At 36.3% G+C, this 127,899-nt stretch overlaps 1 protein-coding gene and 1 long non-coding RNA gene across 2 annotated transcripts; both read right to left on the bottom strand.

Annotated features, from left to right (window-relative positions):
• Positions 1-17,133: 17,133 nt before the first annotated feature.
• On the bottom strand, positions 17,134-58,334 carry LOC131035065 (uncharacterized). Its single transcript, XM_057966686.2, has 3 exons — positions 58,167-58,334; positions 31,860-32,029; positions 17,134-17,551 (listed from the first exon to the last, which is right to left on the bottom strand). Exons 1-3 carry the CDS (start codon positions 58,225-58,227, stop codon positions 17,534-17,536), a joined length of 249 nt encoding a protein of 82 aa, XP_057822669.1. The 5' UTR covers positions 58,228-58,334; the 3' UTR covers positions 17,134-17,533.
• A 40,211-nt stretch (positions 58,335-98,545) lies between these two features.
• On the bottom strand, positions 98,546-113,496 carry LOC131035063 (uncharacterized). The gene is made up of 3 exons (XR_009103897.2): positions 113,016-113,496; positions 99,662-99,713; positions 98,546-99,288 (listed from the first exon to the last, which is right to left on the bottom strand). It is a non-coding gene; the product is annotated as an uncharacterized LOC131035063 (long non-coding RNA).
• Positions 113,497-127,899: the final 14,403 nt, after the last annotated feature.

The raw sequence follows: 127,899 nt of genomic DNA, 5'->3' as shown, positions 1-127,899 counted from the left end.
CTCATGTGCAAGAAGTCTATACCATTGTTGGCTCTAAGGCTAATGTTAGGGTTTCCCAGGCTGGCTTGCACCCTCTTTGGTTGCTTTGGGTGGAGGCAAGGTTATCGCTACTAGCTTTGTTCCTCCTCCCAAATCTGTTGTGACGCAAAGATTTTCTCAAGCCACCATGGTTAGTTCTATGTGCCCCCCAAAAGTGTTTTTCCCTCTTCCCTATACCAATACTTCATCAATGGTTGGTTGTGGTGTAGAGGTAGCTAAAAATGAGAAATTTTTCCAAAGACGTGTATTGTTGTGTCTCTTCTTCTCTTACAAATCTATATAGCTAGGTTCTCTCTTCATGTAAACCTCTTGTATCAAGTAAGATTGAGCTTTTTCCTCATGCCAAAGGTTTCTTCATTGCATCTTTTTCTTCTTCTAAGTATCGAGACTTGGTGTTGGGTCAACCTTGGACTTAGGGAGCGAACTCTCTTTCCATTAAACCCTAGCCCTCTTCTTTCAATCCCCTCATTGAACTACTTCATTTGTGTCGAGTTTGGATCAAACTACCAAATATGAAGAGTCTTGCTATGAGGCCATTGCTAACTTAGTTGAGTGTTTCTTGAAAACTGGTAGTTCAACTTCTCACATGGATCATTCCACCTTCGCTCACTTGTTAGTTGATATTGACACCTCTAAACCCCTCCTCGGGGATGTGATTCTGATGGTGAAATATAGGCCTTGGATGCAACCATTGCGTTACGAGGGGCTCCCCTTCTCTTTTTGTCACTACTTTGCTACTAGTCACTTAGCTTTTGATTACTCTCTTTTGCATTGGATAGGTACTGCTACTTGGTGGAAGAATGGTAAAGAAGATCACTTGACCGTTGAGGTTCCTTCTTTTGATGACGATTTCTCTTCCCAAAATCTTGATGAGAGCTTTGATTTGGTTGTTTTGTGTCTGAAAGTTCCCAATATGACTCCTGTTGTATCATGCTAGGAATTTCCTACAATGGCTCCTATTTTGTGTCCACTTCTGTCAGTTTTGTGTGATTCCACGAGCAGCTTCTACCTCCCCCTATAGTTGATGACCATCTCCCATTTGATTTTACCCCCTCCCCCTCGATTGTTGCTAATCCATTAGTGGGGGGTCACCTCTTTTGTCCTATTGTAATGAGATCATATTTGATAGAATTGCTTGGACTATAGTTCATAGAAGGCAGAAAGACCCTTTCCCTTCTCCTCTTACTCTTTCAGGTGTGGTGAAAGAGAATTCGGTGTTTGGGTCAAGATCATATTTCACGCTAGTTCCCAGCTCTAGTCAAAAGCTCTCTTTCTCTTCTTCTTTCCCAATCTCACCTCTTGTGAGATTCATTCCCTTTGCCTTGATGATTGTCTTGTAATAGGTCGAGTCCCTTCCTGTACTTATCTAATCAAAACTATTAATTAAGAGAAGGTTGTGTACACCTTAGATTAGTATGTTAAAAATTATATCTACCTATAAGTCTTTAAACAAAACAAAACACTAATTCTAGTTTGTTTTACTTGTACACGCTATAATTTTATTCTAACATGAAACTTAGTTAACCTTTTTAAGAAAATAAATAAACCTTTAACTAAATTTGTGCCCTTGAGTTTTACCTTTAGCCAACTAGACCTTTAAATTGTGCTTGTTCATTAACAATTTAATCCATGAGACAAATACATCTCAAAAGAAGTGAGCCCACTATCACATGCTAAACATGTTTTATCTAGATATTTAGAGAAGTCCTTTAAAAGTTTAAAAGGAGAGGTGTGGGGTTCCTATAGTTCAATTTTAGTAAAACCCAAAGCCATATAGGGAATTGAAATAAGTCTCATAGCAATAAAAGTTAATTCTCAAACGTCTTTATAAATTAACATTAAAATTTGCAATACCTTGACATTAATGAGAACATGTTAAAATTCTTGTTTGGGCGATATGGATATTAACCTCTTTATTGGTTAAATAAATATATAAATAGATTATCACATGTGTGCACATACAAAATTTAATAATATTATCTTGTGTTGGGATTGAGATTGTTATATAAAATATTATTGTGTTATTAATCAATACAATTATTTTTCATAAATAATATAGAAAAAATATCTTTCAATTGATGTATTTAAAAATAACTAGGAAGGGTGTTATAGCATTGACATTATGTTCATCAAGAAAATAATATAGGTGTTATTTAAGTGAAATTTTCTTAATTTTCTGAAAAGTTTTGAGAGAGATTTGATATTTTGAATATATAAATAAAATTTAATTAAGAAAAGAAAAAAAATTACTCAAATGTTAGATTAAGTAGCAAATAATTCTTTATATTGCTACAGTGTTTATAGTTAACTTTTGAAAGTTTTAGTAAGATCAACAGAGTTAAAATAAACATGAAACAAATGAGACACAAAAAAAAGAAAAATGTAAAACAATATTATATATGAAATCTTACCAAAGAAAAGAAAAGCAAAGCAATTGAATTTCCAAAATTAAAAAGTTAAGTTTTAATAAAGACTAACAAAAATGTCATTATAAGCATCAAAAAAGACAAGACCATAGATTCAAAAGAGCATGACTAGATTTGGCACATATGCGCAATAGTACCATCAAGTTTAAGAAACATGGCAAGGGGCGTAAAATGGCTCATGATAGGAGAACAAAACTATGATTGATTGTGCACTTAAATAAAAGAATTAGAGAATGACAAGGCAGTGTGGTAGGGAAGTTGGAACCCTCAATTGATAGAATGCATATGGTGGAAGGAATAAATTGTTGAACATGGGCATATAATTGTATGAATTGGGTACAGAGGTAAGGAAAAGACAAAGCGCCTGAAATTAAAAATTAAATTACAAATTTAAACTTAACGAAATAGAGAAGTGAAGAAGGCGCTGGGAAAATTTTGAGTGGTTGCCTTAGTAGAGGAAGAGATGACAAGCATAAATAGACAGCCAATGAATGCATACAAATTTAGAGTGCATGGAAATGAACAAAAATAGTGCAGAAAAAACACACTTACGAGAAGAGGAATTTCAATGAAAGAAGAAAAATAATTTGGTGAGAGATTGTATGTCAAAGGAAAATAGAACCGCACATGTAGAGAAGAGAGAAATCTCTTGTGAACTTGTAGAAAGACAAGAACTGAACACACAGAGCATGAAGAAATGTAATTAGGAGTTGCAAATTTAGGGGAAGATAACAAGGGCGCATGGAGTAGAAAGAAATGATGCGTGGCAGAAAAATAGAATAAAAACAACTCACTAAATGAATACAAATTGTGAGCAAACAATGCCAAATAAAGAATGTGACAGAGAAAGAAGATGAAAAGGGTGTGGAAAAGCTATTCTTTGATGAAACTATTACTCTAAGACTTTAATCTGACATGGAATGCTTTCAATAATCGAAGACTGAGATGTGGAACCAGAGATTTCAATAGGAATGGAACTGGGAAGGCCTTCCTTAATGCTCGATATGGAGGGGTTCCTCCCTCAGTCGAAGCTTTTCACGTCCATGGCAGACACATGAACAAAGTCTTTGGACAAACAGAGATGTGAAAGGCCTAAGCAAAATGAGTGTGAAATGGCAGAAGCATGATATGCCTCGACACTCAAGGCCTCAGCCTAACCAGAACACTGTTACAACCAAGTTCACTAACTTGGACTCTTGGGCAAGCAAAGTGGCAACTAGTCCATATAGCATTCCTCTTCAAACAAGAAAGCCCATATTTGTTTCGACCAAAGAGGTTTCTTCCTCTCAAAAGAAAGCACATTCTCAGCGCCTCCACTCTCATTTCAGTACTTTGAGAGAGCCAGCTACTCACAGAGATCATGGGGCTTTGGGTTTCAAAAAGTCCTTTCCTCCTTGGCAAGTCCCTCCTTTCGATCACAAGCTTCAAAAATGGAAAAGGAAAGGTATGGGGAGTAAGTTGTTTGTACTTCCCTTGGATTCTTTAAACCCAACAATAGCTCGCTTTCAGGAGAATGCCCTATTTTCTCAATGGTGTGGTTGTCGAGGGGATAGCAATGAAATCATGTTCTAGTGGACTTCCTCGTTCCTAGGATTGATCTTAATAAGATCTCTGCCGAATGATTTTTCTTTTTAGAATGTGTGGAGTCCACCCTAAAATAAGCCATTATCAATGGTATCCCTCTCTTCTTTCAAGGCTCAACTTTCCATTTCTTAGACTAGAAACCAGGCTTCGACCCTGCAAATCACAGATTTCAAAAATCTCATATGGCTTTCTTTAGTTGGTCTACCTTTTGAGTTTTGGTGTTCGGAGGCCCTTTTGAAGATAGGAGACGTGTTAGGATCTTTAGTGGGCATTGAGGAAGACTTTTTGAATGGGCTTAAGGGCGATGTGGCTAATATCTATGTGGAAATTGATTTAAATCAAGGTTTTTATAGCGAGTTAAAGATAATCTCAGAGGTTGGTAGATGGAAGCAGAAAGTTCAGAGGCTGGGGAAGGAAACTCCTAGCAAATGCATCCTTTAAAACCATATAGTGCTCAACTATTCTATGGGTGTTGCTAGAGGCCCTCCCTCTCCCCTTCATAGGGTTGCAGTTCCAGAAAATGACGATAAGAACCTTGAGATGGGGAACATAGGATTGGCGTCTCCAACAGAATCGCTTGCAATAGCTGCCTCATACCATGTTCAAACCCCAAGACCTTCTCGACTTTCTGATACTTTTATTGAGAATCTTAAATCTCGGTCTCTTCTAGGTTATGCTTCACCCGCTTCTTCTCAGCCTCCCCCTTCCATGCCCCCGCTCATTCTGTCTCCGATTGTTAAGATTCAAAGCAACAAGACTGCGAGGAGTCTGTTTGGCCAAAAGAAAACCCTTTCTCTAACTCGGGGCTTTCAATATTTTTGCTCAAAATCCTAGAAAGGCCTCCAAAAGAAGAAACAAAATTATGCAAAAGCGTGAAGGGGGCACTCTCGCTTTAATAGAGACAAGCAAAGGGAAACTTATGTCCCTAACTAATATTTTACAGGAGGAGGAAATCATTGCTAATGACATTGTAGAAGACATGAAGGATACAGATGATCTCTCACCTACAGATGGTAAGGTTTCTTCAGCTAGAGCTCAAACCACTTTGCCTCTAAGTCCCCTGCCTCCCTCTAACAGGAGCCCCTCAAAAGTGCTTCATCTTTGCTCGGCTTCCCCACCCATCGATCCCCTGTCTTCTAAACAAGGATTTAATCTTTCCTCTAAAATTTCAAACCCTCTTCTGATTTCACCTTCTTTGATGCCATCTGATTTGGAAATGCACCTGGACCTAAAAACACAGATACTGTTCCAGGATTATTTGATTGATGATGATGATATGGATCTTGCTCTGGAAACTCCCTTGGTTGTAATGTATTCAAAGATCAAGGAGAAAAGGAAACTGGGATTAAATCAGTTGATAGATGGAAAGGTGAAACCTGATTATGGTATTTCTCCTCCCAAGAAGGACCACAAATCTTTGATTAAAGCAAGAACTCAAGAAGGGGTAGTGGAGAGTCAATCTAAAATCACAGACCTTTGGAAAGTAGGGAAGGGTAACACCCTTCCTGAACAACAATGAAAATCCTTTCTTGGAATGTTAGGGGCCTCAATGCCCCTAACAAATAGAGGGTGATTAAGAGAAGGATTCTCTTGGTCAGTGTAGATGTCACCCTCCTTCAAGAAACCAAGCTAGATTGTCAGCAAGCAGTATCTTTTGGTTCAAAAATCAACTCTCTTTTTCAAGCTTCTCTCCAATCCTCAGTTGCATCAGAAGGGGCCTTGGGGGGTCTAATGATAATTTGGAAGCCTTCTCAAGTTCAAGTGGAAGGTGTTGCTTCTTATAGAAACTGGCTACTAGTAAAGATCACTCACTTGCAAACAAATACATCCTTGTTTATCATCAACACTTACGGACCAACATCTCCTCTCAATAGGTGGCTCCTCTGGTTAACCCTTGATGGAGTCATATCTGAACTTTTAGATCAGCAGGTCATCATAGGAGGAGATTTTAATGCTATCAGAAATTCATCAAATAAAAGGGGAGGCATTATTAGGCTAGGCATATCTCTGCAAGATTTCAATGATTGGATAGATAGGAATGGGCTTTTTAGATTGACTCAGGAGACAACTCTTTTACTTGGACAAATAGGAGAAAAGGTTTTAGCAACATTTTAGAGAAAATTGATATATTTTTTTGTTGGGGGATCTCAGCTCCTTCCCTTTCTCTTTGGAGTGCTCAGTCCTAGCTTGCTTAGGGTTTGATCATTTTCCCATTTTGGTAACTCTTCAAGGGGTCTCAGACAATTCAAAATCTCCCTTCAAATTTGAGAATATGTGGATGAAAAATTCAAAATTCCTAACTTTGATAGAAGACTGGTGGAAAGAAGAAACATTTGAAGGTTCCAAACTTTATTGCTTCATTTCAAAGCAAAAGTATGTTAAGAAGAAGTTGTTGCAATGGAACTCCCAACACTTCAAAAACATCTTCTCTTCCAAAAAAATTATAGAAGAGAGAATGGCTGATTTAAATGCAAAAATCATCTCTGAAGGCATGGATCAAGATTCCTTTGATCAAGAAAAGAGGCTACTCATGGAGTATGAGGATATTATGTCTAAAGAAGGAGTTTTTTGGAAGCAGAAGTCTAGAGAAAATTGGCTTCGGCTGGGTGACAAAAATACCAAGTTTTTCCATAATGTGACAAAGATTCGCAGGAGCATGAATAGGATCTCAAAGCTGGATTTGAATTAGAACAAATCCATAGTGGACCCTGAAGGGATTAAGAGAGAAATAGTCTCATATTATTCAAATTTAGTAAACAATGAAGATGGTTCTCATCTTATAAAGCAGACAAACTTCTTGGCCTTGATTCTAAGGATCATTTCAGATGAACAAAATAAGAAGCTCAATGAGAGATTTTCATTGGAAGAAGTAACTTAAGCTCTTAATCAACTCCCTTCGAGTAAGGCTCCTAGCCCAAATGGTTTCCCTACAGATTTCTTCAATAAATGCTGGCATATTTTTGGACAAGATTTAGTTGAGCCTCTAGAATTGGCAAGAAGATTAGGCAATCTACTTAAATAAATCAACAATACGTTCATAGCCCTTATTCCAAAAAAAGAGAAAGCCTCTAAACTAGGGGACTTTGGGCCTATTTCACTCTGCAATACAGTTTACAAAATTCTCTCTAAGGTTATGACAAATAGAATGAAACCCCTTATGGCTTGCATTATATCAGAAGAATAGACTGGTTTTGTCCCTGGCCGCTCAATTTTAGATGGTGTCATTGTTGCCCAAGAAGCTATCCACACTCTCCAAAATATGAAGAGACCAGGTATGATTGTCAAATTAGATATTTCAAAGGCTTATGATAATGTGGATTGGTGGTTCTTATGCAAAATTATGCAGGCTTTTGCGTTTGGTAAAAAATGGATCGACTGGTTATTTGAATGCATTTCTACGCCCAGATTTTCAATCTTGGTAAATGGGAAGCCAGTTTATTTCTTCTCCTCATCAAGGGGCATCAGGTAGGGAGATCCTATTTCTTCATTTTTTTACATTATCATGGTGGAAGCTCTAGGGAGGGTTATCAAATCAAAACAATCTAGCAACCTCTTGGAAGGAGTTAAAATAACTACAAATTTTGTAGTCACACATCAACAATTTGCAGATGATAACCTCTTGTTGGGCGCAGCAAAGATCAAGGAAGCAACTCAATTGAAAATGCTTCTGGAATCCTTTGGAAAGGCCTCAGGCCAAATCATCAACAAAGAAAAATAAAAAAATTCTTCTTCTCCACCCCTGCCCCTTTAGAGGTTAAGATCCAGAGAATTTTTAACTGTAAAACAAACATCCTTCCCTGTATTCACCTAGGCATTCCAATTGACAGAGGATTGAGGAACTCAAAACTTTGGGATTCTCTAAAGCTAAAGATGGATCGGAATATTAATTCCTGGAAAGGGAAATGGCTCTCATGGGCTGGTAGGTTGGTAATGCTCCAAGCAGTTATTTCTGCTCTACCTATCTACCTTTTATCCCTCATTGTTGGTGCAAATTCCTTCATCATTAAAAAGATGAGAAACTTCTTCTGGCAAAACACTGAAGAAAAACATAAAATTGCTCTAATTGCATGGGATAAAATCATCCGACCCAAGTCCATGGGGGGGTCTAGGAATAAAAAATCTTCACTTGCAGAACAAAGCCTTGGGAGCTAAACTAGTTTGGAAGTTCATTAAAGACCCTAAAGCAATATGGGTAAGGATGATGGCAACAAAATACCTTACAGATGGGGATCCTCAAAAAATTATTGCAAACTCTTTGGCTTGGGATATACACGATGGATCCTCTAGCCTTTTCTAGGAAGACACATGGGGAAGATATCCAAGCATTGACAACTCTCTCAATATTCCAACAGCAAAGCATTGGCTTCAACAGCATTGGGGATCCTGAGTTAGTGATTATTTGGTTTTGGACAGGGCTTCTAGCATGCAAGGATGGTGTTGGAAGCTTTTGGAGGGATTGCCTATTCCTTCTGCTGAAATCAACCAGCTATCAGACCTCAATAGAAAAAGAGATATTAATCCTAGAAGAGGGAAAGATTCTCTTATATGGGCTTGTTCTAAAACAGGACAATATAATGCTAAAGATGGCTATAGGGTTTTAGCAAACTTTGGGAATCAAAAGGAACAAGATATTCCACTAAAACTCTTTTGGAGCAGCAATATTATCCCAAAAGAAGGAATATTTGCATGGTTGGCCTTCAAAAAGAGGATCCTCACAGCAGAAAGATTCACTCAAATGGGCTATGAAGGGCCCTCAAGATGCATTTTGTACAAAGCTCAAGCAGAAACAGTAGACCTTCTCCTTTTAAACTGCCCATTTGCCTCAAAATGTTGGCGATGGCTTTGTGCAAAACTGGGGTGGATAACAGCCCTTCCTAATGATATAGTCTCTCTTTTTTAATGTTGGCCACTTCCTTCTAAGGAAATCACTTTAAGTCAAATTCTGCAAATCTCCCCTTCTTGCCTTGTTTGGGAAATCTAGAAAGAAAGGAATCGAAGACTTTTTGATGATAAAGCAAGAAGATTGGAATCAGTTTTATCCTCAATTGAAACATCAATTGTTGAGGCAGTAAATTGCAAACTAGCCTTCTCAACAAGATTCTATCAAAAAAAAAATTCTTCTTGTGATGATAGAATAAAAAATAATTGGCAAGGGATCAAGATTCCTCCTTCCTTTGGGAGAAAACCTAGTGCAAGAAAGGATGTTATATGGTCTCCCCCTAAGCAAGGTTGGTTCAAGCTAAACTTTGATGGAACCTCAAAAGGAAACCCAGGTGCTTCAGGTATAGGATATGTGGTTAGAGATCATACAGGAACAGTAATTGGAAAGATGGCCATGCCATTGCTACCGGATACCAACAATGTAGCAAAATTCAAAGATTTGCTCCTAGGCTTACTTGATTGCCATAATCATGGGATAAGAAACATCATAGTAGAGGGAGACTCAGAGACAGTAATCAATGCAATTAAATTGAGAACAACCCCAAACTGGCAGCTACAGGCAATTTTGGACAGCATAATTGAAATTTTGTTCAAATTAGAGCAATATGAGGCTAAACACGTCTACAAAGAGGCTAACACAGAGGCAGACTCTCTCTCAAAAACTGCAACAGAAGGCCTTTCTTTACAATGGTGGGAGAAGGACAGCAGTAATCATGGTTAAAGCTGTAGAGAGTTTATCAATATTGCTTAGTAATGGATTCTTGTTTTCACACGTCAAACATAAAACTTTTTCGCCAGCTTGGTCAAAATGGCTAACTTTTCAAATTCAAACTTTTCCACCAGCTTACAATAGTGAAATTGTCACGTCATCTATGGCGTCATTTGTTTTTGGCCTTTCTAATACCGAATTCGCCCACTCTAATCCCGAAAAGACAGCCCATGATCCGTCGTCATTCCAAGTACGAGGCATGCGTTGTTCGTTGGATAGAGCTCAATTTTTTAGCCCCGAGATTTGGCATGATTTTAGACAGATATCCCTTGCCACCTTTGCAGTCGAATTCATTGCAAGGCATTTTGCATTAAATGCATTTTGAAGACAACACTCATTAGCTTTTATTTGGCTTCCTTCACAAAACTATCAACCGGATTCTCTCTACAACCGTCTCCACAAAAGCTTAAGCTACTTTAGTTTTCTAAGCAATGTTTGGGGAGGAGCAGTTTGGGTTTATAATGAGTGTCTACCCCAAACCAATCTCTTGCTTTGGAGCGGATACTCCCATCTCTCTCTCTCTGCCTCAAGCCGCCAAGTCTCTTTCAGACAAATCACGGACCTGAGATTGAAGAGGCTCCTATTTCCTGAGTCAACGGTCATCTTGGTCATTAAGCTCATCCTTGGTAGTGGGCATGTCAGTAGAGAAGAATACCCTTGAGACAACATGAGCATTTCGTCCCGGTGTGTCACCTCCTTGATGGACCTCAAGCTAGATAAACAAGAAGTCTGGAACCTCACCAGATGACTCTTCCCAGGAGACATCTTGCTTGATTTGTATGAAATCCTAAACAAAGTGCGACATGACTCGGGCGCTCCACGTCCAAGTGAGAGAATCCTCTTCAATGTCTCGAGAGAACTGATTAAATTATATCCTTTTCTGCTCGACCTAACGAGAAAGGACTTACAGAAGCACAGATCCTTTGCTGGCATGGCCCTCAGGTTTCTAAAATGGAGGTTTCTGGGGGACAATCCAGAGGATATAGGCAGGGAAGAAGAATTCCTAGACTTTGCCAGACTCAATGGTGTTTTGCCTCCCAAAACAGACGCAGAGGGTCCTCAAGCAAAGCACAGTAGGCGAGGTGGTGGCCAAGGTACCGGTCGTGCTTCTGGTCGAGGAAGGGGTCGTCCTCCATGAAGGGGTCTCAGAAGAGGACGTGCCCCAATGCCTCCGCCCATGACTCAAGTAGAGAATTAAACAGATATGTTTTTAGTTGATCTGTTCTTTTTCGAGGCCACTACAAAGCACATAGTTGGCTCTTTTTTATTTCTCTGCTAATTTTAAACAAAATAGAAACGTTATCATAGCTTTAGACTTATAAATTTTGAAAAACTTTAAGAGATTTTATTAAAAGGATAAATGAATTGTAATCAGTGCTCAAATCCCACTTCGAATCCAGAGAATCTCAAGGCTTTGGTTGTGGTTTTCTTTTTTTGTGCATACTCATAGATATAGCTTTATTTTCATAGTTTTTAGGCCCTACTAGGCCATTTTAGAAATCTGTGGTTTCATGGTGTAAATTCTCTTTAAAATCAATATATGATTCTGGCTCTGCCTTTTATCGACCAAAACAAAAACAAAAAAGGTGTGGAAAAGTCTCAAATAAGAAAACAAAAACAAATTGAATTACAGTTTGTGAGAGAGATTTAGAAAAAAGTGCTGCTTGAAAGAGAGGGAGACACCTGTAGAGAAGCAGAGGAGGGAATAAAACGTAAAGAACCGCATAAAGGAGCACCTCAGTTGTGCTTGCATTGCAAAATGGAGAGTAAGAGAGGAAGAATGTGTGTTTCCTGTGAAAGCGAGAGGGAATAAGTTTGAGGAGTAGCTCAAGTTTGGTAAAATTCTGCAGACAAGTAAGAAGCTTTTGAGGATTTTAGTTTTCAGATGTGGTTGGAAAGAGGCGTAATACATTTTGAGATTTTGGTTCTGTTTTGTTCAGAGAATTGAACAGAGTAGAGTGGAAGGTTTTAAATTTATAATGATTTCCTGACAATTGCAATAAAATTAGACATCTTGGTGTTTCTGGAAAATATTTTGTTTTGTGTTGAATTTCAATTGATTAAGATAAAACCATTTTCATGTTGGCTACGATCTCCCTAGCCTGGTAAGGTTCTAGGTTTTTTATCTGCATTAACTGTATCAGAGTAGGAGTTCCGGATCGTGCAGACAGAATGTCAAATGTGAGGTAGTCTGCCTCCAGGATTTGTAGGTGTAGTGAGTTTGTTGTTATCCTCTAGCAGAGATAAAGCTGGGTAGAAAGTTTATATAGACTTCTTCCATTGAGAGAAAGCAGGTAGAAGAAATCCTGGAGAGGTGCATCTTCCAAAATCCTATTGGGTAGAGTATAGTAGTGAGATTTTTTTTTGTTGCAGAGTGAATCTGTAATTGTAGAGCGCATCGGCTCTAAAATTGTTTGTGGTTGCGGATTGAAAGTGTACCACAATTGTTTGGTAAAATTTTCTGGAGACAAGGAGAGTGTTTGCTAATGAAGAAGGAATTTGTGAAGCCATGGAAAGAGAAACAAGATCCCACCAGAAGGAGTCATTTATTATGAACTGTTTGCAAAGTCTGGTGGAAAGTGTTGCACGACAACTGTAATATAGATAATTTGGTTGTATTGGAAATGGTTAAGAAAATGAACTTGAAGAGGATGAAGCACTCTAAGCCATACTGCATTTCTTGTTTGCAAAAATGTCATCAAATTAGGGTAAGTGAACAAAGCATTGTAAATTTTTACATTGGAAGATATAAGGATGCAATTGTATTTGACATAGTACCCATGGATGTTTGTCACAATTTACTGGGTCAACCTTAGCTTTTGGATAGGGAAGTTGTACATAATGGCAACTATAACACATATAACATAATCAAGGAAGGGAAAGAATATGTGTTGAATCCATTATGGGATAAACAAGAGGAAATGGTAAAAGAAATTGCATTAGTATGCCCTAATGAGTGTATGAAACAAGAAAGCAACATCAATGTTGCAATAGGTGAGAAAGAAGTGGCCGAGAATCCTTTGAAGGATGAAGAGAAGAAAGAAGAAGAATTTGCTGCAGATGGAGAAGCTGGGATAACAAAGAAGACCCTAGATATGACAAGCCAATGGGCGAAGAGGAGAACGGTCTTCTATGGAAAGAGGAAATGAAGAATATCAACATGTGGTTAGAAGGAGATTTGATAGATGAACTTGAAGAGTTGAATGGTGCAGAAAAAACAGAAAAATAAATTGGAGCAACTAAAGAAGACGAGATAAAATTTGGAAATTTTTGAGTCTAATTTGTCGGAGATGATGAATGCAATAAAGGATAGAGAGCAAGAAGAAAGTAGATACATGGAGAACTTCAATTTCCATAAAGATTTGTGGATGGATGTTGCATATTTAATTGTTTTTGAAGAGCATGACTTGCTTGAAGAAGATATTGAGAGGACCGAGAAGTTGTCCAGGAATGAACACTTGAGGGAGAATGAAGGTGCAGCAACAAAAATGGTGCAAGAGACTGTTGCAACAGTCGAGTATGAAAAAGTTGTAATTTTTCTGAAATCTTTGATAAAAGAATGGATGTGGATTTGTTTGTTGCTCACTTAAATAAAGAATCCATACAAATAGAAAGAAAAGGAGATTAGGTGGCTACAAATTGGTTTTTGGATAGTTCACATTTGCATATAGAAGTTGTAGAAGATGCTCCAAGTGAGATTTGGTGAAGGTGGTTTGTTTGCAGTAAGTCAAAACCCACGAAAGAGGAGAGTGAAGAGATTGTTTGGTGGAGGTGGATGGATTCCACAAAGGAGAAGAGGAGAGGAGAGAGACTTTGGCAGAGGACAGTAAATGGTAGATGCAAATCAACGAGGAGAGAAGAGTGGTAAGCAGAGTTGTGAGCAAAGGATAACAGTTGTTCCGATGAGATACTAGAGAAGGACGAAAAAGAAATAGTTGCAGGTACTGATTTCAGTATGGGTGTATGTTGCAAGTTTTTTGAAACTTGGAAGAGTAGTTCCACCGCTCAACTCCGTTTTGTGAGCCAACAGTACAATCAAGTTTAAGAAGCACGGCAAGGGGCGTAAAATGGCTCATGACAGGAGAACAAAACTATGATTGATTTTGCATTTAAAATAAAAGAATCAGAAAATGACCAGGCATTGTGGTAGGGAAGTTGGAACACCACAATTGATGGAAGAATGCATATGGTGGAAGGTATAAATTGTTGAATGTGGGCATATAATTGTATGAATTAGGCAGAGAGGTAAGGAGAAGACAAAGTGGCTGAAATTAAAAACTAAATTGCAGATTTAAAATTAATCAAATAGAGAAGTGAAGGAGGAGTTGAGAAGAATTTAAGGGGCTGCCTAAGTAGAGGAAGAGACCACGCAAGCATAATAGACAACCAATGAATGCATACAAACATAGAGTGCGTGGAGATGAGCAAAGATAATGAATGCAGAATAACCACGCTGATGAGAAGAGGAATTTCAATAAAAGAAGAAAAACAATTTGGTGAGAGATTGCATGTCAAAGGAAAATAGAACCGCACAGGTAAAGGAGGAGAGAAATCTCTTATGAACTTGTAGAAAGACAAACAAAGAAAAAAGAGATGTAATGAGTTACAAATTTAAGGGAAGAGAACAGAAGACATCACCAATAACTACAGGGAAAGATAACAAGGGGGTAGAGTAGAAAGAAACGATGCGTGGCAGAAAATAGAATAAAAACAACGCACAAAATGAATACAATTTGTGAGCAGACAATGCCAAATAAAGAATGTGACAGAGGAAGAAGATGAAAAGGGTGTGGAAAAGTCTCAAATAAGAAAACAAAAACAAATGAATTACGGTGTGTAAGAGATTAAGGAAAAATGTGTGGCTTGGAAGGGAGAGAGACGCCTGCAGAGAAGCAGAGGAAATAAAAAGTAAAGAACTGCATAAAGGAGCACCTCAATTGTGCTTGCATTGCAAAACAGAAGAGGAAGAATGTGTGTTGCCAGCAAATGCGTGAGAGAATAAGTTTGAAGAGCATCTTAAGTTTGGAAAAATTCCTCAGGAAGCTTTTGAGGATTTTTGTTTTCAGATGTGGTTGTAAAGAGGCATAATAGATTTTGAAATTTTGGTTTGTTTTGTTCAAAGAGTTGAACAAAGTAGAGTGGAAGGTTTTAAATTTGTAATGATATCCTGACAATTGCAATAAAATTAGACATCTTGGTGTTCCTAGCAAAGTATTTTGTTTTGTGTTGAACTCAATTGATTAAATCAAAACTATTTTCTTGTTGGCTACAATTTTCCCAGCTTGGTAAGGTTTTAGGTTTTTTACCTGCGTCAGCTAGGGAATGGATCCTACAAGTGGTGCTCATGTCTAGTGTCTCTGAGTAGGTTAGAGATGACAAATGGTAAAGTTTTGACTTCGGTTAACTGTTTGGAATTCAATGTTTTTTATTTGTTAATTTGTCATTGTAACTGTCACATTACACTGCTGCTTTCTCTTCTATCATGGAGGCTCCTATAATTCTCAAAAGCTCAAATGAAAGTATTTATTCTAAATCCAATATAGATAATGTGCTAAGGGTGTCCAAAGACAGAAGGGATTTTTTTAATCTCAGAACATAATTATTGTGATATTTATTATGTTGAGAGACCTCCATTTATAAAATAAACCACCATTAATTTATCATCAATAGTAGAAGGTACGATGGCAGCGTCTATTTTAGTTTCCAACATGGACAATGTACTAAGTATGGCATACAAGGTAAAAGGATCTTCATTTAAAAATTTAATTATAATAATTTTGATATTTATCATGCAAATAGACATTCCCCCTTATGAACACAATAGCTAATAAGTTATAGATTTAATCACCAATCTTTTTAAAAGAATCTAAACCATCCATTTGTTCAAATATGTTCTTTAATTTTAAAAATGATTATCCACCTATTTGTTAGATGGCAATTCTTATATACGATAATATAATTGTTTTTAATGCGTAATGTTTTTGGATTCAACTACATATGATTTGCTTGCATCAACGTTTCGAATCACTCTTTGATCAATCATCAGGATGAGAGAAAGTTGTAGGAGAAAAATGGATGAATTGTAGACCACTGCAAATTTAAAAAAGGGGTGGAAGGTAAACAGGTTGCACAAAGTTCAAAGTTCAAAGACAGTAAATATAAACAAAGACAAAATGAAAACAATAAAAATCATATAGAATATACAATAAAAACAAATGCAAATAGTTGAACATAATTTATAATTGAAAAATCTAACTATAAAGTGATTCAATTATATAAACAATATAAGCAATATTATTAAATAGGAAAAAGTCTAGTTATAAATAAAGTATCTATAGACTACATATAATTAATATAAAAAAATCATAATAATATCAATAGACCATATACAAGGGAAAACACAAATGCGGGGGAATGAACGGCCTCGGAAAGGGTCCATACAGCAGTTGTTGACCTTGGAATACTTTGTATAGGTAACACTTTCACCTAAGAGAATAGATATCGATAACTACGCTTAGTTCGGCATCTAGTGTTCACAATATAAAGGGAAAGGAAAAGTCCTCTGTCCAGAGTAGTTTACTAAATTCTGCTAGCATTCAGTCCCCGAAAGCAGAGTATATAACGTTCCACTTAAGTAGCACAATCCATTTAAAGAACCATACAGGGATTAAAATTATGTTCCAATTTAAGTTTTACTATTAAAGACTTGTGTTAATCATGTATATTATCCATGACTAATGCAGCTTATAGGAATAACACAGCTTTGATGTATATTTTCGTGAGAGCCATTCTTTGTTCAATTGCAATACTAGTGCAGCAAAATCATCAACCTAGCATCTACTCTTCCCATGCAGGCTGGTCATGTGCAAAACAATTGTTGAAGATTTAACTACATCTTGCCACTAAATTCTGCAATAAAATAGACCTAAAACACATGAAGCATGGATGAAGAACCGTGACATCTAACAAAAGCATCAAATTCGAAGTTTGCTGATGAAAGTAATTGATGGAGTTACCAACAGCATAAAAGGTTTGCGTAATTAAATGTCAGTTGTAATGTGTTCCTTTCACAAAACCCAAACCTAAACACAAAATCATGTTCATCCCAATATTCATAACTTCACATTACATTTAGATTTAAATGTGAATTACACTAGATTTACAGAGACGAATTCAGCTCACATTGTTGACCACAGAAAGAAATTCACCTAAATTTTCTTTACAATGCAAATTAGTATAAGATTTGTCTTTAATATATAGTAAACATACAGATCAACTTTTAAGATGGTGTTAAACTCCCATTGGAATCATGATGCATGCCGATAGAAGACATCACAGATAAGTGTAAATAAGTGAAAAAATAGAAAACAGTGATGGGAGGAAATGCCCAGGTTCCATATTAAGTAAAATATCAGCTACCGAAACCATCTCAAACTGGCTGTCATCTACTGACAATGATGGACAATTTGGTTAAGTTACAATGCTCAACTAACAAAAATGTTGTAACCCATTATCCAATTACAAGTAATGAATCAGTTAAAAACATTTTTTTGCAAACAAAATGAAATATCATTGTCATTTACTTCGTCGTTATAAAAATGTTTTCTGATAGGTGAAAGCTTATTTTTTATTCAAAGTGTATACTGGTATTCAAATGAAATGTCACACCGGGCAATCCATAAAATTCCCAATGCCAAAGAAGATAAGTTTCCAAAATGGAAAGAATATGGCAAGATGCCATGTCCATTATGCTTCTTGATGCTCCATTCTATCATCAAATGCATCCACCCAACTGCATAAACATGACCCCAAACAGATATCATAAGGACTGTAAACCATGGAGTGTAAAGTTTAATCCATTCCATATTCACATCAAGAATGGAGACCGCAAAAACAAAATCTTTGCTTGTCCAAGCAAAGAGTAAGATACAAGAAACATATCATACGATTCATCAAATTGTCATTATGGGTAGAGAAAAAATCGAATTTTTACGGGACAATTTAAATAGCCTTCAGTCATGTATAAATAGCAGAATTCTCACTAAAATATAGAATAGCAATTTCGCCCAAATTTATTGAGCATTATCTATGTCATAAACATCAAAGTTTCAAACCACCAGTAAGACTACTTTGCAACCCGAAAAATATTTGTGAGATTTTTGTGTGAGACAAAGTAAACAAAGTGAACAATACTAGTTAGCAAAGAAAGTGTTTTCCAGGCCAGCTTTACATAACATGTACTATTTTGAATCAGATTGTTATCTAAATTTAGTGTCACAATAATTAGTAATTGTATAGCAAAATCCAGATGCACGTGCTGATAAATAAGACTACAATATCACAATTTAATTGGCCCACTTCAGTTTCTATACAATTGCTTACAACTTCAGGAAAATCTACCTACTCAAATAGATAGTTAAGAGGCATAAAAGGTAAAAAGGCAAGGTGCAATATAAAACTTGTCATTGAGGAACTCGTTATTCAATGGAAAGCACAGCAATATTACCTTATATAGTAGTCATTGGTCTCGAATTCGTAAGCTTATTGCTTGAATTTGTAATACGATCAAGATTTTCTCTTGATAAACATACAAGGGCAGGCTCCCACAGACTAGCATCAATTACCTTAATGTAGCCTCATATGTCGAACAAAGATACTCAATGAGGCCAATACACCTCTAGCATGTGTAAAGGATTACAAAGATCAGAACTTTAACTATCATTAAAAGTGAATATACAAAGGAGTCGATAATGTCTGATACGCAAGATATGGATTTCTCAAGCATGCATGAGAACTCAAGTCCAATTCCCAGTATTTTATAATTAGATAGCTGCAGTTTTGTTTGGTGATGTTTTTTCCCTTGTTTTCCTTGCTGTTTTGAATCTTCACTCTGCTTCTGCTTTGATTAAAATTTTCCCTTTCTTACATTCTGAACTTATTTAAAAGTGAATATACAAAAGAGTCAATAATGTCTGATTCGCAAGATATGGATTTCTCAAGCAGTCTGTCCCTCCTAATGATCTTTCATGCATGAGAACTCAAGTCCAATTCCCAGTATTTTATAATTACATAGCTGCAGTTATGTTTGGTGATGTTTTTTCCATTATTCTCCTTGCTGTTTCGAATCTTCACTCTGCTTCTGCTTTGATTAAAATTTTCCCAATCTTACAATCTGAACCTATCACTCCAATCTTATGTTCATATTTCCTTCAGCAACCTGAAGTTTCTCCCAAATTCTTCAGATATTGTCTAGAATTAAGTTTATACATTTTTTCACCAAATGCTAGTTTAGAGAGGCCATGCCCTCGATTCATTCTTTTTAAACAGCTGTAATACCAGATGGTCCTCAACCATCCAGAGACAAATTACTACAACAAATTCATCATTCTCAGAAAACAGTGCTCAACCAATAGTTCAACAAGAATGGCTAATGGTTGTTTATTGAAAATAGAAAATCCTCAAGGAGCCCATTCCTGAGTGCATGAAATAGAACAGAGATTGAAACATTAAAAAAAATCCTTGATTTTCTGGCTTATAGGAGCATACCCAGGCCCAAAATCTTGATAAGCTGGATGCATTTGAAATGGAAATCCAGGAGACATATTAATATTTTAACTATGTCAATACTGTGCAAGATTTCAAGGCAATCAACTCCTCAAAGGATGCAAAAACACTGTCCAATGTGTTCTATTGTTCTATAGCAAATCTGGTCTGTTCTTGAAATCACTGACTTTAGTCCAACAAATGAGTTCCCAAGTACCATTCTAGTTTAGGTAAAACTGCTTTTACTCCCTAAAATATATTTAAGTTTTTTCTAAGCAAAATAAGAAAGGTAATTAGAGAGTTCATAATTGATTCCAAGTTAACTATGCAGCCTAATGTTTGACATTAGACCCATATCTACATCAACATCGATCTAGAGAAGCCTCTCTTCGCCCAGAACTCTTCTAGAACTTGGAGGAAAGAACCTATTGATCATAAAAATAACCCATTCAAAAGCATAATGTCACAAGAATGGGCATCTTACTTGACCTTGTCCTATGGTTCACAACCAAAGCCAGTGCAAATTGAAGGGGTTAAGCCAAATTCCAAATGAGCCTGTGCTTCTAAAGAAGATCAAACAGCAAAGCCATAGCAATTTAAACATATCCAATTAAAATTACTTCAAAGGAGAAGAATAAACAAGTCAGCAATACTCGAAGGGAGAAATGGTGGTAGTTGTGACTTGTAAGGCAAGAGCATAGTAGTAAGGTTCACTCAAATATAGTGAGAGCACGAAAAGAGAGACAAAATATTTTGTAGCTCTTTAATTACTTTTGATATTCTAGGCTTCAAAACAAACAATGGAGGCTTCAATTAAAAACAAACCAAATGAACCTTAAGGAAATGATGCCTCTAATAACCAAGACAAGCTTTTGGCTATGTTACCAGATCCACCAGCAAACTGGCCAGATCTGGATCCAATTTGAACTGGATCCATGATCCAGTCGGATCCACTTGTGGATTTGGGCAAGATTCAAGATTGTGGTGTTGGGTTCATATCTCAAGTGAACTCAAGAAGGATCTGGGGAAACTATGTGAACACATGGTGAATCCATCAGTCCCCTGCACCTTTTGTAATTTTTTTTTCTCTTTTTAAAAATTTTTCATGATTTGATTTTGTCTTGGGCAGCCTAAAACAGATTTAAAACCCAAAAAGTCACTTCTAAAACATTTCAAACACCAAAACAGGTTCATTTTTGCTCATTTATATTGTGAAAAACAAATATCATTTCTGCCCATTGAATCAACAAAGGGAGCCGAAGATTGATCTTTCAAGGTTTTACAATGATTGTATTGCCATTCCTACATATTTGCAAGTGTCCATTGGCTGCCAAAAAGATCATAGAAGAATAATTTTGCGCAGAGTTAAGTTTTCTTCATTTTTTTTCTCCATTTTTGTTTAACAAACATGAAACATACTCTTTGCTTTATTTTTTATTTTCTTTCATTCTTCCATGAATGTATCAAAATTTAAAATTTTATTTGTTTTGAATGTGATGTTTATAAAATTTCTTGTCATGGGAATTACAATGGTAGCCAGTTCTAACTTCATAACTGAACCTAAATTTAAAACATATCCAAGTTCTAATCTATGGAAGTATGTTTATATGATACAACCAATTCCAAGTAGTGGGAGATATATTTGGATTTGCCGAGGATATGAAGTTAAATATTCAAGGTGAAAGTTCATTTGTGTGGAATACCTGGACAAGGCTTCAACAATTGCCCTAGAAAGAATGGTATTCATGTGCCATCAGAACAAGTGAGATATCATATATTAAAGAACAAGAGCAAGCAAATGAATTAGCAAACCGTGGAGCAAATCATCCCTTAGCAAAAAAGAAGACCAAAGAGAATGCTCCTTGTGCCCCAATCTAATCCAAATGATGCTACCCATTTTTGGCCACTCCTAAAAGTGAAGAACCCACTACAAACAAAAGACCAAAGGGACCTTTAGAAACTGCATTTAAAAAAAGATTCTCGAGACATTGTCGATCAACACACAGCAATATGTATTTAAGAAAATGGATTGCCTTTCAATGTTGTTCGCTCACCATCCTGACAAGAAATGATGAGAAAAAGTAATGATGCTCCCAAAGGGTACAAGGACATAAGTTATGAGGTGTGTGGCTCCTTATTGAAAAAAGAGGTCAAGCTCATAGAAAATTCATTGAAGCCCATACAAGATTCACGGGTCATGGCAAGGGTGTCCATTGTTTTCAATGGGTGGAAAGATGCTAAAAATCAACTGTTGATTAATGTCGAAGTAGTGTACCCTAAAGGAGCAATGTTGTTGAGAGTTGTAAATTGTGAGGAGCAAGTGAAAGCCAATTTATAACTATTTTTCTCATCAGAACCATCGAGGATGTGGGATCCCATAACATTGTTCAAGTCATAACAAACAACACAAAGAATGCAAAGTTGTCAAGTTGTTGGTTGAGGAATGCTATTCACACGTCTTTTGGACTTGTTGGTTGAGGAATGCTATTCACACATCTTTTGGACACCTTGTGTGGTCCACTCTTTGAATCTTATTATACAAAAGATTGGATCAAAGAGTTGTATGTAGAGGTTGAGGAGATCCAAATGTTCATCACCAACCACCACATGTCACAAGACATTTATAGATTATAGCAGTCCTCACAGTCAAGCCTACTATTCCATGCTTCTAAGCAATGTCCTTTCGTCCAAAAAGTCGGTTTCAACTTTTTGATGCCATTGTATGCTAAGTGCAAACCTTGCACTATTAAATACAAAAAAATACATTTTAATGCAGCATTTTTTATACAAAAACAGCATTTAATTTTTTTTAAAAGAGCATTGCGAACCCTAAATAACAACCTTAATTCAAATGGCATTACATAAATAGAATTAAAAATTGAAGCAGTCAGCATTTTTTAATACTGTAAATTTATAAAACCTACACTAATAATATATACTGCATTTTCATTTAAGAAACAAAATTAAAAGAGTCAAATAAAATGAAAACTGTTTTGAATTATTTGCAAACATGAGTAAACACAAATAAAACATTTGTTCTGGAAATGCATGGGAAAAATAAAAAACAAGCTAGGACCCAAAAAATTGCAGCATTTCACTCCTTGAATCGCCTCCAAACTCATTTGATCACTCAAATAAAGTTGCAAATACATTGTGAGAAAAGTTGGAGGGTCAGACACAATTTTAAATAGGAAAATTGCACATTTTTATGGCATTTTGAGTGTGTTTTTCCTGTCGACACATGTTACCATGTCTGGCAAGTCCACGTAACAAGTCTCCAAAATGGACTTGCTAGAACATACACATGAGCAAATCATTTCAAAAGACAACTCACATGTTCTGTGATAACTTGGTGACTTTTTCATCCATGTTTTATTCCCACCTTCCTTCTCTACAATTGCTTCAATAGCATACCAATTGGCCAGTGAGGGTTTTAAACTGTTATATATGTATTTCCAACCAATTAAAATTGATGAAATGGCTTCAAATATACACTAAGAATGTATTCAACTATAAAAACTAATCAACGTTCTAAACTATATCAACTAACCCCAGAACATAAGCATAAAAGGTTTTCTAAACGGTTTGATCCTACGGATAATTTGACATTGTGACATTTGCCGTGACAACTTTTGGTAACATAGGATTGTTAAGTACAATGACATATAAATATTTAGCAAGATAAATAAATAATCCAAACATCCAAGTTGTGACATATCAATAAATTGTAAGTGTTTCAAGAATCAATGAGGACCATTATTTTATTCTTGCATCATTGAATCATCAAATGTTTAAGGATAGACTACTACAGGCCAAATGATTTTTCATTAAAAAAGTCAGTTTTGCCAAAATCAATGCAAACTATTACTTTATTAATTTTTATATAACCTTAATTTTTCAAAGACCTGAAGTTAGATGATTCCTGTTACAGAGAGTAATGGTACTTTTGGGTTAACTTTTTCCTGAGCCAGTTAATTGCTAGTAGAATCATAACCATTTGTATTCATATTATCACCACTGTTCACATCATTGTTACTTCCATTACAGCACGCAGCTTTAGAAACATTAAATTTAAAAGAAATCAAGGCTCAGCAACCCATATTAATCATTAAGAGAGACTCCAGAGAAAACCCATGTAGAAGATGATTTCAGTAGACATTTCAGGAAATTAATTATCCTGATAATGGGTTGCAAAGAGTGGCCTGAAAAAGTTGATCAAAATCATCTTCTATGCAAGTTTTATTTGGAATCTCTTTTCCTAACATGAAATTTTGAACTTGCTGTCGTTTGAATTTCCTTTTTATCTTTCCTGTCCTTATTTTAGTACAAAATTAGTTGAGCAAGGTCGCAGTGGTTTAAGTTTTTGCTAGTCAATTTTATACATTATTAGGCTGGAAAGGATGAATTTTAGTTGCCATGTTGATCTCTGTTCAGCAATTAAAGCTTTGTGCACTGCATCTTGAATAGTCTGAATCTCATGCATGTGCAGTTTGTCCCTGATATTGGATCAAAAACCTATGATATAAGTCATTAGTTGTAAATACTAGGGAACATTCTTCAAATTTTGCAAATGTCTCCCAATCTAATGAAAGTTCATCAACTCATTTGGTTAGGAAAAGTTCTACCAATCAATCAGTCTCTGAAAGTTCAAACTGTTTCAGAAAATCCCCAACAAACACACTCCAAATGATTGTTAAACCCTCATTTCCTTACACAAACTATGATACTACTTGCATGTGCATATGCCATCAGATCTGGCAGGGTTTAAAAAGAATTAGCGGTCCTTCTGTCCAGAATTTTGTTTGTATTAAAAGTTGAAATATACCATTGCCAAAGATGAGAAGGGATTGAGAGTATCCTCCATAATATTCTTCATGGCATATATTGGTTGTGGCTTCCCACTGATTGTTTTTTTGTTAAAAATTGTTAATTGGCATGTTGAAATTTAACTGAATTGCATATCCTTCATTAAAAAGTTTCTTTATAAAATGCAGTTTCTCCTTTCCAAATCAATAACTATGTATTATTTGAAGCAAAATATCAGCTATATGCAGGTTCACCACAGATCTTAATGCCACATAAGGATGATAACAAGAACAGATAGGAACTCTTCAGATGTATTTCCCCTAGAAATCTAGCCAAGATTCTATTTAAAAGTTTCATTGTTTCTGAGTTCGTATCGTAGGAACTGGGTTATGCTTCAATACAAGCCTTCCTCTAACAACAAGAAGGAAGGAGACAACTAGAATCAAGGTCATTATGTATCTAACGTGTGACAAAAATCTTCTAAATAAATTCTATAAATGGAGCTATTGATATGTGAAAATGATAAATATGGTTGAGAGTGGCACACTCAATATTCTATACAGCTCTATTTCATTCTAAACAAAGCATCAGAATACCAAATGCCAAAATTCATTACATGTGAGAGAGAGAGAGGGGTCTTCAACTATGCATTGTATCTAGAATATAATAATTTGTTTCACCTTCAGGTTTTATCAACAAATCAGAACTGTTGAAAATGTTAGCTAAGTTCAGATACCTGATTATCGAATTTTAATGTTGTCAAATGACAATTAAAATTCAAATGTATTATCTCAATTAATACTCAATTAATTTGATATTGGGTTGGACCCAAATGTAACATGAGAAACAATTAACTATGTTATTGGGCTGGGCTCAATTGTAATGTGGAAAGGCAATTCAATGACTATTGGGCTGGACCCAATACCTAACGTGGGAAAATGTATAATATTAATTGATCATCTTGCAAGCCGACTTGAGGATGTTTAGCACCAAAAGGATGATATATAATCCACTTCAAGATGAAGTCATTTACACATCATTATTAGAAATGCAATCTGCTCTCCTACATTTTAGCGAACTCTTCACTTGTGCGAATTCAGTCAAGGATATTGTTGGGCGAAGTTGTCAAGATCTTCTACAATTCTTCTCCAGCCTATTGTAGTCATCTGCTGTTGATCCTCTCTTTTGGTCATCTACTGTTGATTAGGGCTACATCCTTCATTACCTTGTCAACTTTCTATTTGGACAGCAATCTGAGATAAGTGTGCTATATTGTAATTGCCTACAATTGAGATAATACATATCATATTTAAGGCTGGGTTTTTCACCTCCAAGAGGGAGGTTTTCCCAGGGTATTGGTGTCTTGTGTCTTGTGTTTTATTACTATTATTGTTTATTCACAGTCTGATTATATTTAATTGGTTAGATTAACATTTGATTGCTTAAAATTAACATGGTATCAAAGCTTTAGGTTCATTTAAATAATCAGATTATTAGTTGCCCTTCACTTTCAGTTTGCTGTTTTAGTTTTTGCAAGATGGTTACAGGTCTGAAAGTAGAGGAGAGACTTGAAGGTGCCCTCAATTTCACATCATGGAAGGTTCATGTCCTCCTTGCTCTTAAAGAATTAGAGTTGTTACAGTTTGTGGAAGATATGGATCTGACTGAACCTTCGGATCTGGAAGAGCTAAAGCAATTCAAGAAGAATGCTCTCAAAGCAAAGAAGTTTCTTATTGATTCCGTGAAGGATCATCTTGTTCCAGTCATCTCCAAATTGAAGACAACCCGAGAGATGTTCAAACATCTAGAAGGGATATATGAGATCAACAACATCAGCCAGACACTCACACTGAGGCAGCAACTTCTTCAAGTCAAAATGTGCAAAGGAGATTCAGTCATGTCCTTCTTCATGAAGATTTCAGAATTGAAGGACCAACTCAGTGCCATTGGAAGCGAGGTTGTGGACAAGGATATTGTCATGATTGCATTGAATGGTCTTCCTGACTCTTGGGATCCCTTCATTCAAAGCATAAGTGGAAGAGCTGAATTCCCTTCCTTCGATCGCCTCCGGTCAGATTGCATTCAAGAGGAGTCACATCTAGCTGCCAGAGAAATGCATAAAGGCTCTCATGGAGGAGATCAACATGTGCTTGCATCTCAACATGTTAGAAGGAAGGGAGGCCGTTGGAAGAAGAACAACTTCAAAAGAGATAGAGACTTCAAACCTCCAGCTTTCGATTCAAGGAAGAAGCCAAGGGATCTTTCACATGTCCGTTGCTTCAGATGCGACAAGTCTGGACATTATGCCAAAGAATGTCAGAATTTACCCATGCAAGGGGAGGCCAACCTGAATGAAGTTGCAAACTTAGAGGATAATGAAGACTATCTCTTCATTTCTGCCTTGTCCAGCAATGTGCCAACCGATGGCAACACTTGGTTGATCGATAGTGGTGCATCTAGACACATCACGGGATATCGAGAGCATCTCTCAGACTTGATAGAGAAAGAGTCCAATCTTCATGTGGTAATTGGTGATGATGCACAGTATTCGATAAGAGGCTTTGGTAGTACTTCTTTAAATTTAGAATCTGGTATGTCCTTGCATCTTAGAGATATTTTATTTGTCCCTGGAATTAAGAGGAATTTAATTTCTATTTCTGCCCTAGAAGATAAAGGTTATCAAATAGCATTTTCTAAGGGTAAATACTTGCATGGCCTAAGAAATCTAGTATTAAATCTACTCGTGTTACTGGAAATAGATATGATAGTTTGTATAAGCTTTCAACTAACCCTATTCGAGCACTCATTCATGAAGCTCCTGAATCTAGCAAGCTATGGCATAGAAGGCTCGGTCATCTTCACTATCAGGCACTTCCTTCACTTGAAAGGATGGTTAAAAGTATGCCTAAACTTAATCAATCTCATGATGATGCTTGCAAAGGTTGTGCATTAGGTAAGAACACTAAAAGTCCATTTCATAAAAGTGAAAGTAGAGCTAAAGAAAAACTAGCACTTGTTCATTCTGATCTATGTGGACCTATGTATGTTCCTTCACCTAGCGGATTTCTATACTATGTTACATTTATAGATGATTTTTCTAGAAAGACTTGGATTTACTTTCTAAAATCTAAAGAATCTGATGAAGTGTTATGTAGGTTTAAAGAATTTAAAGCTCTAGCTGAAAATATGTTTGGTAAAAGGATTAAAGTGTTAAGATCTGACAATGGAGGTGAATACACCTCAAGTGTGCAGAAACAAGAATTAAGAGGGAGTTCTGCGTTCCCTACAATCCTCGACAAAATGGTGTAGCTGAACAAAAGAATAGAACCATTGTTGAAGCTGCCAAAGCTATGATTCACGATCAAGACCTAAAGATCATCCTATGGGCTGAAGCATCCAAGACTGTTGTGTACATTTAGAATAGATGTCATCACCGTGTCCTAAAGAACATAACTCCCGAGGAAGCTTTCGCAGGAGTTAAACCAGATATCAACCACCTAAGGATCTTTGGAAGTCCTGTCTATGTTCATGTGCCAAAGGAAAAGAGGACTAAGTTATAGCCTTCCGGGAAGAAAGGTATCCTTGTTGGATATAGTGAATCTTCCAAGGCATTTTGCATATGCATTCCTGGTCAAAGGTACATTTAGGTAAGTAGGGATGTCACCTTTGAAGAAAATATTGCTTTCAAGAAATCTAAAGGTTCTCTTATTGATAATGATAAAGAAGTTAATGATAATCAAGATATGGATATTGATACTAACCCTGAGATTCAGAGGGAGCCTATTGAACCTCCTGAACCTATTGTGCATGATGATCGTCTTGAGCCCCTAGTTCCAACTGATGGACCTAGAGATATTGCAGTTAGCAAGAAAAGACCCCTTTGGGTTAGAAGCACAATTCAAGATGCAGAAAAGTTTGCAGCTCCTAGTGGCACTTTCAAAGAAAGTAAGAGACCTCGGAAGCTCCCTAACTATGTTGCAATGATGTGCAACACCATTGAGGCTGAACCATCCAGCATAGAAGAAGCTATGAACCAGCAAGCATGGAAGTTAGCTATGGACGAAGAGTATCAATCCATCATCAAGAATGATGTCTGGGATGTTGTGCCTACACCTAAAGGTAAGTCTGTTGTTTCTTCCAAATGGTTGTTTAAAATTAAACATGTTGTTGATGGTAGTATAGAGAAATATAAAGCTAGATTTGTAGCTCGTGGTTTTTCTCAGAAGGAAGGCATAGATTATGAAGAAATATTTGCTCTTGTTGCTAGATATACTTCTATTAGAACTATTATAGCTATTACTGCAGCCAAAGGTTGGAAATTACATCAAATGGATGTAAAAACTGCCTTCCTTAATGGTGTTATTGAGGAAGAAGTCTATATTGAACAACCTGAAGGTTATGAGATTCATAATAGAGAGACTCATGTGTGCAGATTGAAGAAAGCTCTCTACGGCCTCAAGCAAGCTCCTAGAGCTTGGTATGAAAGAAGTGATAAGTACTTAGTTAGTTTAGGATTTTATAAGAATGATGCTGACCCTAACATTTACTTTAAATTATTTAATGGTGAAATGTTAATTCTGGTTTTATATGTTGATGATTTATTTCTAACTGGTGAAGATAGTCTCATCATTAGGTGTAAGAAAGAATTAGCTACTAAATTCGAAATGAAGGATCTAGGTCTAATGCATTACTTTCTAGGGTTAGAAGTGTGGCAAAGACCTAATGAAATTATTCTAAGTCAAGGTAAATATAATATTGATATATTGAAAAGATTTGGCATGATGGATTGTAAACCTATGTCTACTCCTATGAAAACTAACTTGAAGAAGTTGAGTATTTCTGCAGCTAACTCTGATTTTGCAGATCCTTCAGAGTACAGGCAGTTGATTGAATCCTTGATGTATCTAGTCAACACTAGACCAGATATCTACTATGCAATGAGTGCACTTAGCCAATTCATGAACCAGCCAAAGCATGTTCACTTGGTGGCAGCCAAGCACATCCTGATATACTTGTGTGGAACAATTGGCTATGGGTTGAAGTATCCGATCAACACAGTAATCAATTTGGAAGGCTACTCTGACTCTGATTGGGCTGGAAGTGTTACTGACAGGAAAAGCACTTCAGGAATCTGTTTCAGCTTGGGTTCCGCTATGATCTCTTGGGCCAGTAGGAAATAGTCCTCTGTTGCATTAAGTACTATAGAAGCTAAATACATTGCCTCAAGTGTGACAACTAGAGAAGCAGTTTGGCTTCACAAGCTTCTTGCTGGGTTGTTTGGACAACCTTGTGAATCCCTGTTATTTATTGTGATAATCAAAGTTGTATTAAAATGTCTAACAATCCCATGTTTCATGACAGGTCAAAACATGTGGAAACTCATTATCACTATATTTTTGATATGGCACAAAGAGGTGCCATCCAGATGAAATATATCAGCACTGATGAACAGGTTTCTGATGTTCTCACCAAGCCTCTAGCTCGAGTGAAGTTTGAGTACTTCAAAGAGAAGCTTGGAATGGTGGAGAACACAACATTGATTGAGAGGGAGTTTCAATCTTAGTGATGCAATTCAGTTTTGCATCTTCCGCCCTCTGCGGGCAATGCAAGGTGGAGTCACCCTCTGCGGGCAATGCAAGATGACAATGTGTCCTTCTCTGGGAGAAGGCGTAAGACCTCTTCCACCCTCTGCGGGCAATGCAAGGTGGGTCCATCCTCTGCGGGCAATGCAAAATGGACATCATGAAATGAGTTCATGATATTTATGTGTTTTACTGCAGGTATACTCTATGATGCTTATACATTCAGTCTTGCGGGCAATGCAAGATGAAAGTCATGAATGGATCATGACATGTGGCAGTTATCCTCCCTAGCCAAGAGGGAGTGTTAAAAATGTTAGCTAAGTTCGGATACCTGATTATCGAATTTTAATGTTGTCAAATGACAATTAAAATTCATATGTATTATCTCAATTAATACTCAATTAATTTGATATTGGGCTGGACCCAAATGTAACGTGGGAAACAATTAAATATGTTATTGGGCTGGGCTCAATTGTAACGTGGAAAGGCAATTCAATGACTATTGGGCTGGACCTAACACCTAACGTAGGAAAATGTATAATATTAATTAATTATCTTGCAAGCCGACTTGAAAATGTTTAGCGCCAAAAGGATGATATATAATCCACTTCAAGATGAAGTCATTTACACATCATTATTAGAAATGCAATCTGCTCTCCTACATTTTAGCGAACTCTTCACTTGTGCGAATTCAGTCAAGGATATTGTTGGGTGAAGTTGTCAAGATCTTCTGCAATTCTACTCCAGCCTATTGTAGTCATCTGCTGCTGATCCTCTCTTTTGGTCATCTACTGTTGATTAGGGCTGCATCCTTCATTACCTTGTCAACTTGCTGTTTGGACAGCAATCTGAGATAAGTGTGCTATATTGTAATTGCCTACAATTGAGATAATACATATCATATTTAAGGCTGGGCTTTTTACCTCCAAGAGGGAGGTTTTCCCAGGGTATTGGTATCTTGTGTCTTGTGTTTTATTACTATTACTGTTTATTCACAGTCTGATTATATTTAATTGGTCACATTAACATATGATTGCTTAAAATTAACAAGAACCACTACATGAGGAATCTCAAGCCATGTGAACAGTTTTTATCTAATTTAGATGCTAGTAAGGATGATAAGACCATGAACAAGGTGATGAAAATTGGAAAGCAACACACGTCTCATCTCAAAAAATTATTTATCAATCTCCTTCCTAATAAATAAGAATTTGGACGAACAATCAATTAAACTCTAAAGAATACATGATATTCCACAAAGACTTCTGGATTGAAAGAGATGTCCCATAGAGACTCGTGCAAACTAATTTTATATGGTAGAATACTATCACCCTTAATCAATACCCTTGTATGCACAATAGTAAGAAATAACAAATGCAATATGAAAATTCTGCCATAGATAATTGCACTGAACTTTGTGATTCACGTGTAAATATCTCTGTGAGTGTGTGACATAAAAAGGCTTCTCATCTTCCATGCTTAAAGTTAAAGGTTTCTTTGAATGTTACGATATAGATTAAGTGACAGACAATGAGAATTATTCTTGGACACATTCAGGCATCAAGAATAGCCACAACAAAGCTACAAAATAATGGTTTCATTAGAAAAGACTTTAGTGGCTTCCAGTCAGTGAAGAATTATGCCTATTTTGAGAAATTTATGTGAGCAGTATAGTATGCATGCTACATCATGAGGCATATTAAGCACTAAGTCAATGATACAGTTTGTAGAACCAATCCCTTAAAGTATTTGTTTTTGACTTAGCATTGAAATGATGAAAAAAATAAGAAATCTAAAAGCCAAGATATAATAATTCTACAGTGATGCTCAATATCTTATAATTATGGCATGAAGAATCCCTGCAGTATTCCTATTTCAAGAATGCCTTAAATTGCTTTCAATGGTTGCCGAAGCGGAAAAGTCACCTAACATATAGACCTTGCATCCTTGTTCAGCTTTATTGGCAATGCCTGAATTAGTCTTATGCACTTCTACTATTTTTAGAAAGCAAAAAATATTATGGTGTTTAGCAGTGATAGATACACAAGAAGTGCTATATTGATACTTCCACATTACCAATACAACCTATCAGATTGTTTATTGAAATAATAACCAAACAAAGAAATTATTCATTTCAAACTCAGAAGTGAATAGGAGAGCATAAATTACCAATATTGCTTCTATTTCCTTCTCAGAAACTGGAGTCCGTTTTGGTTGTTCTGAAGCCTTTCCTCCAACACCAAGGTTCCTTGGAGGGGCTACAAATAAAGATGATGTTTCCGTTGTTTTACTCTCAGTTTTAGGTGTTTGGGGAGACACCTGATGTGATAGATGTTCACCTGCAAATGTCAAGAAAAAAAATTAGGTTTTCTCTGGCTCTACTTTTAGACACTATAATTCTCTTGTGATTGTGACTTTTATTCAAGTGAATAATCAGCAAGATGACCTTACCGAAGGAATTTTACTCAGAATGAAAGTATTAACAGTTTCAGAATGGAAGTATTAACAGTTTTACAGTCATATTTAGCTACTCAAAAGAGACTCTCTCAAGAGAAATAATAGACTCATCGTACAGCAAGACTGCAGTAGAAAGTCCAAAGCATAAACAATTATGGAAGTGTGATTTTCTATTTAAAGTGTGCTGCTATCTATTGAAAAGGTACTTTATGGATCAAGATAGCATGTCCATCATTTCTAATGAGAAAAATGCCAAAAATCAGCCCATGACCAATGTGATTGTAGTGTCTTCTAAAGGGGCAATGTTTTTGAAAGTCGTGGATTGTGAGTGACAAATGAAGGATGCACAATTATTACTAACATCCTCATAGAAGCCACTAGGGCTACTCATTGTGTCCACATTATAATGGTTAATGCAAAAAAATATAGAGTGGCTATAACATTAGTTGAAGCACGTCATTCACACATCTTTTGGACACCTTTTGCTATCAACTCACTCAAGCTTATGCTACAAAAAATGGGCAACAAAATTGATTGGACCAAATAGATGTATGCTAAGACCAAAGAGATCCAAATATTCACCACCTACTACCACATGTTGTAGGGCATATCCAAACCATTCTTGAAATTGGGGCTAGTGAAGGTAAATGAAACAATACAATTTTTTGTTTCACTTTGTTAATTTATTTATTTTTTGACTTAATTATGTTTTATTCTTTACTTTATTTTTTATTTTTTATTTTTTTATAGGTTTTGTTGAGACCCAATTTTTCTCAAACAAAATCATCTTGAGATGACTTGTGAAGGTTTGGGAGGCACTTTCCAGCACGAACATCAACCACCTTTGGTAACTATGGAGGCAATTCAACAATGACAAGGCAAAAAATGTTAAGCAAATGATCCTAGATTACACTTGGTGGGATCGTGTGAAATATATTCTTAGTTCCACTGAGTTCACTCTAAGTATGATACATTATATTGACATGAATAAGCCATGTTTGGGACAAGTATTATAGCATCGATTGAATGATTGAGAAGATGAAAACCATCATAAATAAAAAGAGTGAGATCCTAAAGAAATTTTCTTCAAACAAGTGCAAACAATTTATGTCTAGCAATGCAATAAAATGACCATTCCACTACATCTTCTTGGCTTTGCATTGACTCCAAAATACTATTGTCTTGAATTCCTTTTTTTACCCGCAAGGATAGCACCATGCAAAGATTTATGTCACTAAAGGGTGCAAACTAGCTTTTGCTAGGTTCTTCCCTTATCCTGATTTGGAAGGTGTAATCACAAATGAGTTTGCTGATTTCATACACTCCAAAGTCAAAGAATAACAGAATTTTTTTTTTGAAGAAATAGAGTGAAAATCTTTGAATCCTACTATGGATTGGTAGATGAGAATGTCCATCTTCCATATTATTTAGACTTAGTCAAAGTCAAGGTTCAAAGTTCTAAAGTTGGTTACTGAACTTTGCATCAAAACCTCAAAAATCAAGGTGGCTCTACTTTTCTTAATTGCAACTAAAGGATTCTTTAATCATAGATGAAAGTAGAGTAGCCTACTATCATCTTGAAAGACAAAAGTTTAATACTATCACCTCTACTTACACCTTAGAAAAACTATATCCTACCCAACTAAGCATTGGAATAGTTCAAAACTATCACCTCTTGTTGCCTCCCAAAAAAGTCTATCCTACCCATAGTTAGCATACTTAGTAAGTTAATTGGAAAAATTCTAATTTCAAGAAGAATCAACAACTTGAAAAATACTTAAGTTTCTTTAAAAATATAAACTTATGCAAATTACAATTACAAAATGTATCAAATGAGTCTAGCCGAGGGTTGAAGGTAGTGCCTCTTGCGAGGGTCTAGGGGCAGCGTCCGCACCAGGGTCAAGAGGCAATGCCCCTCATGGGGGTCTAGAAGTAGCACCCCCAATGGGATCAAGGGACAAAACCCCTCACAATGCATAGGTCCAGTGCCCCCACAAGAGGTGTTGCCCCTAATATGTTCCCTATCACAATCGGGGGCAAGGTCAAGGGGCAGAGCCCTTGTCACCAAGCCCGAATGAAGGCTATTGCGAGCACACCAACCTTCACCAAGTTTGAATGAAGGCTTTTGCAAGCACACCAACCTTCATAAGTATGTGAAAATCAATTTTTTCTTGAATCCCAGCATGTTTCTACATCATCAATGGGCCCTTCAGATACTAGTGAAATTGAATGGTTCTAAATAAGCCCACCAAGGATCAAGTCATGTTGAGTAGAAAACTCATCATAAGCTAAGTTGCCAAATTCTTCTGGAAAATTGCAAGGTCCCGGTTCGGTTCTATCTGAATTCTGGTTCGGACCAGATTCGCTGCAAATTCGTCAAGGGTCCTGATTTTGCCTTGTGGGTTTGCTAAGAAGGACCCGAGGCAAATTTTGGCAAATTTCAAGCGAATTTTGGTGATTTGACACTTTAATTTTTTTTCATTTTTGTTTTTTGCCTATTTTGGTCAACTCTACCCTCCAACCCTAAAATAGACCACTTAAAAGGCCAAAAGGCAAAACATATCTCATTTGTGCATTTGTGAATGAAAAAGAAAACTTCTTGGCTGCATTGCTAAACTTTCTTGTTCACTTGCCATTGCTCAAGGAGTGTTTAAGGGTGATTGTTGCATGCTCTAAAATGGTTTGTGAGCTATTCCTACATGGTTGCAAGTGTTGAGAACTCCTCAAAGACATTGAAGAGGAAGATTTCAACGAAAGAGGTAGATTTTTGTTGATTTTCTTTGTTTTTTAATTTTTCTTTGCATTTGTTTACAAAATGAAATGAATTCTCTAGTTTTATTTTTATTCTTCATTTTGGTTTGTGGCTTTCTATGTTGTTTATAGATTCATAGAATGGCAAGTGCTTCTAGCACTAGGAACTCTCAGTTCAAAACAAACCCAGGCTCTCCACTATGGAAATATGTGGAAATGGTTCAGCAACTACCAAGTGGGGGAGGTTTCCTTTGGATTTGCGGCCATTGCAAAGAGGAATATAAAAGATCTTATAGTAGAGTGAAAGCACATTTGTGCTTTATCCCTCAGAAAGGCATCAAGTTTTGTCCAGGCAAGCCAAGAGTTCCAAGGCAACCTCCAACTAAAACCCTTCTTGCAAACTCTATTGTACTAAAATATATTGAAGAGCAAAGACAAGCAGATGAAGCAGTTGGGAATGCAGTTGTTCATCCTTTGGAAAGGTCTAGAAGTAAAAAAGCAGCAAAGGCCTCTATGGCTTCAGCTTCCAATGAACAACCTATAGAGGGTCATCCATTCTTGCATCTTTCTCAAGAACCGGTGACAAATAAGAGAGCAAAGGGTGCCTTGGAAATGTCATTTACCAATGAGGCTAGAGACATTGCCCAGCAAGACATAGCTAGATGCATCTATGCAAATGGATTGGCATTTAATGTTGTTTGCTCACTATGTTGGCGAAAAATGGTGAGATCAATTAATGAGGCTCCAAGGGAGTTCAAGGGCCCGAGTTATGAGAAGTTGTGCACCATTTTATTGGAAAAAGAGGTGAAACATGTAGAGGATTCCTTGAAGCCCATCAGAGATTCATGGATTGAAACAGCTGTGTCCTAGTATCAGATGGATGGAAAGATGCAAGAAATAGCCCTTTGGTCAATGTTATTGTAGTGTCCATGACAGGTGCAATGTTTTTGACAGCAGTGGATTGTGAAGGGCAAGTGAAGGATGGTCCATTCATTGCAAACATTCTTTTCCAAGCCATTGAGCAAGTTGGCCCTCAAAATGTTGTTCAAGTGATAACAAACAATGCAAAAATAGTAGGGCTGCCAGGTTATTGGGTGAGGAGCGCTATAAACACATTTTTTTGGACGCCTTGTGCTGTCCACTCACTCAACCTAATGCTCAAAAAAATGGCAATAAAGTTGAGTGGATCAAACAAATGTATGGTGATGCCCAGGAGATCCAAATGTTCATCATGAACCACCATATGTCACAAACCATATTTAGACAATTCTCGAGATTGGAGCTCTTGAAGGTAAGTTAAATTATTTACAGTTTAAATATGTTTTAGACTTTAGTTTAGTAAACTTTCTAAGTTTTTAATTTTAATTTATTATTGTTTTGATTTTGAAATAGGTTGCTAAGACCTGTTTTGCCTCCAACACTATTGTTTTGAGACATCTTGTGAAGGTTAAAGAGGCATTGTCTAGAATGGTAACCAGTGCTAATTGGAGCATATGGAGGCAATCTAGTAGTACAAGGGCAGCTGCTATGAAGGCAATGATACTAGATGACTCTTGGTTAGATCGTGTTGAGTACCTCCTGAAATTTACTAAGCCAATATTGAGCATGATCTGATATAATGACATGGATAGGCCTTGCTTGGGTGAGGTATGTGATGGCATTGACTCCATGATTGAGGATATGAAAAAAATCATAAATGAGAAAGAGCAAGATCCTCAAGAAACATTCTTCAAGGAACTACAAAAAATCATGGAGAGATGGAACAAAATGACTACCACTTTGCATCTCCTTGCCTTTGCATTGAGCCCCAAGTACTATAGTCGGGCGGTCCTTAATAAGAGTAGCACTAGAGTTGCCCCATATAGATATCATGAAGTTGCTATTGGGTACAACGCAGCCCTTCGTAGACTCTTTCTAGATTCTATGCAGTCTGTGGTGAGATTTGAATTCATCAGTTTCGCAAGCACCGATGATTGTGGTATTGAGGCTCTTGAAGACAAGGAAAGTGCTGATGCTCATAAATTGTGGTACTTCCATGGAGAAATATAGCAGCACCTACAACCCCTTGCCATCAAAGTTTTGTCACAAGTTCTTAACTCTTAAGATTCTAATTTCTAAATTCTTCATTCTAGTTGATGAATATTGAATTTATATTTAAAATTTGTATTCATAGCTCTTTAACTCTCTAATTTCATAATTGAAAATCTTGATACGTTGCTAGTTCATCATCATCTGAGAGGAATTAGCACATACTCCTTCATCTACTCAATAAAACGCAATAGACTACATTCCAAGAAGGCGGAAGACTTGGTCTACGTGCATTCAAACTTGAGGCTCCTAACACACAAAGACAATACCTACAAACAAGGGGAGACAAAGCATTGGGATGTTGAACCAGAGCGTGCAGAGTTGGATGATTCAATTGCCCGCCTTGATGCACTTGGAGTTGATGATGATGATCATGAGCTACCTAGTGATCATGAGGCCGACACTGAGGCTGAGATTGCTAGCACCATTGCCAGTGGCATTGTTTGTGCTTCTAATTTGCCACAAGAGGATGATGATATGTTTGATGACTTTTGATGATATTTGATCAATGATGGCTGATTGTTAATGTTGACATTATTATTTTTGAACTAAAACATTGATATGGTGGTGTATTTTGGCATTTTTCTATTTTATTTGGACTAAAACATTAATATATATGGAGGTGTATTATGAACTTATTTGCTGCCGCATATATGTATATATTTTTTATTTTTTATTTTTATATGTATTTGTATGAACGAACCCATAGCGAACCTGAACCCACCCCAAAAAAAATTTGAACCAATTTGCGAACCAGAATCCAAATTTGAACCGGGACCGGCAACTTAGATCATAAGAGATGATATTGGGATCATGCCTTGGGTAATTTTGGTAGAATGGATAACCCTTAGTCCTTGGTTCTCAGTCAAACAAGTTTCAACCTAAGCCTCATACTGCTATATTGAGTAGCCAAATGACTTATTGGGCTTGATATAAAACCCTCAAACAAAAAAAGCATGGTTTTAAATCTACTACGCATGACTAAGGATCAAATCTAATACAGTTATTTTTTAATATTGAATAAACAATTTAATATTTAATTGGAAAAATTATACAAGTCTTTGTTGATATTAAATCAGATTTTTTTTACAATTAAATTTAGCACAATTATTTTATATATTGAATTGAACACAATTACTTTATATATTAAATTGAACACAAATATTTTTAAATAGGAAACCCATCAAATTGTTGAGTTTAAATTGAAATATCTTCACAATATTCAAAATATAAATTAAAACATTCAAAAATAGATTAAAATAAATTAAAAAATTTATACAATTATATTGCATGACTAATATTTAGTACATGTCTCATAGGTATATTTGTATTTATCCAATCAATTTGACCCAACAAAAGACTCGCGACTTTAAGCAAATAAAAGGTGAGGAAGAAATACCAAACAAGATTTATACCAAAAAATTATGATGGTCAAATTTCTATTTAGTCGCAAAAACTTCTAGATCAAGATTCAACTTATTATCATCATATTCCTTATATGCATACTCAAGACTCGAGTGACAACAACCCTATCCACATTGTCAAAATGTGCCTTCCAAATGCTTTTAAAACATATGAAATTTCCTTAAAACAAATTTAAGTCACCTAAAAAACCCTAACAAGAAAAAATGTGGCTAGGTGAAATCATACAATTTTTCTCAATCATTAAATGGTCAAAATCATTGATCACAATTTCAAGAAAAAACAGTAAATTTTAAGAGGGGAAATTGTGATTGATAGTGATTCGCACCTTCTTTCACACAAACGAAATGACTACTAGGAAGGGGCAATGAAGCTAAGGAATGTAGAGCTGAAGCATACTAAATTGGATGCTTCTACTTATCAACAATCTTTATTTTTGGAGAAGTTAGATAGCCAAGTGCATACTTTTAGGGCAAGTGCCAATGGCACTACTTGCGGTTCTTTTAATCTACCTACATCATCTAATGTTGATGATAATCTTTACAAGATCTATATAATGTTGATTATTGATTTTATTATTTTCATATTAAGTAATGAATATCTATCATGATATTTGAATTTGACAAATTGTCATTTAAGTAGTATTATAACTTTTATGGTGACTTTGTTTATAATATGCATACCATGCAATATTCTAAACAAATTCCTATTTTAGGCTAAAAATATGTATATATTTATGACTTTTGTAATTTTTTTGTATAGATGAACCAAATATGAACCCAACTCTCAAGAAAAAATTGTTGCACTGGCAAACCCAAACCAATAACCTAGGTTCTAACTTGTAAGGATGCCACATTTTCATCAAGACAATCTTCAACTAAAATGAAAGCGTCCTTGCTATAAAATTCCAAAGTAGGGGATAAATTTATATCAAAGTTCAAATGAGCAATAGGACAAGCTAAGGCCCAATCTCCAATAGCGCATATAAAGAGCAGCAAGCAATGTTAAAGAACTATTGACCATTTTCAAAAATGCATTGTCCATATTGATAATGCACACAATTATACTAAGAGGGGGGAGGGTGATTACTATAATATGATATTTTACTTTTTCAACTTAACAATCGCGATAACGCCAATAGTGGCATGTTGTGATGGTTAAGTTGTTGTGTTGTTGTTCTTGCCATCAAGGTTCAAGTCCCACTGGTTCATAGCTCTGGATTATAAAGCGTTTACCCCTTATTTAAAAAAAAACAATCGCGATAACATCAATTGCACAATATCATTCACATAAGATCTAAGAATTATACAACACAAGTGGAACACGTGATTACATGAAAACCCTTACAAGAGAAAACCATGGCAAAATATTGCTTATATAATAATTAAACTCTTTTACAAACTTCGTAGGCACCAACCCTAATTGCTAAGCAACAACCTAGCAAGAGACACCAATCTCTGCAATTTGTAGGCACCAACATATTAGAGACACCAATCCCCACAACTTGAGCACCGGCTCAATAAGAGACGCCAATCTTTTCAATATTAGGCACCAACCTCCAAAATAATTTTCCTTCTTGAAATTGCTCCTTCAAAGAATAATCTCCATATGTCCTCCTTCCCAATCTGCTCACATATACTTTATAAATCTGCTTATATATGCTTTATAAATCTATTCACATTTCCTTGTAAATCTGCTTACATATGCTTTATAATTCTGCTTATATATGCTTTATAAATCTATTTGCATGTGCCTTACAAATCTGCTTATATACGCTTTATAATTCTACTCACATAAATCTCATACCCATTCTTCCACACATCTTCCTTATACGATCTCTTTATGTATTCTTCATTTCTTTGAGTGCTCTCTATATATGTTCTATTCACTTCATTGTTCCATTCAAATGATGCATATTCTTATCTTTCAATGTTAATTTAGTGACCTAGTTCAGTAATCAGATTTGTAACATTTAATTATTTGCTAACATTAAGTAAACCATAATCAAGTAAATGCAAGAATGAAAACAAGAGAGCAAGAGACCAACACAAATACCCTGGGAAAACCTCCAAGGAGGAAAAACCCAGCACTAAAGACCCACAGGTCAGATTATGTATTCAATCTTAATTGCATCAATACAATACTTAGCTTGACTTTTCAGATCTGCTCCCTTTTAACATATCAGATCTGCCCTTCTAATTACATCAAGTCTACATCAAGGAATACCAAATGCCTTCTATCTTCTTGAACAAATTCGCCCAATCCTCTTCTATATTTCGCACCTTTAGTTGCAGAGCAATTTCGCTAATTGCATGAGAAAATGAATGAGTGATTTGAGTTTGCATTTGAACTTTATTTATATGAGCTTTTGAACCATATAACTCCAAGTCGGCCTTAATGCATTTTGGCGCCAATTTGATTTATTGTGGCATGGTAGATATTTAGTGTGGCGTGGAGATATGGGGCTGGTCCTATTTTAGGGGCACGTTCCCCTTTTAGGATAGGTCCCAATCTTATATGGGTTCGGATGTTACCTTAAGGCAATCCGAACCCTCTTTCCTAGCTATAAACAACACTCCCTCTTAACTAGGGAAGAAGAGAATACATAATCTGAACCTTTAGAGTTCCATCTAGCACACAAGCATAGAATGGATCTAGTACACATCTTCCACCTAGCACACGAGCATAGGATGGTTCTAGCACACAAGCATAGAAAGTGTAATACACAAGTGGGTCTTTACATAATTACAATTTTCTATCTAGCACACAAGCATAGATTGGATACTTTTCATTCTTGCACACAAGCAAAGAATGATCAAAACGCTGCAGATAGAGTCACTGAGATTGAAACTCCCTCTCAACCAGGGTTTCATTTTCCACAATACCAAGTCTGTCTCTGAAGTATTTGAACTTCACTCTGGATAAGGGTTTGGTAAGAATATCTGCAACATGTTCATCTGTGCTAATATACTTTAGCTGAATGGTGCCTCTTTGCACCATATCCCGAATGAAGTGATAGTGCATTTCCACATGTTTGGACCGGTCATGGAACACAGGATTTACTGACATCTTTATACAGCTTTGATTATCACAATGAATGGTGGTAGGACCACTAGATTGACCAAATAATCCAACCAAAAGTTTGTGAAGCCACACTGCTTCTCTATGTTGGTTTTGTAACTAGGTTAGAAAATAAATAGGATTCAGATTGCCTTAAGGCATCATCCGAATCCTTATAGGGCAGGGCCCTATCTATTGTATTTATGTGTAAAATAGGGCTGGCCCCCTTATATCCTCCACGCCAAACATAAAAGAAACTCATGCTTCATTATAGGGCTGACCCTTTATTGAAATATACTAAGTTATTGTTATATGCAAAATGATTTTAGCACCCAAGGATAAATGGGCCGACCTAGAGATAAGTAAGAAGATGAACCTCATATATATTTCAGCTACTTGCAAGGTTTAAGAAAGATACACATTTCAGCGAATATTATCTCTGTTATCAAGCAGCGAACTACCTTCAATGATCAGCGAATTTCATCTAGAAGACAGCAAGCAGCGAACACATCCAGTAAGCAGCGAACATCATTGATACACAGCAAACCCTATTGGTATTGCAATGGTAGCATAGCGAACTTGCTCAGGAGCACAGCGATCACCTTTGGAGGTCTGCAAATTCCATTTAAGGGACATTGAACTTCATTCTTGTGACTGTAACATCGGCAGATAAGCTCTCTATTACAGTGTGCCCTAGGTTAGAATTATTACTGTGATTAGTTTAGCTTCAAGTGTGAAGCTCATTGTAAACTCAATTGGTTATTGCCTAATCAGATCTGAGGATCTGTTGTTGCTGGGTTTTTCCTCCTAGAGGGAGGTTTTCCCAGGGTACTTGTGTCTTTGTGTTCATTTTGCTTATCTCTATTTATCTGCAACAATCTAATTAGGAGCTAATTCTGATTTCTGGGTTCTTATATTAATCTAAAAAGCTGATTTCAACATGGTATCAGAGCTCTAGGTTCGTATAGAGGTTGTGATCAGATTTGTGCTCCTATCTAACCTGCTGTTCAAAAAGTTTAGTCCTCCTGGCTTCTTATATTAGGGCTGAAGATAGGTTGGAAGGTCACACAAACTACTCTTCTTGGAAGGTCAGGATAATGATGGCATTGAATGATCTTGCTGAACATGTTAGCAAGAATGCTAAGGACCCTGAGAATGAAAGTGAGAAAGAAGCTTGGAAGAAGAAGGACTTCCAAGCTCAAAGGATAATAATAGACTCCATCAAAAATCACTTGGTGCCATCCATCTCCTTGAAGAAGACCGCTAAGGAGATGTTCACCACATTGGAAAAGATGTACGAAGTCAACAATACTAGCTACATACTTGCTTTAAGGAATCAGCTCTCTTACATCAAATTAGAGAAAGAAGAACCTGTTGCTGCTTACTTCATGAGAATCTCTGAGCTAAGAGATCAGCTTGCTTCAGTTGGGAAGAGCATTGAAGACACTGACTTATCTATGACTGCCTGTTGACGTGTATTTTGTACACCATCATACACAGAATAAAATACCTAAAGGCATCTTATCCTCTCTTGAATAAAGTCTCTAACTGCTGAAGATTCGCATGAAGGATCAGTTAGGATGACTCCAATGTTCTGGTTAGTAGGGTCTCTATGTGTGGATAAGCTCCAGCGGTATGATGTGATTTGTTGTGTCCTCAAGGGGCCTTACACTCCGAAAGTCTTACTAAACTAAAGAAGCTTTTCAAAAAATAACAAAAGGATAGGGTTTGCAAGAGGTCTAATCTAATCTAACCCTAAGAATGACTTCATGTGGACAAGACTTGGCAAGATTCTACCAACTTCAATTTCGCCATAAAATAACAACTCAATTGAAATTGATGCGATCTTCTAAGGTAACAAATGATTTTCAACGCATCAAAGATCAAAGACACTACCACGAAGGTACATATCCAAGATACAATAATGATTGAAGGTTAAGTGATTCAAATATCTCCAGTCGACCACGCAAGGCGTTCCTACAATCAGCAAGAAGCTAGTGGTTTGGATTACGAATCCTACCAAAGATCAAGTCTCACACTATGTCCTTCAAATTAACACACTACTTTGATTGAGCATGATTCAAATGAATTGAACAACCATGAAGATAACCAAGAAAGTTGCAACAAAACACCATAACTTCAATATTTCATTGATTTCAAAGTCATCATGTACAACAATTGCTTGAATTCCTTTCCTCAAACTCAATCTTGCTACAAAAATAAAATTGCTTCTAACTCTAATTTCTCTAATACATCAAACTCTCTCTCTAATCTCTTAACTATTATCTCTATTACAAATGAAATGAAAATGAGGGTATAAATAGCATCCTCAATTACAATGAATGGTCCAGATTGAAAGCAGATCAACGGTCAAGATCATGACACCTAAACCCTAATTAGGGTTTGTTACAAATGGCCTCCTTTTTACTGAACAATATTAAATGCATAGCCAAATATTAAATTTGGCACAAAAACCTAGGAGACATAAACCAATGACAATTAAGGTGCCATGTCATCTATAACAACCTCTCATCTAGAATCTTATTCCCTTTCCAATTCTCTTTTTTAGCATATGCAATGAATCTTGATACGATTCCTTCGATCTCTGCAATTGGAATCTCGGGAAGATTCTTCATACTTTCTTCCAAGTGGATGACCTGATCGAATGTATCTAGAAGAGCTGCGTCCCATGAAGATTCAAGTTCCTTTGTTCTTTCAATCAGGAGCATGGTAGCAAACATCTGATCATATTGCTCGTCTATGACATTAGCGTCCTTACAAAAGATGACCTTGATTCTATCCTCTAATTCCTGCATATCCACATCTGTCTCGACCTCGATCCTTCTGCCAAGAATGGTACGAAGTACCTCAAATACTCTGTCCTGGATCGGATTGATCACCTCTTCAACTTGGCTACATCTAGTACTGATGTCCTCAAAGAAAACACTCTTCATATGGAGTAAGGTTGACCACTGAAGCAAACTGTGAGATCCTCCATCCATGATCTTTTCTTGCGCTAAGACCTTCCTTGATGTGTGTCTAATTACTTTCAAGACAGGAATGATAACATCTTTGGTATGAGCAAATGCGGCTACTGTTATCATCAAATTGTGGATTATCTCAAGAACCTGGATAGCTTGATGAATAGTCTTCATCATCCTTGTTACAAATTCTACGGCAACTGTATGAGATTTATCCATCCAAGTACTCGTATGCTGAACCATATTCCTGAATCTTTCTGCCTCATTAATTGATTGAAGGGGAAGTGCCTGCACTGGTGATCTAGCTGGATCCTGACGTCCCAAAGGTTCATTGAGATGACTGAAATATGTCCTCCATGCACCGACCTCTCTCTCAAGCTTTCTATTGTTCTCCATTTCTTCTCTAAGCTTGTCTTTCAATGCCTCAAATGAATCGGTGGCATCATCTAGCGTCTGCTCAGCTGTGGATGGTCCTAGCTCAAAAGTCTATATATCATAATCCTCTGCTAGGATCTCACCTTCATATTTGTCTACTGCCGGTGTAGCTATCTGCAGTTTTCTGGATCCAGTCTCATCTCTAATCATTTTGGACATCTTGGTAGCCTTCCTCTTCTCTGTTACTTCGTGTGAACGTCCAACAAGGCTCTCTAAATCGATTACATTATCCTCGTCCTCTATTACGATCACCTTAGTTAATCTTTCCTTCAACCAATCTGGGATGGCCGATCTTGTCTCTTGAACCTGAATTTCCCTATGCACTACTTCTTCTTCTCTGGGAGGAGATGTTATTTCGTTGCCTTCTCTATCTTCATCTAACTCATAATCTTGGAGAGATCCATCTGGTGACCCTTGCGGTGCCTGTCCTTCTTCCTGCCTATCGTTCTGTACCATCGACTCCATGGATTCTTCCACTTGAAGTGTTCTCTTCTCTGGTCTAGAAGAAGTACCGGATGAACGATCTCGATTAGCCCCTTGCTTCTTCTTGGAAGATTCCCTCTTTTCTGGTCTTTCTTTCCTCTTCGAACCTCTTGGATGGAGATTGCCTTCACTTGTACTTTGAAGGTTACCTTCACCTGAATTTCTAGGATTAGGATTGCCTTCACTCACACTAGCTCTACCTTCGGCTGGTTTCTCTTCCAAAGTGAAAGTCATAGCTATGCCTTGCTCTCTCAACTTCTGATGCTGTACGTCAACCCATCTGCGAGTACAAGACAAGACTGGAGCCATCAAAGCATCTAAATCCACAACCTCGGGCTCATTCCAATCTAACCTTACTGATTTACTCTCTCGATCATAGGATGACTGGATATGTCTGCCACTGTCCTGAGCTTGGTCGGCCACTCTGTAAATCCTGCATTTCCTGATGAAATCCAAAGGCAATCTAGAATGCATTTTTCGTTTCACTTCAAGATCATCTAAGAGATTCATCATAAAATCTTCAATTTGGTACTCATGCTTAAACTTCCTACCGACTGTCTCCTCTAAATGTCCATGTGGATCAAAGCTTTCTCTCAAAGCAAAGGATGAAAAAGAATACAAGGCTAACTCCTTCTCTGCGTCATCCATAGCTAAAGCATTAGGACATACCTCGACTGAATTGCCCAAAATGATAGGTACTGGAACTCCATTCCCATGTCTGTGTCTGAATGCCTTCGCATACGCTGCCAACTGTCTTGTTACTTCAAGTAACACAATTCTGTCTGTCGGATATCTCGACAACATGTATGGAGGTAAAGGACATCCATGAACTCTGATATAAGTGAACTTCGGAAACTGAATAAACCAAGCACCATACCTCTTTATCAATTCCTGTGCATCTTGAGATAATCTGTTGTGAATCCCACCTTGCAACGTCTTTGTGATGTTCATCGTGAAGGTATCATTAACTAGCTTGTAGTTGCTTCCTGGCAAATGATGCAAGTGGACATAGGAATCACAAACTCTGACCTCGCCGGGTCCTCTTCCAATCACTCCTCTGTGAGGTAGTCCTGCGTACTCAAAACTCCTAATCAAGGCATAGATGACGTATGAACTCATGTGGAAGGACTTGGTAGCCTTGAGTCTCCTCAACTGTACGTCCAAGCAATGGCTAATCATTCTAGCCCAATGAATTGTTCCTTTCCCTTGAACGATCACCTGGATGAAGTAGAACATCCACTTCTCAAAATAGAAGGCGTGAGGGGCTCCTGTAACTCGGTTGAGCATTGTGATCAAATCTCAGTACTCCTCCTGGAAATCAATCCTGTGCGGTGTGTTCGGGATCTTGCTCAGGCAAGGACGGCTCTTGAGTAACCAGCTCTTGTTAATTATGCTTAGACAGGCATCTGGATCATCTTCGTACATTGACCTGGCTCCTTCTATGCTCTTGTATATCATGTCTCTGTGCTCTGGAAGATGGAAAGCTTCACTTATAGCTTCCTCTGAAAGATAGGCCAAAGTGTTTCCTTCATTGGACACGATCGTTCTGGACTGAGGATCATAATGACGGGGACATTCGATCATCAACTCATGACACTGAACAGCTGGAGGGAAGCCGGCCGCCTTAATGATGCCACTCTCGATTATTCTCCGAGCGACAGGTGATGGCTTGCCAATGTAAGGGACCTCTCGAAACTTCTTCGTGCTGAAGTTACCCAAGTTGGTATCTCCAATGTTGCTCCACTTCGACACGATCTTCGTCTCCACTTCTTCGGTCTTCTGATCTTCTTTCATGAGAGCTAGACGACTGGTGGATGCTCCCGCCTTTGGGGTTGCCATACCTACACAACATTTCATAATAAGAAACTAGATCTTTCAATTCATAACATAAATTAGAGAGTAAATTTTAGGAAACATCATGATAAGTCTTTGAGTTATCATTTCCTAAAAAAAACGATTGAGCTAGTGGAATTCAAAAATTCAAAATTCAAAATCTAGGCTATGACGATTAACGCTCAAAATTAAAACAATAAAACCATATCGCCATACCTCACTAGAGAGCTAACTCTAGAATGCAAAATAGAGGAATTCGCCTAGGAAAAATTAACGTTAGAAGCCTTCAACGTGATCTTCAAACAAACGTCCTTCTTATCAACTTCGCCACCCTTGGAGTCTTTGACGTATTCTTCAATGTCTTTCGCCTTAATTCAAACTTCACGTTCGCACTCCTTAGATGATGTTTACGCCTTCCTTTGATGAAATTCGCACCTTGAACACCACTCGCACCTCCTCTTGAATGATAATTTCGCACCACCTTTGGATACTCCAAATCGCACTTGAATGTGGATGATAAAATGATAATGTGAAAATGAAAATCTTCACCACCCTTTATAAGCGCTCACACCACAATTACCTTGAGGCCGACTTGGTAAAAATAAGGTAATTAAAACGATTTTTAAATAAATAATAAGGCCGACCTTTCAATCCAAGCGCTCCATTTGATTTTTAATTAATTAATAATTAATTATTAAATGCCTTTGTTTTTTAATTTAACAAATTCGATTTTTTACAAGGCAAAAATAATTAATTAATATCTTGCGCAAATTTTAAATGCTATTTTAATTGAATTTTTTAATTTATCGAATTTAGCATTTAAAATAAATTAAAAAATGTTTGTTAGCGCCAAAATTCGAAGATGAAAAGTACAAACCTCATCGCCCTGGTCCCTGACTGAGGGACAGGAGCGAAATATCAACTTGGTCTTGGTTCTCGTGCTTTGGACGTTTAAAATCTCCATCCTTACGTTTAAAAAGTTCGCTATGAATTTCGAACTTGGGTGACTTGACTTTGCAAATGAGTGCCTCTTGAGGTGATATCGCTCTGGTCCCTTGGAGAGGGACAGGAGCGATCCCTATGTTCTTACTTGAAATTCTTCGTTCTTGATTTTAACTCCTCGTTCATTGCCTTCCAAACGACGTTTTAAACCCTTTGTAACTTTGCTTTGACATGATCTTCAAAGGATAACAAGTATTTTAGCAAATATCGCCCTGGTCCCTTGGTGAGGGACAGGAGCGATCCTGGTGTTTCTCTCCTTGATCTCGCTTCTTTAATCACCAATCCTCTTTATATGGCAAGCAATGACATAGTTTCTCCATTCCACGCTTGTTTCACTTGACTTCCACAAGGCATATAGATGTTTGGAGGATTATCGCCCTGGTCCCTTGATGAGGGACACGAGCGATCTCCATGTTCTAGTCAAAACTCGCCATCTTTCAACCTTTGTTCTTCGTTCATTGCTTCCTAAATGATGTCCTTGATCTTGCCTATCCTTGCCTTGTCTTGATTTTGAAGGAAAATGAAGGATCCTGTGAAAATCGCCCTGGTCCCTGACTGAGGGACAGGAGCGATATAGCTTCCTTGGCTCAATTGATAGTCATTTGACGTTTGAAACCTTTGTATATCATCTTCTTAAGACACCTTAGACCTTTTATCATCTCACATAACCTTGACTTAACGTGATCTTTTGAAGGATTTGGTCAATATGGTAAATATCGCTCTGGTCCCTGACTGAGGGACAGGAGCGAACTTCAATGTCCTGGGCTCATGCTTGCTTTTAACAACTTGCCATTACTTTCATCGTGTAAAATGAAGTCCTTTGATCCTTCTTGGTCGCTTAATACTTGTTAAACTTTCAAAATCTAGGCCTTTATGAAAATTTCGCTCTGGTCCCTGCCTGAGGGACAGGAGCGAACTGGGTGTCTTGGTGTAATTCCTTCAACATTGGCGACTTTGGATACTTCGTTCTTCATTGAGATGCCTTAAAACGTCCTCACCACCTTGTACTTCGTCTTGGAGTGTCTTGAACTTGGAGGAAAGGCAATATAACCATCATATCGCCCTGGTCCCTGACTGAGGGACAGGAGCGATCTTGCTCTTGTAGGCTTCATCTCACTTTGCTAACTTCAAAAATTATCTTCAATGGTCTTGTAGTGCTCCGTTTCACTCATCCATGCCTTGGAGTTTGCTCTTACTTGGCAAGAAATTTGTCTAAGGTAAAAATCGCTCTGGTCCCTGACTGAGGGACAGGAGCGAACTTAGGCATTTGGGTCCCTTGTAGATGTTTTGTAATCTTCAATTTGTCTTCAACGGGTTCAATTCACCTCCTTTCTTGCCATCAAACTTAAAACTTGCTTGATCTTTGTTTTAAAACATGCCTTATGAAGAATTTCGCTTTGGTCCCTGGGAGAGGGACAGGAGCTACAATGGATTTCGCCCTGGTCCCTGACTGAGGGACAGGAGCGATTTTGCATATTTGGTCCACTTTTCTTCATGTTTGTGCCTTCAAATTATATTCAATTGATAAAATGCATCTCCTTTGATCTCTTCAAATCGTCAAGTTGTTAAAATCCTGCAAGGACACAGCAATGTCTGATTTTAAGCTTCGGTCCTTCACTGAGGGACAGGAGCGATTTTGCTTCCTGAGGCATTTCCGTGTTCGTGAAATTCTTCAATTTATATTCAACGGAAAGATCACGCCTTTCTTTATTACTTCCAATTCGAAATTCATCTTGACCCTGCAGGGACAGTAAGATTTTTGAAAACGAGCTCCGGTCCTTCACTGAGGGACAGGAGCGATTTTGCTCCTACAGGCCAAAATATCATGATTTCACAAGTTTAATCACTTCACAAGGCAAAAACAAATCATTCCCCATGCCCAGGATCAAATATCAAAAAACTCAAAATTTAGGTCAAAATTACTCAATTGAATAAAATTCACATTTTCATCATCAACACTTAGACAAATTAAGACTCTGCACTCAAAATTCCAATTGAAAATAGACCATTCTGGCGAATTCACTCCATTCAAAATTGCATCCTACAAAAGGAAGCTTAAAAAGCTCTCAAGACTGACTGGACTCTGGCCTGAAAAGATCAAAACGGAAACCCTAAGGCTTGACCCTAATCCAGACAACTGACAAACTACCAAAACCCTAAAAAGCAAAGCGAAAGGCGAGCAAAAACGAGCAAAAAGAGGGGGTCCCCATTTTAAATGGGGCGATGTGTGAAATGGTCACAACACTGCCCTAAATGGTCTTCCTCCCTCTTGAGAACCATTTGTTCAAGGAATTGGTGCCAGAGTTGAGCTTCCTAAGTTTGATCAATTAATGGGAGATTGCATTCAAGAAGAGTCTCGGCTGGCTGCAAAAGGAAAGATTAAGAACCCCTACGATGAGCAACATGTCCTCTTGGCTAAGAAGGAAGGCAACCATTGGAAGAAGAATGATCTCAAGAGAAATAGAGATTTCAGATCTGCTACCCCTCATTCAAGGAAGAGACCAAGAGACTTATCTCACATCTGATGCTTCCGATGCAACAAGGTTGGCCACTTTGCAAGGGACTGTCAAACTCAGATTGAGCAAGAAGATGCAAACATAAATGAAGTATCAAATCGTGAAGATTTCCTCCTTTGATCTATTGGTTCGTTAATCTATCCGTAAGTTAAAATTCTGATCTTGTTGTTTTATTTCAGTAATAATGTATTAGGAAACTAATCCTTACAGTTGATCTATTCAAAATTATTGGTTTACAAGCATGATCCATGAAGGCCCACTTCAGCCATTGCCTTCGGATCTAGATTTGAAAGTCTACTCTAACTTTCTCATTATTAAGGATACAAATTTGATGAACTCTATTTAGATTTAGGATTGAAATTTGTTGTGGACAGGCTTTTGGAGGGAGCCTCATGTTTTCTTGATTTTGCTGAGTTCTAATCATTGTGTTTCAGATAATGAAATTGATATGTCTAAATGAATTACTTGATTATTGCAAAATGTTTATTTTATGATGATACTAACCATGATACACTGGGTGTATCATCCACCATTTGCGGAGTGCAAGGTGGCAGTTCTCTCTCACCCTCTGCAGAGTGCAAGGTGGCGGTTATTTCCCACCCTCTGCGGAGTGCAAGGTGGCAGTTATTCCCACCCTCTGCGGAGTGCAAGGTGAGTTCACCCTTTGCGGTGTGCAAGGTGACAAATTGTACTTCTCTAGGAGAAGTTTATGTATCCTTTGCGGTTGTGCATGATTTATGTTATATGGTTATGTATATCTTTGAGTATTGATTATTGCAGGTGTGCATATGGAAAGGTCTCTTTCATCCTCTGTGGATGTGCATGATGAAAGATAATGGTGTTATATGAAAGATAATGGTGTTATATGCAGGTTCCAAGAAAGTGTGAAGTTATGAAGCGTTGGCTTCCTCCTCTGCAAGCATTGCTAGAGAAGATCATGTAAAGGTTCATTGTAATGTAATTGCGTGATCAAATCACGAATTGTATATTGATTGAACTATTAGGGCTGGGCCCTAATCCTAAAACTTGTAATGTTCATGCCATGGATTTGTCCATGTGAATTTGGTTATGTATTTATTTTCTTCCCTAGTTAAGAGGGAGTGTTGGTTTTGTAACTAGGTTAGAAAATAAATAGGATTTGGATTGCCTTAAGGCATCATCCGAATCCTTATAGGGCAGGGCCCTATCTATTGTATTTATGTGTAAAGTAGGGCTGGCCCCCTTATATCCTCCACGCCAAACATAAAAGAAACTCATGCTTCATTATAGGGCCGACCCTATATTGAAATATACTAAGTTATTGTTATATGCAAAATGATTTTAGCGCCCAAGGATAAATGGGCCGACCTAGAGATAAGTAAGAAGATGAACCTCATATATATTTCAGCTACTTGCAAGGTTTAAGAAAGATACACATTTCAGCGAATATTATCTCTGTTATCAAGCAACGAACTACCTTCAATGATCAACGAATTTCATCTAGAAGACAGCAAGCAGCGAACACATCCAGTAAGCAGCAAACATCATCGATACACAGCAAACCCTATTGGTATTGCAGTGGTAGCATAGCGAACTTGCTCAGGAGCACAGCGATCACCTTTGGAGGTCTGCAAATTCCATTTAAGGGACATCGAACTTCATTGATAAGCTCTCTATTACAATGTGCCCTAGGTTAGAATTATTACTGTGATTAGTTTATCTTCAAGTGTGAAGCTCATTGTAAATTCAATTGGTTATTGCCTAATCAGATCTGAGGATCTGTTGTTGCTGGGTTTTTCCTCCTAGAGGGAGGTTTTCCCAGGGTAATTGTGTCTTTGTGTTCATTTTGCTTATCTCTATTTATCTACAACAATCTAATTAGGAGCTAATTCTGATTTCTGGGTTCTTATATTAATCTGAAAAGCTAATTTCAACACTCTAGATGCAACAGATGCTGCAATGTACTCAGCTTCTGCAGTGCTTAATGCTATCGAAGATTGCTTCCTACATGCCCAAGAGATTACTACAGAGCCCAAATTGAAACAGATACCCGAAGTACTTTTCCGGTCCTTGACACTTCCTGCCCAATCTGAATCTGAATAGCCTTCCAAGAAGAGTGAGGTATTAAGTGAATACTTTAGCCCATAACCAATAGTGCCACGCAGGTATCTTAGAATGTGTTTGGCAGCAACCAGGTGAACAAGTTTAGGCAAGCACATGAACTAACTGAGGGCATTCACAGCATAACAGATATCTGGTCTAGTATTGACTAGATACATCAAGGATCCAATCAACTGCCTGTACTCAGATGGATCTGCAAAATCAGAGTTAGCTGCAGAAACACTTAACTTCTTTAAGTTAGATTCCATAGGAGTAGACATGGGTTTGCAGTCCATCATTCTAAATCTTTTCAGAATATCAATAGTGTACTTTCCTTGACTTAGAAAAATTTTATTTGGCTTTTGCCATACTTCTAACCCTAGGAAGTAATGCATTAGACCTAAATCCTTCATTTCAAATTCTGAGGCTAATTTTTTCTTACATCTTATAATTAATTTGTTTTCACCAATGAGAAATAAATCATCCACATACAAAACCAAAATGAACATATCATCATCATATATCTTCAAGTAAATGTTAGCATCAGCATCATTCTTATGAAATCCTAAGCTTAGTAAGTACTTATCAATTCTTTCATACCAAGCACGAGGGGCCTGTTTGAGCCCATATAAGGCTTTCTTCAACCTGCAAACATGATAATCTCTTTTATAGATTACATAACCTTCTGGTTGCTCAATATAGACTTCTTCCTCAATGACACCATTGAGGAAGGTTGTCTTAACGTCCATTTGATGCAACTCCCAACCTTTGGCTGCAGCAATAGCTATTATAGATCTAATAGAAGTATATCTAGCAATAGGAGCAAAAGTTTCCTCATAATCTATTCCTTCCTTTTGAGAAAAACCGTGGGCTACAAATCTAGCTTTATATTTTTCAATACTACCATCAGCATTATGTTTAATTTTAAACAACCATTTAGAAGAAACAACAGACTTACCTTTGGGTCTGGGTACAATGTCCTAGACATCATTCTTGATGATAGACCCATACTCTTCATTCATGGCTGATTTCCAAGCATGATGGGACATAGCTTCTTCAACATTGTGAGGTTCAGACTCAATGATATTAAAAATTACAGAAATGTAGTTGACGTGATTTTGGAGTCTCTTGCTATCTCTAAAGGTTCCTCTGGGAGCAGCAAATCCTTCAGCATCTTGAATAGTGTTTCTAACCCAATCCTCTTCTATATTTCGCACCTTTAGTTGCAAAACAATTTCGCTGATTGCATGAGAAAATGAATGAGTGATTTGAGTTTGCATTTGAACTTTATTTATATGAGTTTTTAACCCATATAACTCCAAGTCGGCCTTAATGCATTTTGGCGCCAATTTGATTTATTGTGGCATGGTAGATATTTAGTGTGGCGTGGAGATATGGGGCTGGTCCTGTTTTAGGGGCACGTTACCCTTTTAGGATAGGTCCCAGTCCTATATGGGTTCGGATGTTGCCTTAAGGCAATCCGAACCCTCTTTCCTAGTTATAAACAACATTCAAATCTGCATCTTGAATGATATCTTCTTCATGCATAAATCTGTTTATTCCTCTTTCAGAACTGCATATATCTCTTTTGGTGTATTTAAAATTTATCTTCAAATCTCCACACTTCTTCTCACAATTTACAATCACCATTTATACTTTGTCTTACGACAAGAGACATTCTTTAGAAGAGTGGTGTCCTTTCAAAACAATCATGACTGTCTCTGCTTCTGTCTTAATGATGACTAGCTGCTCATTACGAAGACTTTAATCGCTGCTCTTTTAAACTCACTCATTGCTGCCTTGAAACACTTAACTTGGGCGATGATCAGCTATACAATTTTCATCTGCTGCTTTATATTAATCGGCTGCTTATCTTGGGCAAAGTATGGTCGACTACCAATATGGCTAACAATAATAATAAGCTAATATAATTTGTATACAAAGGGAGTCGGCCTTCAACATTTAATTCTCTTTTATTGTTTAATATTCTTTTAATCAGCCTTAGAAGGAGTCAGCCATCTTTAATATTTCAATCTCAACATTAAAAATGTTCATTCCCTACAATCCTTCATATCGTAAGCATAACAATTACAATCTTCATTTGCTGCTGTGAAGTCCACAGGTTCTCTTGGTTATCTTGTTTGCATTATTATCTTGTGCAAAGGTGATGCCATGCATATTAGAATAATATCTTTCTCTTTGTGTTATTAATGGTCATTTAAGTTGTTTCTAATTTCGCCTCTAGTTAACGATTGTTTCTTTTAGAAACATCGTCTTTGTAACTCTATTTAAAGGAGCTTTGTCTCCTTGATTAATTGAACAACATCGATTCTTTGAAACCCATATGCTTTTGCATCTGTATTATGGTATCAGAGCCTTGGTTATTTTCGAAATAATTTTTCAATTAAAAATTCGTCATGAATTTTTAACAGTTTTTTTTGAAAAATTTATTTGTTTATTCAAAATTGCTACTTTGGCAGTTTGTTTTGGCTGCAACTACTAGGGTTTTCTAGCTATTTTCTACCCTCTCCCGCAACCCGTCTCTCCTGCATTTCGCGCAACCACGCGACTAGTTTTTTCCCCCCTGTAGATTTTTTTTTCTGCCTTTTTTGGACGGAAATCTGCATTTTCGGCTAGGGTTTTGACCCTCCAGATTCAGTCGAAAAAAAAAATTCTGAGTACAAATTCGTGGTGGGTTTTTCGAGACCTCAACTGGGTTGTCGTCAGAATTTTCTGGGTGCCTCGATTTTCGTGCCAACGGATCCAGATTCTGACAGCAGATTCATTCTGGGTTTTTCGCAAAGATTTCTGGGTTGTCTTTGGATTTTTCTAGGTCAGCCGGAATTTTTTTCTTCAAATTCGTGCCCGTCGTACTTCATTTTTTTTAAGTCTGTACCTGCATCTGCCTCTGTTTCTGCATTGGGATTCGAATTTTTTTAATTCTGTGGCAGCGCCTCTTCTCAATTTTTTTGTTTTCCGTGCATTGGGAAACGTGCAAGATGGCATCATTGACCAACTTGATGTTGGAAGGCAGTCAAGTTTTGTGCGCTTAGCATCTTCTCAGTACCTCGTTTTTCGTGCCTCGAAAAACATGAAGATGGCTTATGGGCATCGATGTTTGTTTCAGTTTTTAATACTTTTTTACCTAAAAAAAAATTCTAATGGGTTTCAATATTTTTTCCCTTAAAAAGATCTGTGGGTTTTAATAATTTTGTCCTAAAAATTATCTGTGGGTTTTTAAATATTTTGTCCCTGTAAAAAAAAAATCATGAGGGTTTATGATTTTTTCCTCAAAAATTGTACTTTGTTGCAGTCTGTTTTTAGTCGCACCTGGAGTAGTTGTGCGAACATCTGCACTAGTCCCTTGTTTGCAATCTATTTTTTGGGCATCTTGCTCATCTGCAATAGTTTGGAGGGTTTGTCGATTTTTTCCTCAAAATCGTGACAACTGTTCTTGGTGTGTCTCTAGTTACAGGGAGGAACGGTTCTCCAACATCAAGTTGGATGGTTGGTGTTGTTTTGGGTATCTCCAGAAGTTCTACAGTTTCTGGGAGGGTTGGTGGCAGACTCATCTCAAGTGGCAGAGTTAGTGGCAGGCTCTTGTCTTCTATTGCAGCATGTTCTGAGAAGAAGGGGGCAACCTTCTCTGTTATTTCTCTTGGTAATTAGAACGATGACCATTAAGGGAGGGTATTAGAATAATATCTTTCTCTTTGTGTTATTAATGGTCATTTAAGTTGTTTCTAATTTCACCTCTAGTTAACGATTGTTTCTTTTAGAAACATCGTCTTTGTAACTCTATTTAAAGGAGCTTTGTCTCCTTGATTAATTGAACAACATCGATTCTTTGAAACCCATATGCTTTTGCATCTGTATTAATGCAAAGGTTATAAAAATAATGCTGCGGTTACTAAAATATCTTTTATCATGCAGGATTAAACCGCACAGATATTACATATCATGCTTCACTGATATATGAGCCTGTAGCTTGCTCATCTCCTGAAAGTTGCATCATTAATTGTCTTGGTAAAAACACCACTCTCTGTTGATATATTGATAAGCTCTCTTTGACATCAATGACAAGATCTAACAATCTCCCTTGACAATATGCTTGCCAACAATTGCTTTGACATCAATGACAATAATTCTAACATCTATGGTGCTTGAAATTATTATGGTAGAAAAAGTTACCACAAAGCCATTAGGTCCAACAAGAAGGTCACAGCTTGTGCCTTATAGTTTTAGTGGATCACCTCAAGATTCAGACTGGTAAAAAAAATACATATCAGAGCATGATTCCATTTATGATAAAACCATTGAGAATTAAGTCCAGAACTAGAATTTTTAGTGCTAGGTTAATAGCTACTGTGGACAGACATCCAAGATGCTTGGCCACCAAAATTGTCTGATTATTGCTGTGAGTAAGAATTTCTACAGCAATATCTCGGGAATCTACAACTGTTTTTCTCATCACCAAGATTTAGAAAGACAATGGGATAGATATAGGATTGGCTCTCTAGCCTGAAGCTGCCATTTCCATTTTTCTACTTAGATCCATTGTCCAAGTTTCTGCACTTCTGCATCTTCCCCCCTCAGTTTTGTGTTACCACCTACAACCTACAATGGTCCTCAATCTTAAATGGCAACTGCAATAGCCTCCACCATTGCTCACCACAGACTGGAATATTTATTATATGTCCAATTGGGTGTTGCTTTTCCTCTATCCTAGATGGATCTGTTCTCAGTTTATTTTTAAAAAAATCAATTTTATCCTACATATTAGCTTGGAACTCCGCTAAAATCGGTGCACATACTTTCAATTTCCCCTGACATATTTATTATATTTAGCACAGTATTCCACCGAACGCTGAACCGATGTCACCTAATGCTTCCTCCAAGATGCCAACCAGAAAGACCTACAGCCCTAAACAAAATATAGACTCTGAGACACGCCTGACCTAAATGTTCTACATGCTACTCCCAATCAAAAAAAAATCCAATAGAATAAAAAGAGATTCAATTTCGGGATAAGTTTCGGTCTAATTGCCTATTTAGTACCCAAAATTGATGAGAGAATGTCCACAAAACATTCAAATTATGATTGCATACGAGAAACAAATTTGAATTGATCGCTGCTATTTAAAAGCAATTCCGAAATCGGTGATCTCTATGACACTCTATTTTACATGAAGATCTCCTACTGCTAAGGCAAGAAACATTGTATGACAGAAAAAACTACGTTTCTTCCTTCATACGATATATTACATGAAGCTTCCTAGTGCCCTAAAACATTTCTGCTATTTTCGCGTGCATATATAAAAGAAACGCCTAGGGTTAAAGTTTGGCATATATTAATGTTGGCTGAATACCTGCCCGTCTGTTAGGGAATTTGATTCTGGGGATCCGCTTCAGTACCTGGTTTGCGCCCATCTTGCCTGCTCAATGCGAGTCAACAATGATGTACAATGTATTATATTTATTAATCGATACAGAAGGAGAAATTTAGAATTTCACAGCCAAGCTTGAGTATTCTTTTTTAATTTTGAACCCAAAAAAAAAGCTTTTATAACAATTATGTCCATAAGACATCTCTTTGCTGATTAAGAAAGTTCCTTATGAGATTACAATTGTACTTTGGTGTGCAATGGGTATGTCGAAAAGGTTTGAAAGGTAGGTTAAGAAACAATTGGCAAATGATGTTGTTTGGTCTCAATGGAGAAGTGATAACTTCAAATCAACTATACATCCACTTAAAGGAATTCAAAAGCAACTAAAATAAAACCTATGAAGATAGAGGGAGAGAGAGGGAGGGACAGATGGGAGAAGAGGATGGATAGATAGAAGGATACATATGTAGATATGGAAAGGACAGAGGAAGATAGAGGTAGAGATGAAGATAGAGGGAGAGAGGAAGAGGGAGAGAAATAGATAGATATAGGTAGAGGGAGAGATAAAGATAGAGAGATAGAAAGATAGAGATAGAGATAGAGGAGTGAGAAGCAAGGAGCGAGTGTTGGGAAGGATAGATAAGGAGATAGAGATGGAGGGGAAAGAGAGAGAGAGAAAGGTGACAAAGACAAGTAATAGAAATATATATAGAGGGGGAGAGATAGATAGAGAGGGTGAAAGATAGGAGTGAGTGCGTGTATATGAGTGAGAAATAGAAAGTTGGAGATAAATATATAAATAGATAGAGAGGGAGGGAGAGGGAAAGGGAGAGGGAGAGAAATAATGAGAGGAAAAATTAGTAGAGATTTAGAAAGAGGGAGTGATAATGTGTGTGTGTGTGAGAGAGAGAGATAGAGAGAGGGGGGGGCAGGGGGGTATACCTTGAGAAAGATAAAGTGGTGAGAGAAGGAAAGATATAAATATATAGAGATGAAGATATGGAAGGAGAGAGGAAGAGAGAGAAAGAGATGGAGAAATAAAGATAAAAAGAGGGAGACAATGAGGGAGGGTTAGGTGGAAATATAGAAAGATAAAGATATAAGAAATGCTATAGAGAGAGAGGGATAGAGAGGGATATATAGATAGATAGAGAGAGAGAGAGAGAGAGAGAGAGAGAGAGAGAGAGAGAGATAAATAAAATGTGTGAGTGAGAGAAAGATACATATAGAGATTGAGATAAGGAAGGAGAAATAGTGTGTGCTAGTGAAATAGATATGGAGATAGAGATAGAAAGGGAGGATGTAGGGAGAGAAAGAAAGAGATGATAGAGAAGTAGAGAGCTATAAAAAGAGGGAGTGAGAGGGAGAAAGGGAGACGTAGGGATAGAAAGAGGGAGAGATTAAGAGAGATGGGGATGAGAGAGAAAGATATATTAGGGAGAAGTAAGGAGATAAAGATAGGAGAGAAATAAACAACAATTGAAACTATTTTTCTTCTCCCATAAGTTTTTTAGCATTTTATTCTCTAGATTAAATCATTGGTTTCTCCTTGTGGTTTCTATCATGACTTAGTTACTTGTTAGAGACAAGATAAATCTCAAACATGCTACACAAAGAACAAAGGTGAAAATTTAATGATATTATTTAGTTAAGTATTTTATATGTTAAAAATATACTATAATTATATTAATTGTTATATGACTAATCACTTGTGTAAATATTCTTTTAAATTTGTATAGATTAATTTAAAATAATATCATAAAAGATATTAGTTTTCCACAATCCATGATAGTTCTTGTTGTTGTTTTTGGATTAGATCATGTTCATTTATTTGCATCAACGTTTTGGATCACACTTTGTGATCCATCATCAGAATGATAGAAAAGCTCAATACCATAAAATAGGATAGTTGCAGATCTATGAGATATAAAAAGAGGGAGGAAAGACAATAAGAGAAGAAGAAAAATAATAAAAAATAAATAAAAGGAGCAACATGAAGACAAAGAAAATAAGGGGGATTAATAGAAAGAAAAATGACACCCAAGTGAAAAGCTACAACACCAAAATACTAATTAAAAATAAATAAAGTGAAAAAGGAAAAGACCAAAAAGGAAAGAAATAGAACACAAAGATAAGGAAGGAAGAAAACCAAAGACAAAAAAATGATAATAAATTAATTAATTAAATAATTAAAAAATAAAACAAAAAGCAAAAAATAGAAATAAGTAAAATAAAATAGTAGTTACAGCGGCAGGTAGCAGAGATGGCAGCAGTGTGCAGAAGGATAGAGGTGCAGAAGGCGACGAAGATGGTAGGAATGACTCTACATAGACTATTGGCTCTCCTCCCTTTGTTGGCTTTGTCACGTGTACTAGAAAGGAGTGCCCTACAGAGGAGACTCATTACTCAACGTTTCAGGTGGACCCAAGTAAGAGTTTGACTTTTAATAATGGTATCCCTTCCTTTCAGGGGGAATCAGGTGTTGCTAGGTCTCCTGGAAACAATGCTCAAAAGGGTCCTTCTTTAGGGACCAGTGGTGTTGTTTTGGACGAAGGAAGGAATTTACAGAGTTCAAATTTGAATTTGGACGGGAATAATGGGGGAGGCAAATCGCCTTGGGTTTCTCTCTTTGGAGTTAAACCAAATGGTAAATCATCTTTTCTCCCTGTTATTGTTTCCTCAGACCCTAGCAATGGTGGTGTTTCAATATCTATCCCAAACCCAATTGTTGATCATAATATCTCTTTGATGGCTTTATCCCTGGTGGGAAATTTTATGGCTCCAAGACCTAACATCGAGACTGTGATAGATTTTGTGATGAAAAAATGACGATTGAAACCTGGCAAGTGGAGGTCGCGACATTGCCTAAAGAGCTTCTTTTCATTCAACTTCTCCTATGAGGAGGATATTGTTGTTGTTCGTTGTGGTGGACCTTGGGTCATTGGAAAGTCATCATTTGCTCTTAAGAAATGGACCCCAAATGGTGTTGAATTAGGAAGTTTGTTTGAAGAAATCCCAGTTTGGGTCAGGCTCCCCGGACTCCCCATGGAATATTGAAATGAAGAAGTTTTTAGAGGAATAGCTAGCTCGTTTGGGGAATTATTATCAATAGATCAAATGACCGCTACTAGGAAGAGGCTGGTTTTTTGTCAGGATTTGTGTAAGTGTTGTCCAATCCTCTGATCTTCCTTCATTGATTGATATTCTTTCAAAATTAGGGAAATGGGTTCAAACAATAGAGTTTGAGACCCTCCCCTTTGTCTACTTTAATTGCAAGAAGTCGGGTCATTGGGCTAAAAACTATCTGAGCTTGGTTGTGAAACAAAAAAACAATGCAAAGAAAGTTTGGAAGGCGAAAAGGGATCCCCCAGTAGGAAATAATCTGAAGGAAAATCTATACATCAAGGGATCGGGGGTAGGTAAGCCTTCTACCCATGAGGGTGAAAATCATTTCAAGGAGTTAGACGAAAACACCCAGTAAGGAGAAATGGAATTGAAAAAGACTCAAGGAGAAAAAGGAGATGACGGTACTAGACTGACGGCGCAAAATGAAGAAGTCAGTCCTTGCCTTGATGGAAAGAAAACAAATAAGGAAGAGAGTCCTTTTGTGGAGACATGTGATTCTCCTATCCCATCCTCAAAGGAAGCTATTAATAGTCAAACAAAGAACTCTTCACTTCACTCATACGAGTCTATTAGCTCTGTTAAATCCACTTTCCCCGATGTTGGATTGGACATTTTGGGAAATGCTTCTCAACCCATCTTAGAGGACAAAAACCAAATCCTAGTGGTGGATATGGGAATAGACGATAAGCCCTCAGAGAAGATTTATGACTCCAGCAAGGAGAACTTGAGTGCAGAAGAAACAGACTTCGAAGAGGACGGTGGGTACACTACAATTACTAAGAAGAAAAGAGCTAAGAATAAGTCGTCTCCTGGTATGATCACCAAAAACAGAACTAGAGCTGATATGGGACCAAGAGAAAGTGTTGGAAGGAAATCTTCAAGATGGCACATAGAGCATGATAGCAGCCAAGACATAGCTGATGGGATTCAATGCACCATCCCTGAGATATGTAAGAATCTTACCCCTAGTAAGTAATGAAGATTATGTCATGGAACATGCGAGGGTTAAATAGCTCCCATAAAAAAGAAATTTTGCGTAATTTTGTTAGAGATCATAAACTTGATATAGTTTTAGTCCAAGAATCTAAAATGCCTAAGGAAAGAGTTGAGAAACTTAAGTTCTTCACCTCCAATGGTGTGCATGGAAATAGTTCCGAAGGAGCTTCTGGAGGAGTTGCCTCATTTTGGAATATTAATATCATTTGTGGCTCTTGGGTTTGGGAAGATTCTAATCACGTAGTTACCAAATTTTATCATGTTAAGAATAATTTTAGCTGGAATCTCTCAAATATCTATGCCCCTAATACTAAATTAGCAAGAAGAAAATTTTGGAAGTCCTTGACTAACTTTAGATCTAAATTTCCAAACGAAGCATGGATTGTTATGGGGGATTTCAATACCTCGATCAATGACTCTGAGAAATTTGGTGGATCCCAAGTGTAGTTGGATAGTAAGTTGGATCTGTTAGATTTTATTAATAATCATGGTTTGATTGATTTGGAGCTCAAAGGTGCCTCGTTCACCTAGACTAATTGTAGAGTTGGGAATGAACTTATTCAGGTCATACTTGATTGTGCTTTGGTTTCTAATGAATGGTTGTGCTACTATTTGTGCTCTCTTTTGGCACTTTAAAGAACTGGTTTTGATCACTATTCTATTAGCTTTGTTGTTGACTCTTTGTCAAAGAAAAGGAATTTTCCATTAAGATTTGAAAATGTGGCTCTCTCATCCGTCTCTTCATGAAATATCAAACTGTGGTGGAACATTAGTGCCAATGGCTCTGTTATGTTTAGGGTGGCGAAAAAGCTAGGGGAGATCAAAAGGAAAAATAGAATCTTGAACAAGGAGTCCTTTGGACATATCTTTGTTAATAAGTCAACTATCCAGATGGAGTTGAAGGAAAATCAAGATAAAATTTAGAAGGAAGGTTACAAGGATGGCTACTTAGCAAAAGAAAATGAAGTTTTGTCAAATTACCATGACATTATATCAAAGGAAGAGGAGTTTTGGAAGCATAGGTTGAGAGTTACCTGGCTTGCTTCTAGTGATGCGAATACCAAATTCTTTCACCTCTTGACTATGAAACACATGGCTTCTAACAGATAGACCATATTTTTAGGAATGGAATCAAGTTTGAGTCTGAGAAGGATATTTGTAATGAGGCGGCTCAGCATTTTAGTGAGCTTCTAGCTGCAAATTCATGTCCGAAATCTGAGGCTCAATAATGTCTCATTAACACTACCTTGAAAAATTCTTAATGAAGAACATAATAAAATGCTTGTTGTCATCTCGTCTTGCCTTGAGATTAGAAAGGTTGTTTTCTCTTTTGAAGGTAACAAGGCCCCTGGCCCTGATGGTTTTCCCATGTTCTTCTTTTAGAAATTTTGGGACATTGTGGCTAAAGATGTGTGTAATGCGGTGAAAGAGTTCTTTGGAGCTAGGAGAATCCTCAAAGAGATTAACTCGACTTTCATTTTCCTTATTTCGAAAGTGCTTGGAGCTTATTCTTTGGATGCTTTCCGCCCCACTAGCCTTTGTAATCCTTTTTATAAAATCATTTCTAAGGTACTCACTTCTAGATTGCTGATTGTTCTCCCTTTTATTATCTCATCTCAGTAGACTAGGCTTCTCCTAGGAAGACAAATTCTTGACTTGATCATTACAATGCATAAAAATATCCATTCTCTTGTTGAATCTAAGAATCAAGGATTCTTGTTAAAATTGGACTTGTCAAAGGCATATGATAGAACGGATTGGAGTTTTCTTCTAAAGGTCTTTGGTGCAGAGGGTAGTAGGATCTTACCTAAACACCTAAGGAATCTTACCCACACCCACACAACTCATTCCTCAAGACCTATCATTGGTTAAACACATCACCTTTGATCCCCTACTCTCCACATGCTAGAATAACACCCCCAACACACTGTCTCATTGTTTTAGGACAGCCAAAAGCATAAATGACAATATTTGTTGACCAAAAAACTCATAAAACTCTCTCCCTTTGGTTTCAAACATTCCCAATGTACTCAAGACACTCACACATCCCCTTAGGCTCTATCCATTTCCATGCATACTCCACTGAACCATTAAACATAACTTTGAAACTAAATAAACAAAATATACCTTCTTGTTGTCCTTCTTGATAGACTCATACTCAGAGATCTATAACTTTTAAACAAAACATTCTTTACTCAATCGCTTCGCTGAGATTCTTCCTAACGGAACCCTCAACAACATATCCAAAATTTACATGGACCCTCTAAATATTCAAAAATGGACTAAACATAACATATTACATCCATTTTACCCTTCCTTGGGTATTTTACATATTTTTGACCTTCTTGACCCAACTAGGACCCATTAGGACAACTTGAGCAACTTTTACAAATTGTTACAATTATGGCTCAGAGCCCTTTACATTTTGACTCAATGGACTCAAATACATTAAAATGACCATATGAACTCAAATATGAGTGAAATGACTCATGGCATGATCGTTAACCTCCTGGTGTACCTTTGTGCTAGGTGCTCCTACACCATACTATCGACCTTGAAAGCTTTCCAAGTCCCTTGGAAACATAGGGATAATAACCTGCAAGAAAAATTTTGAGTGAAAATTTTCACCTTTGTCTTCATCTTTATCTCATTATGCCTCTTTATGTTGCTGCTTCCTTCTTAAACAATCTCTTTGTGACTCCTACCAATGGAGTTTGTAGTGGCTGCCATCCAAGTGCTTATACCAACCATAAGTCCACCTCTCCATGTTGCATCACATCACCAACAACCTCTATGCCTCACCTAGGAGTTCTCCTCTTTGCCTCTCTCCCTAGTCTTTTGGCAATCAATGGACCATTCCATGGCCCTGGACCATCCCTTTGGCCCTTGACAAACCTTCCTTGTCCGCCTTCTTGATAGACCCGTACTCAGAGATCTATAACTTTTGAACAAAACATTATTTACTCAATCGCTTCGGTGAGATTCTTCCTAACAGAACCCTCAAAAACATATCCACAATTTACATGGACCCTCTAAATATTCAAAAATGGACTAAACCTAACATATTACATCCATTTTACCCTTCCTTGGGTATTTTACATATTTTTGACCTTCTTGACCCAACTAGGACCCATTAGGACAACTTGAGCAACTTTTACAAATTGTTACAATTATGGCTCATAGCCCTTTACATTTTGACTCAATGGACTCAAATACATTAAAATGACCATATAAACTCAAATATGAGTGAAATGACTCATGGCATGATCATTAACCTCCTGGTGTACCTTTGTGCTAGGTGCTCCTGCACCAGTCTTGGCGGCTTTTGGGTTTGGTAACAAGGTTTTGGATCTCATTTGGCAACTTATCTCGACTACTAACACCTCTATTTTGGTTAATGGTTTGCTTTCTCACTTTTTTAAATCTTCTAGGGGTTTAAGACAAGGAGACCCTATCTCCCCATTCTTTTCACCATAATGGCAGAAATCCTTGAAAGGTATTTGCAAAAATTGGTTAGAGAAGCTAGCTTGAAGGGGCTCCACCCCTCTTCGTATTCTTCTATTTGTTTACATCAATAGTTTGTTGATGACACTATTCTGATGGGAACCTTGGCTATTGGAGAGGCTTGAGCTTTCAAAAAATCTCTAGTCACCTATGAAGAAGCTTCACGACAATTCATTAATAGAGGTAAATTCTCCCTTTTCTTTATAAATACTCATGTTGAGAGGCAGCAGAGAATTGCCAATATTTTGGGGTAGTTATTGGAGACTTCCCATCTACTTATTTGGGACTTCCTCTTGGAACTGTCTCGCCAGAATCTTTCTAGATTTCTTTGGTGGATAGATTTAACAAGATGCTTGCTGGCTGGAAAGGTGTCATCCTTAGTCAGCCTAGAAAAATTCAATTGTTGAAGGCTACTTTGCAGAATCTACCTGTTTACGCCTTGAGTCTCTTTAAAATCCCAGCTAAATTTGCAGACATTATTAATAGTATTCAAAATAGATTCCTTTGGTCAAAAGTTGAGGATAAGAAAATAATTCCGCTAATTGCATGGAGTGAGGTCTGTAAGCCCAATAAATTAGGTGGGCTTGGATTGAGGGATATCATATCTTTTAATGAAATGCTTTTGGCAAAACATGTGTCGAGGATTTACTGAAAGAGAATGGAATGGAACTCAATATTACATAGCTAGTACTTCATATGAGTTACCTCATTTAAAGACTTTATTATCTCTGATTGCTTACCTCGTGGATGATATCTCTGGAATAGTATTATTAAGGCTAGAGACTTAGCTTCAAAAGGTGTTGGATGGAAGTTAGGCAATGGTTCAAGTATTCGGTTTTGGGAAGACTCTTGGCTTGGCTTTGAGCCTCTTTGTCTTAATTTTTCCTTCAATCCCTTCAAGGATGACTACATCAGAAGATTTGGTCATTTGGTAGAAGATTACTGGAAGAATGGTTGTTGGGTTGATTTGATTCAGATCGGTCTGGAATTACACCCTCTGCAATCTCTCCTGAATCCAGTCTGTGTGACTCAGTCGGCAGATTTGATGGTTTGAAAATACGATCCCTCTAGTATGTATTCAATGTCTTTTTATTTTGTCCTAACGTCTCAGAATCAATATACCTCTAGCCCTATTTGGGCGTGTTGGCATTGCATGAAGATTGCATTGATGAAGTATAGTGTTTTAATTGATGTCAATAGTAGCCGATAATGAAGATGTATTACAACCGGTAATGATGCAGTAAAGTAATCGGTAGTAAAGAAAGTGAAGGCATCTAGTATAATTATTGAAGCAGAGAGATCAACCGGTAACCCTAACCAGTTGATAAGCAGAACCCTAACCAATGGAGCTTGGAGAATCGGTTGTGATGATCTATGACCGAATGATGATCGAAGATGAAGATGACACGTATGCATGTTGCATGTGATGAGTTTTGAAGTGGATTTGACACGTAGAGATAACTGTTTGTCTTGGGAACGATCAATTACATAGCATGAAGTGAAAAACCCTGATGAGTTATAGGATCCAATGTGCGGTTATCGAGGAGTGGTTGAAGTTGTCTAGAACAATGTGTAGTTGATTGCTATGTAATCTAACAGTCAAGATTGATACGATATGTTTGTAATCTCTATGAGATTTGTAGGTTTTGTGTTGTGTTACTGACCTATTGTATTTGCTTATAAGGTCAATGGTTTTTTTCAATGATGTGTTGGCAAATTTGGTTAAGTGTGATTGTTGTCTAACCATAAGGTGTGTCTGCAGAATGTTGTGAAGGCGGATAGGAGCAGAAAAGGATCTAATTAAGCAAGGAAGTGTTATTACCAGATCAACAAAGAGCCTATTGTTCTCTAACCATTACAATAGTTAAATCCCTTAACCGAGCAAGCTTTAACATGCTTGTTGTTTAAATCCTCTAACCAGGTGATCCATTAGTTTGGGTTTGAAATCCTCCACCGAGGTTACCTCTAACAAGGTATTACCCTTAATAGGGTATTGTCGTCAATCCCTTAACCGGGTGGTCCTTAATCAGATCTGTTCTTAACAGGACATTATTGTATAAGCTTCTAACAAGGCTTGGCTCCTAACAGGGCGAACTTCGTAAGAGTTCAGAATACTTGTGGGTATTCATCCCCACCGTGGTTTTTTCCATTTGGGTTTCCATGTGAAAAATCATTGTGTCAAGTGGTGAATGATTTTGTGGATGTGTTTTTTATATAGTTGATATGGATGACTGGTAAATCCACTTAGATATGTTTAGATGAACGGAAATGATCTGAAACATGTTTTTACTGATATTAGTGAAGTGGTTTAATATTTTGGTTAAATGGTATTTGAGTTTTAGATCTGTTGCATTGTATCATTGATGTTTTGGTCAACCGGTAAGTTTGGTAGCGCAGTTGCAGTTTTTGTTACAGTGACTAAACCAGTTAGTTTAGTGATTGGATTCTGAGTTGAACGTTTTTTTGGTGAAAGTTAAGTTTATTTTCTATCTATTGATTCACCCCCCCTCTCAGTAGTTGAGCAGATTCTTATAGTTTCATCATATTATCAATTGGTATCAGAGCATTTCAAGTCCTCTTGTGTTTAAGCCTAATAGCTTGAGGAAAAGATATAGGAGAACATGATGAAGAAAGAAGGTCTGAAGCTCAATAGGGAAAACTACAAAATTTGGAGTGATAGGATGAAGATCTATATCAAGAGCTTAGGAAGTCAATATCTGGAACATGTTGTTACTAAATATAACTTGCCTAGTGGGATTCTGACAGATGATCAAAAGGAGCAACAAGAGAACAATCAAGCATTGGAGGCCATCATCAGCTCCTTGTCCAATTCATAATATGTTGATGTTCATGAATTGGAGACTGCATATGAAGTTTGGAAGAAACTGGAAGATATCTATAGCGGTGATGAGCATGTTAAGACTACCAAATAAGAGAGTCTTAGAGGAAAATTTGATGATATGCGGATGGCTGAAGGAGAAAACATTCAACAGTATGGTTAGAGGATCAAGGAGATAGTCAGAGAAATCAAAAGTGTTGGAGGTACAGTGGAGGATACCACTGTGGTTAGCAAGGTGTTGAGAATCCTTGTACCGGTCTACGCTATCCGAGTTGCAGCCATTCAGGAACTCAAATATATTGATAAGACAAAGGTAACTCTTGACTCTATCATTGGTAAATTGACTACATTTGAATTAAATGGTTTTGATGGAAGTGTTCAGAGATCAAAATCTACATTTAAAGCCTTAGTCTCAACCCCACCGGTAAGGAAAAGCAGAGAAGTAAGTTATCGTCATGAGTCTAGATCCAGTAGAGAAGTAGATGATGAAGATAGTCTGATTGAGCTTGAAGCATTGTTGGCCAAGCAGTTACCCAGAGGTACCGGTAAGTACAGAGGCAAATTACTGCTGAAGTGTTTTGCATGTAATCGGATTGGACATATTGATGCTAACTGTCCAAATGGAGACAATGAGGAAAAACATGAGAAGTATAGGAAGTATAAAGGCAAAGGTAAAATAAATTGTCTCATTGCAGTGGATGGAGGAATTATAGATGAAGAATTTGAGGAAGATGCAAATGAGGACATTTTCTTTGTTGCCATCAAAGAAGAGATATTAGATCAGAGGGCATTGCTCTCTCACATAGATAATTTAGATGACTAGATTATAGATAGTGGTTGTTCACATCACATGACCAGTGACCGAAGTAAGTTTATTACCTTAAGATAATTTGATGGAGGTGTTGTCAGATTTGGGAATGACTCACCCTGCATGGTGAAAGGGAAAGGATCCATCTCTCTGAATGGTAAAAGCAATGCAAATTATGTCTAATGGGTTGAAGGACTGAAACACAATCTTTTGAGTGTTGCTCAACTCAATGATAAAGGTTACCCACTAGAATTCAAGAATGGAGTGTGCAAGATTTATGGAAGCAAAGGTGAACCGATTGCAACCGGCAAACAGACCAGAGGTAACTTGTTTCATTTAAAATCTAAAGTCAACAGCTGTTTAATTGCAAAAGTATAAGATAGTCAGCTTTGGCATCAGAGATTTTGTCATTTAAATTTTGATAATTGTAAGAGTCAGTAAGTACAAATCAGTAAGAGGTTTGCCACAGTTGGACAAACTGGTGAATGCTTTGTGCAAGGAATGCTAGTTAGGGAAAATTTCATCCTCAACCTTCAAGAGAAAATCCTTCTCAATTGAACATTTTCTAGATTTGGTTCATACCGACCTTTGTGGACCAATGAGGACTAGGAGTATTCAAGGTGATCGGTACTTCATGATATTTACCGATGAATGCTCAAGGATGATGTGGGTCACATTCTTGAAAGACAAGACATAAGCATTTAGAAAGTTTAAGACATTCAAAGTCTTATTTGAAAATGAAAGTGGAAGAAAGCTTAAGTGCTTAAGAACTGATCAAGGTGGTGAATTTACTTCAAAGGAATTCACTAGATACTGTGAAGACACTAGAATTAAGAGACAACTTTCTACACCTAGAACAACACAGCAAAATGGTATTGCATAAAGGAACAACTGGTCAGTAGTTGAAGCTGCTAGGACTATGTTAATTCAAGGAGGTGTAGCTAATACATTCTGGAGAGAAGCTTTCAGCACAATTGTTTATACAATGAACCAGATACTGGTTAAAAGAGGTAAGGACAAAACACCCTATGAGTACTGGTATGGTAGATCACCTAACGTCAGTTATTTCAAAAAGATTGGTAGCAGATGTTTTATAAAAAGAGGTGATTATATTGGTAAGTTTGATGCCAAGAATGATGAAGGCATATTTTTTGGTTACTACACCAAGAGCAAAGCTTACAAGTGTTACAACAACCGGACTAAGAAGATCATTGAAAGTGTCAATGTCTGAGTTGATGAGTTTCCTAAAAGTTCAGGTGAAACCGGCAAGGAGAGGGAAGAAGAAGAACCTTACACATTGTTTTTGGAACCGGAACTGGTAAATCCAAAAGTTGGAGAACAGAACAGAGAAGCCCCAGTTCAACCGGAATAGGAAGGTCCGACAGAAGATGAAGATAGTGAAGAAGAAGAAGAAGAACCTGAAAACCAAGATCATGTTATTCCAAGGTATGTTAGACTCAATCATAGCCTCGATCAAATTATTGGAGATAAGGATGCAGGTGTTTTAACTAGAAGAGGGATAAGAGAGAACTCTTGTATGATCTCCACCATTGAGCCTAGAATAGCAAAAGAAGCCTTTGGAGATGAACACTGGATCAAGGCAATGGAAGAAGAACTTGACCAGATAGAGAAGAATAATACTTGGTCATTGGTACCCAGACCAGAGAACAAGAATGTAATAAGTACAAAATGGGTATTTAGAAATAAACTGAATGAAGATGGAGTAGTGGTCAGGAATAAAGCAGATTAGTATGCAAAGGATATGCACAAGAAGAGGGTGAAGACTATGGTGAGACATTTGCACCAGTTGCAAGATTGGAAGGAGTAAGGACTCTACTTGCATTTGTAGCATACAAAGGATTCAAAGTATATCAGATGGATGTGAAATCAGCATTCCTAAATGGAATATTGGAAGAGGAATTCTACATTAAAAAGCCATATGGTTATGCTTTAACTGCAGAAAAGGATATGGTGTGCAAATTGCATAAGGCATTATATGGATTGAAGCAAGCATCAAGAGCATGGTATGAAAGATTGCACTCTCACTTGGTGATGATAGGTTTTCAAAGAACTAGTAAAGACAATAATATATATCTCAAGAAAGAAGGAGATAAGATACTGGTAAGTGAGGTATTTGTGGGTGATATCATTTTTCGAGGAAATGATGATATTTGTCATGATTTTGCTAATGAAATGAAGAGTGAATTTGAGATGTCACTGGTAGGTGAGATAAAAAAATTCATAGGTTTGCAAATCCAACAGATGAAGGAAGGTATTTTTATCACACAGTCCAGGTATGTGAAATAAGTGTTGAGAACTTTTGGAATGGGAGACTGTAAACTAGTTGAAACACCAATGGTTACAGGTTGTAAATTTTCTAAGGAAGATGATTCTGCATCAGTTGATGAAAAGGAGTACAGGTCCATGATAGGTAAACTACATTATGTTGTCCACAACATATTGGACATTGCTCATGCAGTAGGATTGGTTGCCAGATTTTAGAAAAGCCCAAAGGAGACACACATGGTTGCAACCAAAAGAATTTTCAGATATCTGAAAGGCACAATTGATTATGGATTATGGTATCTATATGCAGGAGACTTTGATTTAAAATTCTATACAAATGCAGATTGGGCAAGCAATGTTGATGATAGGAAGAGAACAATCGGAGGAGCATTTTTTCTTGGAGGCAGACTAGTGTCTTGGAGCAACAAGAAACAAAGTTGTATCTCTCAATCAACAACAAAAGCTGAATATGTTGCAGCATACATGAATTGTACCCAAAAAATTTGGATGAAACACATTTTGGAAGGTTTCAAGTTGAAGATATCAGAACCGGTAAGAATTTTCTGTGATAACACAAGTGCTATAAACATTTCTAAGAACCCGGTGTTGCATGCTAGGACAAAGCATATTGAGCTGAAGTATCATTTCCTGAGAGAGAAAGTGCAAAGTAAAGATGTGTCACTGGAGCATGTATCTATTATAGAACAACTAGTAGATATATTTACTAAACCTCTACCTAAGGCTACATTTGAGTATCTTATAGGTAAGTTAGGGGTTGTACCCCTACATGAAGTCAATTAAACAGATGTGGAAGACATCAATCCCAGAGCCCATTGAAAATCTTGAAGAAGGATTGGTGTAGAGTGAAGCTACTCCACAGGGGAGCAGCTAATTGTAGATCAGTGAACCATGGATGAGAACCAGAATGATTTACCTTCACTTTGGCATTGTTTTCAAAGGGGGAGAAGAACTGTATATGATTGATAGCTAGTTACCAACTGAAGACATGAAGATACAATTGAAGGAGAGTATATGGAAAATTGTAAACCATGATTCCTATACCTATGTATATGATTTACTCTCGATTATCACAATCAATGGATATTCATATTTGTATTGCCATCAATGCCAAAGGGGGATAATGTTGGCATTGCATAAAGATTGCATTGATGAAGTATATTGTTGTCATTGATGTCAATAGTAACCGACAATGAAGATGCATTGCAACCGGTAGTGATGCAGTAAAGCAACTGGTAGTAAAGAAGTGAAGGCAACCAGTATTATTATTGAAGCATGGAGATCAACCGGTAACCCTAACTAGTTGATAAGAAGAACCCTAACCAATGGAGCTAGGAGAATCAGTTGTGATGATCTATGACCGAATGATGATTGAAGATGAAGATTCCACGTATGCATGTTGCACGTGATGAGTTTTGAAGCAGATTTGGCACGTAGAGATTACCGTTTATCTTGGGAATGATAAATTGCATAGCATGAAGTGAAAAATGTGTGATGAGTTATAGGATCCAATGTGCAGTGATCCAGGAGTGGTTGAAGTTGTCTAGAACAATGTGTAGTTGATTTCTATGTAATCTAAAGGTCGAGATTAAACTGATCTATTTGTAATCTCTGAGATTTGTAGGTTTTGTGTTGTGTTACCGACCTATTGTATTTTCTTCTAAGGTCGATGATTATTTTCAAGGATGTGTTGGCAAATTTCGTTAAGTGTGATTGTTGTCGAACCAGAAGGTATGTCTGCAGAATTTTGTGAAGGCAGATAGGAGAAGAAAAGGATCTAATTAAGCAAGGAAGTGCTATTACTAGATCAGCAAAGAGCATGTTGTTCTCTAACCATTACAACAATTAAATCCCTTAATCAGGTAAGATTTAACAAGCTTGTTGTTTAAATCCTCTAACCAAGTGATCCATTAGCTTGGATTTGAAATCCTCCACTGAGGTTACCTCTAATAGGGTATTACCTTTAATAGGGTATTGTAGTCAATCCCTTAATCGGATCTATTCTTAACAAGACATTATTGTATAAGATTCTAACAAGGCTTGGCTCCTAACAGGGAAAACTTCAGAAGAGTTTAGAATACTTGTGGGTATTCACCCCCACCGTGGTTTTTCCCATTTGGGTTTCCACGTGAAAAATCATTATGTCAAGTGGTGAATGATTTTGTGGATGTGTTTTTGATATGGTTGATATGAATGACTCGTAAATCCACTTAGATATGTTTAGATGACCAAAAATGATCTGAAACATGTTTTATTGATATTAGTGAAGTGGTTTAATGTTTTGGTTAAATGGTATTTGAGTTTAAGATCTGTTGCATTGTATGATTGATGTTTTGGTCAACCGGTAAAGTTTGGCAGTGCAGTTGAAATTTTTGTTACAATGACTAAACCAACTAGTTTAGTTATTGGATTTTGAGTTGAAAGTTTCTTTGGTGAAAGTTTAGTTTATTTTATATCTACTGATTCACCCCCCCCCTCAGTAGTTGACCAGATTCTTATAGTTTCATCATATTATTAGGGTGAAGGCTTGGATCGAAAAACGTCATTCCTAAGGTCAACATCTTCTCCTGGATTCTTCTCCAAAACAAGATCCTAACCACTGATAATTTATGTAAAAGAGAATTTCTCCTTGCCAATGTGTGTATCCTTTGTATGGTTGATGTTGAGTTTGTTGCCCATCTTTTTATTGGATGTCCCTTTGCTCGAGAAATCTGTGGGGAGAATGCTTCAATCTTGGGATCTTAGTTGGTTCTTTCATTCTTCTATGTTGGATCTGTTCACTCAATGGAGAGATCCTAGTAGAAATCAAGTCATTAGAAGACTTTGGTCCTATACCCTTCCGCATCTTGTCTGGGGTATATGGAAAGAGGAATAATAGGATTTTTAGAGACTCAACTTCTTTTGTTGAGATTGTTTTCCACAAAATTCAAAGAAATGTTAAAGAAAACTTCAATTGTCTTAATGGTGATCAACTAAGAATTGAAACTCATAGATGCACTGAGTATGATCATAAGATGGCCAATGCTTGGCAAATCCAATTGGATCTTGCCAAAGTTTTCAAGTCGTTAAGAAAACCCTGTGAGAATTCCTATTGGTTGGATCCTCATTTGGGATGGGTTAAATTAAAATTTGATGGTGCAGCTAAGGGTAATCTTGGCCCTTCTAGGGGTGGAGGAGTGATTAGAGAGAGTAATGGTATATTTATTTTTATAGTGGCTCTTCCCTTGGGCAATCAAACTAATCACATTGCCGAAGCTGTTGGAGCTTTTTAGATTCTTTTGATTGCCAAACAATTTTTTTTTGCTAAGGTTTGCATTGAAGGGGACTTAAATAATATTATTCAATGTCTTAAAAAATAAATCAAACCTTCATGGAATATAGCGAATTGGATCAAATTATATCATTTCATTATTAATTCCTTTGAAGAAATTAAAAAATTTCTCATACCTATAAGGAAAATAATAGGGTGGTGGATCATTTTGCCAACGTAGGAGTTGAAGCCCTTGAGAAAATCATATGGCATGAAGGGGACTATCTTGATGATAAAGTTAAGGGACTTATTAAGTTGGATAGCCTTGCCAGTCGAGAACTTAAGTTTTAATGATTATCATGATACTTTCTATTTCGACTCAAAGATCCCATGTAATGAATTCTAGTTGTGCACGGCGTGTGAAGGACACCCCTTGGGAGATTGGCATTAATTAATTTTCTAGAGCCTTCCTTTCACATGTTTTTTGGGTGTGAGTGGGATTGAATGGTGTGCACAAACAATCTGGGTCCATTTTCTATGTGAAGAGCTACAGAGTCTGGGAAATTTGCAGATAGGTTTTTGGGCACAATGGTTTTGATAGAATGGGGGGGACTTGAAGCGAGTGGATCCCATGGATTGTACAGGGCTAAAGAATAAAACTACTATTTGGAGAATCTTGGAAAAAGGTGGTTTTACCACCTATATTAAGAAATTACACGAAGATAAAGCCAAGGTTATGAGAACCTTTGTTAGAAATTACAACAAAGGCTTTGTTTCTCTTTTCGACAGAGAGCTCGTTATTAATGAGGACCTCATTGCTGAAATTACTAGTCTATTTACCAATGGTGCTAAGTTCTACGAAGATAGGAATTTCTTTGGGAATATTGTGAAGCTCTTCCCAAAAGAGGAGAAGGAGTAGCGTAACTTATTTAGAGATGGGTCGACAAGATATATTACGGTGAAGATCAAGACTATATGAGGCAATATTCTAAAGGTATTAATGGAGTATGCCACTCTTGATGACAGATATACAAGGGCCTTCACCTATCATTTTGTTCTCCTAAACCATTTCAAGCACAAGTTAAAACAGAGGGCTAATAGCAACAATTTATAGATGGTCAAAGATAAAGTCAAGTAGATGGAGAAGTTGTAGTTGACTGATGAGATTAGCCTTGGGTCATTGAAAGATAGGGCCTCGGTCATAGACTATATTAAATCCACAATGGAGGCTTTTGATGACTTCAAAAAGGGTTATGAAACCAGGATGACCACTCAAGAAGACCAGATGGATAAAATCAAGGATGTAATCAAGACGGTTGTTCAAACAAGTCATGGGGTGTTGAGTGCTACTGTGGATAGTTTTAAAAACATGATCATCAATCTCAAGGAGCAATTCCAACTGAAGGACGTTGTGGAGGCGGATACAAATATTAAGCAGGATACCATTTCTGGACCAAGTAAAAGGACTAGAGGAACGCTAAAGAGAAAGTTCACAACTCCTTCTCCTGATTTTTTAGAAGCTCAAGAAAATCACTACCACTATGATGGAAATTGAAAAAGATATGGAGCAGTTCATGAGATTGTTGGATTAGTGTTGGTTCGGTTTTGTTTCTTTGCTGGTTCTTGTTGGGATTAAGGTGTCTCAACCTTAAAGTCCTAACATGCCAAAATAATTAATTATTTCCTAATTGATTTATTCTAAGATATAAACTTCCTAAGTTGCCATTCACTTTGTGGGAACTCTTGGTGAGGTGGCATCCTACATGGCACCTGATGAAATGACATATTCCTTAATTTCTAGGAAGTTGGTACCCACTTGGAAGATGTTATGTTGGAGTGGAAATTGATTTGGTAATTTCCTATGTTGACTAAAGGATCTTGGTTTTCAGCTTCTATTATGTATTGGAGTTGTATTTTAGCTTTTGGTATTTATGGTGGAGTTTACTTGTACAAGTGGTGTGAGGTAAGGAAGGTGCCTATTCCTAGTCATAGTAAATTCTATGTTGTTTTTACATTGTATTTGGCAAGATGACCATTATGGATGCGATAGGTGTTGTTGCCTTGGAAGTTGCTATGAGCAACATTTCATGGGATTAGCAAGATATTGTTTATGACACAACTTACCTCTTAGGCTTTGAAGTTGGTTTTGGAAACCATGTAAGCCTTCCTCTTTGTGTTGACCTCTATTTATATGTTGATGCCTTGGCTGATTTGAGAGGAGAGGAGTTCATTATTACAGGGTTATGTTGTCAAATTTTCTCTAGGATGGAGCAGGATGTAAATCTCCATGTAAAGGCTTAGAGCTTGTAAATGTATATTTGTAACTTGTTGTTGAATAATACAATGGCTCGATGTTTTGGAGAGTGGGGTTTTTTACCTGAAAGGGTTTTCCCTACGTATATCTGTGTTCTCTCTTATGTCTCATTCTTCTTATTTCATGATTCTAAAGTATTAAATATGTATGTCGTAATGTTGCTGAAATTTTCTTAGATCTGAAAATTGCAATCACTTTCCTCTAAGGTTTTAATCATGGGAAATCAACTATGATTGTTTTTGCTTTTACGAAATAGGAGTATGTGCTTGTATCAACATATTGTAATTTGTATTGAAGAAGGGAAACAGGGCATCCCAGAAAGCCATCTAAGATCAATATGCACCTCTAGTATTTTGTATCTTCTTCAATATAAATTACAACATGTTGATACAAACACATACTACTATGCCATAAAAGCGCAAATAGACATAGTTGATTTCCCACGATTAAAACCTTAGAGGAAAGTGATTGCAATTTACAAATCTAAAGCCATATTTTCTATGAGATTACTATTACTAGATGTTGATTCAATGCTCCATATTACTAAAGCTAAAATACAACCACTTGTACAAGTAAACTCCACCATAAATGCCAAAAGCTAAAATACAACTCCAATACATAATAGAAGCTGAAAACCAAGACCCTTTAGTCAACATAAGAAAATGTAGACACCTAAAAATGGTCAACGATTGCGAAGTCATACTTTAACAATTGCGCATTGCCTCATTTTAGGTTTTTGCGTCGCATTAACATTTCTTCTATGTCACGCACTTGGTCTTTATCATTTGCGAACATCAAGTCATTCTTCTATATTCTTCATTCATCTCGCATTCGAATTTGGTCTTGTCGACAACATTATCCAGTCATGATTTTGATCGATTTTATCTTGTTGCATCAATGAGCGTGCTTATTTGTCATCATTTTGGACATCGTCAATCCTAATTAGGGTTTTGTCCTCTCATCAATCTTATCATTTTGGACATCGTCAATCCTAATTAGGGTTTTGTCCTCTTTTCAATCTTGTTATCATGCGATCGATTTGTCATCGATCGTTGTCATTGTTCGATCTTGTCATTTTGCGATCAATTTGTCATTGATCGTGGTCATTTTCAATCTTGTCGTCTTGCAATCCATTTTGTCATCGATTCTTGTCCTCTTGTCGATCTTGTCATTTTGCGATCATTTTGCTATCAATCATTGTCAATTTGGATTATTTGTCATTGTTCCTCGTCAATTGGCGCATTTTCTCAATCAATTCATTTATCATATTGGTCATTTATCAATCCAAAATCAAATCAAATCGAGTCAATTATCTTTCAAGACCTAATTCACCTTCTAGGGTTTCATGATTTAGTCATTTAACCTAATTTGTCATTTCTTCTTCTAGGATTAATAAATTACTTATTTATCCTAAGTCTTCTCATTACAATTAAATCTTTATTTAGTTGGCTAATTATTCTTCCTCTTGTAAATTAATTAATAAATGACAAATTGTTAATTAATTTACCTAATTTTATCTAGTTCCTAATTTCCCATTTTTCCATCAATTTCTAATTCCTAATTGTCATCAATTTCAATTTTCTAATTTTCTTAATTTCTAATTCCTTTTCCCTCCTATTTCATCTCCTAATTCTATGGGAATGACATTTCAATTTGTCATGAAATTGTCATAATTGATAATCAATCAATTTTGACATGGAATGTGTCATAATTTGTCATCAATTATCAATCAATCAAATTGTGCATGGAAAGTGCATAATTTGTCATAATTTGTCATATTGATTTGCAATTTCCATTTGAATTGCATCATGCTAATCTTGTCATCTATCCAATTCTTCTATAAATTGGATGATTTTCTTCAATCAATTCCCTTCGAATCCGAATTCCTATTAGACTATCGAACTTATGCTTCTAGTACTCTTGAGCTTTTCATCAATCTTGCTTTCAATTGTGTGTGCACTTGTAGGTGAGATCCACAAATCCATTTGAAGAGGAAAGAAGAACAATGGAGCCGCATGGAAGAAGCATCCAATTCGTCATCTGGTTTGCATAATATTTCATTTTGAATGCTTTGTTTTGATGCCTCTATTGAGTGTGCTTAGGATTAGGTTCATTGCAATGAGTGCTCTTATGATTGAGTTATCATGTCTAGTGTTTTGATCTACTTACTTGCTTTGATGATTCCTAATTTCGATGCTACAGAAATTACCAAATATTGAAGAAGGGAAATGGCTTAGTCTTGGTTCAGGTAAATTGCAATCACTTTCCTTTGAGATCAATCTACTAATATGAAGTAGTCCATGAGATTGCTGGATTAGTGTTGGTTCGGTTTTGTTTCTTTGCTGGTTCTCTATTGGCTTTCTATTTTCTAGCTCTTTCCATTTAGTTTTGTTTCTTGTATCTACTCTTTTTGTTATGCCCCTATGATGTAATGTTTCTTATGGTTTGTGTGGGGCCTTTTTGTTCCAGTTGGTGTTTTTGGGCTTAATACCTCGCTAAGTCAAATCTGCTCTCTTTTGTTAAAGGGTTTTGGGTCCCTTCAAAACTTGTTTTTTCTCTAATAAAAAACAATAAATTAAAAAATATAAAATATAAAACAAACGAACCAATTACACTGAAGACAAAAACCTAAAAAATAAAAGGAAAGGAAAGCACAAAAAATGGGGAAAATGGACAAGACAAGCCAGCGAGGGTGACACAAGCAAAGAAGAGCCAAGGAAGATGAGACGAAAAGCCAAAGGGAAAGGGGGACCTAGACGCCTAAGAAGGAAGGCGGGAAAAACCCAAGAGAGGGAGCAAGCTGATAGGACATGCAGGGATGGGCTCAAGGATGCAGAGGTTGATTTCTAAGAAAGGATAACATGGGTTGCCAAGAGGGACTCAAACTCCACCCTTCATCACAATTGAGGCTGGACGAGTGGTTTTTTTTTTTATCTCAATAGCCTCCTTGATTTTACGCTTGAAAAAGTTGTCTTCCTTAGACAAGATTTGAGTCCTTTCCAAGCATATGTGGTGTTTGGTAGAGAAAGAGTGGTCAACTAGGGTGGATTTAAGGACCCAATTGTGCTTAATGTCTATATTGTGCTCTCTCAATCTAGTACTAAAAGATCTACCAGTCTCACCTATGTAGGGAGTGCCACAAGAGTAGACAATCTTGTAGACACCAGAACCGAGAAAGATGTTTGTTGGGTCTTTGAGGGAAGGTGTTTGATGCCTCAAGGTGGATAATGCCCTGAAAGCACAATGGAGGCCTTTCTTGCGAAGGATTTTGGAGATTTTATGGGAGACACCATCAATATAAGGCAAAGTAATGGTAGGAGGGGGGGAACGAGCTTTTGACGAATTGGCTAAGGAAAAGAATTAAAGATTGGTTTGGTTAAGGGCCCTAGATATTTGCTTGCTTGAATACCCATTCAGAGCGAAAACTTTACAAAGATGGTCAAGCTCCTGACCTAAGTTTTCATTGTCACAAATGTGATAGGCTCTCATAACAAGCGTTTTAAGGACCTCAATTTTTTGACAAGGATGGTGATGAGAAGAGGAGTGGAGGTAAAGGTCAGTATGGGTAGATTTACGAAACACACAATGCCCAAGGGAGCCATCTGCTTTCTTGATGAGCAAATTGTCAAGAAAAGGAAGCTAGTTGTTGGATTCAAGCTCCTTGGTAAAGGATATACAAGGAACAATTCTATTAAAAATTTCAGATGCAAATCAAGTGAGGAGATTGCCTCTTTGGTAGAGTTGTGCCTTAGATCAACCTTTTTCTCTTTTTAGGGTGTTATCTATGAGCAAGTGGATGGAGTGGCTATGGGTTCCCCTCTTTCTCCTGTCATTACTAATCTATACATGGAAAAAATTTAAGAGGTGACACTGCACTCCTTCCCGCTCAAGCCAAGGTGGTGGAAACGATACGTGGATGATACCAATGTTTGTTGTGTGCATGGTCTTGACAAGTTGGAAGAATTTCATTCTCACCTCAATAGCATTGCTCCTTGTATATCATTTACCAAGGAGCTTGAATCCGACAACCAAATTCCTTTTCTTGACATTTTGCTCATCAAGAAAGGAGATAGCTCCCTTGGGCATTGTATGTTTTGTAAATATATATTATGTCACGCATATTAGATAAAATTAAAATATATCTATTATGTCATATAAAATAATAATACAATTATAATAATTATTATATATAAATACAATTATAATTAACATAATAACTCTTTATTTTTATTTAACAAATAAATTTTGCAAATTCAAAATTCATAACATAATAACTATTCATTAAAAACAAATAATAGTAATAAAAAATTCAAGAAAAAATTTAAATACCCCCACCCCACACAAGGACAAAAAGAAACATTAATATGTTGCCGTGCCTTTTATCATATATGTGTGAGCCCCCAAATACAACCAAAGTGGATATGACGGCTTTAGAGGTTGTTCATTTGAAATAAAATCAATCAAAAAAATAAAAGAACTTAAACAAGATACAAGTACTTTAATCTAAAAAAGCAAATCATATTGTTCAACCAAAGTACAAAATTCTTATATATTATAAAATCAAAAAATATAAAATATAAAATTTGTTTTGAAACAAAAATCACATAAATCCAAACCAAACAAATGTGAAATTCTTTTTTTATTTTTTCTTGCAAACAAAGAATTTTGATCACAAATATGATATTGAAGAAAGATGAAATTAAGGTTTCTAGCTAAAAAATGAAATTGAGTATAGTTGTTCAATGCTTTTGCCCAACTTCTCCCGAAATTAATGATATCACTAATCACATATCATAACATTGAACAAATGTAGCATTGGAGTTTCTTTCTTTATTACATAGGCTAAAAATTTATGAAATCTTCAAAGCACAAAATACATGTTGTGAAGCCCATAAAAATGAAACCACGATTTGTTTCTTATAAAATGACAATTATTTACTACCAAATGAAATAAATAAATATGAATTTAGGGTTCCTTCAACCACAATATCCATATGTGAAAACGGACAATCAAATTTTTGGAATCCACATTTAAAAATGTCGGAAAAAATATGTTGTTCTTCTGCAGAAAAATGCGAGCGGGAAAAATCGTCAACTACATTAAAACATAAGCAATAACCGAGTGCAATGGAAAAACACGTCAACGACAAACATTTGTTTTGAAAAAAACATGAGCAGGAAAGTGAAAAAATCGGTGAATAAAAAGTAAGGACATGTACTCTATTGTACATACATGGAAGACAGGATTCCCGATCACCACGTTGTCAGTTCTTAGTTCTTAATAACCCAATTCACCAAAGCTTTTGCAATAAACGGTTCAAAATCTTTCAATCGTCTTGCACTGATATAATACAATATCAACCGTTGATGGCAAACCCTTGCAAGTCTCTTTCAAATAAAGGATACACCTTCGGTGCAAATAAAATAATTAATCTTTAAATTCTCATTAGCTCTAAATGAAATGATTGTTGATATGAATTATAGTATTGTTAATTTAATTTTATATATTATATCTAAATGATATATAATTATGAGTATGATGTTCATTAGTTATATAGAAGTTACAAAATATATTCTAGTTGTAATTCTCGGTAGCCTTCTAATTAGGTCTAATCAGTTTATAGGCAAAAGAACAATCAAATTAAAGCTTAATAAATTTGAAGCACAATGCCCAAAGACTATTAGAACTTAGTAAACTTCATCTAAATGTTTGACGCTTAAAAGAAGTTGCATGGAAGTATTAACCACAATATGCACATTTTCTTTTGTATCCTTAAATCATCACCCTTGAAAAAATATTAGTTTTGAAAATTTGAAGGGTGAGAGGATGTAGAAGATGAAATCATGCTTAAAGGCATTTGATGCAAGTAGCTTGACCTCAAGGTTCTTTAGGTGATTGCATTCATAAAAGAAGTAAAATCGCTCAAGTGTAGTCATTTTTAGGAGTCTCAAGAAAAATGATTTGTAGCTCATCATCATAGAATTGATAAAACATAATGATTGAAAGTCAATAACATAATTGTTGATAAGTGCATTGATCTTTTGAGCATATTTATTCAAACTGTTCACAATTATTCTTATGTCCAAAATAATAGGAAAACGTTTCAAGAGTGTACTAGTTAACTCATCAAAATAATGTATGAAACCACCTAGAAGTTAAAGAATAAAACCTTTGAATGGCATAATCCCTTAAGATTATTGAAACTAACTTGACAAAGATTTGATCCTAACAAACAAAATCCAATTATGCAAGATTGAAAGCTTGTAAATGCACATTAGGGTCATTGGGGAAGGGTGTGTGTCCCTGCCCTGTTGCATCATGCAAGAGGATGTTGACTCAAGAGAACCTTGCAGCTGGACGACGGGTCCTACCCCACAAACAATCACGAGAGTGCACTCGTCTACGATAGGGAACCCTCCAAGTGACATGTTGTCCCCTTGGGAAACGTAATAGGGGTTGCGACAATCCTGACTTGATGTCATAGAAGCGATGGATCACTTTTATATCTTAAAACTAAATGCAACTTTTATATCTTAAAACTAAATGCAACAAAACTAAGAGGTAATGGATTGTTGCGTAGTTTTTATGTTACTTTGAATGTAAAAGTATATTAAAATTTGCATTATGTTAAATGATAAAAATAAAATATTGATCATGTTTACCATAAAGAAATGAACAACATAAAGGTAATTGAACCACAATGAATGAACATAATATAATTTTTAGCAATCCAACTCAATTAAGATAACCTAATGTTAATGCTAGTATTTTTGTATTTTTTAATGTTACATAAAAAGAGAATATAATTACACAAAAGAGATAAAAGTTAATAAATTGATTGTCTGCAAAACATCAAATGATTGTGATAGATTCAAATGATGTACATAAATATAAATAACAGTTTTAGATGGAGAATACTAAATCTAGATGAAATTAAAAAAACATGAAGATGTGATTGTAATAGAATTTGTATTATCACATAAACATCTAACACAAATAGGAAATAGATAGTTTAATGTACTAATGTTGAACACTTGCAAATAAGAGATGAAACACATAGCAAGAGTTACAAGAAAATAGTAAAATAAAAACATAATGCTACAACATAAATATAAATTGAGTTAGATTACTTAAATGAGAAAGAAAGGTGAGAAAATGTACAAAATCATTGAATGAGATGTTGAATATAGAAAAGAAGCTCAAAAACTCACATGTACATTGAGTCAATATATGTGTTTTTTATATTAGGTGTGCTTAGAATTAAAAACAACAATGTAAATGCATGTGATAATAATAACTTTAGCCTACAACAATATTGTTAGTCTATTATGTATGAATGACAAACTAGGAAATGTATTATCTAGTAGCATCAAGAAGGACATACGACAATAGAAAATGGGCAAAGGATTTATATTGGCTCCGAGAAGAGGCAAGAACATAGTAAACTTCAAGTATTCATAAGCAACAGTAAACATGGCAATTTTTTTATAGAATAAGAGTTATATGACAAACAATATGCAAATGTAGAAATGTAAATAGAAAAGTCAAAACAAAATAAAGTCAATATTGCCTTATTTAAATAGCTCATGAAGATAAATCTTTGAAAAAACAATGGAAAGAATAACACTTTGTTCAAAGAAATGTCTCTCTAAGAAAACTAGTGAGCAATAATGAAGAATACCACAAAAGGAGCTTAAGCAACTAACAACAAGATGATAGTTCTATAACAAGAGGACTATAGGAAGGTTGTATCTAGTGTTGTAGAAAATGTTTGAGAGTGTATAGTTGCTAATGCAATCATGGATAAAGGATCCAATGAATGATTATTCAACCATGTAGCCAATAAGCAATAACCTAATTTAGAACACTAATGAAATAACATAATAACAATATGATATTTATTCATTCATAATCATAATTGAATTACAATATAATACAATGGGAATCGAAGATGCTCTAGGTAAAAGTCATTTGATTACATATGGACGCAATTATGCATTAATTATAGAATTTGAATGATATTACAATGAAGTGTCGATGCTTAGCTTCCAACAAAATTGATTATGATTAATGACATTTCAATGATCATGCTAAATGATTATTTAGTGTCTTCTAGCCTTATGAGTAATCTTATTTGGTTATAAGCAAGTGCAAAGTTCAATGCCAAGTGTAATATGTAATCGACCAAATGTGTGAAATAATCTTTTGGCATGAATGCAATGAATCATGGTGTAGTTCATACCATAAGTTCTCATGGCCTAATGAATCTAGAAAGGTGTTCATTTATTGCCACATGCTTTGAAAAAATGTCATAAATATTGAATAGTGAAATTGGGTGTTATTCTATCATATTCAAGGTTGTGAGTTAGAAAATGAATTAAGCCATTGTCAAAAGAAAGGAAACTACTACAAAACATAATAATGACCTCTAAAACTTGATTCATTTCACTGAATTTGTTTTAGATAGCTCAATCTAGATGCCAAAAAAGGAAAGAATAGAAGAAAAGATTCATCAAATGGAAGGTAGTAATTGGCAATTGACAACTTTCAATGATATGTACGTGAATATTGTCTATTTAGACAAGGTGTAATTTAACATTTGAAATAAGGCAATACATTTGTCACAATTAAGACAAAGTATTTGTGATACTAATATTTATCTAAAGTAAGAAGTAATATTATAGTTTCATACAAACATTTGTTATTTGCACACAAACAAGATGACAAATTACAAGTTATAATCCACACATAAATTAATAAAAAATTAAAAACAATAATGTTCAAATGTTTCTTTTTGTGGTATTGGGATTGCATATAAGCTTAGGTCATGCATTAAACACACCAAATAAGAGAAATATTTTATAGGTTTGATGTTCATGAATATTTTATGAAATCTAGATCAAACAAGAGTCTATTATTGCCTCAACTTCATCCCCCTCTTTTTCAATAACTATTGCTTCCACTCTTCTTCCAACACATTTGAAATTGCATCCTTTTCAATCGTTTGCCCCTCATGATAATGATACAAATCTAAAACATTAAAGTTGGAGATATATCCACTTCTTATGAAAGTTCAACCTTATATGCATTAAATGAACTTTAACTCAAAACTCTTCAAAGTTTGATCTTTCTCCATTTTAATTTATTAAAGGTCCCTTAAGGAAATATTTCTTTCCACAAATATGCTAAGACCAGTCTCCAATATTAAATCTTATTCTCTCCTCTTGCTCCCTCTTTTTTATTTTGTTTACTTTGTTTAAAGTCATCAATTATAGTGTTTTCTAGTCTACTAAATGTTATTGTTCATTTCTAGTACATCCTAGTGTGTTACTCTTGTTTTTGTGTGACCTTTTGTGCAAGTATTTTCTAAAAATTGTATAAGAATTTAAGCTTTGTGAATTTTATAGATGTCAATATGTAAGGGGGATGACAACACTTAACTAGGATAAAAGTGCACACATAGACATTCACATGATGCAATAGCATCTAGAATAGTGAACTACAAGTTCTCTTTGGTATGATTTTTTTTTTTCATTTTTTTAATCAAATTATTGTAATAAGCATTTTTAAAATTTAAATTATATTAATGGAACTAATATTTAAAATAGTTTAATTTTTTATTTTTATTTTATAAAAGCAAATAGATTTGCCAATACCAACACAACTCTTTAATCTAGAATTTTGCATGTTTGGCATTGCCATGTTGAACCTCACCAAGTTCATAATTGATCTAGCTTTATTCCCTACAAGAAGCCCTTCTCCAGCTATTATTTGACTATTAGTCTAAATTCAAGCAGTTTTCTTTAAATGAGATTTATTTTTGGTTAATTCTTGGTCATTCCTATATAATATGCTTTTTATATAAATCATGTTTTCCTTAAGAAAACAATGTCATATAAACAACTTTTAAGAATCCCACCAAACTAAATTTAAAATAAAAAAATGATTTTGGATTGACCAATAATCCTCGAAATCTAATTTGATGGGAAAGGGAACTTTATACATTGTCTTAGATCTCTTGTGAATCCTTATAAAGATTGGATTCTAAAAAACTAACATGTAGCAACTAAACTTTTTGCTAAGGTGCTCATAGAAAATGACCTTGAGCAGTAGAGTCAACTAAAGCATGCCTTCATCCTAAAATCAAAGGAATTGATAGTCTCTCAACCAAAAACACAAAATGTATTTTCCCCTTAAATATGTCATGGGAGTATCAATGTCAAATAATTAGATAGCTAACTCATAATTTCATTAGATGAGGGAAACATTGGACCCTCAAGCTAAACACGACATGGATGAAACCACTATTTGACCATTTTCTATCATTATTTGAAACCACAATTACAACACAAGGTCCAAAGATACAATACTAAAACACATGATGAACTCATTGATCAAGCTCATAATTTGCTTACAAGAAATCAATTTTTTTACCCAAACATTAGATGATTAGGCAACTACAAAGTTAGTATACATATTGTTAATTATGAAGAAGCTCCAATTACCTCTAAAAAGTCCACACCAGAATCATCAATACATCCTAATAACTTCATGGCATAACTAAATATTTATTAACCCCTTCTATCTGATTAAATTAATTACTGGCACCATTTGGGTATAGGATCCTTGACCCATCTCGCATGTCCCACTATGGTATGATAATAACAACTCATGTTTTTGAGATGTAAATTGGTGGTATGCTGTTGAGAAATGTAAGGGCTATGAAATTCACAATGACCTTTACTACCAAAAATAACATTAATCATAGAGTAACAAAAAGAGAAAATAATAATGTTCATTATTTAAACCCAAGAAAGGCATGTAATCTTATAGGAAGCTACAAACTAGAAACAATTTTATTGAAACCTAGCCAGCTAACAAATAGATTTAAATAACTTTGCTAGAAATGAAAATAATTAAATTCGGGGAGGCCAAATGGAAAAATTCATTTTGATTGAGAAATTTTTTATTTAGAGTAGAATCCTTTCATTGTATCAAATTCAATGACATAAATAACAAGTTGTTGCATAAACAATATTCAAAGACTTGTATAGAAAATTCCTTTACCAAATCATACAAAATTCTCATTTTGATTGTATGTGATAAAAAATAAGGGGTATAACAAAAACACAAATACAATGAATTGATCTTGTACCTTGTTTCCCATCATAAGTCCATTTGAGTGAGAAGAGGATGAATGTACACACAAAACCTTAAGAAGACTTCAATAGTCTCTCGAGAATCCTATTGGTGCGATCCTAGTGTGTAGTGTTGATGATTTGGTGTGTAGACTACTTATCAAACTTGCTTCATAACTTTTGTTATGGAATGTGTTATGGTTTTGGCTAGGAGGGGGTTTGATTTATTAGTTTTTAAGATGGAGGATGAATAGTTGAAGTTTGATCTCAAAATAAGAGGTGGAGGATTCATGAGATATTAGGATGGAGGAGAGATTGGCCACTAGCACTATTTGATTGATGCACTTGGCGAGGAGGGAAGGATCAAGGCAAGATGAAGGGTTAGGATTAATTTGACCAAATTCCAAGGGTTGAGAATGAGTCTACATGGAGAAAAGGGACTAAGGACACATGTCCTCTCAAATGGGTGAGAACACGTGTGAAAAGTATCCTCTTACACTTGTGAGGACACATAGGGAACAAATACCCATAACATTTGTCCTCTCACTTGTGTGAAGCACATAGGCAAGAGAGAATGGAGACATGTGAATCCTCTCATATGTGTGAGAGATCACATTAGTATAAGGAATGATAACAAGTGACTCCTCACACGTGTGAGAGATAACAATTGTCATCTCATGCATGTATAAGAGATCACATGTCAAAAAGAAGAGTTAAAATTGAGAGATGGAATCAAGAGCTAGGATGTTGTAGCTTTTTAGGGATAAGTGGGATTAGGTGTAATCAATTAAATTAATCATGTATAGGCATGTGCAAGAATTAATTAATTGATTTGTTTTAACCAACTAATTGGATCAAGAAAGAATAGGGAGCAATTAAATAAAAAGTTGCATTTGTTCGATTCTTGTAAAATAAGACTATAAGATTAAACTTAATTAAAGAATGCTCATTTATTTAATTCAAGGCTAAAAACATAGATACCAAATGAATTAATTTAATAAGTTATAGATATTTATTTAATTGATACTTAGAATAAATAAAGTTTGGTGTAGTTAGGTGTGTACAACTTTAGATATCTACACCAACTATAACGAAACTTATTAATAAATAAATAAATAAATTATAATAACAATCACAAGATGCCCATAAAACTCGGTAACATTTTTTTGTCGAGGGGATGGTGTCGCGCGTGCGAGAGGTTGCAGAGGGTCGAGATAGGGCACCGTTGCCCTGGCTCGTGAGCGTTTTGTGCGTGTAGGGCGTCGAGGGTGGGTAGTGGAGGACTGCGCAGGGCAGGGAGAGGCCGAGGGTGTGGGAAGTAGAGCGGTGGGCTGTGGGAGGGGTGTAGGTTGCACGACTGGGGTTCGGTTCTTCTTTTTTTCTGCAGGTCGTGGGTTCCAGTGGGGCTGGGGGCTTCAGTTGGATCTTCATCCCAGTGGTGCTTGCGCAGGGTGGGGTCTTGGGTGTCGTGCATTCTAGCGGGCCCTTTGGGGTGCAGTTTCCTTATCTTTTTTGAGATCTAATGTCGAGTTTTGGAGGTGAGGCCTCGAAGGTACCTCCCGCCATGGATTTTTCGTGCTGCGGTGGGCTCAAAATCCCCATCCCAGAGCATGAAGACTTTTAACAATAATCTCTTTTCCTTAGATTCGGGGTCGGGTAGTGCTGGTAGCTCTAGCATTATGAAGATTAATGGTTGTCTGGAGAGATGCAACAAGAGGTCGAGGCTGGTTATTCCTCCAGAGATGATAGCTGAAGACGTTGAGTACTTTTCAAAACACTCACTATATTGCAAGTTTCTGGGAATGAGGGTTTTTTTGCAGTTCTTGGAAAACTGGGCGTAGAGGACTTGGGTACCAGAAGGGGAAATGGAGATTATGCTGCTGGCAAACAATTACTTCATGGTTACTTTCAATTGCATGGAGGATCGCAATAGGGTTTTTGAAGGAGGCCCGTATTTTTACAACTAGGTGGGGTTGTTCATCAAACCTTGGAATGCGAGGTTTAACCCTTCAGAGGAGCTCCCGAATAGGGTTCCAGTGTGGGTTCGTTTACCACGCTTTCCAGTGGAATGTTGCCGGGAGGATGTGCTTTGGATGCTTGCTGCACTGCTTGGGAAGCCAGTGGGATCTTCAACACAAACCCTGGGGAGAAAGGTAATGACCTTTGCACGTATGTGTGTTAAATTGATCTTAGTAAACCTTTACCAGATGCTATAGATATGTGTGCGGGCTCTTATTCTTGGGTTTAGCAGTTAGATTATGAGACTTTACCATTTCGGTGTCGTCTGTGTCATGAGTATGGTCATTTACAACATAAGTGCCCTAGATATAAACTTATGTCAGTTGAGGTTGTAGGTGCTATGCCGATCGAGGTTGCGGATGCTGGTGGTTTTGTCTCAGTTAAGACAAAGAACAAGAATCGAGGACAAAAGAGGTCCTTACAGGAGAGACAAGAGGAGGATACCTTTAACAGATTCGAGGCCCTGGATGACCTTAGCCAGTAGGAGGTGAACCCGGGGTTAACCCCTTTGGACCAAGGTGCATCAGGGGGGGCTCCAAAAAGAGTGATTAAGGACTTTTTCTGGGCTCAACAAGTGGTGGGAAGCCAGCAAATGGAGATGGATCAACTAGTAGGGGTCCAGTTGGGACTCACTTCTAGTTTGGAGGTGAATGTGGTCGGGGGGGAGGGTTCTCCGTCAGCTTTGAAATTGGAACCGGCTGGGGGTAAAAGTAATAAGTCCTCCGTTCACCTGGGTCTACATTAGAAAGATATTAAGAAAAGTGCTTTGGAGAAGAACTCAAAAGTTGGCAGAAAGAAGGATTTGGATAAGATCAAATTGATGGGGAAAATTTGGTTGAGTCAGGGTCAGTAAAGACTCTGGATTCTCACTCCTCCAATCTTCCAAAATGATTGTGCTTTCATGGAATGTGAGGGGCTTGAATAGTGGCCCTAGACAAAAAGTTGTTAGGGAATTGATTAGGAATCATTCACCTGATGTCCTATTCTTGCAAGAAACTAAACTTTCGGTGGAGAGTATGATGGGTCTGGTGCCGAAGTTGTGGGGGCGAGGTGAGTGTCAATGTATTGGGGCAGTTGGTTCCTCTACAGGGGTGGCCTGTCTTTGGAACCCTTTAAGGTTTCGCCCTATGTGGTGGGTTGCCTCCAGATCTTTGTTATCCGAGATTGTCTCTAGTCTTGAGACTGGGGAATTCATCTTGTTTTCTAACATCTATGCCCCTACTGATCTTCAGGGTAAGCAGAACTTATGGTCTCATATTTCTTGTATGCGAAGGCTGGTCTCTTTTCATCCTTGGATTATGGCGGGAGATTTCAATGACATCCTTGAGTTGAGTGAAAAGAAGGGGGGTGTTATGCAGTTGGAACCTTCTTCTTTCCTTTTTTTAGGATAATATATCATTGTTGCAACTTGTTGACATTAACCCTGGTAATGGTTTGTTCACTTGGAACAATAGGAGGGTGGGGGAGTATTGGATTGTGGAGAGGTTGGATCGTTTTCCGGTTTCTAGTTTTTGGATTGGTGGGGGGTGGTCCACAAGTTCTGAAAGTCTTGACTAGAGAGGGTCAGATCATTGGCCCATTAAGCCGGTTTCTTCTTCGGCTCGGGTCGCTCACTCTCCTTCATTCAAATTCCAACTTATGTGGCTTTGAGATCCTACTTTGCAGGTTCTTGTAGCGGAGTGGTGGAGGAAAGGGAGGCCGACCTTTGGCACTGCTATGTACACTTTTGCCAAGCAGCTGCTATTTGTTAAGTTTCAACTTGAATAGTGGAACTGTCAGGGTTTTGGGAACATTTTTCATGCTAAGAAAGTTGCTCAATTTGTGCTGAATGGCATCACCAGTGAAATCAGAGAGCATGGTTTGTCTGAGGCCTTGCTTAGGGAGGAAGACAGGGTTGTCAAGGTGGTAGAGGAATGGGAGCTTAGGGAAGACATATACTAGAAACAAAGAGCTCGTATTGATTGGCTTTAGGTGGGGGACAAGAACACTTCTTTCTTCTTCAACTCAATGAAAGCAAGAAGACATGGAAATTCCATCCATGTTTTGGTCAATGATAGAGGTGAGCAGTGTTTATCCTTGCAAGAGATCTCTAGGGGGTCGTTACAGTATTTCCGGTCCCTCTTCAGTGAGGAATCTCAGGGGGAAACGGTGGAGGAGAATCAGGTTCTTGCTTGCATTCCTTCTCTTGTCACGGGGGAGATGAATGAGCAACTTTTGGGTCCTATCTTGTTGGAAGAACTTGAGAGGATTGTTTTTCACATGAGGAAAGGAAAAACTCCTAGACCAGATGGGTTCCCGGTAGAATTCTTTCAAGAGTTCTGGGATATTATCAAACTGGACTTATTGGAAGTAGTCCAAGAGTCCAAGAGGAATAAGCAGATGCTTCAAGCTTTGAATGCGACTTTCATTGCTCTAATCCCCAAGTGTGATGGGGCCGACCAGTTAGGCCAGTTCCACCCTATCTCTCTCTGCAATGTGATTTATAAGATCATCTCTAAGCTGATAGCGGATAGGTTGAAGAAGTGTCTGGGGGATGTTATCTCTGAGGAGCAGAATGGGTTTGTGGAAGGGCACCAAATTTTGGATGGTGTGGTCATTGCTACAGAGACCATTCATTCTATAGCAACCTCCAAGGAAAAAGCTATGTTTATCAAGCTAGATATGGCTAAGGCTTACGATAGAGTTCGGTGGTCCTTCCTCCAGAAGATCCTCAGGGATTTTGGCTTTGCTGATGAATGGATCCAATGGGTTATGAGTTGTGTTACGTCTACTTCTTTCTCTGTGCTAATCGATGGAGATCGTACTGAGTTGTTTGGTGCTTCTAGGGGTCTTCGCCAGGGGGACCCCCTCTCCCTTATTTATTCATTCTTCTAGCTGAGGGTTTGGGGAGGCTAATTAAGCATAATGTGGGTCTGGGTATTATTCAAGGTTGGAGTTGAGGTAATGACTTGTAGCCGCAGTCTCATTTGTAGTTTGTTGATGAAATGACCCTTATGGGACTTGCTCGGATAAGAGAAGCTACTAATTTGCGTAAGGTTTTGGATGTTTATCTTGCGGCCTCGGGCCAATTGATCAATGAGGATAAATCTTCTACCCTCTTTTTCAACACTCCTGAAACTATTCAAAGGAGGATTGCTCTTATCTTGAGATTCCAAGTTGGCTCTCTGCCCTTCACTTATTTGGGTATTCCTATTTCTCCTAGTAACCCTCCTAGGGAGTCATGACAGGGTATCTTGGATAAATTTCGCACAAAAGTTGAACATTGGACTCACAGATGGCTATCTTTTGTTGGGAGGGTTTAACTGATTCAGTCTGTGGTTCAGGCTCTTCCGATCTATCGATGTATGCTTCAAGTGGCTCCTAAGTGGTTCTTGAAGGGTTTGGATTCTCTGGCTAGGCAATTCTTATGGGTAGGCAATGTTTCCTCTTCCAAATGGAGTCTTGTCAATTGAGATTTGGTGTGTAGCCCGAAGCAGTCGAGGGGGCTTGGTTTAAGGCAGCTATTTTATTTGGGGAAGCTCTGGCAGCTAAATTGTACTGGAGGTGGTGTGTTGAGCAAGATCGAGGTTGGGCTAGGATTTTGGCCAACAAATATATGCAAAAGATCCCGATGGAGGAAATCCCTAGATATCTGCTTGAGGGAAAGAGCTCAACGATCTGGTATACTCTCAAGAGGGGGGCTTCTCTCATTAAGACAAGACTCTTTTGGATTTGCAGGAGGGGGGAAGAGGTCCTTTTCTGGAACGACTCTTGGGATGGATACCCCCCCCCTCCTTGATCAGTTTCCTAACCTTGGGAATCCGTGCCAGAGGTTTTTAGAGGCGGGGTGGTCAAGGGTGAGTGACTTCAAGGCTGTTTATAAGTGTGGGCGACTGGATTTGGAGTGGTGGAAGGCTCCTAATGAGTGGTCGGTTGCTAGGATGGAGGTAGAGTGCTGAGTTGCATGGCATTCTGGCGAGTAGACACTGTAGTTCCCTCAAGGGTAGGGATGGGCTTGCTTGGTCTCCCAATCCTAAGGGTATCTTTACTATGGCTAGTGGATATCAAGAACTGTTGAACCAAAGACTAGAGGGAAGAGAGGTGCACTGGTGGAAACAGGTGTGGAATAATTCTTCTTGGCCAAAGTGTAACTGCTTTGCTTGGACTTTGGCTTTGAATAGATGCCTAACTTGGGACAATATCCGCAAGTGAAGATTCTTGGGGCCTTCTATTTGTGTTTTGTGTGGTAATGGGGAGGAAGATTCCTCACACCTGTTCTTCATATGCCCCTTCTCTTTGCTTATTTGGCATTACTAGTGGGAGGTGTGGAAGCATCCTTGTGTTCACGCGGATTCTCTGGTGGAGTTTTGGAGCAGTTTGGGCAGACCTCCTATCTTGTCCTCCTTCCTCCAGACTGTTTGGTATATTGGGCCCATCTTCATTCCATGGCAGATCTGGCTCGAGAGGAACAAGAGGATCTTTCGTGAGATCAAATTGTTTGTTCAACAAGTATGGAATAGGATCATTGTTATGATCCAGGAGACGGTGGAAGCTAATTGTGAGGTGAATTTTCCTCTGGGTAGAGACGAGGCAGATATTGTGAGTAGGTTTGGTTTTCAGGGGTTGTCTCTTACCTCAGCTTGTGTCAAGAGAGGTAGACGTGCTATGAAGAAGGTGCAAAGGGTGGGAAGGTGGAAGTTCCTATAATGATTTTCAATCCATCTAAATAATTACCAAAATAAGAAGATTTTACCACTTTAATCATTGTCCAAATTGTCCCTATAAAAGAAACCTTAAATTTAACTAAAAACTTAGAAAACAAAATTCATGACATTCAAAAACACCAAGAACTAACTATAAACTGTAATATGTTTTTTAGACATGACTAGTGGGATCTTTTTGTCCATATTTTTTAATCACCAAGCAAGCTCTCATTCCTCAAACTTGTGCAAACATCAAAATATGCTTTGAAGAAAATTGAAGAGGTGAAACTTCCTTTCCCAACTAAGAAAGGTAAAGCAAGCTCCTATACTAGAATATAATTGAAAGCAAAGAGTAATAAACAAATGCAATTTTTATAAACTACAACACTCTTTCAATCAAATTTCCTCCTAAGCATATGACTTGTTATTAATGTTTAATTGACCATTGATATCCTTATTGGCAACATTCATGTCAAGTGCATACCAATTGATAAAAAAATTGATATTTATGTTACACAACCCGCCCTCCCCCTATAATTTCGATGGAATCAACTTGCTAGAGTAATAACTAAAATAGTTCTATTATTAAAAAACTTGAATACAAACTAGCACTAATGCAATCAAATCAATATTATATATTAGATAACAACATCCCAAAGGTTGCATTTAACTTTCCATTACGAGTGCTCAAATCATAACTATTATGATCATTATATTCCATTTCCCACTATCTTACAATCTATTACTCCATCCCATTGATTCAACAAATAAAAGGTACCATACCCACTTTCAAATTCTCATGTATATTCCTTAACCCATCGATCCATCAAATGAAAAGCATAATATCAATTTTTAAATTCTTATGTATCAATTTTTCTAATTTGGTTAGTGTTTAGATCATCAAAAGAAAATTAATCTTTGTATCTTGAACATTACAAATAAAAAGTTGCAGACAAGTTACTTGAACATGAGCCATTATCTTTCAACTCATTTCAAATATATCAACCAAAGAACAATTGTATTAAAGGCAACTAAGCATCCATCTTGCCCATTTTGAGTAATCACTCTTATAAGCACTACTAGTTTATATCCAAGTTAGCATATGCCTAGAGGCATCTAAGCATATTCATATCTTAGAACACCTAGCCTAACTAGGTTTAGTAATCTTTCATACCATAATACGAATCATTTAAGTATAATGGAGAAAATTACATTTCTAATATATTGCTTTCCACACCCAAATTGAGGACGACTCAATACCACAATAAGCTACAAAAGATGTATCATAGAATTCAAGAATGAAGCTCATATTTTATCATGTTGAAGACAAAAAGTAGACTTGAGCAAAATGTCTCATGTTTCATGGCCCACAATTTTACTGGGTTTTAAGAAGCATAAGAAGTATGTCTCGTAATTAGTGCATTTACTTATTTACATTTCAACTATTATAGGTCTCAATTCTTAATATCAAGTTTGCCTACCCTACCTTAGTTAGCATGGGTATCCTAAGTCTAGATTGTCCAAATCTCTAGGTGTAAGGAATTAATTAGGGTGACTCACTTTAATCAATACTACCTTGTTAGCATCTCATCCTACCTCACTTTTAAGAACCCATAGATTTTAATTGGCTACACTCAAACAAGCCATTTAATTTAACATTGTATGGCAATAGAAATATGTAAGATTACAACATGACGAATACGACCTAGCTTTCCCCTAGTGAAGAGGTCATACTAATATACTTCCAACGTTGATACATTCTCTTAGTGACAATTTTCAATAGGATGCATTTTCCACTTTGGTGGCCACTTTGACCATACCATGGTCAGGTGGTCATTAATAGCCGAAAACTATGATATCCACCATTAACCATCTTCCATATAGTCCAAAGACATTTTTTCACGTCAGAATGGACAATTTTATCACGTTGCCATATTTCATTCTACCTCACTCGTGTTTGCCAAATTGTATGTTGCCACACATTCCAAAACACACTTATTTCTCTTTAATACAATACCATTTAGCTTTAAGTTTCATCCCACAACTTTCCGTTAATCTGGAAAGCAAAATTCAGAATTACAGTCGCCCAATCAAACTTGACAACCCTGAGAAATATCTTGCACTCTCACATTTCACACCTACATCACTAGAACGTTGATTGAGACATTACCTTATTACCCAAGAACTGAGGTTATCCAACAAGAAAACATCTGAAGTGGTTAAGCTGAATAATTTCTTAGATTTAAATATCAAATGAGAGAGCCAATCATCTTCGTTTTGCTTGCAAATGAATCAAAGGCAAAAGAAAAGACCCAACTACCCTACCGAGGAAAGCATATAAAAGAAAGTTACACATTCACAAGCGACTTGTAATCATTGACATAACTAGAAAAATAGAAAAATTCAATGCGATCCATCAATGCCTTTAGACTACAACTAATGAAAGATTCTGGCATTATGAAATTCTATTCGGATATAACAAAAGAATACAATTGAGATGACTAATATTTCCTCAGATGAGCTTGGTCTATTTTATTTAGCTAAAAAAATCAGAAAGATGTGTCGTAAAGAGGAATCATGTTTTTGTTCAAGTAAATTTAATCCTCGACTTGGATGTTCTTCATTCCTAAAAGGATCTACATGCATATAAATGTGTTGTCTAAAGGAAAATAAATGATATTTCTTAGTAATTTTGTTAAAAATGCTAACCATATTTATTCGCTATAGACATGGTACTTCTTAAGGCAGACCTGGGATTAAGAACCTAAAACAGCCTCAAATACCTAGCTTTAATCCAATCCAGGGTTCTAAATGGATTAAGGCTTAAGCAAATACTAAAATAAACAAGTACACAAACCTATTTAAGGGAGAATCCATAGGAATGACAATCAAGACCAGATTTTTACATTCAACTAGAAACTCAGCATAGAGGCAAGTTACATTTAAAAATCATGAATTTACAAACATATTTACACTGTTATCCCGCCTTCTTAAGGGCTGAAAACACAAGTTATTTAATCTTATTTAAATGTTGAACTCTTGGTGCATATGTCTATTTTCTAGAGATTGTGTTGATACCACATGGGGAACCAGCATTAGGTAAAACAACTTTGTTGTCAACCAAAGTGAAGGTACATTCCCACTAAATGTTGTGTTGTCAACTCTTGATGTATATGCCTTGTCTTTAGAGTACAAGGATTAAGTAGCATAAGGAGAAAACAAACAACAAGCAACAGGCATGTATTTTACACTTTAGTGACATTACTCGAAAACAAACAAGCATCAAGCATGTCTTTTACAATTTGGTAACATTATGAAAAAAAATTAAAAGCAGCAAGCATGTCTTGAATTCAGTAACATTGGTAGAAAACATACATCAATGAAAGAACAATTCAATAAAGTTTATATTGCCAAATAACTGCTGCAAAAGAACTACATAAATAGCTGCTCTCCTTAGCCCAATGCCCCTTTTCTCCTCTCAAACTCTCACATTGAGACTTAAATATTCAACGTCTGTCTTGTATATCGACACCATAGAATTGTACTTTGCATTTAGAGCTTTGAAATCTCACCACAGAGTCGCTTATAGAGTTCGAGCGCAGCTTTACAATATCCAAGATTACATATTTCTTTTCCACTTCCATCTTTTATATTCTTAATGACAATACAGTATGTTGTTTTTCAAGTCTAGGGTTCATTTGTCAATTGTCTCATCCTGATTGAGCTTGGTTTTCATTGCTTTCATGTGTTCCTTGACCAATCAAGTTCTCTTTGTAGACTCGTTTTGAATCAAATTTAAGATCAGCCTCACTTTGGTTTTGTCAATCATTGTGGTTTACCCTTCTTTGCTCAATCTTGTTGACAGCTCATTCAAAGTGGCGAGCTACTCCTACCTGATTTCATCCTCCACTAGCCGCATATGCAGCAACACACAACATTTGCATTGGACAAATACCTCTCATCCCAGCAAGATCATCTGTGGAGTTGATTACTGTCGTACCTTCCGGACCAGCAGTTGCGCCCTCATTGACAAAGCCAGTTCTTTGTTCATCACTTGAGACCACATTCTTCTGATTTTTTTATTTTCACTCCTTGGAAATTCTGTTCAGCCAACCTTGATTCCCTGGTAGATAAATCTAGGAAAACATTAGTCCCAACAGAAATCTACAGTTGCATACACATAGATGAGCTTAGACAAGCATGCGACTAATTACGTCATGTAATGAATAATGTGATAGGTATATGAACTGTTGACAATAAGGAAATTAGTCAAACATTGAGAAGTGGCAGCATTCCATAAATTAACTCTTAAATCAGCCAATTAAAATTTGACCAGTTTTGATTGGTAACGTGAAAACATTCATTTTTCTCTGTAAAAAATAGAGGATAAAAATGCAAATTAACTCTTAAATCAAATAATTAAAATTTGATCAGTTTTGATTGGTAACGTGAAAAAATTCACTTCTCTGTAAAACATAGAGGATAAAAACGCATACCACAAGCTTCCAAAATTATCAAGGAAGTGCATGCCTTAAAGTTGCATATTTCCTGTACAGATTAATATAAAGTGATACAAAATTAGGTTCAGAATACAACCGCTTACTGTAGAAGACAAAAAAATATCTGCATAACATGCTTGGAATGCCATTTTCACGAAAAAATGTCAACAGCCTAGCATCATGCAAAATGCAGAGGCATAAAGCCATCAATATATTCACTGGTTTAAACCTCACAGGACAAGTCTTCCCCTTGTGAAGCTTCTGACAGTGAAACGATTCCCCAAGCTTAAGAAAATATTTACAACCATGGTAGCCATGCTCATGAAAAATATGAGATTAGGGCAGTTCAAAAAACCATGAAATACATTTGAGCTAAAAAAAATGAATTTTTTTGAGGAATTAAGTTCAGATTTCTTAACATATATGCCAAAACTTGCAGTTTACAAATGTAATCCTTCTATTTATTTTGTTAATACGTGAAATCTGAGCATCTTTCTATTCAAATTCTAACCTGCAAAATGCCAAAATCAGAATTTTCTAATGCAAGAGCATTGATAAGAATTAATAAATTCAGGGCATGGTTCCAGAGCATAAACATGAAGCATTTTAATGCAACAGACCTGTAATAATGTAAAAACACAAATTGTTTTCCCCTCATATCTGCTACTAAGAACTTTCACCAATCATACAGAGGAGGAAATGAAAAGCTTGGTGATAAAATAAAACTACATCTCATGTAGATGAAGTTAACTGTAGCCCTGAACAAAAAGAGCAGAATCTGCAGAATTATACAAACAATGTTCTTCATGGGCATGAACAGAATAATTGGTTTACAAGCAGAAAGCAAGATCGCAACAAGCATTAAATCTGACAAATATAGTGTAAAAATGATTCTCATCGTCACTAAATTGAACTAAACTTTGGAATACAACAGTTCAGAGGATGGACTTTTCATTTCCCAACCTTCGTTACTCTTTTCAATTCTCTAATTAATGTGCACAAATGGAATGACTTATATTGCTTTTTGTTCAATCCCTTTTAAAATTTATAATAAAAAAATATGAACATAATAAATGTGAACATTAACTTTTGTACTGCTACCCTTAATGAAAATACTGTTGGTTTTGAGGTTCCTTTTCACACTCCTGGACAACTCCCTTTATTTTAAGATGCAATTTGACACATTCAGATGAAGTGCAGGCCTAACATGGGTCTAATGAAAAACTCCAGTCAAAAAAATAAAGAATGAAAAACTTTCAGATCATGGAATTTAGTACTTCCAAGCAACCTCATTTTTTAACATAGACCTCTAATCCTTTCAAATAACCTTTAGTCTCCATTAAAAGTATACAAGAAGTTGTACATCCAGGAAAATTAAGGGTTATATAAAGCAAACAGGCCAAGGAAAAGATTGAAATGCCACTTTGATTTATAAAACCTATCAGGATCCAACACCACACAAATTACACAATCAAATTTAACATATCAAAATTAATGGCAAAGCTATCATACAAGCAATTCATCTGTGACATCCTAATCAGCCATACCCAGAAGCTTCTACACAGATCCCCGATAGCTGTTCCTCGTCTTTGAGACACATTTGTGGACATCTCCCAATGCCAAGTGACTTTAATTGTTGTCTCTGTATAGTTAACTGTAAGCACACAAAATTACACTTCACAATGCAGAACTATGTCCAAATTACACTTCACAATGCAGAATAATGTCCAAATTACACTTCACAATGCAGAATTATGTCCACTGATGATTTTGAACCTTTTTAAATTTTATATTAAAACCACATTTAGTCACTAATGGTCCTCTTCAGTCCTAGCCTTTACCTATGCTTGATTTGTTGACACTAACACATTATTGATGTTTTAACCCTTTTCATGTATTTTCTAGCCTTTTAATTTATTCAATTACCAGTTTCCCCCAGGATCCTGGATCAATTTTGTCTTTTTCACTTCCATTCATTTTGAATAAAAAAGGTGAACACCACCACCGGCAGTTTTGACTGAAAATTAGAGTATGATAGTTTAAAAACTCAGACTCAGCAATTACTCAGCTAACCCAAAAACTTTAAAAACTCAGGGCTCGGTAAAAACTTGGGTAAAAGCTCAGCAAATTCATCAAACATTAAGAAAGTTTTAAAATACATATATTTATAAAAATATCCTTTGAAGACATGCATATTACTGAATTTATAGACCATATTACTTATTTATCATTTACTTCATATATTAATAAAAATTAATGCACTTAATAAACCCAAAAGCGAGTTCAAAGTTTCAATACATATAAACTCAAAGTTTCTGAAAACGGGTTCCTTCAGTCATCCACATTTATGCTACCAGAAACGAGAAACAGAAACTGCAATGGTAGCAACGACGTGACCAGAAATAGGATATACAGAGGTTGCATATAAGAAATGGTTCTTATATGCATATACCTTTCAAAAATTGGAATATCTATATAATATCTATTACATTAAATTTATTTAAAATACTTTTAAATTTTAAATATATAAAATATACATTTAAACAAATCTAGTTATAAAAATTAAAAAGAATACTTATATTTCAAACATCTTTTTCTAAATAATTTTAACAATTAAAAATGATAAAAACTATTATATATTTTAAATTTTAACACTTATACAGATTTGGCATATTTTTTATAAACCAACAATACTCCCTCCCACGGCTTTTTTACACCCTACTTATTTGCCTGTCTGACCACACTTTGCGCTGCTATCTGAATGCCAGCTATCTATTCTTCACATTCCTTACTGAGCAAGCAACTATCAACTAGTTTGGGGTAGGTGAGAATGTGGAAAAAATTCTTTGGATGGCTATCTATAGCTACGGACTGTATGTAAGCCTTCGTTGTCCCTCTGTTCCCAAGGGCAATCCCACTAGATCAATGCTGATTTCAGGTTGGAAATCCCCCCCCATGGTTTGCATCATCGGCACCCCTACAAATAGAGAAAAACAAAATCACATTTTTTTATGAAGTGGCATTATACAAGTTCAGCATGATTATTGGCGATTTAGGGCGAGTTTCAAAGATTTTTTCTGCATTAATCATTTCAAGTCTTTACAAAAACTTGGAGCAGAGTTTGAGCGGTGATTACTCACTGGCAGTCTTTCTAAATGAGCACTTGTGAGTTAGGTGAGTACATGAGAAGTATTTTAACTATGGACAGTATCATACTACAAAGTAACGGTTCCAATGGGAATGGAAGTGAAAGATCATGGATGGATCTAGAGAGTCTTTCCACATGTCTATCCCTTCGTGAATGCTACAGCTGGTTGTGTCGTCCTATAGAATCATATCATGGGCATGCGTTAGAGATCTTTTAGGGATCAAACAATTGCTTTCAGTAACACTTTGTTTGGCAACAACTCTCATATTCACCCATTACTGCCGTTTTTACAGACATGAACTAACATCATCCTTTCAAGTGGTATCCACAGCAACAGATTATGTGGCATTAACCTTGCAAAGGTTACTTTCTAAGGACACACATCAGTCCAGCACCTTTATGTTACTCTACTTCATCAGCTACTCATACAAGTGGCAACAATCTAACAGTCAGATACACTTTCTTGTTTTTTCTTGTCTTATAGCTTGATTGTTTTCGCTTGCTTTTGCTTGTTAAATACATCTTAACTTATTTACATAGTTTCAAATTGCATATGATTGAGTTTAAGAGGTTTAGGCACCTCCGTAGAACTAGTAATTGACTTGTACTCTCATAATATCACACATTACATCAAATTTCATCAAACTGTCAGTTTTTCTTAATGTAGTGTGCATAGCTTGTCTTCAATTCTTGCCCACAAAGAATTTGACAAAATGCTTGTGTAACAATTACATAGGAATAAAGTCATTGCTAGTATTTCAAGGTTTTACATAGACATTTCCCTTACATTTCTAAGGTCAAGTTTTCAGTCTTGATCACTGAGAAAGTAGTTTATAGCTAAGTGATCATATATTGCTTGTATTCTATCCATGTTGCACTTACATCATTGCAACCTGTCATTTGCAGAGTCAGAACAAAATCTGCTGTTTGTGATTGTTTGAAAGCCTGGTTTTCAATTTATGCGCCATTCTTGAGCACCAATCAATCATATATTGCATGTGTTTCATCTACGTTGTGTATTCATCATTGACCGGAGATATAATATTTCTGTTTTTAGTTATCTACAGTTCTACTTTCACTCCAAAAGAATTCATTTGCTAATGTTAAGTTCATCAAGTTTGCATCTTGTATCCTTCCAACATATCTTTTGGGGAAAAAATCAGCAACTAAAAGTACAAGATTTTTTAAAGAAATCGGATTTTGAAAAAAAAGTAAAAAATAGAAAAATGTAGAAAAAAAGGCCAAAAAAAACAATTATTGCTTTTGAAATTTAAAGGCATTTCCATAGGATAGAGATAGAGACAGAGAGCAAATAAAATTAAGAATTTAGCCCATGAATTGTAGAATATAGATTTTTGTTGCTTATATTGATTACATTGCATTGCACAACACATACTTCATAGTGCATAAATAATAACATATGGAATTGAAAACTTAAATACACAAGTTGTAATACTAATAATACCCAGTTAACTGAATATCTTGCATGAAAGATTTACACTACACCTGTGTTATGTTCTTCAACAAGGCAGTAGCAGATATTGTACCAAATGTATCTATCGTGAGCCACTGATATGTTGAAAAATGAAAAGTTCCTCCCACGAACTATTAATGGTTGTCTAGTATAAGTATAAACTTTTTTGGAAATTGTCCATAGAAATTGTATCTTTCACATCCAAAGTGATATCTTAATATGTTATGTCATCTACAATTAAAAGTGATTGCTTACAGGCACAACAGTGTTCTGGGAATCACCCTTATGCAATTCATTTATCTGGATTATCTATTTTCAATTGTCATTTGTACAGTGCTAGTCATTTCTTGAAAATTTAAACAGCAGTAAAATCAAGTTTAAGGGTAGGAAAGGAAAATCCGATAGAGAGATTTCAAAGTGGAACATTTTGCACTAATGTATGAATTTGAATTACATGTTCATAAGAGATTAGCATAGAAATTTGAAACATAGATGTGCAATACAATGGCATAAAATGTTGGTATTTTGGTATGGTTTTGTCATTGATGTCAACACCTACTAAAACACTAGCACTTTGGAGATCCAGAAGCATTCACCGGCAAGCAAGTAACTATTGCACAGTTACTGGCATATGGTTCACCAGCAGGATATAATGATCACCGGCACTCGGAATTATGTGGAAGACACTTGGTAATGTCGAAGACATCTTGTCCTGGAGTTTTGTTCATTGGTACATTCATATTTGCATATTTGCTTTTACCGGCAAATAGGTCCAGGGTTACACCGGTAGGTTTATCTTTTCCAGATCAGCATGGCACGCTAAGGAAATGATTAATTATTGTTGTAAATGCATTAAGCCGACATGTTCAATCGGTTATTGCATCGGACATTATATTGTTTGTAAAATGTTTTTATTGTAATATTTTGTAGAGCCGACCTACTAAAATTGGTCTTAGGTTATGGTATAAATGTAAGATCTTAATTGTAAGATCGAATGTGAAATGCGAAAAAGAATTGTGTGAAGGTATATGCAAGATTAAGCAGAGCTATACACGAGGACATCATTTGAAGGTGAAGTTAGGTTTTTGTGAAAGCATATCAGCATTACACCGGTACTAAATCTAGCATATAAAGATGCTATTTTGTGCAGTACATTCTTATTGGATTTAACCATCCAACTGTAGTCAGTGTGACTCCCATTTTGTGATTGAGCAGTGAGCTCTAGGCTGTTGGCCTTTCTGCATGTGCAGACCCCATTTATGTACACTTACTATCTGCAGTAGTATCATCTGATTGTGGGTAAGGTTTCCCACCGTGGTTTTTCCCCTTACAAGGTTTCCACGTACAAATATCAGTGCCATATGTTGTGGATGACTTTGTGTTTATGTTTCATGCATTAATCTTTACCGGTATAGCTATTAACTGTTAAAACTGTTTCCCGGCATACTTAACTAGTTTACCGGTATTAAGTATTAAGTTGTTTTTGGTTTGAAATTAGACAACTGATTCACCCCCCCCCCCTCTCTCAGTTGTCTCCGGGACCTAACAATTGGTATCAGAGTTAAATCCTCTTTTGCAGAAGTTTAACAATTTGAGGAGATCCAATGTCTACTAATTATTTCAGGAAGGACGGTCCTAAACTTGATGGAACCAACTATGGCATATGGAAGATCAGAATGGAGACACATCTAAGTTGCATTGGCAAAGATGTCTGGGAAGTTACAAAGAAAGGTTACACTGCTGCAGTAGCTGGTTAGCCCAGTCCAACTACCTTGGCTAAAGATGAGGAGAATGATTGCAAAGTAAGAGAAGCACTTTTGAGCGCATTATCAGATCAACAAATCATGGGACTATCAGATAGGTCTACTGCTAAAGCTATTTGGGATCATTTGGAAACACTAAATGAAGGAGATTCCATAGTCAAAATTGCAAAACTTGAAAGCTTCCGGGTCAGGTATGAACATCTGAAAATGGAAGAAGATGAAAGGATTTCTGCTTTTATGGAAAGAGTAAATGAAATTGTTTTGGGTATTAAATGTTGTGGAGGAACCTTAAGTGAGAATGAAATTGTTTCAAAAATCTTTAGAGGATTGCCACCGGCATATAAAATGAAGGTTACTACTATAAATGAGTTAAGAACAATGCATAATACATCAATAACTAGGGATACATTGATTGGGAAACTTTCAGCTTTTGAAATTGAAAAATTTGGTCCTATTGCTACTATAAAGACAAATTTAGCCTTTAAAGCATCAACATCATCTGCTCCATCATTTGACAAATCTGATTGGAAAGCCTTTTATGCAAGAGAACTTGAAGAAAACAGGAAAAAAAATGAAGAACTTGAAGAACTTGAAGCACTATTTGCAAGAAAAATGCCTAAAGGTCCAATTGGAAGTAAGTATGAAGGTAAAGCACCCTTTAAATGTTTTAACTGCAATAAGATTGGTCATATGGCTTCGAGATGCCCTGATAGACATGCTAGACTAAGAGAAGAAGCTAGAAGGACATACAAGCATAATCTTGAATATCAGAGATACAGATTCAAGAAGAACAAAGACAAATCTTGTTACATTGCTGATGAAGGTGTGACTGATGATTCTGATGAGGATCCGACAGATAATGGATGGGTTTTTGTTGCTATAACAGAAGATCAACCGACACCTACTGTTCAACCGGTAGAACAAGCCCTAGCAACTAAAGTTGAAATAAAGGATGAATGGATCATTTACTCAGGATGCTCACATCATATGACAGGAGACAAAGGTAAATTCTTGAACTTTCAAGAATACAATGGAGGTTTAGTAAGGTTTGGAGATGACAAAGCCTGTTCAATCAAAGGTAAGGGTACAATATCTCTTGATGGTAAGCATAACACTAACAATGTCTACTATGTTGAAGGATTAAAACATAATCTTTTAAGTGTTGGTCAATTAGTTGAGAAAGGATTTCAGTTACAATTTAAAAATGGAAAATGCAAAATCATGAATAGAACTAGTTTGGAAATTGCAACCGGTAATCAGACTAGAGGTAATATCTTTCATTTGAATAACAGTGAAAAGACATGCTTGATTGCACATATAGATGAAAGTTGGTTATGGCATAAGAGAATCTGTCATGTAAACTTTGATTGCATGGTAAAGATCAGTACCTCTAAGGCCTTAGAGATCTACCTAAAATTGTCAAACCTCAGAACACAATATGTAAGGAATGTCAATTTGGAAAACAAGTTAGAGCTAGTTTCAAAAGTATTCCAGAAAAATCCAATAATGCTCTTGATTTGATTCACACTGATTTATGTGGTCCAGCTAGAACTAAAAGCTTACAAGGTGATAGATATTTCATGCTAATCATTGATGACTATTCTAGAATGTGTTGGGTTACTTTTCTAAGAGAAAAATTAGAAGCACTTGGAAAGTTCAAACTATTCAAAGCAATGGTTGAAAATGAAACTGGTAAGAAAATCAAATGTTTAAGATCAGATCAAGGAGGAGAATTTGCATCTAAGGACTTTAATACATTCTGTGAAGTGAATGGAATCAGAAGACAGCTATCAGCACCTCGGACACCACAACAGAATGGAGTTGTTGAAAGGAAAAACAGAACTATCTTGGATGCAGCAAAAAGTATGTTATCAGAAGCAAATTTACCACATGTGTATTGGAGAGAAGCAGTCAGCACAGTGGTCTATACATTCAATAAAGTTCACATCAAAGGTGAAACCGGTAAGACCCCTCATGAACTATGGTTTGGTAATACTCCTACTCTTAAGTATTTCAAAATTTTTGGAAGTGAATGTTATATTAGAAGAGATGAGTATATTGGCAAATTTGATCCTAGAAGTGATGAAGGAATATTTCTTGGTTATTCATCTAAGAGCAAGGCATATAGATGTTTTAACAAGAGATTGCAGAAAATTGTTGAGAGCACAAATGTAAAGATTGATGAACAATTCAGAGGAACTTCAAGGTATATAGACTCTAAACCGGCAATAGAAATTGTGACAAATGAACCTACACCAAATCCACCAGTACAGAATGAAGATACAATTACCCCAGTACCATCTAAAGATTTCACAATAACTGAAGAACAACAGCAAACAAAGACACCCTGGTATGTAAGATTGAATCATTCTGAAGATCAAATAATTATAAATAAATTTAAAAGAGTTATGACAAGAGGAAGATTGGCAAATGAAGAGGTATGTCTTATTTCTCAAATTGAACCATCATCTGTTAATGAGGCATGTGAAGATAAATTTTGGATTAAAGCTATGGAAGAAAAATTAAAACAAATTGAGAAAAATAACACTTGGACATTAGTTCCCCGGCCTAAAGATAAAAATGTAATTGGAACCAAATGGGTATTCAGAAACAAACTTAATGAAGATGGTAAGGTTGTCAGAAATAAAGCAAGACTAGTGTGTAAGGGATATTCTCAGAAAGAAGGAATTGATTACAATGAAACATTTGCACCGGTAGCTAGAATTGAGGCAATCCGATTATTCTTGGCTTTTGCAGCACACAAGAACTACAAAGTTTATCAAATGGATATTAAATGTGCATTTTTAATGGAGATCTTGAAGAAGAAGTATACATTGAACAACCTGATGGATTTTCTTTGATAGATGACAATGATATGGTTTGCAGATTAAGGAAAGCTCTGTATGGACTGAAACAAGCCCCAAAAACTTGGTATGCAAGATTGGATAAGTATCTTTTAAAGATTGGTTTTGCTAAAGGAAATGCAGACAACAATTTATATTACAAAATAACTAATGATGACATCTTGATTATAGAAGTATTTGTTGATGATATAATCTTTGGAGGAGAAGATGGTTTATGTAAGGATTTTTCTACTAAAATGCAACAAGAATTTGAAATGTCTATGATTGGAGAAATAAAATTCTTTTTAGGATTGCAGATTTCACAAACTGACAAAGGTATATTCTTGAGTCAATCCAAATACCTAAAAGAGTTACTAAAAAAATTTAGGATGGAGAATTCTAAACCGGTAAGCACACCTATGACTACAAATGACAAATTATCTCAAAGGGATGAATCTACACCTATTAATCCAACTAGATACCAATCTATGATAGGAGGTTTACTGTATTTGACACAAACCAAACCTGATATTATGAATGCAGTATGTATTGTTTCAAGATTTCAAATTAATCCTAGAGAAAATCATGAATCAGCAGTAAAAAGGATTTTTCGGTACTTACAAGGCACTATAAATCTTGGATTATGGTATCCTAGAGATGAAAACTTTGAATTATGTCCATACACAGATGCAAATTGGGCAGGAGATGTGGATGATAGAAAAAGCACCACCGGCGAAGCATTCTTTCTTGGAAAGAGATTAGTTTTTTGGTTAAGTAAGAAACAGAGTTGTACATCTTTATCAACAGCAGAATCAGAATATGTTGCAGCAGCAACTAACTATACACAGGTACTATGGCTTAAGCAAATGTTGAAAGACATAAAGGTAAAATGCAAGGAACCTATTCCCATATATTGTGATAACACTGCAGCAATTGATATATCTAAGAATCTTGTACTACATTCTAAAACAAAACATGTTTCTATCAAACTGAATTTTATAAGGGAAAAAGTTGAAGAAAAGGAGATAAAACTGGTTTATGTGAACACTAAAGAACAGCTTGCAGATATTTTCACAAAACCTTTGCCTAAAGAGACTTTTGAATATCTCAGAGATCAGCTTGGAGTCATACCACCACCGGTAGAGACTTAGACAGTTGATGATTGTCATCAACCGACATAATTAACAGACAAATCTTTTACTCCAGTCTTTGATGAGGAAGCTACTTCTCAGGGGGAGTAGTTGGTATTTTGTATATGAACTTGGTATTATTGTAACTTTGGCATTTGATGTCAAAGGGGGAGAGATATCTATGGAAAAACACATTATCTTTTGGAGAAATTGGTATGGAAACTTTGGAAAACACATGTTGCTCCCACGGGGAGAAATTGTTGTTTGGGAGAGACTATTACTCTCTGTATTCTGGTTATGATCCTTTTAGAGATTGTTGGTATTTGGCATTTCTGTTTTGACACTTTGATGGTTTTTCCATCTTGTGTTGCCATCAATGCCAAAGGGGCAGATTGTTGGTATTTTGGTATGGTTTTGTCATTGATGTCAACACCTACTAAAACACTAGCACTTTGGAAATCCAGAAGCATTCACCAGCAAGCAAATAACTATTGCACAGTTTCTGGCATATGGTTCACCAGCAGGATATAATGATCACCGGCACTCGGAATTATGTGGAAGACACTTGGTAATGTCGAAGACATCTTGTCCTGGAGTTTTGTTCATTGGTACATTCATATTTGCATATTTGCTTTTACCGGCAAATAGGTCCAGGGTTACACCAGCAGGTTTATCTTTTCCAAATCAGCATGGCACGCTAAGGAAATGATTAAATATTGTTGTAAATGCATTAAGCCGACATGTGCAATCGGTTAATGCATCAGACATTATATTGTTTGTAAAATGTTTTTATTGTAATATCTTGTAGAGTCGACCTACTAAAATTGGTCTTAGGTTATGGTATAAATGTAAGATCTTAATTGTAAGATCGAATGTGAAATGCGAAAAAGAATTGTGTGAAGGTATATGCGAGATTAAGTAGAGCTATACACGAGGACATCATTTGAAGGTGAAGTTAGGTTTTTGTGAAAGCATATCAGCATTACACCGGTACTGAATCCGGCATATAAAGATGTTATTTTGTGCAGTACATTCTTATTGGATTTAACCATCCAACTGTAGTCAATGTGACTCCCATTTTGTGATTGAGCAGTGAGCTCTAGGCTGTTGGCCTTTCTGCATGTGCAGACCCCATTTATGTACACTTACTATCTGCAGTATATCATCTGATTGTGGGTAAGGTTTCCCACCGTGGTTTTTCCCCTTACAAGGTTTCCACATACAAATATTGGTGTCATATGTTGTGGATGACTTTGTGTTTATGTTTCATGCATTAATCTTTACCGGTATAGCTATTAACTGTTAAAACTGTTTACCGGCATACTTAACTGGTTTACCCATATTAAGCATTAAGTTGGTTAAGCTGTTTTTTGGTTTGAAAAGACTCGCGCGAGTCCTTGCAAAAGACTCGCGAATCTTTCAGATGGACTCGCCAGGACTCGCCTCGCGAGTCAATTCGTGGCTCCCATGGACTTGCGAGTCCGTGGCGAGTCCACGAGTTTTAAAACTATGTTGTGAACCGCTACTCATGAAACACAGGTCAATGAGTTTGACTCAAAAACTACATAGTTGAACCCTGATAGCAATATCATAGTTTGACTTGCTATGGAAAATACCTCCTACTTATTATTATGGTCATCAATCAATTACATATTGGCACAATCTAATAAGGATATCAATATTGACAGACTATTTTTCCCGGAAGACGGAAGGTTAGACAATACATTTAAGCAAAGCAACAATTATTGACAATTTTATCATGCAAAATTGGCAAAACAACTCGTGGACGTGGATTCTTTTGGAAAAGGCTGATGTGCCAATTGAATATTAGCGAATTCAGAGTAGCCTGATACTCTTCTATCCTTCTCTGGGCGCGTGTATCCCTGTATCCAGAACAGATATGTATCTGATACAGCTCGGATACACGTCGGATACTGCACCCACACATGCCCAAAAATCCTTGATTTTCCAACTGTACCAAATACTATGTGATTTGATTTTTTTAAAATTTAACTTCATCCATGCAATCTTTTTAAAATATATTGATATAAACAAAACCTACACCAAATGAGAAAGACAAATGAAATGTTTTTCTATTTCAGTGACCCATTTTTTGGGGTTATGTTCCAATGCAGCTCTACTATTTTTTTATATTGTAAATTGTTAAATCAACTTATAATTATTTATGTAGCAATTACGAGTCTATATTGCTTTTGAAGTAATGAAAAACTCCTCTAAATACTCAGAAAATTGTGTTAAATATATGTGTATGTGGATTTTATGAATGTCATATCCAGCCATATCCATATTGGAGGTCTTAAAAATGGCCGTATCTGTATCCAATACCGTATCCGTATCTATATCGAATACCATATACGTATCTATATCCAATACCATATCCATGCAACTTTGAGCCAATTGGATTGTGTTTTCTATGCTCTCACACCTATAAACCGTTATTTTTCCTTAAATTTTGTGCCCTTAAAATTTTCACTGGATTTTCTATATTGCAACCATTCTATTCAATAAACAGAAGAATTTAAATTATTGAAATGAGATTTTTTTGCAATCAAATATTTTTTCTGGGTTGGGTGCTAATAATTTGAGAGGAGAGGAAAAATGCAACTTTGTACATGGTAGGAAGACTATCTACATTTATTATTGCCTAGCAGGTTGCTGGCTGAACTTTCTCAGCCCTGTTGTATAGATGGGTTTTGCTAAACCAACTACATGGCTTGATATTCTATGTCTTTGTATTTCCAACTCTAAATTCATTGTAGAAACAGATAGAGAATTTTATAACAACCTATCTGCATTGTGGCATGTTTAGTGGTTAATTTTTTTTCAGCATTGAGCTGCAGTTATCCCAGGTACCGCATTTGCTGGAGATTCATATGCTTACACACTTGGCTAATAACAATCAACTCTTAACACAAAATAACAAATTAATTCGAAGTGGATGTCAAAAACACACCCAAAGATTTTAACATCACCTTTTTACGCCTCCGGAATCCCTACACATGATGCGTTTTCTGTAAATTTCCCGGCTCAGCGTTCCTTCCTCGTGTTTCAAATCGTACAACGCGCAAATGCCCTCTAAATGGCCAGTTGCGGGTTTCCAATAGGGAATATCGCAGCAAGAGGGCACATTGGCGAGAGTTTTCTTCGCTACTTACGGACGACTTAAATTTGATTTAAACCCTAAAATATCATTGACAAGAGCAATCAACGATTTGTGAACGAAACGAATTTTTTTAAAGGTAAAAATCGCGACGACGCCCTTCATGATTAATCACGATTTTTTCGCGATCTTTAACACATCATTTGTGATTGCATCTCATTTGTTTCATATTGTATTCAACTGTAACATATTGGTTACATTTATTTTGAGCACTTGTGGGCCTCATTCCAGTTTTATTTCAATCTTAGAATCCATTTAGGAGCATTAAGTTGATCATTCATTGTTAAAATATGATTGACTTTCCAGTCCATGTTATTGTAAAATATTTATTTTCAAAAGAAATTGCTGTTTGTGAGTGTTCGCAAGTTATTCCACCCCTACCGTCATTGTACACTCTTAATACTAACCCTAAACCCTAGCTTACTTTTAAATTTTATTATGCTCTAACCCTAACCTTGAACAGGGCATATTAAACTACTTGATAAAATCCATTTAGAGGCTTCAAGTATTGCGGTAGGGTTTTTGATGTTCTAATGTTAACCCAATCCCATCTTTTTTAAGCTTTAGTTTGCCTTAACAAAGGAACTGATTCAAGATTTGGGGTTGGGGTAGGGTTTTCCAGGAAGTTCTAGCATTTATCATCTTCTTTTTTTTAAAACTTTTATATTTATGAAACTTAACTTGAATGGGGCATATTAAATCATGAAAATAAAATTCTTTTAAAGGTTTAAGATTTTGGGTAGGGTTTTTCAATGTTCTAGTATAACTCTAATTTCATTTAGAGAATTTTTTAATATTTAGTATGTATGTAATTATTTTGTTGATGTAAATATTAAATGCATTTACAAAACAGTACATCTTATATTATGTATTTTTTTTTTTGTTCATGAGCCCTTCTAATGGTGCACTAAGCACACATTTAGTAGGATGACTTTCTCATATCTTAAGAAGTCATGACCTAGAATTATATTCAAGGGCTATAAAGTTTGAAGTGATAAGAAGACTAGATCTCTCTCTCTCTCTCTCTCTCTCTCTCTCATACACACACACGTTTTTTTGGTGTTGCACTATCCTTAAAGTATAAAAGAATTTGATAGGAGAAGATAGATTTACCTTCAAGAAACGTTTGTTGATCTCACTCTTATTGATAAAAGAATGTTCCCTTTTTATGTTTGTCCTAAAGAACTAAATTCTTTTCTCATAAAGGGTCTAGTGAAGTGAGGTGTGTTACAAGCCCAATACCTAGGCCTTAAATAAACACAAGTCATTTTTTGTAAAATATGTTTTGGTGTCATCCCACCCTTTCATTTCATTGTAGTGTCTTCTACCAATCTCCTCCACATGCTCTTGGGTCAAAAGGTTTGATCTATTGAGAGACTTGATTTTTCATACCATCACTTCTCCACATACCTTTTAAACGTATATAGAGAGAAGTGGTATATTGGGTAATTTTTCTTATGAAAGATATAGATGTATAGAGAGACAAGAGTGATGAGAGTTCATTCTATAAGTGATAAGGAAAAACTTTCAAACTCTAAGCACTATTATTTTAGATTTGGTTATCATGCCCTATGTGAGACTTTGCATTGACATATGACACAAGGATCCTTAATACTTACAAAGTAAGTGCAATTTTTACAACCTTAAATGCAAATGAGGCATTTAATGGTTCGAATGTGATTGGGAAAAGGTGTCAAGCTATTATGTGAAGCCTTACAAGCAATGCCTTCTAGATGTTACCTCTCACAACTTGAAGGATTTTGAGTCATATATAGATAGTAAGGCAACACAAGGACAAAAGCACCAATTGGATCAATATCTTCTAATGTTGAAGTCGAAACTTTTGATGAGGTGGAGTAACTCCATAACCTATTAGTCTTATGTATACCAACTTCTACATCACACAAACTTGGGGGGAACATTTACATCTTCTTTGCACCTCATATTACAACAAAAGTGCATTTAACTTTGGAGAGTACAAAATGAAGGAAGAATGTTTGCAGTTAAACCTAACTCATTGAAATTTTTTGTATTATTCTACCTTATTGTTCAATGTTATAAGATCTTCATGTTTGCAACCTTTGGTCGACATCATCGTAGCTGCAAGTATTGGGTTCAAAGACACCTCATATGAGACTTTGAGGACAAATATGTTAAAATTTGCAATATAGAATGTGAGTGTCATTGCCAAAAATTGTAAATAGTGAACGAAGACTAGTTGTTGCATCATCATGTTGGATGGACTAACTAATAGGAAGTATTGTACTCTTATTATTAACTTCATTATTGCATTCAATATTAGAAGGCTTTCTAAAATCTATGGATGCATCAAATAAATGGAGATCAATGCAAGTATTGATGGAGTGACAATTGAAGTAGAGACAAAAAATGGGTCCAACTTATTACAGATAATGTTGTTGCTAGGAAGCTTTTAATAGAAAAAATTGTAATATCCTAATGTAAGACCTCTTTTGATGCTTCAATTTATCATGCTTTTATCCATCCTTGATAATATGGAACTAGAATTATGTTGCACTTGGTTTGATATCATTCTATATGATAGTCATTGCTGGTTTGATAACTATTTGTGTCTACTTATCAAGTGACATATTTGAATATGCATTGAGATATCAAAATTATTTGATATTTGATTATTTGGAAAATCATTATCAAACCAAATCCTACTAAGGTAATTGTGGGAAGTTAATAAATACTTAATTATGATTATCAACTAATACCTTTTTCTTTTAATCACTTAATTAAGATGATTTATAATAAAAAAATTAATTAGATTTAATTTATTTTCAATAACAGAATTGAAATTGAAAAGTGTGTGAGTTTTGTATAATTAGTCCAATATTTAGAAAGTTTTGTTTGAGGATAATGCATTAAATAAATAAAGAATTCATATTCCTTAAATTTACTAAATAAAATCGATTTTAGTTTAAAACTGGAATTGGGAAAAAATATTATTAATTAATATGTATTGATTAAACTAGAATATGCAAATGGCTCGCGAAGTGCAGAGAAAACTCGCCAAACTTAAATGGAAAAAAAGCAAGCATGGAATACATGGCAGACGAGACATATCATCTAGTAGGAGAAGGGGGTGCCGAGTTTGGCAGAACAATCAGTTAGATTAAAGGAGAACAAAACTTGAAAGATGCGTTCATCTGTTTAAAGAAAAACCAAAATTTTCCATGAGCGCGAATAGGGTTTGTTGGGTGGATTCGAAGAGGAGAGACACCAAACACATAAGGGCGGGCATTTCCAAGAAAATAAGGAAAGTTATGTCAAGCCTAGGAAGGCCCTATAATCAATATGAAGGACAAAGAGTGGAAAAGAAAGCATGGAAAACATCCCCATATAAGAGATGTAAGGCCTTCATGAATCATCCAAAACCCTAAACTGACATGGGATCATCTAAGAAATTGTGGGTTCTTTGCAAGATGGAGCAGAATGGGTGATCCAATAGAGAAGATCATAAACTGACGAACAAAGGGCTATGGAGGTTGATTAAGTGCTAAATTGATCTCCCAATATTTCTTCCTAATTGAATGTGTGGATGGATTTCAGAAACAAGAGATTTTGTTTGGAAAACTATTATTTTTTAGGGTTTCTATTTCTATTTTTATCAATTGGGAACCAAAATTCAACCCCACCAAGCACAAAATGTGGAGATATTTGCAAACCCACAAAATATTGGAACCTAGATGCCCTTAGCAAGATTGGGGAAGCCCTGGGGTCCTTCATAGGTGTGGAAGGGGAATTTTTCTTTGGCAAACTAGGGGTAGAAATAAAAATCTTAGTGGACATGGATCAAGATTTGAGATATCTATATAACCTCAAAATTATCATAGAGAAAGGCAAATGGTTCCAGAGAGTGGAGGTAGACATGAGCCTCGAAGGTGGAAAATGCATCCTTGGGAAGGGATTTGAGACCAGATGTTCCTCTCAGACAGACCAGAGGTACATGGGGAATCCCTTCTCACCATTGGCAAACCCTAATGGATTCACATTTTTATGAACGGATGATCAAAATCTGAAGAAGGATCATAAAGGCAAGACCCCATTGAGGGAAGTTGATGTTGGGGGTAGCACTAATAAGAGGAAGGCATCCCACACCCCAACATTACAAATTAGATAACCTCAATTTTTGGGAACTCTTGTTATGACCAACAAGGCTTTAGAGATCAACAATGGGATTCAACGGGCAGCCAGAGCACCCATTGCATTCAAGGATGCCACTTAGAGGAAGGTATGAAGAAGAGGCGGGAAAAAGAATGAAACCTTCTCTTGGAGGAAATGTTGGCCCTACAAAGGGACATAAACCTATAGTTGAGGGAGATTACCTCACATTGCAATGTAATGATGGGGAGTGGAGAAAAGATAGAGAGTGAGGAGCCCTTAGTCTTGAACAAAGAAATGGAGAAAGAAGTCTGAACAACCCTTAGTCTTGAACAAAGAAAGGGAGAAAGAAGTCTGAATAGTGGAAGAAGGTGAGATAGTGAAGGAAGAATTAATATCTAGGCAAGAGGAAGTAGTAGGTTTTAAAATTACAAGCATGCATTCTCCCTCTATTGAAGAAGTGTTTGAAGAAAATATAGAAAATGGGGAAGAAACACACAAGTAGGGAACCTTAGAAATCGAACAACTCTTGAATCTAGAAACAATAGGAAGGTAGGGTCGGGGAAATGGATTTATCAACAAAAGATAAGATTGACTCACTAGAATGACCAAGGGGTTGAGCTTAACTGGTTAAAACACTGGTTTCTCACTGTGGAGACCCAAGTTCAATTCCTAATAGGGACATCTAAAATGGAATTCTAACTTGTGACTCTTGGCCTTCCATAAAAATGGGGAAGGTCTAGGGTCAATCTAATCAAATATAATAATAATAATAATAATAATAATAATTCAAAATATTGCGGCTTCGGCCTATTACCTACCAAAAAAAAAAGAAAAAGATTGACTCACTAGAATTGGAATCAGTTTGTGAATTCTTGGGTTTAACAAAACTGTTGAAGAAGAGGGTAGAATTAGATTAGGTTATGGACAATGAACAACAAGGCAAGAAATAAGCAATATTTCAAAAGCTAATGGAAATTGAATAAACAGAGGTTGCAGAGAAGGAACTCCTATTCCAAGGGATAGAAAACCAAGGGCTATATGAGGAAGGTTGGCAAGCTCTAGATGGTTTGAGCATCAGTCAAAACCCCTCGAATAAGCCCAAATTGGACTATGAAAATCCAACAAGAAGGACATAGGATAGGAAATCACTAATGGAGCTTAGGTCCATGGATGGAGAAGTAGAAAATCAAATCAAAATCACAACATTACTAAAATCAGGGAAGGGAACCCCGCTTCCCAAGGGGCCATGAAGCTCCTTACCTAGAATATTAGGGGCTTAAATGCCCCTAAAAAATAGCACTTGGTCAAGCATAGGGTCTCACTGGTTAAGTAAGAATTTTTGCTTTTGCAACTGACCAAAGAAGAGATGGATTTTTCAACAAAAAGATTGGTAATTGGAAATTGGAGGTTGTTCAATTAGAAGGGGCCTCTGTTGGCTTGGCATTCATATGGAATCTGGGCTTGGTTTCCTTTGAGATGATTACAAATGGGAAGAACTGGATAGGTGGATTAGTGTGAAGTCTTTATGCAAATTTTTGCTTTCTACTAATTAATGTTTATGACCCTATTCCATGTCCTAAGAATAAAGAATTGTGGAGGGAGCTAGATGGATTTTTGATAAACAACATCTTCCCACACACAATAATTGGGGAATTTCAATGTCATTTTGCATCTTAAAGATAAAAGAGGAGTGATCCAAATAATGAGCCAATCACAAATTGACTTCCAAGAATGGGTGGATACAAAAAATCTACTTGAAATTGAATAAAAATGGGTCATTTGCATGCAATAATAGAAGGTTGAGCTTTAGTCATTGTGAGAGGAAAAGTTAGGCATTCAATAACATCCATAAATCCCACATCAATGAAGGTACGAAAAATAAAGCATAAATAAGGAAATAATATAAACAAAAGAAAACCATCCTTCATATGCTTGAAACAATCCCCTCCATTGTCCTTCTTACTTATCTAATCAAATGGAAATGTGGCCCTCAATCCTATTTGCAAGTTTATTGAAAGCAAGGCTAGGCGAGAAGATTTGTCTATGAGTTTGAAGACAAATTAGTAGCATATAGTTGTCAAAATTGGATCCCGATATATTAAAAAATGAGCTCCATTTATAGAGAAATTATTCATCAAAATGACATGAGTCAATCAAGGAATGTGACAAAGGCATGATTGATTTGAAAATAGAAAATTGATATGACATGATTATGACAAATTGAATAGAAATTCTAGCTTCATAATTATGACAAATTGGGAGCAATTGTAGCTTGTTGATTTGAGGAATTAGTGGAGAAAATGGGGGGAGAAATTATAGGAAATGAGAAGCATGAAATTAGGGATGACAAATTATGACAAAATTAGAGGAAAATTTAGGGAGAGAATGTGGGAATAACCAATAACCTTTCATTTATTAACTATCCCACAAAAGGGAAATTAGACAATTAAATAAAATATTTAATTGTTACACAAGACCTAGGATAAATGAAATGAATTCATTTCATCTAAAGAGAGATGTTAGTAAGGGATTATTAATTAAAGAATTATTTAACCCTAGGAGAGAGACATAAGTCAAGGTGATGTCATGAAACAAGTAACATGATTTATCATAAGGATTTAATGATTGAATTGATTGATTGATATAATGATTGACAAATTAATTAAAATTGATTGAAATCAATGCTCAAGATCGATCATAATGATTGAAATGACAAGGACAATTGACAAAAATAAATGATTGATGGAAAATCAATTATGATTGATAAAGGATTGATAAAGGACAATTGATTGATAATTATTGACAATAGGACATTGAAAATTTATTGGAATCGATTGAGGTTGATGCTAATTGATATTGATTAGGGTTAAAATGACGATCAAATGACAAGGATAATGACATTTGAGATTGACATCGATAAGATCACAATTGAAACGACACAATAGGATCAAATAGGAAGAGAAAGTAGAAGAATGACACGATGACGACAAATGATAATGACCAAATGTGCAACATGTTAAAATCTAAGAAACAGATTACAACCCAGAATCGAATTGAAAGAGATAGATCAAATAAACTATAAATGCAAATGAAATGAACAACATAACAGTGATACCAAGAGAAAATTGATGTGAAGTGCTCCAAGGCAAAATAGCATCAGATTACTATCTCCAACTATATGAAAATACAAGCAAGGTAGTGAGTTTATATAGGACAGGGAGAGGGGAGAGGTGGCAAAATGGACCAATAGGGAGAGGCCACTATGCGGGTCAAAGGTAGCAAGAGCATCTTCCCAAGATAGCAAATGCCACCTCCCTTGTAGGATGTCGACACGTCAAATCACCCACTCACTAATTCAACTCACTTTATTTAACCTAAGAAATCTTAATAAAAGTGTAGGAAAAACCTAGGAAAAGGAAAAAAATATAAACCCAACTAGAAAAATAAAAAACCTACACTAGAACACCCCCTGTTAAGCATAGCTTAGGTGGGTGAAAATATGGGTCTCGACAAATGAAGCCTGATGAGGTACCAACGTACATAGTATTCCCCCAACAGAGAATAAGTTGTTGGAATCAGGGATCACTGAGAGGGGGGGGGTGTGAATCAATGATCTACCGGTTGCATATTTTCAAACTTAACTTTAAACCACCTGAAGCATATCAATGAAACTGAAATGCAGAAACAAAGAAAGAACAAACAACCACAAAAGCATAACACCAAATTTTTACTTGGAAACCCAAAGGGGAAAAATCATGGTGGGATTTGAACCCACAATATTATTCCACTATGGCCAATAGCAAAACAATATTACAATATGGGGAATGCACAAGCATTCAGGCACACTGCCTAGAGCTCACTGCTCAAATACAATAACGCTATGACCCTGGAAGGCTCGCTGCCTTAATGATTGGTTACAATGATGAATTACAACAAAATGAACTCTGAAATAACATCTACAATGATTAGATGAGTTCTGGTTAAGTGTCAAATATATTGACCGGGTCACCTTTGCTGATTTGCTCTGTTATGCCCTGTTCACTGTCTCAGTCAGCTACCGGATCAAGAATGCAGATGTGAAACTATGCCAAAATAGATTCTCGGTCACCACTCACTCACATACAATCATACCATTCACCAAAAAGATCATCTACACCGAACTTATATACAAACAATCACAAAATAGGTCATTTACCATGTCGACCTGCTAGAGTAACGTGTAGTCTCATGTCGGCTTGACCAGATCACCAAAGATAAATGTGGATCACCAAAACAATAATAAAATGATGTTTCTATGTCAACCCAATCATCCCAAACACAATTCAATGCACCGCAATCACCAGAAAGCTTCCGGACCCAAAACTGCTTTGTTCATCCAGGAATATTGGTTAACATCCACTTTCAGTTAAGAAGAATTATGGCTACCAGATATAATCTCCGTGAAGAGTTGCCATCAATGAAAACCCTAAACCAATAATAAACCATCAGAAGCCACCAGATGAGTGTCAATTGCCAACAATCTCCCCCTTTGGCATTGATGGCAACACTCATGAAAAATGGCTAAGTGTTGAGCATTGTACACCAGATAAAAAGAATTTATAAGACTCCCCCTTAGACAAAGAATTCCACTCTTCAATAATGTACATTTTTAACTGTTTCTCTCCCCCTTTGATAGCAATTCCAAAGATGGGTTGTTGTCCAAAACTTATATACAGTGAAACTTGTTGGATATTTTACAAATACTTGAAGATGTCAACAAAAATGGTCTTCAAAGATCCTAGGTGAGTATCCCACCCGCTCTTCAAGTTATCCAAAACAGTAATAAATGCACTAAATATAGTGGCATGAATCTCTACCTCTATTAGATCAGATGACATAGGTTGTGCCATTACCTTCATGCAATCTACCTTATTGCTTAGCATGGTGTCCAATCGAGGGGCAATTAAGTTCTGGAGTTCACCTACTCTCAAAATTATGTCCTTCTCCACATTGAGCCTTGAGATTTGATCATTTAGAACCAAAATTTGTCCTTCAACACTGCTAGTTGGAGTGACATTGGGATCAAAGGACTAAGAAATACTAGCAACCTTGCCCTGGGAAACACTTATTTGCTTGTCTAGGTCTATAGTGAATTTAGGCAAAATTAGACAAGACGTACAATTTTCCACCTTCTATCAGAGCATATGAAATAACTTGCAAACCTTATATTTAATCTCACCCTATCATCCTCAATCATCTTCCAGAATGTTTGCATCCTAACATCCTTAAATCTATCCAAAACTCTCTTGGTAGAAGACTTCTCTAAAGAATCAAAACTGATATTTACACTATTAATCAATTGCAACAATTTATTGGAGGGGCTATTATTTGAATCTAACTGTACATTTGGAGCCACCTTCTGTAAAACATCTACCGACATCAAAATGAGCTTCTTATCTTCAAATTCAGACTTTACTAGATCCTGGCTAGTCTGAGCTTGAACAACAACTGTGATCATGAGCTTCTCAATAGGAGACATTTGTCCAAGGTTGATAGGACCATCTAGATTAATGGAGATTTGAGGTGGGGTGGTAGTAACTGGAGGAGTGACAATTGTCAGATCAACTACTCCTTTACCTTTGTCTACCTCAATGACCTTAGCCTCTGCACTCCCAGCTTTCTTTTTCTTTGTCCCATCCCTTTTATCTTTTGCATTGGTGTTGCCACTTGGTGCAGTATCATTCGTTTGGATATCAGGGGTTGTTGAGTTGTCTGTCACCGGAGGGTTATCATCGGTCTCATCATCAAGTGTTGTGTTCCCTTGATCTTCTGGATGTCCCTCAGTCTGAGTTTCACCCTTCTGATCACCGGGAACACCTTACTTTTCTTCCGACTGAGAAGACTTTAATGCATCTTTATACAGAGGATCATTGTAATGCCTTGCCAGGAACCCTAAAGGAAACAACACAACTAGGCAACTAAAGGGTGAAATAATTTTTTTTTTGAAAAACTAAGTGCACTAACTAAAACCATTGCACATTTAATAACACAATGGAAGTCTAACATATGTTTTCCTAAGGGTTACCAATGAAGATTAATTCGTAGATTACATTAATACCACCGTTAATCCATTTAATTAGATAAAATTGAATGCTTTATTTTAAAACTACACATACATCCAAATTTCATAATAAAGAAAATAAAAGTATTCCAATGTATCCAATTTCCATAAACCAATTAAACATAAGATCAAAGCAATAACATTAATTTCACTGACATAATATTACAATATCCATAAATACATGGCTTCCAATAACGCCACTTATTACAAAGTTACAATATCAAGGTTACATAAAAGTCTGCTACAATGACCACATGGTCTCAACTGAACAATGATCTTGAATAAGAGCTGGTACATAAACCATGAATCGAGAAACACCAGTGAAGCCTTTCCTCACCTGAAGATACAATCCAGAACATCCGATGGGAAGTGGCACTACCACCTGACCATGTGATCCTGAAATGGAACCAACCCACCGTGCTAGGAGATAGTAGAAAACCCTCAAGCAAGCAAAGTAAGACAAGTATGAAAGGACTACAACACTTTGCAAACATCCATGTGACTCAACTCACAAAACACTAGTGACTCTAAGGAGAGAGTGTCATCACATGTCTTACGGTGGATACCATGGTACAACCTCCATAGGTCTCGGCCCCCATCCTGGGTTTCTCCTGGTAACCTCTCCCGAGCCTCCGGTTCCATCTAAGTCTCATGCGGACCCTACCAATCATTTCGTGAAGACAAGGTGGTAAGTTTGCCATTCTAGGCCTTCTCGAAACATTATGAGCCCTATACAAGCACTCACCTATGCATGAGGTACATTATCTTAATTAATATTTATCTCACTCCTCCCCATATATTATTAGGTTATCACTTTTTAACTGGCTTTCGACAGGTTATCCTGTCAACCACTTTGGGCACGGCCCCCACTCGAAAGCCACTCTCTCTCATAGAACACTAACAAGAAATGTCTCTCTCTACGAGAACTCTATGGCGAAACAAACAACCATAAACAATCCTGACAAAACACAGGTGAAGGATACATAATCACTAACCCAAGATTGACCATTTGAACAAACACACACAATGGCTCACATCAATAAGGTTATACAACAACACCTGGTCAAGGAGAAATAATAACATAGGACACAATGACAATTCAACCAGAATACCAATGAAATTTAAGCTTGACTGAAAACACCATTTACACAAGATCCTAATATAGACAATCTTTTCTTAAAACAACCAAAGCATAAATTATTTGCAATAAAGATTTTCCAAATAATAAGAAAATACAACTACTCAATACAAATACATCCATCTTGTCATTTGTCCAAAAAGATTTAAAATAGAAATAATTCTCCTAATGTATTTTCAACATAATTATCAATTATATAAAAATTATAAGCTTTTTCTGAAACATTCAAAACTATAAACTGATTTTATGACTATGATATAATTTTATGCATACCTATATATAATATACTTATAATTATATATCTCAACTCATAACCAGTAATTAAATAACATTTAAAATAATATAATACCCTTATATACATATATATAAAATAACACATAATTTAATCTATTTACCAACCCCTGGGTATGAAACCCGAAACATCCATATCGCAGTATGCACAGGGGTAAGAAAATAATTAAAATTAAAAACATTATAATTTTCGGCCCTTGGCACGGTAGCCTATGCTACCGCCGGTAGCTAGTACTACCGTCCGGTAGCACTGCTACCGTTGGTAGTACTGTGTACTACCGCTGGTAGCGGATGCTACCGTAGGTAGTTTGCCACTAACCTTTTTTTTTTGTATTATTTTTTTTATATATATATATTTTTATATATTATTTTTTTTAATATTTAAAAAAAAAATAATAATTTCCAAATACATAAAAATCATTTTACAGAATTTCCATAGAATTGAAAACTCATTCACAGAATTTATTTCAAACACATTCTTCTTCTTTTTTTTTTTTAGATAATCCAATAAATTTAATTCACAATTAAATTTATTTCTAAGAAACCACAAAGATTTATTTAAAGGACTATTAGAACAAATCAAACCAGAGAGAATATTTTTTCCCCTAATAATTTTCTCAATGTTCTCAAAATTACATTCTTCCCATAAATTAGAAATATACGTCAGGCATGGATTTTTTTAAAACAAAACTCGAATTCACCAGAAGAGGGTTTGTATTCGACAATAATTTTACACACACACATCAATCAGAGAAAAATAGAAATATTTACTAAAAACCCACAACTAAGAATTCATCCAACCCGGTATAGCTTTCCTGGAAGAAATCTGTAGAAGCGCCCTAACTTTTTCAATAAGCTTCCAATAAATTCCTTCACCTAAATTCCTAACCTGTTCCTGTGTGTCTAAAACAATGACCTATTCCCCTATTTAAACTAAAATTATAGGTTCAATAACTTTTTTCTCAAAAACCTAAATTTAGAATAATAGTAATTTTATTTTCTTTTCTAAATTTATCACAAAAGGTAAGCTAACATGCAATAATTAAAAATCATTATTCTTTCTTTTCTTTTCTCATGCACATTAATTAATTTTCTAAATAAAGAATTAAAACAATATTTCAATTCTAATTAATCCTTTTATTCATTTATTTATTTATAATTCCAGGAAATAATAAATACAATTAATCTAATTTATTTTTCCATTTAAATAAAAATATATTTCTAATATCATGCTGCTTGCAACTTAATTTAATAATTTCTTTTAATTAACTAAATTTATAATCTCAAAGCATAAATAATACAACTATGAGATAAATCCATAAACTCAATTAATTAATTATCAAACGACAAAATACGAAGGCCGAACTAACTGACAAGACGACCAACTGACGACACTCATGCGAGTGTAACTGAGTAAAATAGAGTCAACTACTATCTCCTCCACTTCCATCGGAAAATATAAGGCACACTCAGACCTGTGAAGCTAGGTGGAGACGATACCCCGTACCTACCCGGTACTTGTACCTACAATAATCTGCATCACCGAACCACACATGCATATATATACAATATAGAAAACATGCTATACACACCGATGAAGGAGAATCACGACATTCCCTGTCTCACCGAAATGAGTGAAGGAAAATCATCTCCTTGCATCCAATACACTCGCAAACACATAACATATAATTTCACATTGCATAGGTAAAGTAAAATGTCAGTACATAACACTAATCCATAAAATGCCATAAATCACAAGTACTAAAATACTGCAAATAAATTATACATCTCATCTCCAGATAAAGCATAATGTCATAAAAATCTGAATATATATCATGGTAATGTATCCACTGAAAACAACCAATAATAAAATATGAGTCTAATGAGTTCAAACAAGTAGGGGTACTACATTCTCCCCCCAAAAACTAGGCTTACTCCTGGAAGCCTAAATAAATAAGAATACAACTCTCTCATCTTCACTGCATCCTCCCAAGTCGCCGAGGTCTCATCATTTGGGTCCCATAGGACCCTTACTTGGTCGATGGTACAACCCCTGAGGATCAAATCCCGACGTTGAAGAATGCGCACGGGCTCCATGGAAAGCTTCCCGTCCTCGACCTGCAAAGAGTTCCAATCAAGAACATGTGTCACATCAGTATGATAAGGTCGAAGAACTGAAACATAAAAGACATCGTGGATGCGGGATAGACTCGGTGGCAAGGTAAGATGGTAGGCAATAGGTCTTATCCTCTCAAGGATCTCAAAAGGTCCAACAAACCGAGGCGCCAACTTAGAACCCTTTCCATAACGGATCAAACTCTTCCGTGGATGCACTCTCAAGAACACATGGTCGCCAACAGAAAACTGACGATCTATCCTATGAGCGTCTGCATACTTTTTCTGTCTATCCTGTGCCACTACTAAATGCTCACGAATCCTATCTACCTGCTGCTCCATCTCCCGAAGAATATCCGGTCCTATAAGCACCTTGTCCTCTAACTGATCCCAACTCAAAGGAGTGCGGCAAGGACGACCATATAATGCCTGAAAGGGGGACATACCTATGGAGCTATGATAACCATTTTTATAAGCAAACTCCACTAGATAGATATAGTCCTCCCAGCGTGACTGTTGGTCCATCACATACATGCGAAGCATGTCCTCCAAAACTTGATTCACTCTCTCTGTCTGACCATCTGTCTCTGGATGATAAGCTGAACTAAAATTCAACTGAGTCCCCAAAGCATGCTGAAGTGAGGTCTACAATGCTGAAGTAAAGACAGGATCTCTATCAGATATGATTCACCTCAGAATCCCATGTAATCTCACTACTTCTTCTAAGAAGACTCGTGCCACCACAGCTGTTGTGTAGGAAGCTCGAATGGGAACAAAATGAGCAACCTTAGTCAATCTGTCAACTATGACCATGATGGCATCATGATGACGTGAAGAGATGGGCAAACCAACAATGAAATCCATGGAAATGATATCCCATTTCCAATTCGGTACTAGATTAGGCTATAAAAGCCCCGCTGG

Source organism: Cryptomeria japonica, chromosome 3 (assembly GCF_030272615.1).
Source record: "Cryptomeria japonica chromosome 3, Sugi_1.0, whole genome shotgun sequence".
Taxonomy (NCBI): Eukaryota; Viridiplantae; Streptophyta; class Pinopsida; order Cupressales; family Cupressaceae; genus Cryptomeria; species Cryptomeria japonica.
This window is presented reverse-complemented; position numbering and strand designations above follow the sequence as displayed.

What these genes read in the sequence shown, in the direction of transcription:
- LOC131035065 (XM_057966686.2), bottom strand. Translation starts at nt 58,227, where the DNA reads ATGGGCGCAAACCAGGTACTGAAGCGGATCCCCAGAATCAAATTCCCT. An exon ending in ATTCCCTAACAGACGGGCAG is followed by an intron (nt 32,030 to 58,166) that starts GTATTCAGCCAA and finishes TGACATTTGCAG; the next exon opens with GTGAACATCTATCACATCAG.